At 42.5% G+C, this 135177-nt stretch overlaps 12 protein-coding genes across 14 annotated transcripts; 6 read left to right on the plus strand and 6 right to left on the minus strand.

The window, feature by feature from the left end:
• The first annotated feature begins 31315 nt into the window (after nt 1-31315).
• LOC139405469 (protein boule-like) lies at nt 31316-35694 on the plus strand. The gene is made up of 11 exons (XM_071147795.1): nt 31316-31333; nt 32243-32395; nt 32522-32613; nt 32759-32813; nt 33269-33344; nt 33793-33953; nt 34258-34341; nt 34659-34706; nt 34820-34948; nt 35203-35313; nt 35442-35694. Exons 1-11 carry the CDS (start codon nt 31316-31318, stop codon nt 35601-35603), a joined length of 1089 nt encoding a protein of 362 aa, XP_071003896.1. The 3' UTR covers nt 35604-35694.
• A 2584-nt stretch (nt 35695-38278) lies between these two features.
• On the minus strand, nt 38279-44070 carry LOC139405450 (MOB-like protein phocein). 2 transcript variants are annotated; one of them, XR_011633879.1, is made up of 9 exons: nt 43943-44070; nt 42786-42848; nt 42348-42448; nt 42187-42229; nt 41771-41857; nt 41320-41399; nt 40983-41094; nt 38959-40567; nt 38279-38916 (listed from the first exon to the last, which is right to left on the minus strand). XR_011633879.1 is itself a non-coding variant. In XM_071147774.1 (8 exons), the coding sequence occupies exons 1-8, from the start codon at nt 44000-44002 to the stop codon at nt 40433-40435; spliced, it is 681 nt and encodes a 226-aa protein (XP_071003875.1). In that variant the 5' UTR covers nt 44003-44070; the 3' UTR covers nt 38279-40432. The 2 variants fall into 2 exon arrangements, 1 of the variants encoding a protein (XP_071003875.1); XM_071147774.1 differs by having other exon boundaries at nt 38279-40567.
• A 2099-nt stretch (nt 44071-46169) lies between these two features.
• On the plus strand, nt 46170-48251 carry LOC139405451 (gamma-crystallin M2-like). Of its 2 annotated transcripts, none has more exons than XM_071147777.1 (3): nt 46170-46251; nt 46702-46944; nt 47669-48251. In XM_071147777.1, exons 1-3 carry the CDS (start codon nt 46243-46245, stop codon nt 47942-47944), a joined length of 528 nt encoding a protein of 175 aa, XP_071003878.1. In that variant the 5' UTR covers nt 46170-46242; the 3' UTR covers nt 47945-48251. The 2 variants fall into 2 exon arrangements, with proteins under 2 accessions (XP_071003878.1, XP_071003877.1); XM_071147776.1 differs by having other exon boundaries at nt 46702-46959; nt 47669-47945.
• A 3132-nt stretch (nt 48252-51383) lies between these two features.
• On the plus strand, nt 51384-52441 carry LOC139405452 (gamma-crystallin M2-like). The gene is made up of 3 exons (XM_071147778.1): nt 51384-51485; nt 51654-51896; nt 52113-52441. The coding sequence occupies exons 1-3, from the start codon at nt 51471-51473 to the stop codon at nt 52389-52391; spliced, it is 537 nt and encodes a 178-aa protein (XP_071003879.1). The 5' UTR covers nt 51384-51470; the 3' UTR covers nt 52392-52441.
• Nucleotides 52442-55257: 2816 nt separating this feature from the next.
• On the minus strand, nt 55258-56466 carry LOC139405459 (gamma-crystallin S-1-like). The gene is made up of 3 exons (XM_071147785.1): nt 56376-56466; nt 55906-56148; nt 55258-55599 (listed from the first exon to the last, which is right to left on the minus strand). The coding sequence occupies exons 1-3, from the start codon at nt 56382-56384 to the stop codon at nt 55330-55332; spliced, it is 522 nt and encodes a 173-aa protein (XP_071003886.1). The 5' UTR covers nt 56385-56466; the 3' UTR covers nt 55258-55329.
• Nucleotides 56467-66755: 10289 nt separating this feature from the next.
• Nucleotides 66756-67693, minus strand: LOC139405468 (gamma-crystallin M3-like). The gene is made up of 3 exons (XM_071147794.1): nt 67604-67693; nt 67245-67484; nt 66756-67089 (listed from the first exon to the last, which is right to left on the minus strand). The coding sequence occupies exons 1-3, from the start codon at nt 67616-67618 to the stop codon at nt 66808-66810; spliced, it is 537 nt and encodes a 178-aa protein (XP_071003895.1). The 5' UTR covers nt 67619-67693; the 3' UTR covers nt 66756-66807.
• Nucleotides 67694-72487: 4794 nt separating this feature from the next.
• Nucleotides 72488-73828, minus strand: LOC139405467 (gamma-crystallin M3-like). The gene is made up of 3 exons (XM_071147793.1): nt 73775-73828; nt 73188-73430; nt 72488-72829 (listed from the first exon to the last, which is right to left on the minus strand). Exons 1-3 carry the CDS (start codon nt 73784-73786, stop codon nt 72542-72544), a joined length of 543 nt encoding a protein of 180 aa, XP_071003894.1. The 5' UTR covers nt 73787-73828; the 3' UTR covers nt 72488-72541.
• A 4542-nt stretch (nt 73829-78370) lies between these two features.
• Nucleotides 78371-79847, minus strand: LOC139405463 (gamma-crystallin M3-like). The gene is made up of 3 exons (XM_071147789.1): nt 79786-79847; nt 79126-79392; nt 78371-78697 (listed from the first exon to the last, which is right to left on the minus strand). The coding sequence occupies exons 1-3, from the start codon at nt 79792-79794 to the stop codon at nt 78404-78406; spliced, it is 570 nt and encodes a 189-aa protein (XP_071003890.1). The 5' UTR covers nt 79795-79847; the 3' UTR covers nt 78371-78403.
• A 3087-nt stretch (nt 79848-82934) lies between these two features.
• LOC139405453 (uncharacterized) lies at nt 82935-93209 on the plus strand. Its single transcript, XM_071147779.1, has 7 exons — nt 82935-83007; nt 83177-83425; nt 83590-83865; nt 87066-87238; nt 90773-90776; nt 91790-92032; nt 92862-93209. The coding sequence occupies exons 1-7, from the start codon at nt 82993-82995 to the stop codon at nt 93135-93137; spliced, it is 1236 nt and encodes a 411-aa protein (XP_071003880.1). The 5' UTR covers nt 82935-82992; the 3' UTR covers nt 93138-93209.
• Nucleotides 86987-88202, minus strand: LOC139405462 (gamma-crystallin M3-like). The gene is made up of 3 exons (XM_071147788.1): nt 88116-88202; nt 87523-87762; nt 86987-87337 (listed from the first exon to the last, which is right to left on the minus strand). The coding sequence occupies exons 1-3, from the start codon at nt 88191-88193 to the stop codon at nt 87044-87046; spliced, it is 612 nt and encodes a 203-aa protein (XP_071003889.1). The 5' UTR covers nt 88194-88202; the 3' UTR covers nt 86987-87043.
• Nucleotides 93210-96447: 3238 nt separating the features above from the next.
• LOC139405465 (gamma-crystallin S-1-like) lies at nt 96448-98499 on the plus strand. The gene is made up of 3 exons (XM_071147792.1): nt 96448-96542; nt 97277-97519; nt 97826-98499. The coding sequence occupies exons 1-3, from the start codon at nt 96534-96536 to the stop codon at nt 98090-98092; spliced, it is 519 nt and encodes a 172-aa protein (XP_071003893.1). The 5' UTR covers nt 96448-96533; the 3' UTR covers nt 98093-98499.
• A 5408-nt stretch (nt 98500-103907) lies between these two features.
• On the plus strand, nt 103908-105174 carry LOC139405461 (gamma-crystallin S-1-like). Its single transcript, XM_071147787.1, has 3 exons — nt 103908-103993; nt 104089-104331; nt 104667-105174. Exons 1-3 carry the CDS (start codon nt 103973-103975, stop codon nt 104937-104939), a joined length of 537 nt encoding a protein of 178 aa, XP_071003888.1. The 5' UTR covers nt 103908-103972; the 3' UTR covers nt 104940-105174.
• Nucleotides 105175-135177: the final 30003 nt, after the last annotated feature.

Here is a 135177-nt window from a genome sequence, read left to right on the forward strand (position 1 = left end):
TCTGTCCTAGGAGGGAGGTTAAAAACAGCACATCTAAAGGCTCTGGTCTGTCCTAGGAGCGAAGTTCAAAACAGCACATCTAAAGGCTCTGGTCTGTCCTAGGACGGAGGTTAAAAACAGCACATCTAAAGGCTCTGGTCTGTCCTAGGAGGGAGGTTCAAAACAGCACATCTAAAGGCTCTGGTCTATCATAGGAGGGAGGTTAAAAACAGCACATCTAAAGGCTCTGGTCTGTCCTAGGAGGGAGGTTCAAAACAGCACATCTAAAGGCTCTTGTCTGTCCTAGGAGGGAGGTTAAAAACAGCACATCTAAAGGCTCTGGTCTGTCCTAGGAGGGAGGTTAACAACAGCCAATCTAAAGGCTCTGGTCTGTCCTAGGAGGAAGGTTAAGTAGTAGGTGTGTTCTCTGCTATCCACTTGAGGTTTCGTTATTATTTAGGCTATAGGGGAGGGTCAATTGTTTGTTTTTTCAAGCACTCAGGGAATGTGGGATCAAAAAAGATTTGACTGAAGTGAGGGCCATGAATTTTCCTTTCAGAGAGGTCGGATTTCTCCTGGTATCCCTCATTAAAAATAACGTACAGTCAGTGTTGTAGCATAAGTCATTAATTAGCAAAGCAGAGTTGTTCCATTATTCAGAAGCTCATAGTGTACAGTTTATTTGTCAGTAAAAGTCATGGCTGCAAGGCCATCAATGAGCACACACACACAGTGTTTGGCAGCCTGTCACCTCAACTCACACATACACACATTTAATTTTAGCAGACTCTCTTGTCTAGAGCGATGTACAGAAGGAATTAGGGTTAAGTGCCTTGGTCAAGGGCACATCAACATATTTTTCACCTAGTCGGCTCAGGGATTGGAACCAGCGACCTTTCGGTTACTGGCCCAACGCTCTGAACCTCTAGGCTATCTGACGCTCCACTCATGAACGGACATGCACACACACTTATGGGCACGCATGCACACACACACACGCATGGACACGCACGCACACACACAAGCATGCACACACACACGCATGGACACACACAAAAAGGCAAACACACACATGCACACACTGATACACACACTGCCACAGATCGCGGAAGACGGAGCAGCAGCCCTCAAAGTGCAAAAGCATGTTACCTAATTGCAGTCTGTTTACCTCATAGACAGGACCCATGCTGTGTTCAGTACACAGGCCTCATCCATGATGAATAACACACCTCACTAGCGCCAGCCGAGGGTGTGTGTGTGTGTGTTGGTCTGTGTAATTTGCATGTCCAGCCCTCCCATTCTCCTGGGACACAACACTGTATATTCCTGTACATATTAAAAAGGTTTGTATGGAAGAGCTAGTCTACCGCTGCACAGTGGAACTCTTTCAGCTGACAAAACAGGGGGAAAGATTCAACTCCTATCCTGTATTGTTGGGTTTAATTAAATGTTCAGCTCTAATTACAATTAGGCCACGTATTATTTATAGTAAGGATCAGGGAGCAGCAGATATGTATTATGTATAGTTAGGATCAGGGAGCAGTAGAGATGTATTATGTATAGTAAGGATCAGGGAGCAGCAGAGGTGTATTATGTATAGTAAGGATCAGGGAGCAGCAGAGATGTATTATGTATAGTTAGGATCAGGGAGCAGCAGAGATGTATTATGTATAGTTAGGATCAGGGAGCAGCACAGATGTATTATGTATAGTTAGGATCAGGGAGCAGCAGAGATGTATTAAGTATAGTTAGGATCAGGGAGCAGCAGAGATGTATTAAGTATAGTAAGGATCAGGAAGCAGCAGAGATGTATTATGTATAGTTAGGATCAGGGAGCAGCAGGGAGCAGCAGAGATGTATTATGTATAGAAAGGATCAGGGAGCAGCAGAGATGTATTATGTATAGTTAGGATCAGGGAGCAGTAGAGATGTATTATGTATAGTAAGGATCAGGGAGCAGCAGAGATGTATTATGTATAGTAAGGATCAGGGAGCAGCAGAGATGTATTATGTATAGTTAGGATCAGGGAGCAGCAGAGATGTATTATGTATAGTAAGGATCAGGGAGCAGCAGAGGTGTATTATGTATAGTTAGGATCAGGGAGCAGCAGAGATGTATTATGTATAGTAAGGATCAGGGAGCAGCAGAGGTGTATTATGTATAGTAAGGATCAGGGAGCAGCAGATATGTATTATGTATAGTTAGGATCAGGGAGCAGCAGAGATGTATTATGTATAGTAAGGATCAGGGAGCAGCAGAGATGTATTATGTATAGTAAGGATCAGGGAGCAGCAGAGATGTATTATGTATAGTTAGGATCAGGGAGCAGCAGAGATGTATTATGTATAGTAAGGATCAGGGAGCAGCACAGATGTATTATGTATAGTAAGGATCAGGGAGCAGCAGAGATGTATTATGTATAGTTAGGATCAGGGAGCAGCAGGGAGCAGCAGAGATGTATTATGTATAGTAAGGATCAGGGAGCAGCAGAGATGTATTATGTATAGTAAGGATCAGGGATCAGCAGAGATGTATTATGTATAGTAAGGATCAGGGAGCAGCAGAGATGTATTATGTATAGTAAGGATCAGGGAGCAGCAGAGATGTATTATGTATAGTAAGGATCAGGGAGCAGCAGAGATGTATTATGTATAGTTAGGATCAGGGAGCAGCAGGGAGCAGCAGAGATGTATTATGTATAGTAAGGATCAGGGAGCAGCAGAGATGTATTATGTATAGTAAGGATCAGGGATCAGCAGAGATGTATTATGTATAGTAAGGATCAGGGAGCAGCAGAGATGTATTATGTATAGTAAGGATCAGGGAGCAGCAGGGAGCAGCAGAGATGTATTATGTATAGTAAGGATCAGGGAGCAGCAGAGATGTATTATGTATAGTAAGGATCAGGGAGCAGCAGAGATGTATTATGTATAGTAAGGATCAGGGATCAGCAGAGATGTATTATTTATAGTTAGGATCAGGGAGCAGCAGAGATGTATTATGTATAGTAAGGATCAGGGAGCAGCAGAGATGTATTATGTATAGTTAGGATCAGGGATCAGCAGAGATGTATTATGTATAGTTAGGATCAGGGAGCAGCAGAGATGTATTATGTATAGTAAGGATCAGGGAGCAGCAGAGATGTATTATGTATAGTTAGGATCAGGGAGCAGCAGAGATGTATTATGTATAGTAAGGATCAGGGATCAGCAGAGATGTATTATGTATAGTAAGGATCAGGGATCAGCAGAGATGTATTATGTATAGTAAGGATCAGGGAGCAGCAGGGAGCAGCAGAGATGTATTATGTATAGTAAGGATCAAGGATCAGCAGAGATGTATTATGTATAGTAAGGATCAGGGAGCAGCAGAGATGTATTATGTATAGTTAGGATCAGGGAGCAGCAGAGATGTATTATGTATAGTTAGGATCAGGGAGCAGCAGGGAGCAGCACAGATGTATTATGTATAGTTAGGATCAGGGAGCAGCAGAGATGTATTATGTATAGTTAGGATCAGGGAGCAGCAGAGATGTATTATGTATAGTAAGGATCAGGGATCAGCAGAGATGTATTATGTATAGTAAGGATCAGGGAGCAGCAGAGATGTATTATGTATAGTTAGGATCAGGGAGCAGCAGGGAGCAGCAGAGATGTATTATGTATAGTAAGGATCAGGGATCAGCAGAGATGTATTATGTATAGTAAGGATCAGGGAGCAGCAGGGAGCAGCAGAGATGTATTATGTATAGTTAGGATCAGGGAGCAGCAGAGATGTATTATGTATAGTAAGGATCAGGGAGCAGCAGAGATGTATTATGTATAGTTAGGATCAGGGATCAGCAGAGATGTATTATGTATAGTTAGGATCAGGGAGCAGCAGAGATGTATTATGTATAGTAAGGATCAGGGAGCAGCAGAGATGTATTATGTATAGTTAGGATCAGGGAGCAGCAGAGATGTATTATGTATAGTAAGGATCAGGGATCAGCAGAGATGTATTATGTATAGTAAGGATCAGGGATCAGCAGAGATGTATTATGTATAGTAAGGATCAGGGAGCAGCAGGGAGCAGCAGAGATGTATTATGTATAGTAAGGATCAAGGATCAGCAGAGATGTATTATGTATAGTAAGGATCAGGGAGCAGCAGAGATGTATTATGTATAGTTAGGATCAGGGAGCAGCAGAGATGTATTATGTATAGTTAGGATCAGGGAGCAGCAGGGAGCAGCACAGATGTATTATGTATAGTTAGGATCAGGGAGCAGCAGAGATGTATTATGTATAGTTAGGATCAGGGAGCAGCAGAGATGTATTATGTATAGTAAGGATCAGGGATCAGCAGAGATGTATTATGTATAGTAAGGATCAGGGAGCAGCAGAGATGTATTATGTATAGTTAGGATCAGGGAGCAGCAGGGAGCAGCAGAGATGTATTATGTATAGTAAGGATCAGGGATCAGCAGAGATGTATTATGTATAGTAAGGATCAGGGAGCAGCAGGGAGCAGCAGAGATGTATTATGTATAGTTAGGATCAGGGAGCAGCAGAGATGTATTATGTATAGTAAGGATCAGGGAGCAGCAGGGAGCAGCAGAGATGTATTATGTATAGTAAGGATCAGGGAGCAGCAGAGATGTATTATGTATAGTTAGGATCAGGGAGCAGCAGGGAGCAGCAGAGATGTATTATGTATAGTTAGGATCAGGGAGCAGCAGAGATGTATTATGTATAGTAAGGATCAGGGAGCAGCAGAGATGTATTATGTATAGTAAGGATCAGGGAGCAGCAGAGATGTATGATGTATAGTTAGGATCAGGGAGCAGCAGAGATGTATTATGTATAGTTAGGATCAGGGAGCAGCAGAGATGTATTATGTATAGTTAGGATCAGGGAGCAGCAGAGATGTATTATGTATAGTTAGGATCAGGGAGCAGCAGATATGTATTATGTATAGTTAGGATCAGGGAGCAGCAGAGATGTATTATGTATAGTTAGGATCAGGGAGCAGTACAGATGTATTATTTATAGTAAGGATCAGGGATCAGCAGAGATGTATTATGTATAGTAAGGATCAGGGAGCAGCAGAGATGTATTATGTATAGTTAGGATCAGGGAGCAGCAGGGAGCAGCAGAGATGTATTATGTATAGTTAGGATCAGGGAGCAGCAGAGATGTATTATGTATAGTAAGGATCAGGGAGCAGCAGAGATGTATTATGTATAGTAAGGATCAGGGAGCAGCAGAGATGTATTATGTATAGTTAGGATCAGGGAGCAGCAGAGATGTATTATGTATAGTTAGGATCAGGGAGCAGCAGAGATGTATTATGTATAGTAAGGATCAGGGAGCAGCAGAGATGTATTATGTATAGTAAGGATCAGGGAGCAGCAGAGATGTATTATGTATAGTTAGGATCAGGGAGCAGTAGAGATGTATTATGTATAGTAAGGATCAGGGAGCAGCAGAGATGTATTATGTATAGTTAGGATCAGGGAGCAGCAGAGATGTATTAAGTATAGTTAGGATCAGGGAGCAGCAGAGATGTATTATGTATAGTAAGGATCAGGGATCAGCAGATATGTATTATGTATAGTTAGGATCAGGGAGCAGCAGAGATGTATTATGTATAGTAAGGATCAGGGAGCAGCAGAGATGTATTATGTATAGTAAGGATCAGGGAGCAGCAGAGATGTATTATGTATAGTAAGGATCAGGGAGCAGCAGAGATGTATTATGTATAGTTAGGATCAGGGAGCAGCAGAGATGTATTATGTATAGTAAGGATCAGGGAGCAGCAGAGATGTATTATGTATAGTAAGGATCAGGGAGCAGCAGAGATGTATTATGTATAGTAAGGATCAGGGAGCAGCAGAGATGTATTATGTATAGTTTGGATCAGGGAGCAGCAGAGATGTATTATGTATAGTTAGGATCAGGGAGCAGCAGAGATGTATTATGTATAGTTTGGATCAGGGAGCAGCAGAGATGTATTATGTATAGTTAGGATCAGGGAGCAGCAGAGATGTATTATGTATAGTTTGGATCAGGGAGCAGCAGATATGTATTATGTATAGTTAGGATCAGGGATCAGCAGAGATGTATTATGTATAGTTAGGATCAGGGAGCAGCAGAGATGTATTATGTATAGTAAGGATCAGGGAGCAGCAGATATGTATTATGTATAGTAAGGATCAGGGAGCAGCAGAGATGTATTATGTATAGTTTGGATCAGGGATCAGCAGATATGTATTATGTATAGTTAGGATCAGGGAGCAGCAGATATGTATTATGTATAGTAAGGATCAGGGAGCAGCAGAGATGTATTATGTATAGTTAGGATCAGGGATCAGCAGATATGTATTATGTATAGTAAGGATCAGGAAGCAGTAGAGATGTATTATGTATAGTAAGGATCAGGGAGCAGCAGAGATACAGTTCATCAGCTAATTGAAATGTTTAACTTGGTGAGCGTTGTATTAAGAGAAGTGTGTCACACACTGTCCTGCTACTCTACGTGTGTCATGAGAATTTTGTTCTCAATGTTCATAACCCAATTGAATTATATTACTCTTAGCCTGAAACCCAGAATTTGTAGGAAACTGGTTGAAATGAATCAGGCGGAGGCCCAGCAACAATAGTCAAATGTTTATTCACGGGAACGTTCCCCTTATCATTTCTGTGACATTGGTCTATATACCTCACATTTCGTCATAAATGCCCCTCCTCCTCTCAGACACAATGGCAATATAGTTCACAAGTCTTCTCACATTGTCTGCCACCTGTTAAACAATCGACTACAAGCCCAAGGTCTCTCCCCTCCCTGGGTGGGGACAGAATGTCCTGTAAGGAACACAGTATTCCAGCCGGTCTGACGATAGCTCCATTTGTTTCTAACAAGGAACAGAAAGTTTTGGTTCTAATTCTTGACTAAAACTACACACATCAGATTTAGTGTTATGATTCTAATAAGATTCATACAATCATACAGTGACAGGGTAGTATTCTGTTTAGTTATAGTTCTTCGTTAAATGTATACATCATTTAGTCATTATTCATTAAAAAAATCCCATAACAACGTGTTTCACACACACACACACACACACACACACACACACACACACACACACACACACAAATCATTCCGCACCCCCACCACACACACGCATAACGTGCCGAGGACCCACACACACACACACACACACACACACACACACACACACACACACACACACACACACACACACACACACACACACACACACACACACACACACACACACGTATATTGACCTATATTCACCACAACACACACTCTCATCAGAAAGCGCCAGGAGAGTTCATTAACAACAAGAGGGGGAGTGAATGGCAGAGTCTGAATGCACCGATGCACCGAGGCGTAAGGTTTAATGCAAAACCAGTGTTATGATGCCAAATAATTCATGATCCGGGATGGCCACATTAGAACCAATCACTTCATTGGAGCTTGTTTCTGTATGTTCCGTCTCCTCACTCTCCTGTTATAATGGACAGAATGTCTTATTCTCCTCACTCTCCTGTTATAATGGACAGAATGTCTTATTCTCCTCACTCTCCTGTTATAATGGACAGAATGTCTTATTCTCCTCACTCTCCTGTTATAATGGACAGAATGTCTTATTCTCCTCACTCTCCTGTTATAATGGACAGAATGTCTTATTCTCCTCACTCTCCTGTTATAATGGACAGAATGTCTTGTTCAAATGACCAGCATCTGGAATAACAAGAAAATAATACTATTGAGTTCTCTTTCTCTCACACTCTCTCTCACACACACACACACACACACACACACACACACACACACACACACACACACACACACACACACACACACACACACACACACACACACACACACACACACACACACACACACACACACACACACACACACATACCTCTCTCTCTCTTTATTTGGCTGGATGGAAACAGGGTATTATGGGTGATGAGGAACGTGTCCTTAGCCCGTGGTCAAGGCTCTGCATTCCCATTAAATATAGCTTCCGTATAGTAAAAACACTAAATATATGTCTACTGTTAGGGAAATAAATGGGTGTTGTTGCCCTGTGGCTTATCCATTATGGCTCAATACTTTATAAAGGGAGAGAACAAACAGGGTGGAGGGACACAAAGGAGGGAGGTGCTCTGTGTCTGGGGTCCTAACACACAGGGACACAAAGGAGGGAGGTGCTCTGTGTCTAGGGTCCTAACACACAGGGTGGAGGGACACAAAGGAGGGAGGTGCTCTGTATCTAGGGTCCTTACACACAGGGACACAAAGGAGGCAGGTGCTCTGTGTCTAGGGTCCTAACACACAGGGACACAAAGGAGGGAGGTGCTCTGTGTCTAGGGTCCTAACACACAGGGAGACAAAGGAGGGAGGTGCTCTGTGTCTAGGGTCCTAACACACAGGGAGACAAAGGAGGGAGGTGCTCTGTGTCTAGGGTCCTAACACACAGGGACACAAAGGAGGTAGGTGCTCTGTAACTAGGGTCCTAACACACAGGGGGACAAAGGAGGGAGCTGCTCTGTGTCTAGGTTCCTTACACACAGGGACACAAAGGAGGGAGGTGCTCTGTGTTTGGGGTCCTAACACACAGGGAGACAAAGGAGGGAGGTGCTCTGTGTCTAGGGTCCTAACACACAGGGACACAAAGGAGGGAGGTGATGTGTGTCTAGGGTCCTAACACACAGGGAGACAAAGGAGGGAGGTGTTGTGTGTCTGGGGTCCTAACACACAGGGACACAAAGGAGGGAGGTGCTCTGTGTCTAGGGTCCTAACACAAAGGGAGACAAAGGAGGGAGGTGTTGTGTGTCTGGGGTCCTAACACACAGGGACACAAAGGAGGGAGGTGATGTGTGTCTGGGGTCCTAAGACACAGGGACACAAAGGAGGGAGGTGCTCTGTGTCTAGGGTCCTAACACAAAGGGAGACAAAGGAGAGAGGTGTTGTGTGTCTGGGGTCCTAACACACAGGGACACAAAGGAGGGAGGTGATGTGTGTCTGGGGTCCTAAGACACAGGGACACAAAGGAGGGAGGTGCTGTGTGTCTTGGGTCCTAACCCACAGGAAGACAAAGGAGGAGGGAGGTGTCTGGGTTCCTAACCCACAGGGAGACGAAGGAGGGAGGTGCTGTGAGTCTGGGGTCCTAACCCACAGGGAGACAAGGAGGGAGGTGCTGTGTGTCTATGGTCCTAACCCACAGGGGAAACAAAGGAGGGAGGTCCTGTGTGTCTGGGGCCTAACCCACAGGGTAGACAAAGGAGGAGGGAGATGTCTGGGGTCCTAACCCCCAGGGAGACAATGGAGGGAGGTGTCTTGGGTCCTACAAATAAAAGTACAAACAATGGGACCAGTTCTTCCTAAACATCTTTACCACATCCAAGACCCTAAACATCTTTACCACATCCAAGACTCTAAACATCTTTACCACATCCAAGACTCTAAACATCTTTACCACAGCCAAGACTCAAAACATCTTTACCACATCCAAGACTCTAAACATCTTTACCACAGCCAAGACTCTAAACATATTTACCACATCCAAGACTCTAAACATCTTTACCACATCCAAGACTCTAAACATCTTTACCACATCCAAGACTCTAATCATCTTCACCACATCCAAGACGCTAAACATCTTTACCACACCCAAGACTCTAAACATCTTTACCACATCCAAGACTCTAAACATCTTTACTACATCCAAGACTCTAATCATCTTCACCACATCCAAGACTCTAAACATCTTTACCACACCCAAGACTCTAAACATCTTTACCACATCCAAGACTCTAAACATCTTTACCAAATCCAAGACTCTAAACATGTTTACCACATCCAAGACTCTAAACATCTTTACCACATCCAAGACTCTAAACATCTTTACCAAATCCAAGACTCTAAACATGTTTACCACATCCAAGACTCTAAACATCTTTACCACAGCCAAGACTCTAAACATCTTTACCAAATCCAAGACTCTAAACATGTTTACCACATCCAAGACTCTAATCATCTTCACCACATCCAAGACTCTAAACATCTTTACCACACCCAAGACTCTAAACATCTTTACCACATCCAAGACTCTAAACATCTTTACCACACCCAAGACTCTAAACATCTTTACCACATCCAAGACTCTAAACATCTTTACCACATCCAAGACTCTAAACATCTTTACCAAATCCAAGACTCTAAACATGTTTACCACATCCAAGACTCTAAACAGCTTTACCACATCCAATACTCTAAACATCTTTACCACACCCAAGACTCTAAACATCTTTACCACATCCAAGACTCTAAACATCTTTACCAAATCCAAGACTCTAAACATGTTTACCACATCCAAGACTCTAAACATCTTTACCACATCCAAGACTCTAAACATCTTTAACAAATCCAAGACTCTAAACATGTTTACCACATCCAAGACTCTCAACATCTTTACCACATCCAAGACTCTAAACATCTTTACCACATCCAAGACTATAAACATCTTTACCACATCCAAGACTCTAAACATCTTTACCACATCCAAGACTCTAAACAGCTTTACCACATCCAAGACTCAAGGCTCAGATTAATCAACACTGTGTAGACACACACACACACACAGTCACACACTCAGACACAGACACAGACACATACTCAGACACAGACACAGACACAGACACAGACACAGACACACACTCAGACACAGACACAGACATTACCACATCCAAGACTCTAAACATCTTTACCACACCCAAGACTCTAAACATCTTTACCACATCCAAGACTCTAAACATCTTTACCACATCCAAGACTCTAAACATCTTTACCAAATCCAAGACTCTAAACATGTTTACCACATCCAAGACTCTAAACAGCTTTACCACATCCAATACTCTAAACATCTTTACCACACCCAAGACTCTAAACATCTTTACCACATCCAAGACTCTAAACATCTTTACCAAATCCAAGACTCTAAACATGTTTACCACATCCAAGACTCTAAACATCTTTACCACATCCAAGACTCTAAACATCTTTACCACATCCAAGACTCTAAACATCTTTACCACATCCAAGACTCTAAACATCTTTACCACATCCAAGACTCTAAACATCTTTACCACATTCAAGACCCTAAACATCTTTACCACATCCAAGACTCTAAACATCTTTACCACATCCAAGACTCTAAACAGCTTTACCACATCCAAGACTCAAGGCTCAGATTAATCAACACTGTGTAGACACACACACACACACAGTCACACACTCAGACACAGACACAGACACAGACACATACTCAGACACAGACACAGACACAGACACAGACACACACTCAGACACAGACACAGACACAGACACATGTGAACTGTCACCTCTTTCTGGCCTCCACCAGGGAACAGTTTATTACAGAGAGACAGTAAAACCTAGTAGAAACAATGCTGAAGAGAATAAAACTTTACCGGGAAATCATTTCCCATAGTACCTTAACGGTTCCTCCTTAGACAATAACTACAGGTCATGTCAAGGCCAGTCCTGTGCTGACATATCACTTCAACATGGAGATGAATGATGGTCATTTACTGTACATTTACATTGCACTTAAAAGCCTATGATTAAACAAGACAGACAGACAGACAGACAGACAGACAGACAGACAGACAGACAGACAGACAGACAGACAGACAGACAGACAGGTCGTTAAACTGGTCTTTAGAGAAACCAGTAAATTAACTGATAGAAAGTGGGCATGTGATTCTGCAGAGGTGAAGGGTGAAGACGTATGTTTAGTGAGTTGACGTTGAGCTGACGGTGTCAGAAGACACTTTATATTGTCACTGCTTCATCTGAGTAGATTAGAACAGGAATGTATGAGGGGCCACAGTAGTAAAACACATCAAATAGGCCCTCCCAGTGGCATCAACATGTTGCTGGGGGTTTAACCATTTATACTTAAAGCTACAATCTGCAGCTTGTGTTTCAGCCAACAGCTGCTTCCCTGCCACTACTGAGATGAGGAACCGGGCTGGGACAATTCATAGAAGTAGCTAGATAAGGGGTGTCAAATTCATTTTGCCCCGCGGGCCGCATTCAGTCTTCACCGAAGTCCGTAGGGCCTCACTTTAAATAGATTCAATTATAAACGGATTATATTTCCTCACCGTCAAAATGTATTAAAAAACGGTCCTTTATACATTATACATCCCTCCCTGACTTTCCTTCTTTCGTTTGGATGACTGTTAAAAAGAGGGAGGTACTGACAGGCCATGAGTTTGTCAGTGTTCAGGAAGGAGACCTACTTCCATAATGACAAGCATCTAGTGGAGTCACAAACCACACTGTCCTGTACAGATCAATGGTGTTTAGTAGAAAGAAGACATGACTCCGTCAACTGTTCATCATGTGATCACATAAAGAGGAGCTGCAAACATCAAGGCACCACAGATGCCACTTTCCCAGGATCACGTCAGCAACGAGTCCTTGGATGAAGAGGACGGCTATTTCACTTCCATGTGATTTTTATGTGATGTAAACTAGTACAAAGGATAGTAATAGACTCTGAGCAGTAAACCTTATGTGGTTTTATTATGGTTTATTGGTAATCAAAAGTGAACAAATCTTTTTTGTCACCCTGCTTGTAAATAGTGAGGTCTTTTCATGTTAGTAAAAGAGAGTTGTTGTTGGTGGGGACAGAAATGGTTGTGTTCTCTCTTAATGAGCCAACCGACCACTATGCTACTGGACGCTGCTTCAACAGGAAACTCTGCTTCCACCCCCCTCCCAAACTTCTGACCTAGCCTCTTAGCTGACATGCCCCCTATTTGACACATAGTGCCAGATGGGCGGGGCTTACACTTTTGGGACTACTCCATTGGCCCCAGTGTGCTAAATTATTTGAAAGAAAAACAAGTAGGCCTACTATTTTGAACCAGGGACTGCTATGCACTTAACACTGTCGGCAGTCTCTACACACTCCTTTAGAGGTTGGTATGTTGGTACACTGGCCGGCAGACTGACAGTCTGAGCAGGGGGCAGTACTGGCCGGCAGACTGACAGTCTGAGCAGGGGGCAGTACTAGCAGGCAGACTGATGGTCTGAGCAGGGGGCAGTACTGGCAGGGAGACTGATGGTCTGAGCAGGGGGCAGTGCTGGCAAGGAGACTGATGGTCTGAGCAGGGGGCAGTAGACAGACTGACAGTCTGAGCAGAGGGCAGTACTGGCAGGGAGACTGACGGTCAGAGCAGGGGGCAGTGCTGGCAAGGAGACTGATTGTCTGAGCAGGGGGCAGTAGACAGACTGACAGTCTGAGCAGAGGGCAGTACTGGCAGGGAGACTGACGGTCTGAGCAGGGGGCAGTGCTGGCAGGGAGACTGATGGTCTGAGCAGGGGGCAGTAGGCAGACTGACAGTCCGAGCAGAGGACAGTACTGGCAGACCTGTTGACAGAATCATTAAAGCACTCCTCAGGCCTGCTTCCTGAGACATATTGGTGTATGAAAAACACTTCTCCCTTCTCTCCACACTCTCTCCTCCCTCTCTCCACACTCTTTCCTCCCTCTCTCCTTCCTCTCCACACTCTCTCCTTCCTCTCCTCCCTCTCTCCTTCCTCTCCACACTCTCACCTCCCTCTCGCCTTCCTCTCCTCCCTCTCTCCCTCTCTCTTTCCTCTCCACACTCTCTCCTCCCTCTGCTCCCTCTCTCCTTCCTCTCCACACTCTTTCCTCCCTCTACTCCCTCTCTCCTTCATTTCCACACTCTCTCCTCCCTCTCTCCTCCCTCTCTCCTTCCTCTCCACACTCTCTCCTTCCTCTCCTCCCTCTCTCCTTCCTCTCCACACTCTCTCCTCCCTCTCCTCCCTCTCTCCTTCCTCTCCACACTCTTTCCTCCCTCTCCTCCCTCTCCCCTTCCTCTCCACACTCTCTCCCCCTCTCCTCCCTCTCTCCTTCCTCTCCACACTCTCCTCCCTCTCTTCCCTCTCTCCTTCCTCTCCACACTCTCTCCTCCCTCTCCTCCCTCTCTCCTTCCTCTCCACACTCTCTCCTCCCTCTCTCCTTCCTCTCCACACTATCTCCTCCCTTTCCTCCCTCTCCTTCCTCTCCACACTCTCTCCACCCTCTCCTCCCTCTCTCCTTCCTCTCCACACTCTCTCCTCCCTCTCCTCCCTCTCTCCTTCCTCTCCACACTATCTCCTCCCTCTCTCCTTCCTCTCCACACTCTCACCTCCCTCTCGCCTTCCTCTCCTCCCTCTCTCCATCTCCCCTTCCTCTCCACACTCTCTCCCCCCTCTCCTCCCTCTCTCCTTCCTCTCCACACTCTCCTCCCTCTCTTCCCTCTCTCCTTCCTCTCCACACTCTCTCCTCCCTCTCCTCCCTCTCTCCTTCCTCTCCACACTCTCTCCTCCCTCTCTCCTTCCTCTCCACACTATCTCCTCCCTTTCCTCCCTCTCCTTCCTCTCCACACTCTCTCCTCCCTCTCCTCACTCTCTCCTTCCTCTCCACACTCTCTCCTCCCTCTCCTCCCTCTCTCCTTCCTCTCCACACTCTCTCCTCCCTCTCTCCTTCCTCTCCACACTATCTCCTCCCTTTCCTCCCTCTCCTTCCTCTCCACACTCTCTCCTCCCTCTCCTCCCTCTCTCCTTCCTCTCCACACTATCTCCTCCCTCTCTCCTTCCTCTCCACACTCTCACCTCCCTCTCGCCTTCCTCTCCTCCCTCTCTCCCTCTCTCTTTCCTCTCCACACTCTCTCCTCCCTCTGCTCCCTCTCTCCTTCCTCTCCACACTCTCTCCTCCCTCTCTCCTCCCTCTCTCCTTCCTCTCCACACTCTCTCCTTCCTCTCCTCCCTCTCTCCTTCCTCTCCACACTCTCTCCTCCCTCTCCTCCCTCTCTCCTTCCTCTCCACACTCTCTCCTCCCTCTCCTCCCTCTCCCCTTCCTCTCCACACTCTCTCCCCCTCTCCTCCCTCTCTCCTTCCTCTCCACACTCTCCTCCCTCTCTTCCCTCTCTCCTTCCTCTCCACACTCTCTCCTCCCTCTCCTCCCTCTCTCCTTCCTCTCCACACTCTCTCCTCCCTCTCCACACTCTCTCCTCCCTCTCTCCTTCCTCTCCACACTGTCTCCTCCCTTTCCTCCCTCTCCTTCCTCTCCACACTCTCTCCTCCCTCTCCACACTCTCTCCTTCCTCTCCACACTCTCTCCTCCCTCTCCTCCCTCTCTCCTTCCTCTCCACACTATCTCCTCCCTCTCTCCTTCCTCTCCACACTCTCACCTCCCTCTCGCCTTCCTCTCCTCCCTCTCTCCCTCTCTCTTTCCTCTCCTCCCTCTCTCCTTCCTCTCCACACTCTTACCTCCCTCTCGCCTTCCTCTCCTCCCTCTCTCCCTCTCTCTTTCCTCTCCACACTCTCTCCTCCCTCTGCTCCCTCTCTCCTTCCTCTCCACACTCTTTCCTCCCTCTACTCCCTCTCTCCTTCATTTCCACACTCTCTCCTCCCTCTCTCCTCCCTCTCTCCTTCCTCTCCACACTCTCTCCTTCCTCTCCTCCCTCTCTCCTTCCTCTCCACACTCTCTCCTCCCTCTCCTCCCTCTCTCCTTCCTCTCCACACTCTTTCCTCCCTCTCCTCCCTCTCCCCTTCCTCTCCACACTCTCTCCCCCCTCTCCTCCCTCTCTCCTTCCTCTCCACACTCTCCTCCCTCTCTTCCCTCTCTCCTTCCTCTCCACACTCTCTCCTCCCTCTCCTCCCTCTCCTTCCTCTCCACACTCTCTCCTCCCTCTCCTCCCTCTCTCCTTCCTCTCCACACTCTCTCCTCCCTCTCCTCCCTCTCTCCTTCCTCTCCACACTATCTCCTCCCTCTCTCCTTCCTCTCCACACTCTCACCTCCCTCTCGCCTTCCTCTCCTCCCTCTCTCCATCTCCCCTTCCTCTCCACACTCTCTCCCCCCTCTCCTCCCTCTCTCCTTCCTCTCCACACTCTCCTCCCTCTCTTCCCTCTCTCCTTCCTCTCAACACTCTCTCCTCCCTCTCCTCCCTCTCTCCTTCCTCTCCACACTCTCTCCTCCCTCTCTCCTTCCTCTCCACACTATCTCCTCCCTTTCCTCCCTCTCCTTCCTCTCCACACTCTCTCCTCCCTCTCCTCACTCTCTCCTTCCTCTCCACACTCTCTCCTCCCTCTCCTCCCTCTCTCCTTCCTCTCCACACTATCTCCTCCCTCTCTCCTTCCTCTCCACACTCACCTCCCTCTCGCCTTCCTCTCCTCCCTCTCTCCCTCTCTCTTTCCTCTCCACACTCTCTCCTCCCTCTGCTCCCTCTCTCCTTCCTCTCCACACTCTCTCCTCCCTCTCTCCTCCCTCTCTCCTTCCTCTCCACACTCTCTCCTTCCTCTCCTCCCTCTCTCCTTCCTCTCCACACTCTCTCCTCCCTCTCCTCCCTCTCTCCTTCCTCTCCACACTCTCTCCTCCCTCTCCTCCCTCTCCCCTTCCTCTCCACACTCTCTCCCCCCTCTCCTCCCTCTCTCCTTCCTCTCCACACTCTCCTCCCTCTCTTCCCTCTCTCCTTCCTCTCCACACACTCTCCTCCCTCTCCTCCCTCTCTCCTTCCTCTCCACACTCTCTCCTCCCTCTCCACACTCTCTCCTCCCTCTCTCCTTCCTCTCCACACTATCTCCTCCCTTTCCTCCCTCTCCTTCCTCTCCACACTCTCTCCTCCCTCTCCACACTCTCTCCTTCCTCTCCACACTCTCTCCTCCCTCTCCTCCCTCTCTCCTTCCTCTCCACACTATCTCCTCCCTCTCTCCTTCCTCTCCACACTCTCACCTCCCTCTCGCCTTCCTCTCCTCCCTCTCTCCCTCTCTCTTTCCTCTCCACACTCTCTCCTCCCTCTGCTCCCTCTCTCCTTCCTCTCCACACTCTTTCCTCCCTCTACTCCCTCTCTCCTTCATTTCCACACTCTCTCCTCCCTCTCTCCTCCCTCTCTCCTTCCTCTCCACACTCTCTCCTTCCTCTCCTCCCTCTCTCCTTCCTCTCCACACTCTCCTCCCTCTCCTCCCTCTCTCCTTCCTCTCCACACTCTCCCCTCCCTCTCCTCCCTCTCCCCTTCCTCTCCACACTCTCTCCCCCTCTCCTCCCTCTCTCCTTCCTCTCCACACTCTCCTCCCTCTCTTCCCTCTCTCCTTCCTCTCCACACTCTCTCCTCCCTCTCCTCCCTCTCTCCTTCCTCTCCACACTCTCTCCTCCCTCTCCACACTCTCTCCTCCCTCTCTCCTTCCTCTCCACACTATCTCCTCCCTTTCCTCCCTCTCCTTCCTCTCCACACTCTCTCCTCCCTCTCCTCCCTCTCTCCTTCCACTCCACACTCTCTCCTCCCTCTCCTCCCTCTCTCCTTCCTCTCCACACTATCTCCTCCCTTTCTCCTTCCTCTCCACACTCTCTCCTCCCTCTCCTCCCTCTCTCCTTCCTCTCCACACTCTCTCCTCCCTCTCCTCCCTCTCTCCTTCCTCTCCACACTCTCTCCTCCCTTTCTCCTTCCTCTCCACACTCTCTCCTCCCTCTCCTCCCTCTCTCCTTCCTCTCCACACTCTCTCCTCCCTCTCCACACTCTCCACACTCTCTCCTCCCTCTCCTCCCTCTCTCCTTCCTCTCCACACTCTCTCCTCCCTCTCCACACTTTCTCCTCCCTCTCTCCTTCCTCTCCACACTCTCTCCTCCCTTTCCTCCCTCTCCTTCCTCTCCACACTCTCTCCTCCCTCTCCTCCCTCTCTCCTTCCTCTCCACACTCTCTCCTCCCTCTCTCCTTCCTCTCCACACTCTCTTATCCCTCTCTTCCCTCTCTCCTCTCTCTCTCCTCCCTCTCCTCCCTCTCTCCTTCCTCTCCTCCCTCTCTTCCCTCTCTCCTTCCTCTCCACACTCTCTCCTCCCTCTCCTCCCTCTCTCCTTCCTCTCCACACTCTCTCCTCCCTCTCCACACTCTCTCCTCCCTCTCTCCTTCCTCTCCACACTATCTCCTCCCTTTCCTCCCTCTCCTTCCTCTCCACACTCTCTCCTCCCTCTCCTCCCTCTCTCCTTCCACTCCACACTCTCTCCTCCCTCTCCTCCCTCTCTCCTTCCTCTCCACACTATCTCCTCCCTCTCTCCTCCCTCTCCACACTCTCTCCTCCCTCTCCTCCCTCTCTCCTTCCTCTCCACACTCTCTCCTCCCTCTCCTCCCTCTCTCCTTCCTCTCCACACTCTCTCCTCCCTTTCTCCTTCCTCTCCACACTCTCTCCTCCCTCTCCTCCCTCTCTCCTTCCTCTCCACACTCTCTCCTCCCTCTCCACACTCTCCACACTCTCTCCTCCCTCTCCTCCCTCTCTCCTTCCTCTCCACACTCTCTCCTCCCTCTCCACACTTTCTCCTCCCTCTCTCCTTCCTCTCCACACTCTCTCCTCCCTTTCCTCCCTCTCCTTCCTCTCCACACTCTCTCCTCCCTCTCCTCCCTCTCTCCTTCCTCTCCACACTCTCTCCTCCCTCTCTCCTTCCTCTCCACACTCTCTTATCCCTCTCTTCCCTCTCTCCTCTCTCTCTCCTCCCTCTCCTCCCTCTCTGTATCCATATCCATATACCAAACCTCACACATTCAGTTAGTATGGTGTAGATTGTAGAAGGATGACACATTCAGTTAGTATGGTGTAGATTGTAGAAGGATGACACATTCAGTTACTATGGTGTAGATTGTAGAAGGATGACACATTCAGTTAGTATGGTGTAGATTGTAGAAGGATGACACATTCAGTTACTATGGTGTAGATTGTAGAAGGATGACACATTCAGTTAGTATGGTGTAGATTGTAGAAGGATGACACATTCAGTTAGTATGGTGTAGATTGTAGAAGGATGACACATTCAGTTAGTATGGTGTAGATTGTAGAAGGATGACACATTCAGTTAGTATGGTGTAGATTGTAGAAGGATGACACATTCAGTTACTATGGTGTAGATTGTAGAAGGATGACACATTCAGTTAGTATGATGTAGATTGTAGAAGGATGACACATTCAGTTAGTATGGTGTAGATTGTAGAAGGATGACACATTCAGTTAGTATGGTGTAGATTGTAGAAGGATGACACATTCAGTTAGTATGGTGTAGATTGTAGAAGGATGACACATTCAGTTAGTATGGTGTAGATTGTAGAAGGATGACACATTCAGTTAGTATGGTGTAGATTGTAGAAGGATGACACATTCAGTTAGTATGGTGTAGATTGTAGAAGGATGACACATTCAGTTAGTATGGTGTAGATTGTAGAAGGATGACACATTCAGTTAGTATGGTGTAGATTGTAGAAGGATGACACATTCAGTTAGTATGGTGTAGATTGTAGAAGGATGACACATTCAGTTAGTATGGTGTAGATTGTAGAAGGATGACACATTCAGTTACTATGGTGTAGATTGTAGAAGGATGACACATTCAGTTAGTATGGTGTAGATTGTAGAAGGATGACACATTCAGTTACTATGGTGTAGATTGTAGAAGGATGACACATTCAGTTAGTATGGTGTAGATTGTAGAAGGATGACACATTCAGTTACTATGGTGTAGATTGTAGAAGGATGACACATTCAGTTAGTATGGTGTAGATTGTAGAAGGATGACACATTCAGTTAGTATGGTGTAGATTGTAGAAGGATGACACATTCAGTTAGTATGGTGTAGATTGTAGAAGGATGACACATTCAGTTAGTATGGTGTAGATTGTAGAAGGATGACACATTCAGTTAGTATGGTGTAGATTGTAGAAGGATGACACATTCAGTTAGTATGGTGTAGATTGTAGAAGGATGACACATTCAGTTACTATGGTGTAGATTGTAGAAGGATGACACATTCAGTTAGTATGGTGTAGATTGTAGAAGGATGACACATTCAGTTAGTATGGTGTAGATTGTAGAAGGATGACACATTCAGTTAGTATGGTGTAGATTGTAGGATGACACATTCAGTTAGTATGGTGTAGATTGTAGAAGGATGACACATTCAGTTAGTATGGTGTAGAATGTAGAAGGATGACACATTCAGTTAGTATGGTGTAGATTGTAGAAGGATGACACATTCAGTTAGTATGGTGTAGATTGTAGAAGGGTACAGAAGTGTTCACTCACAGTGAGTATGTAGTTCTGGTTGAGGAGGATCCAGTGCATGAAGCCTGTAGGGGGCCGCTGGCTCTGTCCTTATCCAGACTCTACTGCTCCCTGTTGGGAGACTATAGAATGGCTACTCGTTAGTGACAGTGAATACTTTAGTGACAGTTAGTGACAGTGAATACTTGAGTGACAGTTAGTGACAGTTGAATACTTTAGTGACAGTTAGTGACAGTGAATACTTTAGTGACAGTGACAGTGAATACTTTAGTGACAGTTAGTGACAGTTGAATACTTTAGTGACAGTTAGTGACAGTTGAATACTTTAGTGACAGTTAGTGACAGTTGAATACTTTAGTGACAGTTAGTGACAGTGAATACTTTAGTGACAGTTAGTGACAGTTGAATACTTTAGTGACAGTTAGTGACAGTTGAATACTTTAGTGACAGTTAGTGACAGTTGAATACTTTAGTGACAGTTAGTGACAGTTGAATACTCCTGACCAGGGTTTAAATACTAATTGAACATTAAAGTGAAACTGACAATAATGGAAGACCTTGGCCTGTATTCACAAAGAGTCTCAGGGTAGGACGGCTGATCTAGGATCAGATGTCCTTTTAGGATCATCATTACAGAATAAGATGATATAAACAAAGGGGACCTGATCCTAGATCAGCACTGCTACTCTGAGACTCTGATATGTGAATAAGGTCCATTGAATGTATCTGCAGAGTACACAGAGGTCACTAGATTAACTAGGCGTACTATTCACATTGATTTTGTTAAACACACAGTTCTCTGTAAGGATATGTTTGACACGGGAATATGTTTAAAGGGAGAAACCTTCAACTGAAATGTCTCTTCCATATTTAACCCAACCCCTCTGAATCAGAGAGGTGCAGGGGGCTGCCTTAATCAACATCCACAGTGCCCAGGGAACAGTGGGTTAACTGCCTTGTTCAGGGGAAGAACAACTGATTTTTACCTTGTCAGCTCAGGGATTTGATCCAGCAACCTTTCAGTTACTGGCCCAATGCTCTAACCACTAGGCTACCTGTCATTTAGCCATTATGCTGTTGAATATCTCTACTCTGTGAATATCTCTACTATGTGAATATCTCTATGTGAATATCTCTACTCTGTGAATATCTCTACTATGTGAATATCTCTATGTGAATATCTCTACTCTGTGAATATCTCTACTATGTGAATATCTCTACTGTGAATATCTCTACTCTGTGAATATCTCTACTATGTGAATATCTCTACTCTGTGAATATCTCTACTCTGTGAATATCTCTACTCTGTGAATATCTCTACTATGTGAATATCTCTACTCTGTGAATATCTCTACTCTGTGAATATCTCTACTATGTGAATATCTCTACTCTGTGAATATCTCTACTCTGTGAATATCTCTACTCTGTGAATATCTCTACTCTGTGAATATCTCTACTCTGTGAATATCTCTACTCTCTCTTTGTGGTTTGGAGTATAAACATTAAGTATACAAACTATTTCCTTATGAATCTGGCATCCATTGGTTTAAGATAAGACATTTCTTCATAGGTCTTAAGAGAGTTTTGTTGTATAGACTCACAGGGAGAACTACTCCCCCTGTACCAGCCATGACATTTATAACAGGAATGTCTGATGCTGCATTACAACACATTAGAAACAGGGTGGTTTGAGCCCTGAATGCTGATTGGCTGACAGCCGTGGTAAATAACACGTATACCACAGGTATGACAAAACATGTATTTTTGCTGCTCTAATTACGTTCGTAACCAGTTTATAACAGCAATGAGGCACCTCTGGGGTTTGTGGTATATGGTAAATATACCATGGCTAAGGGCTGTATCCAGGCACGTGTTGCGTCTTGCCTAAGAACAGCCCTTAGCTGTGGTTTATTGGCCATATACCCCCCCCCCCCCCCCCCCCCCCCTCCACCCCCCTCATGCCTTATTGCTTAATTATAGGACACACACACACAAACACACACACAAACACAGTCATGCTCACACACAGTCACGCACACACAAACACAATCACGCAAACACAGTCACGCACACACACACAAACACAGTCACGCCCACACACAAACATATGTTCACGCACACACATACTGTCGCGCTAACACACAGCGAAAACTCATCCAGGTAGCCTAGCAGTTAAGAACGTTGGGACAGTAACGGAAAGGTCGCTGGTTCAAATTCCCGAGCCGACTAGGTGAAAAATCTGTAGATGTGCCCTTGAGTAAGGCACTTTTACCTAATTGCTGGTGTAAGTACCTCTGGATCAGAGAGTCGGCTAAATGACTAACACGTAACTGTAGGTCATCAAAGGGAGTAGGAGACCTGGTATGATAAAAGAATGGAACGATTGTGGGAAGTAGATGGAATGAGTGGTAGAGAGGATAAGAAGGACACGTGTTCTTTATTTCCTCTGTAAACAGAGTGGAAGGCAGACACAATCAATGAGGAACTCCTCCTTGTAAATATGGTCCTCTGATAACCTAAACATTGTGGAAGCTTGAGGTTCTCCACACATATCAGAGGTGGTTAGTCTCAACGGGAGAAGAGGGCTGGGCAGATCTACCAATAAAGACCTGTGATTATAACATAAACACACCGGGACAGGACTAGGGAGGTCTGAAGGACTATCGTTACCTGAGCTTCCACAGACACAACAGCCTGTGTGTGTGTGTGTGTGTGTGTGTGTGCGCGTCTGTGTGTGTGTGTGTGCGCGTCTGTGTGTGTGTGTGTGCGCGTCTGTGTGTGTGTGTGTGTGTGTGTGTGTGTGTGTATGTGTGTGTGTATGTGTGTGTGTGTGTGTGTGTGTGTGTGTGTGTGTGTGTGTGTGTGTGTGTGTGTGTGTGTGTGTGTGTGTGTGTGTGTGTGTGTGTAAGGAGGGTATGCATTTTTGCAGAATGTGTTTGCCTCTGACCGTATTCTTTGAGTAAGCAGGAAAACAGGTCGCGGTAAAGGATGCCTGTAAAATACACTTAACCTTCTTTAACTTTCTAGACCAACCATCAACACTACACATTCAGCCAACAAACAATACAGGCCTATTTTTGTTTCAACTATCTTTGGCTCTAACATTCAAAAACAACCCACTGTGCCATGGAGAAAAATAACCACATGAGGGCCAGAACCACACGCAAGGCCAGTAGTGGTCAATGTGCTCAACCACGCCTCTGCAAATGTTTGTCTAAACCATTCATTTCTGGTATTGTACTTTGTGAAGGAGCATATTTATTTTCCAAAGGAATGCCCCTGTCTAAAAATAGCTCAAAGTGAAAGGAAGGGGAATCAGAGATTTGTAAAGTAATGACATAGTTGAGCCAAACCACTGTTTTATGGTAACTGCATGAAACATAGAATGTATGACTTTTTTTGACCTTGTCAAAAGGCTAACCTACGTGGCAATGCAGAGAGGACAGTGTTCGTTGTGATTTAGCAAGAACAGCATTTGTCAATCTGAGGACATCCTCTGAGGACCATTCAATCCATGCAGTGTACCATCCCCACTCTGTCAATCAAAACCTCGTTTTCTTCCACTCCATAAAAACACTTCATCAGGTGAAGAGTCAACATTTGGACAAACGGCACTCTCAAGATTGGCCAATCACAAGTAGCGCATAGGGAACCTGTCTGACGTCTTCAGCTTTAAAGAGTTCCACAATGATACATCTGCCTCACTCCTATCCTTTTCCGTAAAAGTGTATGTCTGTATGTATCAACTATCTTCCTTTCAGTGCCTGTGTTTAAGGCTTATCTTCATCTTCGTCTTTTGTCTGGCCTATCAGGAGGCTCGGTGGCACTGGGTTTGATAGGGAGGAAATGGATCTAAAGCCTCACGGGGTGAAAATCAGTCTGAGCAATCTAGCATAGCAGGACCGTGTTCAGAAACACAGACTGTGTGTGTGTGTGTGTGTGTGTGTGTGTGTGTGTGTGTGTGTGTGTGTGTGTGTGTGTGTGTGTGTGTGTGTGCGAGACAGAGAGAGAGAGACAGAGAGAGAAAGAGAGAGAGAGATGTGGTTGCCGATAATGTAATTTTTTTTATACCAAGCATATAGGTCTATAAGCCTTACACATATGCAAAGTAACTAGCGCAAACTACATGTGTGACCATTCATCCAAAACGTGCACCTCTTCAGTACACTGCAATGGGGACAAAACAGAGCCCAAACAAACAAACCCCTACACAAGTCTGGCATCTGGGTAGCAACAACAACCAGGTTTCCACGTAATCCAGGCGCCCAGCTCAGTGACAGAAATGAATTGCTGTTTGTATTTGCGCCTTGGTTGGATTGATTTGCTGGGTACCCCGTCTCACAGACCAGACACCCACCATGACCTGCCACTGGAGACCGGCCAGAGACACTGGGATTGGCCTGACTGACTGACTCCTTGGGGACACCCCACACCCCCAGTAATTTGGGGCAGGGCGCCTGGTCTTGTCTTTGGGAGCATGGTCCATTCTCCTTGCTTGGCCCCCTCTTACTTACAGGAGCATTAGTCAATACCTGGTCTTTGTTGTAAACAACCAGCTGAATGAGTAAGCTACACTTACAGAACACTGGATCTACCTAGTACTGTACCTAGTACAGCTGATCTACCTAGTACTGTAGGATATACCCTGATCTACCTAGTACTGTAGGATATACCCTGATCTACCTAGTACTGTAGGATATACCCTGATCTACCTAGTACTGTAGGTTATACCCTGATCTACCTAGTACTGTAGGATATACCCTGATCTACCTAGTACTGTAGGATATACCCCGATCTACCTAGTACTGTAGGATATACCCCGATCTACCTAGTACTGTAGGTTATACCCTGATCTACCTAGTACTGTAGGATATACCCCGATCTACCTAGTACTGTAGGATATACCCCGATCTACCTAGTACTGTAGGATATACCCTGATCTACCTAGTACTGTAGGATATACCCCGATCTACCTAGTACTGTAGGATATACCCTGATCTACCTAGTACTGTAGGATATACCCCGATCTACCTAGTACTGTAGGTTATACCCTGATCTACCTAGTACTGTAGGATATACCCCGATCTACCTAGTACTGTAGGATATACCCCGATCTACCTAGTACTGTAGGATATACCCTGATCTACCTAGTACTGTAGGATATACCCTGATCTACCTAGTACTGTAGGATATACCCTGATCTACCTAGTACTGTAGGATATACCCTGATCTACCTAGTACTGTAGGATATACCCCGATCTACCTAGTACTGTAGGATATACCCCGATCTACCTAGTACTGTAGGATATACCCTGATCTACCTAGTACTGTAGGATATACCCCGATCTACCTAGTACTGTAGGATATACCCCGATCTACCTAGTACTGTAGGATATACCCCGATCTACCTAGTACTGTAGGATATACCCCGATCTACCTAGTACTGTAGGATATACCCTGATCTACCTAGTACTGTAAGATATACCCTGATCTACCTAGTACTGTAGGATATACCCTGATCTACCTAGTACTGTAGGATATACCCCGATCTACCTAGTACTGTAGGATATACCCCGATCTACCTAGTACTGTAGGATATACCCTAATCTACCTAGTACTGTAGGTTATACCCTGAACTACCTAGTACTGTAGGTTATACCCTGATATACCTAGTACTGTAGGTTATACCCTGAAAGTGGGGTGGCAGGGTAGCCTAGTGGTTAGAGTGTTGGACTAGTAACTGGAAGGTTGCAAGTTCAAACCCCCGAGCTGACAAGGTACAAATCTGTCGTTCTGCCCCTGAACAGGCAGTCAACCCACTGTTCCTAGGCCGTCATTGAAAATAAGAATTTGTTCTTAACTGACTTGCCTAGTTAAATAAAGGTAAAATAAATAAATAAATAAAATACCTAGCTATACCCTTTCCCTTGGGTGTGACAGTAACAGTGGCAGGAGGGTTGTCATGTCATGTTGCATCATATCAGATTTCAGGCAGCTTTGGGGTAGAGACAGCCTGCCAGAGTGAGGGGATAGGCAGATATATAGGATACAGACAGAGAATAACAAACATGCCAAAATACTGGGAGTTCTACTGTAGAAGCTAAAGTTCCGCATATAACTGAATACTAACTGTGTAAAAACATACCCTCAGCCATGCATGTATGGATACAGGTAGTTTTCCACAGTAGATCAAAATAATGGGCCCCTTTATATTCCGTTTCTGTTTAAAGCAAGAGATGTTCTCAGAGAAGCCTTCTGTCTAAAACCGTCTTTGTGGGATGTAAATGGGAGGGGTGCTAGATTGCTGTAATTATCAAGCAAAGCCATGTTCATTTAGCACAGTAAGACTTTGTTGGCAAATTTAAAGCGCCAATTAACTTCCAGTGGCTGTGGACAACAAGTGACTTCAGCCCCAGTTGAGAGGTCCATATTGCAGAGTGGGGAGGGCAGACAATGGGGGGATGGGGGGTTGAAATAATGAAGAAGGAACAAGGAAGCTGGGGCTAATTTTATGAGGCTTTCAGTGAACAGTAGGGAGCTGGTAAGTGCTGTATGACCAAGAGTGTTGATGTATGGAGGGACAAGACAAGTCTGTGTGGAGAGAGAGAGAGAGAGAGAGAGAGAGAGAGGGAGACAGAGAGAGACAGAGAGAGAGAGAGAGAGAGAGAGAGAGAGAGAGAGAGAGAGAGAGAGAGAGAGAGAGAGGTCTTTTAAAATCTAAATTGTACAGAGGAAGGATGTAAATGGAATGACGTTTGAACCCAACCAGCTCATCCTTAGGCAATGTCTTCTTTGTCCTCAGCTCTAGCTCATAGGCCTAGTTCAGTATAAAACACAAATTTGCCAGTTTAAGGTCACTGTAAAGTACTGACAAGGCATAAGTGACAGACAATTCAATCCAGGAAAAAAGCAGAGACATAAAAACGGAAATTTGTCCAACCAGCATTTGCGTAACAATAAAAGCCCACACAGGAGGGGAAGGTTTGGACGTGAACACTTTTCAGTATGCCGCCCCCCTCGGAGTGGTCGATGCATTACAGGTAATGGAGCAGGCGATTTGCTGCCTTGTGCTCTCTTGGCACAACTGATGCTGTATCCCTTTGTTGTGGTAAGAGAGGTTGGGGAAGAAAAAAAAATGCAATTTACAGACTGTCAAGACTAGAGTGATCTGACTTCAATCTGAGAGAAATTATAGCTGCACGAGGCCTATAATCAGAGACAAAGTGGCTCTTTGAGGATCAGCACAGCGTTGAGTGGCGTAGTGTGGGGCAGAGCGTCCAAATTACATGTACTAGCTTTATTAACAAAGTGCTCCGACTGCACCACCTGAATCAGCCCTGTCTTTAACGAGGCTCTTGCTACCTGCGCCGCTAATTGGCCGCCCACCCATTCTCCCCTCCACTGTCTCTCCGGCTGACACTACCTGGCCCAATTTGACTTAAGGAGAGAAACTTTTAGTTTAGTTTGTTGATTCAACCATTTAAAAAAAAAAGCACACATATAACTTGAAAATACACATATAACTAGAAAATCCTCAGCATTACTCCTGAACCTGTATAAGCACACATTAACAACACCTGATCTGGTGCTGTGATTATGTGCACCCCTAACACGAGGAAAGTAATCAGTTAGATATCTGGGCGCAGAACCAGAAATACTCCTGTACATCAAACATAGCTCAATGGGACTTAGGGAGAGGCACTACAACGTCTAGGGTGGTGACTTGCTGTTATAAGTTCAGCAGGTCGGTGTTCTGTTGTTGTCACAGCTTGTTAATAGTCTAAAATACTGAAGAAGGTGCAGGGGAACTTGAAGAGTGGAACCTTTCTCACTCTAAAGCCCACACCTGAGTTAAAAGAGGCTACATGTCAATTCTGACTGAGTTAAACAGAGGCTACATGGCTACATGTCAATCCTGACTGAGTTAAAAGAAGCTACATGGCTACATGTCAAACCTGACTGAGTTTAAAGAGGCTACATGTCAACCCTGACTGAGTTTAAAGAGGCTACATGTCAAACCTGACTGAGTTTAAAGAGGCTACATGTCTACATGTCAAACCTGACTGAGTTAAAAGAGGCTACAAGTCAAACCTGACTGAGTTTAAAGAGGCTACATGTCTACATGTCAAACCTGACTGAGTTAAAAGAGGCTACATGTCAAACCTGACTGAGTTTAAAGAGGCTACATGGCTACATGTCAAACCTCACTGAGTTTAAAGAGGCTACATGTCAACCCTGACTGAGTTTAAAGAGGCTACATGGCTACATGTCAACCCTGACTGAGTTTAAAGAGGCTACATGTCAAACCTGACTGAGTTAAAAGAGGCTACATGTCAAACCTGACTGAGTTAAACAGAGGCTACATGGCTACATGTCAAACCTGACTGTACCCCTGCACATCGACCCAGTACTGGTACCCCGTGTATATAGCCAAGTTATTGGTACTCATTGTGTATTTATTCCTTGCGTTATTATTTTTCTATAATTTGTCTCTATGCATTGTTCGGAAATGCCCGTAAGTTAAATATTGTATTATTAGTCTACACCTGTTGTTTACAAAGCATGTGACAAATACAACTTGATTTGATGGAGACTCCTTTCCGCATGCAGCCCTGTCAGGCTGAGGAGGCCATGTTTTTGCCCTAGTACTACACGCCTGATTCCACTAATCAACTCATCATTAAACCTTTAAATCAGGTGTGTAAGGCTCGGGAAATACTGCCCCAGATGTACATCTGCATTAGAAGCTGAGTCTGTCAGGTACTTTGTCCCCCTGCCTAGGAGTCAGACAGACACATCCTATAGGCCTAACCCTCCCAGCGATAGGCCTGAACCTATTCTGGTGGTGGATAAAGCTGTTATGAGTCATATTGCCTGATAGAACACAGTTATCAAATGAAAAGTTCTCTAAACATCTCATTACATACTAGACCTACAACATGCTTTACCATTCTCTGGATTAGAAATGTCAAGCAAACCCAGTTCATGACATGTTGTAGTAGACAGGCAGGCTATGTTTTGGCCTAACCAGCACAAATTCAGAGGGAAACATTGCCCTCTTGTGACTTGAATATTGCATAAATATTTATTCAGGCCTATATTATTCTGGAGACATATAGCCAGTATATTGCACACTGGCCATAAGACTGACAAAACCAGGAAGGATATACACTGAGTATTACCAAACATTACGAACACCTTCCTAAAATTGAGTTTGCACTCAGAACAGCCCCAATTTGTCAGGGCATGGACCAGGTGTCAGGGCAAGGTGTCAAAAGCGTTCTGCTGGCCCATGTTGACTCCAATGCTTCCCAGAGTTGTGTCACATTGGCTGGTGGACCATTCTTGATACAGACAGGAAACTGTTGAGCGTCAAAAACCCAGCAGCATTGCAGTTCTTGACACAAACCGGTGCGCCTGGCACCTACTACTATAGTCTGTTCAAGGGCACTTAAATCTTTTGTCTTGCCCATTCATACTCTGAATGGCACACATACACAATCCATGTCTTAATTGTCTCAAGGCTTAAAAATCTTTCTTTAACCTGTCTCCTCCCCTTCATCTAAACTGATTGAAGTGGATTAAACAAGTGACATCAATAAGGGATCATAGCTTTCACCAGGATTCACCTGGTCAGCCTGTGTCATGGAAACGCAGGTGTTCCTAATGTTTTGCATACTCCGTGTCTAGCCAAGACAGAGTGTATATACTAGAACTCTTTCATTGGTCTGGGCTAGAGAAGGATAAAGAAAAAGGAGGGACTGCAATAAGCAAAGCAACCCCGAGTGAGAGATATGGGGCAGGAGAGGGTGGATGGCGGTGCTCATGGCCCACAGTTGGCGGTTATACGATACCGTCCTGGTAAGTGCAGCACAGACATTGCAAGCCTGGCGACAGAGTTCTCACAGTGTCTCTTTCTTTCATGGCACTAAACCCTGTCTCTCCCAGGACCGTGGAGAAATGCACGGTTCACCCTCCAGCCTCCCTGGACCTCAATGCTCCCAGGTAGGTAAGCCGAGCACCAGCAGCGTGAACAGGTGTGACATTCTGATAGGCCAGGGAACACGACAAAACAAGGCATGACAATGGTCGTGTTCCTCTGCTCTGACGTAGCTGACACATGCCAGATTTTATAACGCCCGGATAGGTATTTTATGTATCAACTAACCACATCTTGTGTTTTAGCATTTTGGTGCAAAACTACACAGTTGATGACAGGGAAGGCAACCATTGGTTTATGCATGCAGCGTTTGAGCAGGGGAAAGCAACCAATAATAGCACCTGTACGCTTGTACCTTACTGCACAACACCTGCAACATATTAGGCACTAATAGCAATATTGGATGCTTGCACACAAAATCAATTCAATGCTTTCAATAGGCCTATGTAATGTAACGACCTAGCAAAAGAATGCTGGTTGCCAGTCTGTTTAGCTAACATTCCAGTCCTTGTACTCCAAGTCATGTGAATATGAAGTACAAGGAGTTGAACATGAGCTTTAAAAAAAAATGGCAACCAGGCAAGACAGAACCCGGTTGGTACAGAACCCGGTACCAACCATACAGACTCGGGCCATAGTTTTCTTTGTAGAATATTTGTGCCAAAATGTTAATAATACAATAATTACCATGTTCATTCATGCACACTTATTGTAAATTAATGTAGGAATGAACTGAAATTGTTCAATAAAAACGGTTTTCATAAAAAGGCTTTTCTCCCGCCATCAACGCGGTCATCGGGGACTGGGAAAGTGCCATCTGGACAAGTTGAGGGCGGCAGAGCCTGGAAGAGCGGGAAATAAAACCCCATTAAACTAGCTAGCTAACCTGCGACTGCTCTAAAGTTTCCTACCTTTGGCACATGGAAACAAACTAACAATAGTCTATAGATACATTTTTCTCTGGTTAAATACAACTATAAAAATAGAAATGTAACCCATGTAGCCCACCTATGAATATGAGTGGTTTAGGACGAGCTCAATCTGGTAAGCGCCAGATATTTTCCCTTCGTTCATACTGCAGATAGACTGGTGTTGATGACTCTGATACAGGCTCGGCTGTCCCTGGCTGTGTGCACCTCCCTTGCAAGGTGTTTTAACTTGAGCTGCCATTGTCTTGCTGAATTATTTGTTTCCACTTTACTTGTTCACGACATCTAGTTAAGCACGGTGTCTACGATGGAGAACGAAATAACCGTAAGTTACCTTTCACCAGCGTACTAACTTTACGTGCCGTCTTGCTAGCTAGCTAAGATGAATATGTTGTAAAAAAAAAAATATATATATATATATAGATCAATCACCATATATATATATATATATATATATATATATATATATATGTGTTTAGCGAAGTAGCTAAACAGATAAGTGTTGCGTTTGATTGTGTCGGTATATTAAATTGTGATTCATGTAACAATGTGGGTTGCCAATACTACAATTATATAAATTAATGTCATATAACCAGCAAGTTAAAATGTCACTCTTGAATGCTAACGATATTGTCTAGCTATCGCTAATGTTAGCTTCCAGTGCATAAAGTTAGCAAGGTCTTTAGTGTAGATAGCTAGCTGGATAAGTTATGTTAACTAGTGTTATTTATGTTCAGTTATATGTCGCTTGATATAGATAATGTATTCCAAACCAGATTAAGTTATGGTGTAACTCGTTTATTGGTAAATGGTGATTGATCTTGCATGTTTCTCCTGATCGAAAATGTGTTGGCTGACTCTTGTTAGCTTTTAGCTAGCTAAGTTCTCTCTCCTAAACCTTAGCCTAGCATTGTGCAGTTTCTCATGCATTTCAGTGAGCCATATTATAGGCTTTAAAAAGCAAAAGGTCACTCAGGGTTGGCTAGTTATTCCCAGCTCTAGACAAAACAAAAGTGCATCTACAAAGACAACCTCTTTTCAAGGCGCCGTTGTCCCCAAGAATACAGTTGTAGAGACAGTTTGTTTTGAAAGATCAAAGGCTTACAACATACCTTTTGTCTTAAAGATATCAAACAATATTGCTTTGTAAAATAGCTAATTTTTGCTACATTATCAGAATTTCTCAGCATTGTTGAGGATGGCCAATCCAGTGATGCTCTTGTTCTGTTTCAAGCTAATCTCAATCTGCACGCAGACCAGCACTCCCTCTCCTCCACCTGTTCCAGTGTCTCAAGACCCCAGCAACGACACCTCTCCCTCTCACCATGCCCTCCGCTTTGGCACCGTCATCCCTAACCGCATCTTTGTGGGAGGCATTGATTTCAAGGTGACTTTTGTCTCTTTCTTTACTTTCATAGGGCCTCCTGGTTTTGTGTTTGCGACCTAACTTGACCTTTTTGCTGCTGCTGCATGTTACTGGACCATGAAATGAGTGTGTTATTTCTGTGTGTAGACCAATGAGAGCGACCTGAGACGCTTCTTCTCCCAGCATGGAGCAGTGAAGGAGGTGAAGATAGTGATTGACCGTGCTGGGGTGTCAAAAGGGTGAGTTAAACTTCAGTTAAACTGTAGATGTTCTGCCCCGCAGACTGGATGACACCTGCAATGATGTTTATTAACTAAGGTATGACAATGGAAATGTAATCCAGGGACACAGTATCATTGCCTTGTGTTTGTGTCCATCCCACAGATATGGCTTTGTTACCTTTGAGACCCAGGAGGATACAGAGAGAATCCTTCATGATGTGAGTAACTAAAAGTACATTCTTTGACAAAAGGGTTCCAAAAGGGTTCTTCGGCAGTCCCCATAGGAGAACCCTTTTTGGTTCCATGTATAATTATTTTTGGTTACATGTAGAACCCTCTATGGAAAGGGTTCCACATGGAATGCAAAACGGTTCCCCTATGAGGATAGCCGAAGAACCCTTTTAGGTGCTAGACGGCACCTTTTTTTCTAAGAGTGTAGAGCCAATATACTGTACAGATTAGAGGTCGACCTCTTGTACAGATATGGGATAGAGACGAAACGATACAAACCTTATATCTCCTTCTAGAGGACAGCAGCTCAAATACACATTAGATCTAGCCCAGTCCATCACCCGTAAAGTTATGGTCATAGGTAGTAAATGTTCAGTGTAAAGTGATCTGTCTCAATCTGTACCGGATACCCCCTGTCCCTCTGCCACCACCACATCCCCAGGCTGACAGACTGTGCTTCCGGGACAAGAGGCTCAACATCGGCCAGGCCGTCCGCAAGCAACAAGTGGGAGGTCACCGTAAGTAACAGAGCACCGCGGAGCAGGGGTAGGCCACCCTGATCCTGAAGTGCTTTAACCGGCCTGGAAGACCAGGTGTGTTGAATTTAGGCAGTTACTGAACTGATCAATTAGCTCATTTGGTCAGGTGTGGTGCCTAGATTGAACCGAATCCTGCAGCACCTCAGGAACAGGGTTGTCTTCCCATGCTGTAGATGAGTGACAGCTGAAGCAGTAGCATTACATAGTGGTGGAAATGACTTTTTCAACACGTTTGTAATGCATCATTGAACATTTGAACTATCATACCATATAATGTCTTATCTTGGGTTGGGTGGTTGGGGACTAATGTGCTCTTGCACTTGTTGGCTTTAAAATTCTGAATCATCACCTGGGATTGAGTGTCGATAACGTTTGCCTTTGTACATAACCTGGTGGTTAACTTGTGCTTCCTTCCTCCTCCACTCAGCAAACAGCTTCTCTGTGTCCAGCCATACTCCTGCCATGATACCCACCCCCTGTGGAACCATGTACCTCACCACCCCTACGGGGTACCCCTACACCTACCACAACGGAGTGGCTTACTTCCACACCCCAGAGATGAGCCCCTCCGCCCCCTACCACTGGCCCGTGAGTCCTATCCTTCACTCAGCCATGTGCTCATGCCACCTCTTCCCTGGTGGTGAATGAAATGTGCATTCTACATGAAGATTTGATTTGAACACACAGCAACATGTGAGAATCATAGAGAGACTACTGATCATGTTTCATCCAGGAAACAGACACGACATCCTACAGTGTCTTAGTCATTTTATACAATTCATTGCATTTGATTAAAATCTTAAGTTATTGTACATTTGCTTTTTTTGGCGTAAATATAAATGTTCTTTCGTACGTGGCTGGTGTCCTCTGCATGTTACATGTGTCCTTGTAGTCCCGCTCAGTGCCTGGCTCTCCAGTCATGCTGACCCACCAGCCTCCACCCATCTACCAGCAGCCAGCCTACCATCACTACCAGGTCAGAGCAGACTGTCCTGGATCGTCTCACCAACACCATTACAGCTCAGCTGAACAGCCTGATCCCAGATCTGTGTGTGTTCTATAGACAATGTTGTCCATGACCATAGGAGTTGGCAAGACAGCACAATCAGATCTGGGACCAGGCTAACGTTAGTCACCAGTACAGCATCATAAGACATCCATTGTAAATACTGGTACCTCAGCCAATGACAGCCAAGTCAGCTGTTCAGATGTAATGGTATTGAGGTGTTATCCCAGGAGAAAGCTGGTGAACTCCTGGGTACTGATCTGTTTACTATACTCTGTGTCCTTCAGGCCCCTACACAGTGTCACCCTAGTCACCTGCAATGGAACGTTCCTCAGGTAAGGGAAGGAGATTGGCTTCTGTGCTCTTCACCTCTATGTTTGTGAGTGGGTTTTTATCAGAGGCAAGGTGGATCCTAAATGTCAACTAATTGTGTGTGTGTGTGTGTCAGTCTCCAGTGCCCTCCAGCCCAGTGTTGTACATGCAGCCCTCTGAGCTCCTGTACCAGCCCATGGAGCAGCCCAGCGACGGGGGCTGTGTCCAGCCTGCCATGCCCCTCATAGAGGCCCCCATCCCAGAGGTTGATAACATCCTGACCTGGGTCCTGTTCATTACGCTCAAAACTGAGAGAAAAAAAACTACCTTGGTCCAATAAGAAAGGCACATTTGTATTGACTGTTTCAAAATGTTTTGCCACAGTACGACCTACTGAACACAACCATTTTGTAGTTCCCTCGGTCAGTGTACTATTTCCCATATGCTACTTCATAGCGTTAGCATTAGGTGACAGTTGATGTATAAAACCGTACTCAGTGCTTACTTGTTCTACCATAGCAGCAGTTCATCGACCACATGGTGCAACCAGCCTACAATCACACGTTATCATACTACCCACAAAGTCCAGGGGGGATGACACCTGTGATGATACAGCAAGAACCAGGAAAGGTACCAGTTATAATACCAGTATAAACTTATTATGACATCATATGATAATGCATGCTCGAGAATCATCTCTATTGGTCTGTTGTGATGAAGGATTGTCATGTGTTGTGTCTGTTCCGTTCCCCATCTAGGAACAGAAGTTCCACACCATGAGGCGAGGTTACCCCTCCTCGCCGGTCAGCCTGAAGCCCAGGTACGGCCGCAACCCGCACTACGCCCACCTGCGCAAGGAGTACCGCCCAGAAATCACCACTGACCCCTCCCCTCCGACCGCCACCGAACCACTCAAGTAGAGTAAATCCACGTTTCCTTTCAGCCAATGAAACGCCCATCTCCTCAGGCAGAAAGACCCACTTCTCTATCTCTCTACCCGCTTGTCAATCTCTCCATGACCCTGTCTCCTCCAACCCTTCACACGCATCATATTATTCAGTCCAGACAACTATGTGCTCGCTGAATGTTCATCTGTTTAGTATAATTTAACAGAATATTGACAATATGAATCATTTTAGCTACTAAAAAGTACTGTAAGCACTATGATGTAGGTGCTCGTTCTATCACTTCCGGACTGTGAAAAGGTGCATAGTTTCCTCTGGTGTTTTTTCCACAACTCAGGGAGGGATAACTAGCTCCTGGTACTGCATTGTACTGTTGAACTGTTTCATAACTAACCTAATGCACGATTGAGCTTAAAATTAAGCTAAACGATCTTTTGTAACAAGAATGTTCCTCCTTTGGCATTTGTGTCAAACTTTTGCCATGTAATCAATCGTTCTGAGTATAGAAGCAAAAGGGAGCTATTTCCTGATACTGCTTTATTTTGGCCTATTGGCCAATCACACGTTTTCTTTTTCAAATTAGCTCTCAATGCAAAGCAAAAAAAAGTCTAACGAAGATTACTGCCAATATTAGTTCTAAATAAAAGCTCTCTACCTGCCATTGGGCATGTTTTATCTCATTGGTATTAGAATAGTCAAGATTACTGTCTTTATGATGTGACTGCAATACATGTTGGAAAATGTATTTTAAAATAATTAGGCTGCTGTCACAGAAGAGTGCAAATAGATCCCTAGAGAGTTAATCGTTACATAATTCTCCAACTGGATGAAAAAATACATAACCAGGAGATTATTTTATACATTTAGCATTTTTATGTATCTCATGTTTTCAAGAGCTGTTTCATATAGATTTTGCTGTGATTGTGAGTCTCTAAAAAACAATGTGCCCTCCAGATGAGGGGGTAACATCAAAATAACTCTGTCCACTAGACTGGGACCACAAATACAGTACAATTAACATCAATCAAAACAGATTCACATGGTGTTTCGTCGGCTCTGTGTGACGGCTGGGACATTTCAACAGATTCACATGGTGTTTCGTCGGCTCTGTGTGACGGCTGGGACATTTCAACAGATTCACATGGTCTTTCGTCGGCTCTGTGTGACGGCTGGGACATTTCAACAGATTCACATGGTGTTTCGTCGGCTCTGTGTGACGGCTGGGACATTTCAACAGATTCACATGGTGTTTCGTCGGCTCTGTGTGACGGCTGGGACATTTCAAGATTGGAAGGTCAACAAGGCAAGCTCTTTTTTTTGCCGCTCTTTCCTGCCTGTAAATGATTCGCCTCATCTTCATCAACTTCAATCACCCTGGGTTCACTCAGGTCTACACGGTTTGGTAACTTTTTCTCCTGCATCCTGTCTTGGTCTGCTCCCTCATTGGTTATGCATGTATTCTGTTACATGTGTTTTATTTTTTGCAAATTGTATTCTATAACTGATAAGCTATGGGTGTCAGAGTTGAGGTTTAACTAAAGAATTTATGACATCACATATTTCATTGAGGCCTATTTTTTTGAATAATTATTTGAATAGCTGGATTGCATGTACTATGAGGTGTCTGGTTTTGTTTTGTGTGAACTGCGATTCGTTTTCATTTCATGATCTTCCCTGTAAAAAAAATATATATATATATATATATATATATAATCAGGGTAGAAACATCTCGAATTTTCCACAACGGTTCATAATTGAAAAGTTATGTCGTTTTGCTCTGAAACTTGTTTTCTTGTTGAGAATTGATCATAGTGAAAGTCAATGCCAGAAGAAAACAAATGACAGAATCATTTCATAAATAAGTGCTCCCATGTTCTGTTAATTTATCATTAAAATAACCGTTTAGGTCAATTTGATTTGGTCAGTTACTAATAAAACAGAATCAGTTTGATTTGAAATGACATTTTAGGAAGAGTATTTTGTTGTATTCTAAGCATGCCTGTAATTTCTCAATGTTCCATTTTAATAAACAGGTTTTACTCTTTACATATTGTCATAGCACCACATTGTCAAGTCAATGTGTCTTGCTTTTTAAAACATACATAAATGTTGAACTATTTATTACAATGTTACACGTTTGATGTTCAGTTTGGGGATATTCCACCTCTACCTCCTGTAATCCCATTACTCAATCTGAGGAGCAGATCAACTATGCTTTGCTCCAAAGTACATCCTTTTAAAAAGTCATATTGTTTTGGAGTTAAGATATGCTCCGTTCATCTACCCTTTTTATAAATGAGGCTAAAGTTGTCTTGACCTTACAGTTAAGATTTTGTTTTAACATCAGTACATGTATGTTTTGTATATAGTTCTGAACACTAGCTAACATTTGGATGTTTACTTTGATGTTCTTCTGCACATTACATTGTGCCTTGTTCTTTCTGAATATTGGGGGGGGGGGGGGATGTTTAAGACTTGTTGTGTTCAGAAGTGGGTCGTCTTGTTGGTAAGAATAAAGTTTGAACCCTTGAGAAGGATGGATACGTCCGTGTGTCATTGAGCCCAGGGAAACAACCCTTCATTGATAAACCCTTACTGATGAAATGGAAGCCTGTTTGAAATCGTTGCACTGCTGTGAAAATGTGAAGACTACAGGTCACACATGTACAATAGGAACACATGGCACTTGATTGTAAATATATCAGATATTTTAATAAGAAACAGTGAATGGATATCCACCAGGGACAAAATGGCAACACAGTCAAACACATCGTTGTGTTGCCTGAGTAATAGTTCATCATTTGACAAGAATATAGAAAGTGAATGAGACATAATTGTGCTTTGAAAACCTAAGGCATTTCTGAGTAGCTGTCATTAATTTTCACCAATAATGAAAACATCAAATTCCTTTATTTGAAATAAATACAGTGAGAGATTGTTGCCCTAAATGGCATGAACGTAAAACACCCCCCATCCCCTTCTATAGAAACCAGTTATTAGGAAAGCAGTCCTTGTGCCATGTCAAATATGTAGGACCTCTGGCCCAGTAAACAGGCTATCCTGCGGCAATGTTGCCTTTTATGGCTCTGGGTTGAAGCTTCCCCTAGGTACAGATCAGCTTGCCCTCCCCTAATCTTAACCTCAGCCGATCTAGGATCAGCTTGCCCTCCCCTAATCCTAAACTCAGCCATTAGTGGAATAAAACCCTAAAAACCATTTTTGTTATAGTCTGCAATTAATCATGTCCTTCCACTTTCTTAAATCTAGGATGGAAGACTGACGTGGTTCTATATACAGTATAGTCAGAAATATCAGGACTATTAAATACCTGTTATATAAACCTGTATAATGTACCCTGTTTATTAAATACCTGTTATATTAACTTGTAGCTCTACATTAGACCAGAGTTCCTGACACCTAGAACCCAACAAAGGCTGCATTTACACAGACAGCCCAATTATGATCTTTTGCCACCAATTGGTCTTTTGACCAACCAGAGCAATTATTTTGCCCATAAGAATTTGGTTGCCTGTGTAAACGCTGCCCAAGGACCAAACAGAAAGCACATGATAAAGTAACTAGCAAAGGGTGTCACAGTTTATCAGGTACACCACCCTGTTCACCAAAATGATTTGCTCCTACAGTGAGTCACGTGGCTGTGGCTTGCTCTATAAAGTAGTCTGACAGGAATCGAGCCATTCAGTAACTGTTTGATTGAATGCTAGAATGTGTCAAACTAGCGGCCTAAGTGACTTTGAGCGTGGTTATCGTCTGCTAGGAACACCGGATCCAATATCTCTGAAAGAGCCGGCTTCCTGCGATTTTCACGCACGAATGTCTAGAGTTTACTGTGAATGGTGCGACAAACAAAAAACATCCACTCAGTGGCAGTTCTGTGGGTGAAAACAGCTCGTTGATGAGACGTCGAAGGAGAATGGCAAGAATCGTACAAGCTAACAGGCTGGCCACTAACGGCACAGTACAACAGTGGTGTGCAGAACGGCATCTCGGAACGCACAACTCGTCGCTCCTTGTCACGGATGGGCTACTGTAGCAGACGACCACACGGGGTTCCACTCCTATCAGCTAAAACCAAGAAGAAGCACTAGTGGGAACGCAATTACCAACACTGGACAATTGAGGAGTGGAAAAACCTTGCCTGGTCTGATGAATCCCATTTCCCGGTTCATGCTGATGACAGAGTCAGGTTTTGGCGTAAGCAGCATGAGTGCGTTTACCCATCCTGCCTGGTGTCAACGGTACAGGCTGGTGGCGGTGGTGTACTGGTGTGGGGAACGTTTTCCTGGCACACGTTAGGTCCCTTGATACCAATTTAGCAACGATGGAACGTCACAGCGTATCTGAACATTGTTGCTGACCAAACCCAATAGAGAGAGCATCTTTGGGATGAGGTAGACCGGGCTGTTTGCAGTATCAATGTTCCCGCCGTCCAATCTGCAGCTACGGCGTGATGCCATCCTGTCTGCATGGACCGACATCCATGTGGAACGTTTCCGACACCTTGTAGAATCCATGCCCTGAAAAATTCAGGCTGTTTTGGTGGAAAAGCGGGGTTTGACCCGGTACTAGATGGGTGTACCTAATTAACTGGCCACAGTGTATATTGGTTAGTCATTTAACCACAACATTGTCTTGTTCTCTGAAACATACAAGCTAAATTAGGATGTTCATACAATATTGAAAATATTCTACTTAAAAACTGGTGATTTTAGTGTACTTTAGTGTACTTTAGTGTATTGTGTGGTTGTGGGTGGGTGTGTGAGACAGCCATGTGTTTGAAATAGTTTGGCAGGGTGTAGCAGATCCTCTTCAGATCCCAGTCCTCAGGCGTCGCTCTCGCCCTCTGCTTCGTTAGGGTTAGTCTCATCCTCCATGATGGGTACGATCAGGTTGTCCTTGGACATCAGGTTGTACTTCATCACGAAGCGTGTGAACCGATGGCACAGGCACGTCTCGTTCTGGAGAGGGCAAGAGCATTCGCTTGAGTTTGCCTATATAAAATCACAACGTTTCTAAACCCAATGCTAGTTGAAAGCTGTAATCACTGGTAACCAATACACCAGAGTAAAATTATATTAAGTACAATGCAACAAGTATCATCACAATCACAGCTGAATCTATGTGAAACCTGTTGGGGTAAGAGTTAGGACGGGATTCAGTCTGATCAGGCATTGTAGCACGCTTAACATGTAAAGGTAATTTCCCATTGTGCCGACATATTCAGCGTTAACCGTGAATGTGACCGTCACAGCCGCTGGAACGTTCAACAACGCGGGATCAGATTGGATCCCAGCCTCAGGGTTTTGGGTTAGTGCTTTACAGTATGTACATGTGTAATTACTATTCACAGGAATAAAGACAGTCAATGCTTACCTCATACTTGTCAAAGATCTGACGATGGTGGAAGTAAGCGTGGGAGAATATCCTGTAGATCCGCCGGCAAACTGAACCCAGTTTCCCTACGGAGGACTCTTTAATGCTCACTCTACCATAGAACAGAGACCAAATCAGGTCACAATCTATAGACAGCAACTTTATCACAACGCTTACAGCAAATGTAGGTAGCTGCATATATCAGTACAATGCGAATGATCATTTGGATAAAATGGTGTTCAATAAAAAAACTATTGATTTCTGTGTGAAGGGTGCTGGGGGTTAATGAGAAAGTTAAAGTCACAGGAGACAGAGGAACACGGTAAACAGTTGTTACCTGCTAGGGAAGTACTTGTTACTGTTGAGGAGGCAGGCGGCTCCGTCCAGAGTGTGTCTGGTGTAGTCGATGGCTGGACACTGCAGGAGACAGCAAACACAACAACAGGCTTGAGTACCAGCCATGATACAATAATGACTATAATGGTGTTATTAGTTCTGGCATGGTGAATGGTCGGTGTGGCTCAGTTGGTAGAGCATGGTGCTTGCATGGGTTCGATTCCCACTGGGGCCCCCCAAGTTACAAGTTTGTCTATAAGTCGTATGTAGAGGATACTGCTTACTTCAAAACAGAAAATGTATGCAAGCATGACTAAGTCACTAAGACTAAGTGGCTTTGGATAAAATTCTAACTGGTTTATATTAGTATTCTATTCTTATACCAGGGAAAGAGGGTAGGAACTGGATGAGGGATCCGCCTCTACAAATGCTGTGGGCAGAGAGGACCTTACCTCTTTGGGAGTCTTGTGTGCAGCACAGAGGAAGATCCACTGCTCTGTTGCCGTCATCTGGGTGCATGTGTCTGGGTGGCATTCTCCCTGTGAACAGACAGAGTACATGTTAGTAACAGACTTACTGGACGTTACCACTCCAACAAACACAGTGTGAGAAGAATGGATGTTCAACATGATCTTCCTGAAGAGCTATGTCACAGGCCTGGGCAACTCCAGTCCTCCAGGGCCTGATTGGCATCACCCCTTTTCTCCTTCCCTAGCGAACACAGCTGATTAATCAAATGTCATTCTAAACTGAGGATCACGATTAGGTGATTATTAGAGTCAGGTGTGTTGGCTGGGACTGGGGCAAAACTGTGACACCAATCAGGACTGGAGTTGCCCAGGCCTGCTGATCCATTGTAAGAGCATACCTGTAGTTTCACAGCAAGTCCGTTCAGCTCCAAACAGAACTGCCTAAAAACGGAGGACACGAGACAAGACCAAATGTTAAAAGGAGGATGTGTTTTCAGCACCAGTACACATTTGGGATGTCCACATGACTTTCTTCTAAGTGGTAAACGGCAGCCACTACCTGAGGTGTTCGTACTTCCAGACCCCCTCATCCTGACCCTCTGGGGGCTCCAGGATCTTGTCCATGTTGGAGCAGTCTGTACGGATGTTCTGTTGGATGTACTGAAAAGAACCACAAACAGACTTTAGAAACAGAACAGAACTGTATTAAATACATCACCTGACTAAGCCATTCTACCTCAGCAACTCAAATGGCAGAGTAGCAGTCTGATTGTTGTCTACATTTGAAAGATTACAGTTTCTCTGATATTTTGTCTATATGCAACTGCTCATCCATACTGGAGAATGTTACAGAGAACTGCCCACACAGATCAGCCCTAGCTACGTAGCTAGTAGAATGCCTGATTAGACTTCTTCAATTAACCACGGTGTCATCATATGCAAATGACTCAAACAGTAAGATATTTCAAACATTAAAACAGAGACATCTGACTCCCACCTGCTGCACAGCCAGTGTGCTGTCCATCTCCTCGAATGACTCATCGGGCCAGTTGTAGAAGTCCTGTGGGCATACACAAGAAACTCAGCAGGGCAAACTAACTGATTCAGCTGACAAAAAGACCTCGCCAGCTAGCTTATCTCTCTGTCTGGTAAACTAATAGGTAGCTACTAGCCCAATATTGGACTAAAGGAGCCTAACATTACTCCTTATAGTCCAAGGACCTTACATGTTCTGTTTAAAGGGTGAATTGGCTCTGGAAGCCAAATACTCCATCTAAACATGAATCCATTCTCAATTGTGGTACAGTTCGAGAACCATAAATCCCTCTACGTTCATATCACATCCAAATTATTTCACAAATGCAAAATACAGCTTACTGTACACCAGTGAAGGCTGTTGGGAGGAGCTATAGGAGGAAGGGCTCATTGTAATTGCATTCCAATGAGGTCCTCATATAGCTCCTCCCACCAGCCTCCACTGGTTTAACCTGTTAACACAGTTGCAGTGGACAGTGTTTTTCAGTGACAACATGTTTGTGGCCTGTCTTCAGTTTACACACAGTTGTTCTGAGACGCAGAGATAGCTAATTAGCACAGGTACCTTAACAAGCGTTGTAAAATGGAAATATGCTCATGTGGTACTTTAACTTTTTAAAGGTGTGTATCAATTTAACATGTTTGTTGTTGTTTTTACATTATTTCTCGCCGATGTGAAAGGTCGTTATGTTTCCAAAATCGTACTGCAAACTATCCGTGTTAATGTTCAGACCGAGTGTCGCGGCTCTTACCAAAACTCCCACATTCATTCAGTGATTTATGTGTAATCCAATGGCACTGAGAGTCATGATTAAGGGCGAGGTAGTTAGCTACCTGTAGATTCTATTTTCAGATAACTTCAGACAATTGACAATACAAACAGGCATCGTTTGATAGCTGTGACCAACCCATATCTTATAGCTCCTGACTTTGACTGGCTAGCCAGCTGGCTGTATGTAGCCTCGCTAACTAGCAACATTAGCTAGTTAAGTAAGCTAACGTTAGCAGCTGACAAACGGGCCGTTCTAGGAAAGGATACAAAATGTGCCCAAGTAAAAAAAATGCAAGACATGAACATTGAACACACTAAAATTAAACCATGTTGCTAAAATCTGGTACCTTTTCTTTAGTCCCTGGTCGATTCCTCCTCATAACAGCTGCACCCTCCGCCATGACCATCTCGACTGGAATCCGGATGTTGCCAAAGCTGGAGGAAGTGTCAGCTCTCAGTGCAAGTAGCCTATCTTCTGACAGTAAAAAAATAAATTGCGGATTTGATTGAACTTCAGGGGTGTATTCATTAGTCGGATTCTGTTGGAAAAACGTTTTAGAAAAAGAAACCGTTTAAATCAAATAATATAAAATATAATTGTATTTGTCACATGGGCCGAATACAACTGGTGTAGACTTTACCATGGAATGCTTGCTTACGAAGCCTTCCCAACGACACAGAGTTTTAGTTAGTTTTAGTACAAGAGGAATAAAATAAAATACACAAGATGGAACTACAGTATATACACAGTATATACACAGGGAGTACCAGAACCAGATCAACATGAAGAGGTACGGGGTATCTGAGGTAGATATGTACACGAAGGCAGGGTAAAGTGACTAGACATCAGGATCGATAATAAGAATAAAATAAAGAACAGAGCACCAGCAGCAAATTATGAGTGTAAAAGTGTGTGTTTGTGTTGTGTGGGTCTTTGTGTGTGTGTGTTAGCGTACCGTATGTGAAAGTGCGTGGGAGTGTCAATGTAGTGTGTGCGTGTATATATAGTTTATCGTTTACTCTTGGAACCAAACGGAACGAAACGGGGAGGGACCTACTTGAATTTCTCCAATAGAAACTCTCGTTTTCGTTGCAAAACGTTTTCCTTTTGGAGTGAACGGTTTCCGTTGCAAAACGTTTTGCAACCGAATCCGACTAATTCATAAATCATAAATCCTCTCTTATACACACACCAGGTAAATACCAGCAATGGTGTGTGTGTAAGAAAGGATGTATCAATGTATACTTGATTTAATTCCAGATCTCAGATCCACCCGGGTGGGAGAACTGGGTGTATTCATTATTTGGATCAGTGAAAATAAGAATAATGTTTGTTTAGTTGTGGAAAGCTATTAAATTGTTCTCAACATAAATATTTTGAGGGAAAAGAGGGGGTCATTTTGACTTCAATGTATTTATATGTAAGAAAACAAATGTAGTTTTCTCTGTTTATTGTCTCCTTTCATTTGATTGATTAATACTGTTGAGTCTTTTTAAATTCACAGGCCACACTGCTGACCACCAGTCCTGTGACAGTATCTGATGCAGTAGAGGCTATATTATTATCATTATGTGTTGTTCCATAACAGATACTCCTATCCCCCATAGTATATTGTTCCCCTGTCAGACACTCTTCCCCCAATAATACCATAAGCCCCATAAGCCTTTTTGTGGCTGCAGTAGCCTACTGTAGGATCAGGCATTTCCACAGGATACCCTGTTTGTAAATATTAACTGATTCTCCATTAGCTTACTCTCAATGACAATGTTCTATAGATCATTCTATCCTCACAATGCATTATATGTTATGATCAAGCTGTTTATACTCTGTTATAATACTGTTCTACCCTAAAACAATAACGTCGTGGTTGGACGGAATCTGAGAGTGTCTGCTCCTTCCTATGTTCCATATTCTACTCCATATAGAGAATCTTCTCTAACAGGCCTCCATGTTACTAGAATGAATGTGTACCTGCAGATTGTTCTATACCGTAGTGTGGTGATGGTCCTATACCGTAGTGTTGTGATGGTCCTATAACATAGTGTTGTGATGGTCCTATACCGTAGTGTTGTGATGGTCCTATAACATAGTGTTGTGATGGTCCTATAACATAGTGTTGTGATGGTCCTATACCGTAGTGTTCTGATGGTTCAATACCGTAGTGTTGTGATGGTTCTATACCGTAGTGTTGTGATGGTTCTATACCGTAGTGTTGTGATGGTTCAATACCGTAGTGTTGTGATGGTCCTATACCGTAGTGTTGTGATGACTTTAAGAGAATGAATGAGGGCCTGCAGATACTGTAGCACTGTGATGATGCATTCCAAACAGTAAACGTGTCCCTTTATTGTGGATTACTGGATAATAAAATGTATTTTGGTAGACGTACAGTATCAAGAGGGCCGTGGTCCACGGCACGTGGGTCAATAATGTGCAGGGCTAGGACATCTGCATTGATGAATCAGGGGTTTTATCTGTATGGACAGGATCAAGGCCTTGGCAGCATCTCAATGCCACCAAATCCCTGCTCATTAAAATAACAAAACCTCTGATCCGGCAACCTTTGATTGAGTTTTATAAAAGAGGCTCGTGGCCCTCTGTCCTGGATATTGCATTGAGGAAGAGTGCTCTAACAACAGCCCAGACATGAGTAAGGTAAGGCAGACCAGTTTTTCTCCAGCTAGTTGGCACTACTGTATACAGCTCTCTGGGTCTGTGCTTGTTTTTATGGACTTTAAAGCTGATTTGGAAAGGAACTGGTTGATTGATCAACACATTAATGTCATAGTGCTGCCATGAAAAATAATCCAGAGTTAAGTTTTATAGTGTTTGGTAATGAAAATTATCATTGATCTCTGTTTTACTGGTAGACAAGCTGTAGAATACCAACAGTGTAGTAGCCTATAACAAGAGACCTATAAACAGGAGACAAACTTACTTGTACCTAATTGTTGGTCCAGAGAAGGCAGTATATTTTGCCATTATAGAAATCATAGAAAATGTGTTTTTATATTAGGAAGTGTACTTTTATTTGAAATGCAGTAAAATGAAAGAAAAAAAGCTGATGTTAACATTTCCCTCCGACCTTCGACCCTGGCTGTGTAGATCACGTTCTACGAGGATAAAAACTTCCAGGGTCGCTCCTATGAGTGCGACACGGACTGCCCCGATGTGCACCCCCATTTCAGCCGCTGCAACTCCATCAAGGTAGATAGCGGCTGCTGGGTGCTGTACGAGAGGCCCAACTATGCAGGCTACCAGTATGTACTGACCAGGGGAGAGTACCCAGAATATCAGCGCTGGATGGGCTACAGCGACACCATTCGCTCCTGCCGTACCTTTTCTTATGTGAGTAGCCGGGAGGTGAGAGAAGATGGGTTTTGATGTGTGGTTTGTTCATGGCTCAATCTGTATTGTAGTAATGCATTGTGGGGATTTATCAGTGTATACTTGTTCACTCAACTGGTGGTTTTAGGACAGGTTGCCTTAATACAGACGAAGCCTAGTCCTGGACTAAAAAGCACTTTCAGTGGAGATTTTCCATTGATTTTTGTCCACGACTTGGCCTCATCTGTGTCCGGGAATCCGGCCCATAGTTTTATAAGCACAACACATGAGTCTGTGAATGGTTGAGAGATAACCAAAGGTCTGAAGGTACATGTCAAATAAAGCAAAGTGACTCTACGACTCGCCTAGAGGAGGAGAGTCTATGGTTGGATGGATGGAAGCCCATAATCTTGGGTTCCTTCAAGAGACATTTCTGAGACATTCTGGACATGTCCTAAACTACCTTTGTGACTGTCATGACCCTGGCCTATGTTAGCACACTGCGACCTCCCCAATTGTGATATCCCTCTTCTGACACCAAATGTGGTGTTTGGCTACTTTAGCATTTTGACTTACCTGTGTTAACCTAAGGCCCGCTGAAACATGTCAGATGTACTGGGTTCCTGTGTTAACCTAAGGCCTGCTGAAACATGTCACATGTACTGGTTTCCTGTGATTCCCCATGCCCCCCAAGTGACCTGTGTTTTGCCAGTGTTACCTCTCCTGTATCTCTCTGTCCGAGCAGGCCAGCGGCAGTCCCTACCGCATGAGAATCTACGAGAGGCCAGACTTCCAGGGACAGATGATGGAGTTCGGCGAGGACTGTGACTCCGTCCAGGACCGTTTCCGTAGCCGTGACATCTACTCCGCCAACGTCATGGATGGCTACTGGACCCTCTACGAGCATCCAAACTACAGGGGCCGCCAGTACTTTATGAGGCCCGGCGAGTACAGGAAGTTCAGCGAATGGGGAGCCACCTGTGCCACCACCGGCTCCTTCCGTAGGATCACCGACTTTTAGGCTCCACTCTGACCAGTCAATAAAACGATTGTTTAAATAAGCTTGCTGTTGATATTTCCATTTCACTGTTTCTGATTAAGTGATTGATATTAATTGGTGACATCTATGATATTTGGGGTCTGTGTTTGTGCCTTTAGCTTAAATGGAGGACAAACCTCAATATGTTGAGCATAAGGCACATGTTGTACATGTGGGTCTAAATTGAATGGAATATACTGCAAACAGGTCTACATAAGAGGATGTAAATATATAGTTGAAATGTTGCACATTTAACATTAAAGTGTTGAATCATATGACATTAAGCAGACCATGTTCAGGATCAAGTTTCTATCTCACTCACTCTACATGCTTCTTTGACACAGAGTCACTGGGACACAAAGGGCCACACAGTTGAAACTTACCTCCACGTTGGCAAAGTTCCCAACCAGAGAAAGGTCCCAAAACAGAGATCCTGAAGATCTTTTCATACCTGCTAGTGTAAGCTTCCACCTTATGCAATATAACAGAACTCCTATTGGTTACTAGGCCCTGTCAGTCAAAGTATATAGAAGCAAATATTAATGTCAGTAACGCAGTAATAATATTCCAGGGACTTCAGGGTGTATAGACGGGCCTACATTGTCACTGTGGCTTTTTGTCAATAACAAAACACTTTTATTAGTCATGTTTAAGGACCACCTTAAAGTGCTATTAAAACTAGCTTAAAGTGCTATCAAAACTAGCTTAAAGTGCTGTCAGAGGTTAAAATATTGTAATTATGGTGTTGAATCATATTGTTACTAATAAGATTGTTCTATAATAAATCTAATATTTTCTATGTCTGGTTAGATCAGTTATGTTCCAGTTATGTATACTGAACAAAAATATAAACGCAACATGCAACAATTTTACTGAGTTACAGTTCATGTAAGGAAATTAGTACATTTAAATAAATTCATTAGGCCCTAATCTATGGATTTCACATGACTGGGCAGGGGTACATAGGAGGGCATAGGCCCACCCACTTGGGAGCCAGGACCAGCCAATCAGAATACGTTTTTCCACACAAAAGTCCTTTATTACAGACATACACGTAAATACTCCTCAGCATCTGTGGCATTATGTTGTGTGACAAAACTGCACATTTTAAAGTGGCATTTTATTGTCCCCAGCATAAGGTGCACCTGTGTAATGATCATGCTGTTTAATCAGCTTCTTGATGCCACACCTCAGGTGAATGGATTTTCTTGGCAAATGAGAAATGCTCACTAACAGAGATGTAAACAAATTGGTGCACAAAATTTGAGAGAAATAAAGTTTTGTGCATAAAAAAAAATTCTGGGATTTTTTATTTTAGCTCATGAAACATGGGACCAACACTTTACATGAAGCATTTATATTTTTGTTCAGTGTATATGCATTTCTGAGTAGAAAAATGTTGTACAAGCAAAACCTGTAACAATATCTGTTTGACCAATCCTGACCAATCCTGACCAATCCTGACCAATCCTGGGTTGGCAGGTAGTCTAGTGGTTAGAGTTTTGGGCCAGTAATTGAAAGGTTGCTGGATCAAATCACTGAGCTGACATGGTATAAATCTGTCGTTCTGCCCCTGAACAAGGCAGTTAACCCACTGTTCCTAAGCTGTCATTGTAAATATGATTTGGTTCTTAACTGGCTTGGCTAGTTCAATAAAGAAGGGTCTCCTGTATGCCTTTTTTCACACAATTAATACATTAGTTAAATAAAATAATACATGATTTATTATTCATTTATAGGGGACAATGCACATGAATCAACATCAATATTACAATAATGCCACATCCATGTAAATGTGCCGGGGTTTATGTGCACCCGTAGTCCCAGGACAGCCAAGGACAATTACACAGTCACAACACATATACTCACTAAAACAATACAACATACCAATACATCACATCCAATAATATATAATTCTAACAACAACAACAACACTATCATCAACTGTCGTCTTACATATGAGGAACCACAGATAACTCATGTGTAGAGCTTTGGGTAGATTTAAACCATCAGTTATCCTGATGTGAGGAACCACAGATAACTCATGTGTAGAGCTTTGGGTAGATTTAAACCATCAGTTATCCTGATATGAGGAACCACAGATAACTCATGTGTAGAGCTTTGGGTAGATTTGAACCATCAGTTATCCTGATGTGAGGAACCACAGATAACTCATGTGTAGAGCTTTGGGTAGATTTGAACCATCAGTTATCCTGATATGAGGAACCACAGATAACTCATGTGTAGAGCTTTGGGTAGATTTAAACCATCAGTTATCCTGATATGAGGAACCACAGATAACTCATGTGTAGAGCTTTGGGTAGATTTGAACCATCAGTTATCCTGATGTGAGGAACCACAGATAACTCATGTGTAGAGCTTTGGGTAGATTTGAACCATCAGTTATCCTGATGTGAGGAACCACAGATAACTCATGTGTAGAGCTTTGGGTAGATTTGAACCATCAGTTATCCTGATGTGAGGAACCACAGATAACTCATGTGTAGAGCTTTGGGTAGATTTGAACCATCAGTTATCCTGATGTTCCTGATGGTTTTTCCTAGATGCTTGGCTACTGCTACTGCTGTTACACAACACTGACATGATGCTGCCTCTGTGACTGACTGACTGGCATTCGAATCCGGGTCCCCCTGCGCACCACAAAGACTGTATTAGCCCACTGAGCTAAAGCCTTTAGTTTGGGGAGCTAACGCAAGTCTTCAGGTCTCCGGCAAGGTTACTCATCACGTGACCGTTCACTGACCATCGGTATAACATTGACGTGTATTTTCAAATCCGGATCAGTATGAAAATTAAGTATTTCCTCTCAAAGTGAATTACCACAGTTGTTTACTTGCTTTTTTTTCTTGCTAATGACACCATGGCAACATTGTTGTCCATTATGTATGTAAACATGATATATGATTACATACATGCATATTCATATAGTCAGATATTTTGTTCGCCCACAAAACACAGACCTTTAAGTATAGAACAGAACAATGAATGTATGGGGCCAAACAACAGTTCATCACATCATTTACAGTAACGTCAGCGTTTTCAGAGTGCATGCCTACATCTAGAAATAAGAAACATATTCTGTGGCTCATTCTCACGGACTCAATCCCAGAAAGGCATTTTATAAGCTGTTACATTTGCATAATTGTGCATAAAAGGACACAATTGAAATTGACGGTGTTTGTGAATTACAATGATATGCTAAATGTCTGGTTGAGTTGTTTTGCTGATGCCAAGCCTAGCCACGCACCGGATCTCCAGTAGACAGTAGTGTTTTCTGACAATAGTGATGAACGTGTGAAAACTGGCCAACAACAATAACTCGCCACACAATAAGGCATGGCTATACATAAACAGATTTGTGTGCTAACTCCAGATCACGATTTGAATGACAATACTTTATGCTGCGCAATCACACAGCTGCTTTTTATAAAAGGACAGAGGCACAGAAAGAGTGACCATTGACTGTCTATCTGCCCCTCACGCAACCATGACAATGGGAAAGGTAAGTCAGGCACCCACCTGCATTCATACGACTAGTTTTATAGTATAACAGGAAAAAAACATCAATCATTTTGTTTTGTCCACCATATAATGACCACAACATACATCAGTTCAGTAGATGTAAGATACATTTTTTTATGCTTTAAAATGTTTACACTCCCCTTTGCAGATCATCTTCTATGAGGACAGGAATTTCCAGGGTCGGCACCATGAGTGCATGAGCGACTGTGCCGACCTGCACTCCTACTTCAACCGCTGCAACTCCATCAAGGTGGAGAGCGGCATGTTCATGGTCTACGAGAGGCCCAACTACACTGGCCACCAGTACTTCCTGAGGAGGGGAGAGTACAATGACAACCAGCGCATGATTGGCATCAACGACTGTATCAGGTCCTGCCGCATGATCCCCATGGTAAACCCAGTGTAGATGCCTCAAACACAGCTCATCACTAGACCCATCTCACATTGCAGTGTGTTTTTATAGAAGAGCACCAATGAAAACTTCTTGATGTCACTCAAGGCTCCGTTTCGGCCCCACCTATTTTGCTGTATTGTCTTGTTAATAATTGACCTCTAATTTGTAGTAATGTAAAAACCCAATATTGACCTCTATTTCATCGTCCTGTAGCACCGCGGCTCCTACAGGATGAGGCTGTACGATCGCCCCGACATGAGTGGCCAGATGCAGGAGCTGAACGACGACTGCCCCAATGTCCAGGACCGCTTCCGCATGTCCGACATCAACTCCTGCAACGTGATGGACGGCCATTGGCTCATGTACGACCAGCCCAACTACAAGGGCAGACAGTACTACCTGAAGCCTGGCGAGTATCGCAGACCCAGCGACTGGGGTGGCCTGAGCCCCAGGATCGGATCCCTCCGACGGATCTCTGACTCCAACAACTAAAAGTTCTATGTTCCATTTCTGTTCTCAATAAAGCTGCATGTTCAACCAAACAGTATGTTCAACCAAACAGTATGTTCAACCAAACAGTATGTTCAACCAAACAGTATGTTCAACCAAACAGTATGTTCAACCAAACAGCATGTTCAACCAAACAGCATGTTCAACCAAACAGTATGTTCAACCAAACAGCATGTTCAACCAAACAGTATGTCTCCAAACAGTATGTTCAACCAAACAGTATGTTCAACCAAACAGTATGTTCAACCAAACAGCATGTTCAACCAAACAGTATGTTCAACCAAACAGTATGTTCAACCAAACAGTATGTTCAACCAAACAGTATGTTCAACCAAACAGTATGTCTCCAAACAGTATGTTCAACCAAACAGTATGTTCAACCAAACAGTATGTTCAACCAAACAGTATGTTCAACCAAACAGTATGTCTCCAAACAGTATGTTCAACCAAACAGTATGTTCAACCAAACAGTATGTTCAACCAAACAGTGTGTCTCCAAACAGTATGTTCAACCAAACAGTATGTGTCTCCAAACAGTGTGTCTCCAAACAGTATGTGTCTCCAAACAGTGTGTGTCTCCAAACAGTATGTGTCTCCAAACAGTGTGTGTCTCCAAACAGTGTGTCTCCAAACAGTGTGTGTCTCCAAACAGTGTGTGTCTCCAAACAGTATGTGTCTCCAAACAGTATGTCTCCAAACAGTATGTGTCTCCAAACAGTGAACACTTGTGCAGGTGCTTCTAGAACCATCCACAGAACACAGAGGGATTTGTATTCAATATTTAGTGTTACAGTATCATGCACTTTAACGGCATTATATAACAATAAATGTACGCATATGCATGGTAGAGTACGCTGGTAGTTCCTATAGGAGGACGGGCTACGCTGGTAGTTCCTATAGGAGGACGGGCTACGCTGGTAGTTCCTATAGGAGGACGGGCTACGCTGGTAGTTCCTATAGGAGGACGGGCTACGCTGGTAGTTCCTATAGGAGGACGGGCTACGCTGGTAGTTCCTATAGGAGGACGGGCTACGCTGGTAGTTCCTATAGGAGGACGGGCTACGCTGGTAGTTCCTATAGGAGGACGGGCTACGCTGGTAGTTCCTATAGGAGGACGGGCTACGCTGGTGGGAGGAACTATAGGAGGACGGGCTACGCTGGTGGGAGGAACTATAGGAGGACGGGCTACGCTGGTGGGAGGAACTATAGGAGGACGGGCTACGCTGGTGGGAGGAACTATAGGAGGACGGGCTACGCTGGTGGGAGGAACTATAGGAGGACGGGCTACGCTGGTGGGAGGAACTATAGGAGGACGGGCTACGCTGGTGGGAGGAACTATAGGAGGACGGGCTACGCTGGTGGGAGGAACTATAGGAGGACGGGCTACGCTGGTGGGAGGAACTATAGGAGGACGGGCTACGCTGGTGGGAGGAACTATAGGAGGACGGGCTACGCTGGTGGGAGGAACTATAGGAGGACGGGCTACGCTGGTGGGAGGAACTATAGGAGGACGGGCTACGCTGGTGGGAGGAACTATAGGAGGACGGGCTACGCTGGTGGGAGGAACTATAGGAGGACGGGCTACGCTGGTGGGAGGAACTATAGGAGGACGGGCTACGCTGGTGGGAGGAACTATAGGAGGACGGGCTACGCTGGTGGGAGGAACTATAGGAGGACGGGCTACGCTGGTGGGAGGAACTATAGGAGGACGGGCTACGCTGGTGGGAGGAACTATAGGAGGACGGGCTACGCTGGTGGGAGGAACTATAGGAGGACGGGCTACGCTGGTGGGAGGAACTATAGGAGGATGGGCTACGCTGGTGGGAGGAACTATAGGAGGACGGGCTACGCTGGTGGGAGGAACTATAGGAGGACGGGCTACGCTGGTGGGAGGAACTATAGGAGGACGGGCTACGCTGGTGGGAGGAACTATAGGAGGACGGGCTACGCTGGTGGGAGGAACTATAGGAGGACGGGCTACGCTGGTGGGAGGAACTATAGGAGGACGGGCTACGCTGGTGGGAGGAACTATAGGAGGACGGGCTCATCATAATGGCTGGAATGGAAGCAATGGAACGGCTGAAAACGCACTGTTTTCATGTGTTTGATACTATTCCAATGATTCCATTCAAGCCATTACAACATGGAAGACGGTTCAAAAATACAACGTTAACATCATCAGATGCACCTTTTATGTTGCAATGTTGCAATATAATCCATTCCCATTCTGTAACTCAAGTTCTTCAATCAACAGTGCTGACTATGAGTTGCCCAGACATTTCCCTATTGTATCATGAATGAAAATATTAGCAGATTCTGCTGAGTACAGATGTAGGATCTTAATTTGAGCCAGTTTGCTACAGCAGGAAAATAATCCTGCAGCAACAGGAAATGTGAATTATTATGTGGATTATAATTAATGGGATTGGGGTTGATACATTTTTCGTAAGGGATAACCACATCTGAAATGTCAAAGTGGTAATGACAAACTTCAAAAGCCTTTTTTAATGCATTGCAGGAAAGTTCACCAGAAACAGGGTGATCAAATTAGGATCCTACATCTGTAACACATTACACAAATGAGTGCAAAGCAAAATATGTAAGATATTCATTTCACAGCCTGTTCATGACAATAACCAATGAATACAAATATTTGATGTGAGATATTTAGGGTACACACATGGTCTATTCTAGGTCGATTCACTCCACAGTTTCACTCAGCAAACCACGGTAATATGGGAGTTCATTCATGGGAAAACCTTTTAAAAGTTCAACCAACCTGACAGATACGTTTGCATATTCATTATTTCTCCGTGGTTTAAAATACAAAAGGCAGGAAAAAAGTCTCTAATGTGTGGATGGATTTATTTCAACATGACTTCCCATTGGTCATTGATTCAAGAGTCATACATTCAGCTTCTTACATATCAATACGTCTGATGGAACCCACTCTGGCGCTCATGCTTCCCCACTCGTTGTATCTCCTGTACTCTCCCGGGGTCAGCAGGTACTGGCGCCCCCTGTAGTTGGGGTGCTCATACAAAAGCCAGGAGCCCTCCATCACATTGCAAGAGTAGATGTCATTGTAATGGAAGCGCTCGTAGAGGTTGGGGCAGTCGTCCGTCAACTCCGTCATCTGTCCTCCGAACTCGGAGCGCTCAAATATTCTCATACGGTGAGATCCCTGATGCTGTGGATACAGAGAGGAATGTTATTGGGATGATACTCATGTGTAGCCATCTCAGAAAAATATGTGGTAGACTACGTCCAACCTCAGTCAGTGGAGGCTGATGGAAGGAGAAATGGGAAGGATAATAAGCCTGTCCTCCTCATTTCTTTCTCCACCAGCCTCCACTGCTCAGAATCCAGCAGTTGATTTCCTGCAGTTTTGGGATCAAACTACAAAGGTCCAGAAGTCCCTGTAATACTTCAGAATCCCTCCAATACTTCAGAGTTAACGGGATCTCTTTAACCTCTTCCTTAATTCGTCTCTTACCTGGGGGATCATGCGGCAGGACCTGACGCAGTCATTGAAGCCCATCCAACGCTGGTAGTCGGAGAACTCGCCTTCCTTCAGGAAGTACTGATAGCCCATGTAGCTGGGCCTCTCGTACACCATCCAGTTGCCGCTCTCCACCTTGATGGAGTTGCAGCGGCTGAAGTGGGCATGTAGGTCAGAGCATTCTCCACCGCACTCATAAGAGTGACCCTGGAAGTTTCTCTCTTCGTAGAAAATGATCTAAAAAACAGATCAATTGAGGTGTTTTATTGTGTAAGACCAGATCTCTTCCCCAGCAGTAAGCCCCAAGATTTAGAATTATTTTGTAATATTGTACAGACTAAAATTCCTGATCAGAGGCACACATTACCTTTAATGAATCTCATCCCCTTTTATTGATTTCGGTAGAATAGTCTATGGAGGAATGCAGAGGCACAACATATGCATAGCATAAAAACCAGCCTTACCTTTCCCATTGCGAAGGTTAACTTTGGTCTCACTGGCACTCAGCAAGGGTTGGGAGGTGCGTCCTCTCTTTATAATCCATGGATCAACGGCAGTATTGTCATGTAAATAGTTGGACTTTTAACATGTCAGCGGTTTTTTCCGCCAGAATGCTGTGAACACTGCCGTGTATTTTTGTCTTAGGTGGTCAACACAGTTAGCATTTTTACCTTTCAACAAAGGCTCATTTTATTTAGGATGATTGTCATTTTAAAATGTCTTGTAGATGAGTGATCATCTCTTGACGATTACAACCACGTTGTTTTAGACCAGATTGTGATTTGATATGAAGAAATGAAACTGGTGTAGAAATGGCAGACCAATCTGAGTAATACAAGTGTCCAGTTTTGTGTACCAACCCAGGTTAAAACATTATAGTAGTGATAATGATGTTTTCCTGTATGTACCCCATCACATTTTATAGAAAACAAAGTACACAGTACATTTGGAGGGGGAGTTCTTTATTTAAAAAATTGAAACTCTGAAGGGAAAACTTGATGGCATGGATTTAACATAAAAACACTGGAAAACATATAATTGAATAATTCATCCAATGTCAAGTCATTACATTTTTTTATATATTCAATGTGCCTTGAGATACTTACTCAGTTTCTCTACATTGTGACGTTTTGATAAAACCAAGAAAACGTAATACTCTAATTTAATGCTATAATTCAAGACTGTTCAATTTTGGTCCTGGGGGGCCAAAACACTTATGGGTTTCATCCTCTACTTCTAATCAGGGACTGATTTAGACCTATTACACCAGGTGAGTGCAAATTAACTACCAGGTAGAAACAAAAACCAGAAGTGGTTTAGCCACACTAATTTAATATGTACAATAACTCTGTTTCTGTAATCATCTTTTGTAATGAATCACCTGGCAATGCCCATGCTACTGTCATGACGTTGGCCTGGGGGTAGGTTTATGACAGTCATAAATACCTCTTCCCCCCTTTTTCCTCTCTCTACCCTACTGATGTTACATTTGCAAAACCCTTGGTTAACATAGAGATTCTGGGAAAATTAGGAGGTGGGGGGAAATTAACTATATTCTGACCAATTGAACATATGCGGTGGTACTTAATGAATACGATGTCAGTTCGGTTGTCATCTGAGACATTCTCATCAATGATAAGATGACAAACTCTACAGTGGAAAGTCTACACATCAGAGTTATCGGATTCACATGGAATTGTTGTTCAATATAAATGTTTGAATATGAAATTATTTGTGATGGGATGAAATGTGATTTTAGCTTCTAAAATGTGAGATTTGGGTTTTCATAAGGTAGGGCTATGCTCAATCAGTGGCCCGCCCCTGTGAAGGGACATGGGCTATAAAACTTTTCAAACACGCCCTCCTCTCCCTTCCTATATAAAGCCTTGACGACAATGTAACCTCCTGTTCCGAGGATGTGAGGACGACGGTCCGATGTCAGAATGGTTCAGATAATAACTACAGAACGAAGCCAACATCAGCATGAGCTTTGGTTGCGAATGGTATGAACTTTGAACTCTTATTCACTACAGAAGTGATACCTCCTAGCCGTTGAGTTAGCAACAGCAGCTGCAAATGCGGGTTAGGAAGGAACAGACAGAGTATCCCGTTTACCACACAACAACGTTACTACAACGTATCCAATTTACCAGCAGAGACATTCTTCAAAGGAGAAAGGACTAGGTTGGGCAACACAGCCTTCCATCTACCACCAACCTACCGAAGCGCAGCTCAGAGTAAATATTGATTTGCATTTTCCTTTTCCAAATGGGCGGTAACTTAGAATGCATAGGATACTGTATTTACGATAGCACAGCTTCGCTTCCTTTGTTCCTCAGTCTTCCCGCTCTTTCACTCAAACCCAGCCCCTTTTCTTTTGTGTAACCAGCTGTCATATCTGTTCTGCCCGCTAGGGACGTTTTCTCTTATGACGTAATTTGTAATCAAGTTATGATTAATTATGTGTAATTCTGTGTAATTAGTTAGGTATTTAGCAAATAAATAATTAAACCCAATTTTGTATTGCTGATTCAACTTGTTAGCCAGGGTTTGTGCAGATAACCAAGAATTTACAACTTTCAGTTGAGACTGAATTAAGGTGAGGATTAATATTGACTGCTATTGATGTAAAATATTACTAGGTCTTTAAGAGTTTTTTCGGAAGATAACAGCTCTATAAATATTATTTTGTGGTGCCCCGACTATCTAGTTAATTAAATTTACATGATTAGCTCAATCAGGTGATATTAATTACGGATAAATTATTTTATAGAATAGCATGCCATATCACTTAATCCGGCATAGCCAAAGACACGACACTACCCACAATTATGCTTTAAATAGTGTCCCTGCTACATTAAATGTTAATCTCAGCAAAATGGAGGTATCAAAATAGTTGAAGCATTTGTACATACGTGAGGAATGCCACTGCAAGGCCGGCTAGGGTAAACAGTAGCTGGTGTTGGCCAAACAACAGCCCTTGCAGATCTGGGTCAGAGAGGTAAAGTAAACAACAGCCCTTGCAGATCTGGGTCAGAGAGGAAAAGTAAACAACAGCCCTTGCAGATCTGGGTCAGAGAGGTAAAGTAAACAACAGCCCTTGCAGATCTGGGTCAGAGAGGTAAAGTAAACAACAGCCCTTGCAGATCTGGGTCAGAGAGGTAAAGTAAACAACAGCCCTTGCAGATCTGGGTCAGAGAGGTAAAGTAAACAACAGCCCTTGCAGATCTGGGTCAGATAGGTAAAGTAAACAACAGCCCTTGCAGATCTGGGTCAGAGAGGTAAAGTAAACAACAGCCCTTGCAGATCTGGGTCAGAGAGGTAAAGTAAACAGCCCTTGCAGATCTGGGTCAGAGAGGTAAAGTAAACAACAGCCCTTGCAGATCTGGGTCAGAGAGGTAAAGTAAACAACAGCCCTTGCAGATCTGGGTTAGAGAGGAAAAGTAAACAACAGTCTTTGCAGATCTGGGTCAGAGGTCAAGTAAACATTGACCAAAACATCTGCTCTGTCACCGTTTTCCCTGCAGAGATGACAACTTTGTCAGGTAAGATCAAGCTGTATGCAGAGCCAATACTTCTCTAACTATTACAATTGAACTGTTGTCTGTATCCATTATCTATCTAATCTACATGTTGTATTTAGAGTCATTACAAACCCGCTCCCGTGGGGATGTTTGTGTTCATTTAGTGTTGCAGTCGACCTTTTATACATTGCGTATTTACAGTTGATCCACCCTTCATTTCTATGGGGTCAGCATAATAAACTCTGTCTCTTTTAGCTTTTGTTGGCTTCAAATCCTCCTACTGTGAGATGTTCTATAGGCTTAATCCCTCCAAGGTTTTAATACTAGTACGTGTCTAAACAAAGACAATAAAGTGAAGCTACTAAACGATGGGGAGATACTAGTACGTGTCGAAACAAAGACAATAAAGTTAAGCTACTAAACGATGGGGAGATTCTAGTACGTGTCGAAACAAAGAAAATATAAGTAACAAACAAGTTGATGTGTTTATAAGTCACAAGCAACATTCTTTATAACAAAAGGGTGGATTTGAAGCTTTATTGTGTTCTTTAACCACTTTGTAACCTCATATATAACCTCTTCAGCACCATACATAACTTTGTAACCTCATATATAACCTCTTCAGCACCATACCGATCAGTGGAGGCTCCTTAGAGGAGGAAGGAGAGAGATCTTCCTCAGTGAATTTCATTAAAAAATATATATTTTTAAACATTTAAAAAGTTATCCTTTTTAGATAAAATTTTAATAAATATAATCACGTCACCAAATAATTGATTAAAACACGCTCTGTCGAGGCGGTCTAAGGCACTGCAGTGCTTGAGGAGTCACTACAGATCTGGGCTTGTTCCCGAACTGTGTCGCAGCCGGCCATGACCAGGAGACTCATGAGGCGACGCACAATTGGCCCAGCGTCGTCCGGGTTAAGGGAGGGATTGGCCAGCCGGGATGGCCGTGTCCCATCGCGCATGCACACTGACACGGTTGCACGTTGTACAGTGTTTCCTCCGACACATAACCCGGCTTCCGGGTTAAGCGAGCAGTGTGTCAAGAAGCAGTGGAGCTTGGCAGGGTCATGTTCGAGAGGATGGCGGGAGTTTTGCTTCTCCCATGTCTGTACGGGAGTTGCAGCGATGGGACAAGACTATAACTATCAATTGGATATCACAAAATTGGGGAGAAAAAGGGTTAAAAAATTAAATAATACAAATAAAGTAAATCAACTCAATACACTCTGTAGGGAAGCACCACTGTGTAGCCGGAGGACAGCTAGCTTCTGTCCTCCTCTGAGTACATTGACATCAATACAAAATCTAGGAGTCTCATGGTCCTCACCACCTTCCATAGACTTACACAGTAATTATGACAACTTCCCGGGGGATGTCCTCCAACCTATCAGAGCTCTTGCAGCATGAAATAACATGTTGTCCACCCAATTAAAGGATCAGAGAATGAATCTAGTACTGAAAGCATAAGCTACAGCTAGATAGCACTGCCGTGCTATCTACAGTGCTATCTAGATAGCAAATGCAGCTAGCTAGTTTAGTCTACTCAAACACCCTGCTCAAACAGAGGTATGCTATGTCACTGTAGCTAGTCAAGGCAAGCTTTTGCTTTTAAGTGATAAACTGCTTACACTGTAACGTTACTGCATGATTGTAGCAGTTTTACCAGTGTGTTAGTTCTATTAGCTATGTTGACTATGATGTTACTTTAGCTAATATAGTGACAATGATGTAGGCTGTGTGTAGCGGTTATGATATGGTTTTGCTTGGAAAGTTTTTTTCACCTGGTCACAAACAGCTGATGTGTTGCGCATTACAGTCCATAAGCGAAGGGAAAAGGTGAGTGGAGGAGAGCGCATAGATGCGAGAAAGAATAGAATGTGGCTGCTATGAAAGCGAACTGTGTTTACGCGTGATCAGGTGTGTATAAATTCCACCGATTCTGTTGAAAAACGGGGATAAACATACCTGAATTTGTCCAATAGAAACTCTTGTTTGCAACTGTGGGACTAATGATTACACCATATATCAGCTAGATGCGGGTGAGAGTGATGGCTTCAAAGTATGTTCGGTGTGAACACACAAAAGACATTGACTGCCAAAACTCTATTTATAGGTGCTCTTGGCAAGCAAACGTCTGACAATCTTACTGGTGTGTGGGATCAACTGGGAACTCATTTAGTTTTAATTATGACTCCTGATGACATCATAGAGAGTCATTTTCTTAGGACATTTTTTTCTCCATATTTTTGACTACAGAACATGTAGATATTGGTATCAGTGGCGGTCAGTGCAGTTTACGATGAGGGAGGCCGATATTCTTTTTCAGGAGCATGGCCTTATTTCTATTACGGCATATTGGATGACTGTCATTCATATTCCGTTCTGCCAGTTCAATGTAACAGTGATAGGTTTAGGCTACTACATGATACTTGAATTTTCCCTATACTCATCATGAGGCTGCTACAACGTAGCTTATGAATGAAAGTTTACAGTCTTGTTAAAATACTCCAAACTAGAAGGTAGCAGTAGTGTTGCATTCTTCAGCTTAGTTTGACAATGGTTGTCCCTATGTATTTTGTTTTGTAGGTATCCAATGTTAGCTAACTAGCTAGCTGTGCTAATGTTGCTATTGTTGTAGAATACCCTTGGTGATCCTTGCCAGATGGCCAAAGCTAGATAACTAGCTAGCAAGATGACAAAGAAACAATTTCATTCACTCTCCATAATCCCATGCTGCCAGTGCCATTTTTTTGTTAGCTAAACCTTTAGCATGTAATTCGCTAGCCAGCACAATATATTTTTTCCTTTTTGTTGTTACTCCTCTCGGCTCCCCACTTTGTGCTCTCTGATTGACTCAAAGTCAAGTTGTCGGCCACTGAGGAGCGTTGTGATTCTACAAGTATGCTTATGCTTTCAGTACTAGATTCATTCTCTATTCCTTTGATTGGGTGGACAACATGTTATTTCATGCTGCAAGAGCTCTGATAGGTTGGAGGACATCCCCCGGGAAGTTGTCATAATTACTGTGTAAGTCTATGGAAGGTGGTGAGGACCATGAGACTCCTAGGTTTTGTATTGATGTCAATGTACTCAGAGGACAGATGGCATGTTCGTCGGTATGCAGCAGGAACGTTTTTTTGTTCTAGAAAGAGAAGGGACAGCCTCCTACCTATCAGCAGTCTATCAACAGTCAAATTCTCAATGTGTTTCATTCTTTAGGGGGAAGGTGTTTGCCTTCTCTCAGCGTCATCGCAAAACTCATATTTTTTCAAAATACATCTCTTGATGGACAAGTTTAATGATTTCTAAATAACAAAACTACAAAATTAACTAACGGACAGAACCTAATGTTTATTTTGGTTGGAATATTATGGGACGTTGGAGCTAACAACCCCTGGCCATTTGAAAACATGCACGGCTGGAATTTAGGCCTTTGGCCAATTCAATAAGAAACTGGCCTGGCTCTATGGAGGCTATTTGGGACCTGCAGACCACCGTACACTTCCATGCCAAACTATTAATGAGGAAGGGACCAACTAGTGGCGTCAACTAGTAGAGTTTTGGTTAACTCAGAAAAAGGCCCACAGACCTAGTACAAATAATTTCTAATTGTAAATAAATAAATAAAAAAATAGATATGTTTTGTTGTCACATACACCAGATAGGTGCAGGAAAATGAGGTCTTTTCTAGGGTCAGCCCTAGTAGTACAGCGCCCCTGGAGCAAATTAGGGTTAAAAGCCTTACTTGTCGGCTCAGGTACTCAAACCAGCAACCATTTGGTTACCAGCCCAACGCTCTAACCACTAGGATACCAATGAGAAGAGTTTTCAGTGTTAAGAGAAGAAGATGATTTTAGAGTAACTTGAAGTATTACTGTATGTTGACATTGGGTTTGAATATTAAAAATGTCATCTGGATATGATTGGTATGGGCTTGTAAGTATACAGATGGTTTGAAGATACATCAATGATGTCGCTCTGCTGCTGGTGATTCTCTGATCCCTCTCTACGCAGACGACACCATTCTGTATACATCTGGCCCTTCTTTGGACACGGTGTTAACTAACCTCCAGCTTCAATGCCATACAACTCTTATTCCGTGGCCTACAACTGCTCTTAAATGCTAGTAAAACTAAATGCATGCTCTTCAACCGATCGTTGCCCGCCCTTCCAGCATCACTACTCTGGACGGTTCTGACTTAGAGTACGTGGACCACTACAAATACCTAGGTGTCTGGTTAGACTGTAAACTCTCCTTCCAGACTCACATTAATCATCTCCAATCCAAAATTAAATCTAGAATCGGCTTCTTATTTCGCAACAAAGCCTCCTTCACTCACGCTGTTAAAACATACCCTTTGTAAAACTGACTATCCTACCGATCCTCGACGATGTCATTTACAAAATAGCCTCCAACACTCTACTCAGCAAATTGGATGCAGTCTATCACAATGCCATCCGTTTTGTCACCAAAGCTCCATATACTACCCACCACTGCGACCTGTATGCTCTCGTTGGCTGGCCCTCACTTCATATCCTTAGCCAAACCCACTGGCTCCAGTTCATCAATAAGTCGTTGCTAGGTAAAGCCCCGCAGCACCCACCTGCAGCACGAGCTCCAGCAGGTATATCTCACTGGTCACCCCCAAAGCCAATTCTTTCTTCGGCCGCCTTTCCTTACAGTTCTCTGCTGCCAATGACTCGAACAAACTGCAAAAATCTGTGAAGCTGGAGACTCATGTCTCCCTCACTAGTTTTAAGCACCAGCTGTCAGAGCAGCTCACAGATCACTGCACCTGTACATAGCCCATCTGTAAACAGCCCATCCAACTACCTCATCACCATACTGTTATTTATTTTATTTATCTTGCTCCTTTGCACCCCAGTACCGCTACTTGCACACTCATCTTCTGCACATCTATCACCCCAGTGTTTCATTTAACATACTGTAATAATTTCGCCACTATGGCCTGTTTATTGCCACACCCCCCTTATCCTACCTCATCTGCACACACTGTATATAGACTTTTTCTATTGTATTATTGACTGTATGTTTGTTTATTCCATGTTTAACTCTGTGTTGTTGTTTGTGTTGCACTGCTTTGTTTTACCTTGGCCAGGTCGCAGTTGTAAATGAGAACTTGTTCTCAACTAGCCTACCTGGTTAAATAATATTATTTTTTTAGAATATGAATATATAAATCATGTGTTGGAGAAAAATATACCATTACTGCTGTTTTGGAAGCACAAGAAGAATCATCTTTTTGTTATAGATTGCAAGCATATTTTCTTGGGAATAGATTGTATGTAACATTATTTTGTATTCAAATATTAACTTACCTGAAACATTGAATTTGAGATGGATGTGTCATGACTGGTCTGTTCGGATCAGGACCACACTCCTACAAGACATCTCTCACACCCACCAGAGGGGGAGAGATCAACAGGTATGGAGCTGGGGGGGGGGGGGGGGGGGTTTATGACATCATGCCCATTGTAAATCTTAAGGCAGCAAACAAAGTCCCTTTGTCCTCTCAATATGGAGGAAGAGAATGTATGATGGGCCTATGGAGAACCTACCTCAGAACAGTAACTGTCATGATCGTCGTATTGAGGAGACCAAAGCGCAGCGTGGTGTGAATGCATGATTTAATGAAAGACGGAAAAACCACGACATACACTAAAACAACCTTGACCGCTAAAGCAACTCTGTGCTAACATGCAACATCACATAGACAATAACCCACGAAATACCCGAAGAAGATGGCTGCCTAAATATGGTTCCCAATCAGAGACTACGATAAACAGCTGCCTCTAATTGAGAACCAATCTAGGCAACCATAGACATACAAAACACCTAGATGGTAAACAACCCCATAAACCTACAAAACCCCTAGAGAGTACAAAAACACATACATCACCCATGTCACACCCTGACCTAACCAAAATATATAAAGAAAACAAAGAATACTCAGGTCAGGGTGTGACAGTAACATGCAATAAACAGACTCTGGAACAATATGTTTCGTCAGCCAAAATGGTAGTAATGACAATAGAAGGAATGTAAAAATTAATGTCGTTTTTGTTATGTTTTTAAAAGTGAAATGACGACGTTATAACGAAAACATTGTAACTTAAAGAGTTTTCACAATATGTACCTGATGTTTGCATACTGTACATTGTGTGGAAAATGCCCAGATCAAGTCAAATGTTTTTGTAAAGAGGAAATGTGCAGTTAGTTGTCTAAATTGTATTTGAGTAAAATCCAGAGCTTGCCTCGTCACTAGTTACACCCTAAAGGCGGAAAGACCCATTTCTGACCCGAGGGGATAAAACATGTTAAGAATTATCATATCAGACTAGGTGGCCACCAGCTGCAGCCAAGGTCCGATTAGTTGCAACCCCAAAACGTAACACGAGGTTGAAGAAGACAAAGGAACGTCTTAATCTACGGATGAGTAGCTGTGTCTAAGAGGGTGAATTCAAGCAGGACCACCTGGTTACCACTCTCCAATGAATTGTGTGTCTACACTGCTTTCATTCCTACACTGGAGCCCCTGAGCTACACAGCTGACCGTACTCAGAAGACCACCTTTCAGAACAAGGCTAGGAAACAGACCACGAAGAGAAAGGACACTGACATTGTGTGGACAATCAGAGCGTTACGCCCGGTAACAACAGAAGTGTCACCATCAGAGGAGAATTCAGAACTCGGACCCCATCGGAGTCCTTCGACACATAATTACATTATTATATTCTGACCCATGAGAGCGGCAGTTCGGGTTACGATTAGGGTTAAACTAAACATAGTTTACAAATGTACCCAAGTGTGCTTTTCTCTCGTACCCTCTCTCTTTCTCTCTCTTTTGAAATCCCCATTTTGTGTAACGTGTGATATTGTGTTGGCCCGCTAGGGACCTGTTTCATTGTACTAAGTTCTAATCAATGGCCTAGACTGTGTGTATGTGTATCTTATATTATAATTTTAGCTTGTTAGTAAATAAACAATCACCTCAGTTGGTGTGGTACGGACTTATTTAGTGGGTTTGTGCAGATTCCCAGGTTATGCGATGTTCAGGATGAGACTGTAGTGTAAATTCATTCATTAGCGACAGTTGTAAAAATCGATATTCTGATATTATTTGAGTTAATTTGGGAAATAGAAACTCAATAAAACCAAACTTTCCCATGGTGCCCCAGATGAATGACTTAAATAATTACCTGATTCATTTAATCACGTAATTATAAACCATGAATAATTCGATGAGCAGTAGTCGTCACATTAATCAATACAACGTCACGTCACGACCGATGCTTTTATACAAGCCTTTATTGTCAACCTAATATTCACATCAAACAGTGAGTTAACAAGAATCCATGATACGCCTCATAGACTGCCATCTCATGTTGCCCATGCTTCCCCCCATGTTGCTGAAGTTCCTGTACTCTCCAGGCCTCAGGTACATCTGCCTGCCTCTGTAGTTGGGCTGCTCGTACATGAGCCAGTGGCCGTCCATCACATTGCAGGACTGGCAGTCGGACATACGGTAACGGTCCATCATGTTCTCACAGTCGTCCATCATCTCGTGCATCTGGCCTCCAAAGTTTTCCCTCTCGTAGATCCTCATCCTGAACTGGCCACTGTGCTGTAATGGAAAACCACAACAACCAAAGCCATTAGAAAAATTGCTAAATGTTAACACATTTTTTATTATAAAATGTTATTCCAATTATAACTATTTTATCCAATCCAAACTACTATCAGTGATAACAGAAACATATGAATTAGTTGTTTATTTACCATGGGGATGTTACGGCAGGACCTAATGCAGTCAGACATGCCCATACGCTGGTGGTCACCATACTCTCCTCTCCTCGCAAAGTACTGGTTTCCCTGGAAGTTGGAGCGGTCATACACCATGAAGCAGCCGCTCTCCACCCTGCAGGAGTTGCACCTGCTCAGGTAGGAGGTCAACTCAGGGCAGTCTGAGCTGGTCTCATAGGAACGACCCTGGAAGTTCCTGTCCTCGTAGAAGATGATCTGGAGGTTAAAAGAAACAACAATATTGACTCCAAACAGTAATACGACAAGTTCAAAATTCAAGTTCAACTGCAATTTTGAAAGTTTCTTCAGTGGTTTTAGGCTGTAGGTTGGCGTACCTTTCCCATGGTCATGGTGACTCTTGCTTGGGTAGCCTACAGATATATGGTGATACTTGGCCTGAAGATGTATAGCTTATTCTCCGTCCTTGGGTACTTTTATACCTGGCTTAACGTCAAAAGAACCCCCAGCTCCATTGTGAAAAGTACTGAGTTGGCATAATGGCATAGGGGCCCCTTTACACAATGGTTTCCAGCTAAACCCTTTATTACTCCCCATTGTGTGTATTTGTGAGGTGGGGTCCATTGTTGGATTGTTGCTGTTTGACTGACAGAGAGAAAAAAAGAAAATTCTCTGATAATTTACCTCAAAGGGCACTTGGCCCTTTGTATAATATTATTATAATAACATAACATTATGCACATCATAATGAGTGAGGGATATGAGAGAGCAAACTTCTTGTTATGAGAGGCTGGTCATGTATACTGTACATTGCCTCTCAATTTAACACACTGACATGTCCTGTCAGAGAAATCACTGAAAACAATATTTGATCTAGATGATTTAGATGTTCAGTGATAAGTGATTGATTGACTGGGATTAGGTTTTTCATTTCAAAGTGAAAATAGGCTAAATTAACATATTTCCTGTAAATTATTACACGAGTAATGTACAGGTAGACAACGTTATGGCTGGCTTTTGTTTTCAGTGAATCTCTAGTTCCCTGTGAATCTCTAGTTCCCTGAGAATCTCTAGTTCCCTGAGAATCTCTAGTTCCCTGAGAATCTCTAGTTCCCTGTGAATCTCTAGTTCCCTGAGAATCTCTAGTTCCCTGAGAATCGCTAGTTCCCTGAGAATCTCTAGTTCCCTGTGAATCTCTAGTTCCCTGAGAATCTCTAGTTCCCTGAGAATCTCTAGTTCCCTGAGAATCTCTAGTTCCCTGTGAATCTCTAGTTCCCTGTGAATCTCTAGTTCCCTGAGAATCTCTAGTTCCCTGAGAATCTCTAGTTCCCTGTGAATCTCTAGTTCCCTGTGAATCTCTAGTTCCCTGAGAATCTCTAGATCCCTGTGAATCTCTAGTTCCCTGAGAATCTCTAGTTCCCTGTAAATCTCTAGTTCCCTGAGAATCTCTAGTTCCCTGTGAATCTCTAGTTCCCTGTGAATCTCTTGTTCCCTGAGAATCTCTAGTTCCCTGTGAATCTCTAGTTCCCTGAGAATCTCTAGTTCCCTGTGAATCTCTAGTTCCCTGAGAATCTCTAGTTCCCTGAGAATCTCTAGTTCCCTGTGAATCTCTAGTTCCCTGAGAATCTCTAGTTCCCTGTGAATCTCAAGTTCCCTGAGAATCTGTAGTTCCCTGAGAATCTCTAGTTCCCTGTGAATCTCTAGTTCCCTGAGAATCTCTAGTTCCCTGAGTGAAATGGAAAACCAATTTGCAGTCTTGAACTTCGATTGTAAATCAGTTCAGTTGATACTTTAATTCTGAACAGAAATGTATTTATAAATACAAATTGGTCAAAAATGACCAATAGTCAAACAAAACTGATTTTTTTGCAAGAAATGAAGCTATTATATATCAGTACTTGGTGTAGTGGTCTATATAGACTTCATGCCTATTTCTGCATCAGCCCACTTCATCCTTGTTGCCAAACAGTCTGGAGTTAGTCCATTATCCATTGTCTGTTGTCCTACCAATGAACAGTGTGGGTGGCCTCCTCCTGACTTAACCTCAAAACCCCTCGCAGCCATGGTCCATTCCCATTTCACATACTCTGATTTGGACTCACACGCCAACTGTTCTGTGCTCCAATTTGCATGCTCAGAGCACGGTAGCATGCATATTGAGAAATACCCATTGTTGTCACTGTCACATACTGTAGTTAATCCATTTGAATCTGACCTTGCTATTGAATCTGACCTTGCTATTGAATCTGACCTTGCTATTGAATCTGACCTTGCTATTGAATCTGACCTTGCTATTGAATCTGACCTCGCTATTGAATCTGACCTTGCTATTGAATCTGACCTTGCTATTGATCCACCGTGCATTTAAAGGAACTACAACTTGTAAGGCTTAGTAAAGTCTTTGTTAGCAATGAGATGCTATATAAAATATAGTAAAAGGGTTATGCCACATTTGTCAAAATACCAGATGGAATGTCCTTTAACCTTACCCTTTATCTAGTGCCATATTTTTTTTAATTGTATTTAACTGGGCAAGTCATTTAAGAACCAATTCTTATTTACAATGACGGCCTACCCCGTCCAGAACAACGCTGGGCCAATTGTGCGCCGCCCTATGGGACTCTCAATCACGACCGGTTGTGAAACAGCCTGGAATCAAACCAGGGCCTTAGACTGCTGCGCCACTCGGGAGTTTATGGATTACTTGTGAAGCACTTGTGTAGTGCTTATAATGGCTATGAATGCCCTATAGAGCCTTTAGAAATTGTAGTTTGTTTAAAGTGTGTATTTCTTTTATCCAAATTTGATGTCAAGCAACAGTAAGTTAGTGTTTTAGGCAAGGTGAGCTCGTTATTCCCCTCAGGATCTACTTTCCTTCTTCCTGGACATGCCTCACTTCCTGATTATGCCAGATATGTACTATTCCTTTAGTCACAGCATTCCAGTCACCCCCCATTGGTTGAAATAATTTAGATTTGATTGAATGATCTGACTGACATTTGAAAATGTGTTTATTAAATTTAAAAAAATAGGTTATTGTGTTGGTAGCCGTCATCTGTGTAAAAACATATTTGTTCATATTTTATATGAGGCATACATATAAGTGTATATATAATGTCTTATAATACAAAGAGTTGTATCATACTTACTAATTGTTCATAAGTAATTATCCATCCTGATAATACATATAATGCGTTATAAGCCCAGAGAGCATAAAATGCATTATGTCATTGCAAGAATGTGAAAATCTTGCAAAGAACACTCACATTTTGTGCTAGCTACATATTAGTGTTAAATTTAGGTCAAAGCTTAATTTCACTCGGCTAGCTTGATAATTATATGTTTAGCATCAGTCATGTCTTCAGCCTCTGCCAGTTTATTGGCAATCTTCACAGTTAGCTGTGTTCCTAGCAAACAGTTAGCTAGCTAGCTAGGTAAGTGTCCGCAGGTGCCTAGCTTTTCCAAATATTTGTTGCTAGTTAACGTTAGCTACCCAGTCCTGCTAACTTGGGTAAATACAACACAGTGTTGGCTTGCAGCTCAGACATTTCTACCTTAGCCAGCTTGTTAGCTAGCTAGCTCTTAGATAATCACACAATGTTGTGCTGTTTGCAAATACCTCATGCCACTAGAAATTTTAGCTAGCCAGCCAACATTAGCTAGCGACTCACTCAAATAGTCTAATCAAAGTGAATCAAAATCAAATCAAATTTTTGGTGTAGACTAACAGTGAAATGCTTACGGGTCAATTTACAACAATGCAGAGTTAAAGATGATATAAGCTGTAGCTAGATAAACTGTAGCTACTCTAATCTAGCTGCACCTTCCAAAATCCAGGGATCGAGCTAGCTAGCTAGTTTTCTTAGAGCAGGGGTAATGGCCGGTTTAAATACCAAAAGGCTGATGCTAAAAATCACGCTCAGTTCAAATTAATGCTGTTAAGTATCAATCAATCAATCACATTTAACTTCTTACATCAGCTGATGTCACAACGTGCTGTACAGAAAATCAGCCTAAAACCCCAAACAGCAAGCAATGCAGGTGTAGAAGTACGGTAGCTAGGAAAAACTCCCTAGAAAGGCCAGAACCTAGGAAGAAACCTAGAGAGGAACCAGGCTATAAGGGGTGGAGATTCTGGCTGTGCCGGGTGGAGATTATAACGTAACATGGCCAAGATGTTCAAATGTTCATAGATGACCAGCAGGGTCAATTAATAATATTCACAGTGTTGTCGAGGGTGCAACAGGTCAGTGCTGGAGTAAATGTCATTAAGGCCTTTCATAGCAGATCATTGAGAGTATCTCTACCTCTCCTGCTGCCTCTAGAGAGTTGAAAACAGAAGGTCTGGGACAGAGCATTTTAGGTAGGTCAATAATGCATGATGCTTTTTAGGCTGATAATGCATTATAGTAATGTATTGTAAGAAAGCTATAACTACTTATGATACATTATATCTTATAGCGAGTATTATAAGGCACTATAAGGCATTATTAAGGCACTTATAAGGAGTTATGTATGCTTCCATAGAAATTATTACCACATATTCTATTTGATGAGTTTGTGTTTGTATTATGGTAATGTTACACTTTTGGAGGATGGAAGTGGGAAGTGGTTTGATAAATATGGCCTGCCACTGTGTAGTGTGAAGGGTTGTGACAAGTTAGTCACTAGTTCTTAAGAGTGAGTGTGAATTTGTGAGTGATTGATTATGTCTGAGTAAGGACAGTATGATCTGTTGAGCTGAGCTTTCAAAGCTGAAGTTCCTCAAAGCTGAAGTTCCTTCCTCAAAGCTGAAGTTCCTCAAAGCTGAAGTTCCTCATAGTAAACAAAACAATTGATCACTTGAGCACCTGTCTGATTTCCATGCTTCATCATTTTTAATTACAGGACCTTCTTTGCCTTTAAAAAAAAGTGGCGTATTCTTATTTCTTATTTAGATCCTCATTTGGCGTAGTCGGCAGGATTCTGTTGTTAAGAGCTTATCAATGTCTAAAACACCCATACACAAGGCAGTGTCAAGTGCCTAGCATAGGCTAGAGGTTTTTTAAGACTAAATATAAGGATTATAGAATTTGGGGAAAAGGGGACATTTTTCTTTACCTTGTGTTTACAGACATTTCAGCTGATATTACTGTTTATAGTGGTTGCAGTATAATCGTTGCTTATAGTGGCTTTTTAGTGGTTAGAGTATTATAGTGATATAATAGTAATTTACAGTGCAGTGACTGGTGGAAATAAGGTAAGAAAATCGCTGCAAAAAATGAAGGTTTAAAATGTTTATTAAAAAGTCGTTGCACTCTTTAAAGACAGCACATTTAAAAGGCAGCATCGCTGCTGATGCGCCTCATGGACTGGAACCTCATTTCATCATTTCCCATTCCCATCTCTCTCGTGTTCCTGTACTCTCCAGGCCTCAAGTAGGTCTGCATGCCTCTGAATTGGGGCTGCTCGTACATGACCCAGTGGCCGTCCATCACGTTGCAGGACTGCATCTCGGGCATATGGTAACGCTCCTGGATGGAGTCACAGTCGTCCATCACCTCGTGCATCTGGCCTCCGAAGTTCTCCTTCTCGTAGATCCTCATCCTGAACTGGCCCATGTGCTATTGGAAAGAAAATAACATATTTCACGCATCTATTAACGGAACAGGATGAGCTTGGTTGATAGGATGGCATACAATGCAATATGCCACAATCTAAAAAGAATGAAAAGATAAGCACAATACGGTTTAATTGTTTTCCTTTTCATTCATTTGCGGTTGAGGCATTTAGCTGGATCTACACAACCGATGGCATGGGATGTGTTTTTATGTTGACTTTAGATTACATTAGGAGGTGTGAAAACTTTAGACAGACTTCGATTTTGGAGTGTAAGATAGTTTTATGGCATCGATGATTGTGGTCATTGTGGTGTGGTTGTGAATAGTTGTGGTCTGTTGTGCTGTCTGCAGAAGTGCTTACCTGGGGGATCATACGACAAGACCTGATGCAGTCGTTGAAGCCTAACATGTGCTGGTACTCAGGGTACTCTCCCCTCCTCAGGAAGTACTGGTGGCCCATGTAGTTGGGCCGGTCGTACACCATGAACATGCCACTCTCCACCCTGCAGGAGTTGCACCTGTTCAGGTGGGAGGAGAGCTCGGAGCAGTCGCTGCTGCACTCATAGGAGCAGCCCTGGAAGTTCCTGTCCTCGTAGAAGATGATCTGGAGAAAGAGAAAGTATGCTTTGAAAGTCTAAACATCTTGACGTGAAACCAATTGATTTTGATGTGCAAAAACTCATACATTCTATCCCGTTCAGAAATTATTCTACATAATAATTGTAATGTGTCTGACAAAATCAAACAATGCAACCATGATTATAATTAGAAGTCATTATAAGTAATCTGTAGTTATCATAGTGTTCTGAATCTAAAAACACACACATCAAGGATATATTCCCCATTGGAAATGGGCTCTGATGCATCCTAGATTCATAGTTCCAGTGCCAGATGGCGTACAGTTCAGCACTGTGCACAGACTTTGATCACAGCCCCACATTACAGTACCTTTCCGTTCATGGTCACAGTTATTTGATTTCCGTTGTTCTCCCTACTGGCGTGCTGCCTTTTATGCTTGATGTAGCTCCAGAAGAATCTACCGCCCAATTGTATAAAACGCTGAGTCAGCTGAGCAACACTGTACTGTACTCTACATCAACGCCACGCTCACGGCAAAGAGTTATCATTTAGTGCTCTGTAAGGTAAAAGGGTTTAGATTAGGTCTGATTCCTTTTAGACGTATTGTATAGTCTCTTTGAAATAGACTCTGAAGGGTGAATTAACTATTTATGGATTTTAATTTAGCTTCAACGTTTCATTTATGTAAATGATGTGCTCATAATGAACCATTTAGGGCAAACACTTATTTTATTTTAATTGTAATTGAACCTTTATTTAACTTTATAGGCTATGCTCGTGCCTATTTCATTTGCATTAGGAATAGGTTTGTGCAGTGCACACAAGAAACTTCCACTCAAAAATGATATTTTGGTATTCCACTGTATTTACAGTCCAGATATATGTTGCATGTCAGCAGTCCAGTTCACAAGATATTGGACTTTCAAGAAGCAAAGTGTCACCGGCTACATCATCATGATGCAAACTGCGGACTATTGAACAATACCAAAAGACAGTTGATTTTACCTTTAAGTGGTAGGTAAGGTGTAGGTAAAGGTGTACCTTACCATTTATATTGCATAGTATCAAAATAGTATTTAAAAAAGTATCAAAAGCAATATGGGGGTTGTTTTAATTGCTCCTTGAGGGTATCAGCAATATGATATTCAGTGTTATTTAAAAAGTGCATGCAAATGTGAAATTTTCAAGTGTTTGTACAGTAGCTACATTCAATATCATTGAAAGATACTGTGATATTTAGTTTGACAGAAAACACTGTTTCAGGGGCCGCTCCAGAATCCCCCATAAGTGTTCCTGTCTCAGGGGCCGCTCCAGAATCACCCATAAGTGTTCCTGTCTCAGGGGCCGCTCCAGAATCACCCATAAGTGTTCCTGTCTCAGGGGCCGCTCCAGAATCCCCCATAAGTGTTCCTGTGTCAGGGGCCGCTCCAGAATCCCCCATAAGTGTTCCTGTCTCAGGGGCCGCTCCAGAATCCCCCATAAGTGTTCCTGTCTCAGGGGCCGCTCCAGAATCCCCCATAAGTGTTCCTGTCTCAGGGGCCGCTCCAGAATCACTCTACATTAATATAGGGTAACACTTTATATTAAGTTGTTCCTATAGGGTAACACTTTATATTAAGTTGTTCTTATAGGGTAACACTTTACATTAAGTTGTTCCTATAGGGTAACACTTTATATTAAGTTGTTCCTATAGGGTAACACTTTACATTAAGTTGTTCCTATAGGGTAACACTCTATATTAATATAGGGTAACACTTTACATTACGTTGTTCCTATAGGGTAACACTTCATATTAAGTTATTTTATAGGGTAAAGTTGGCCCTATAGGGTAACACTTTATATTAAGTTGTTCCTATAGGGTAACACTTTATATATTCCTATAGGGTAAGTTTACATTAATATAGGGTAACACTTTATATTAAGTTGTTCCTATAGGGTAACACTTTATATTAAGTTGTTCCTATAGGGTAACACTTTATATTAAGTTGTTCCTATAGGGTAACACTCTACATTAAGTTGTTCCTATAGGGTAACACTCTACATTAATATAGGGTAACACTTTACATTACGTTGTTCCTATAGGGTAACACTTTATATTACGTTGTTCCTATAGGGTAACACTTTACATTAAGTTGTTCCTATAGGGTAACACTTTACATTACGTTGTTCCTATAGGGTAACACTTTATATTAAGTTGTTCCTATAGGGTAACACTTTACATTAAGTTGTTCCGATAGGGTAACACTCTACATTAAGTTGTTCCTATAGGGTAACACTCTACATTAATATAGGGTAACACTTTACATTAAGTTGTTCCTATAGGGTAACACTCTACATTAATATAGGGTAACACTTTACATTACGTTGTTCCTATAGGGTAACACTTTATATTACGTTGTTCCTATAAGGTAACCCTTTATATTAAGTGTGTGTGTGTGAGTGAGTGTGTGCATAAGTGTGTGTGTGTACCTGAATGGGCATAAAGAAAGCAGATGACTGTAATACATGAATTATGTAAGCAGGGGGGCGACTATACACTTTGATCTGTTCTGAAATTGAATAGCCACAATGTACTGTAAGCCTGACCCCTATCTAATACCTTACTTTTATAATACATCTATTGTGTTCAGTGAAATGGGTGGCCCCATTGTGAAGAATCCCTGACCAAGCAACATGACGCAGCATAGAGAGGTAAACCGCTGTCTGGTTGTTATGTACTGTAACGGAATACATTTGATGTCCCTACAAAAACGTATCATGCCCACAAAGAATGCAGTTGAAACTATTAGAAATGTTTCAGAAAACACACCCCAAAAAACAACAACAGAAAAAGGGATACACATCCATATGCTGCACATTTGATGCTCACATACAGTCCACGTTTATGAACTACTATTATCAATGGAAATGATGTCCAATTCCTCTGACTTCTTTAAACCAGTCAACAGTCCATTGGTTATACATTACCTCTTTAACGTCTCTAAACCAGTTCATTGGTTATACATTACCTCTTTAACGTCTCTAAACCAGTTCATTGGTTATACATTACCTCTTTAACGTCTCTAACCCAGTTCATTGGTTATACATTACCTCTCTAACGTCTCTAAACCAGTTCATTGGTTATACATTACCTCTTTAACGTCTCTAAACCAGTTCATTGGTTATACATTACCTCTTTAACGTCTCTAACCCAGTTCATTGGTTATACATTACCTCTCTAACGTCTCTAAACCAGTTCATTGGTTATACATTACCTCTCTAACGTCTCTAAACCAGTTCATTGGTTATACATTACCTCTTTAACGTCTCTAAACCAGTTCATTGGTTATGCATTACTTCTCTAAACCAGTTCATTGGTTATACATTACCTCTTTAACGTCTCTAAACCAGTTAATTGGTTATACATTACCTCTTTAACGTCTCTAAACCAGTTCATTGGTTATACATTACTTCTCTAACGTCTCTAAACCAGTTCATTGGTTAGGAAAGGGGGGATGCCTAGTCAGTTGTACAACTGAATGCAACTGAATTCATTGGTTATGCATTACTTCTCTAAACCAGTTCATTGGTTATACATTACCTCTTTAACGTCTCTAAACCAGTTCATTGGTTATACATTACCTCTTTAACGTCTCTAACCCAGTTCATTGGTTATACATTACCTCTCTAACGTCTCTAAACCAGTTCATTGGTTATACATTACCTCTCTAACGTCTCTAAACCAGTTCATTGGTTATACATTACCTCTTTAACGTCTCTAAACCAGTTAATTGGTTATGCATTACTTCTCTAAACCAGTTCATTGGTTATACATTACCTCTTTAACGTCTCTAAACCAGTTCATTGGTTATACATTACCTCTTTAACGTCTCTAAACCAGTTCATTGGTTATACATTACTTCTCTAACGTCTCTAAACCAGTTCATTGGTTAGGAAAGGGGGGATGCCTAGTCAGTTGTACAACTGAATGCATTCAACTCCACATTTAACCCTCTGAATCAGAGGTGCAGGGGGCCATAATCAACATCCACGTATTTGGCACCCAGGGAACAGTGGGTTAACTGACTTGCTCAGAACGACATATTTTTACCTTGTCAGCTCGGGGATTCGATCCAGAAACCTTTTGGTTACTGTCCCATTGCTCTAACCACTAGGCTACCTGCCATTATACATCCCTTCTCTAGCGTCTCTAAACCAGTCCATTGATTATACATCACTTCTCTAGCTTCTCTAAACCAGTCCATTGATTATACATCACTTCTCTAGCTTCTCTAAACCAGTCCATTGATTATACATCACTTCTCTAGCTTCTCTAAACCAGTCCATTGATTATACATCACTTCTCTAGCGTCTCTAAACCAGTCCATTGATTATACATCACTTCTCTCGTGTTTCTAAACCAGTCCATTGTCCATGGGTTATACATTATACTGTGGAGAACATGTAAACTAGCATAATGCTAACAATTGACAATAAGGATTAGTTTTCTGCTAAATACGTTTCAGAAACTGGAGGTTACAGTACAGCAGGCTTTCTGAGTATATCAGGCTTTCTGAGTACAGCAGGCTTTCTGAGTACAGCAGGCTTTCTGAGTACATCAGGCTTTCTGAGTACAGCAGGCTTTCTGAGTAATATAATTTGATGTACTGTAACATGGGTTAAATTTGATTCAATTGAGCCAGTGAGAAAATGCATATATATATATATATATATATATATATAGATAGATATATTTTTTGCTATTGATAAATTAATGTTATGTGCACATTTGGTGTATCAAGATCAAATTATTACTTTTTTTCATTCAGACTCTTTGAAATCCCTCTCCAGACACCAATCTGTCAGAATAAACCAGTGTAATCTAAATACCATGGGTAGATTAGACTTGATAGAAAAAAGAAGAGAACAGGTACTTCAAAATAAGAGTTTTATTACATTCAATGAGAATTGTGACTTTTAGCAGCATTTTGGATGTCAGGACAGCAGGAATCTCAGGCATCAATGCCGCTGACCCTCACAGGCATCCATGATCCGTCTGATGGAGCGAACTCTCATCATAGTGCTCATGCCCATGTCTCTGATACTCCTGTACTCTCCAGGCCTCACGTACATCATCCTGCCTCTGAAATGGGGCTGCTCGTACATGAGCCAGTGTCCGTCCATCACGTTGCAGGACTGCATCTCGGACATGCGGAAGCGCTCCTGGATGGACTCGCAGTCTTCCATCAGCTCGTGCATCTGGCCTCCGAAGCTCTCCTTCTCGTACAGCCTCATTCTGAACTGTCCCCGGTGCTGTTGGGGAGGGAGAACATTGACAGTTACTACCGTGTGTGTACTCTATGCTTCCAGTATTATATTTATCATTGCTTGTCAGATGACTTATACAGTAATAGAGGCCTGGAACACGTTCATTAGGGACAAATTGTTTTGATAATACCTAAACTTGTTCAATTAGAAGACATATTTTTGTTTTCTGTTACAAAACGTTTGGCTACGGTGTGCCCTGCTGAACACGACCCAGGTGAACAGCACGTCAAGTATCAGATGTACAGAGTCCTAGTAACTCACACTTCATCACCATTCACGAACATCTAGCTACTCAAAAATATAAAAAAATGCACTCTTTATATGAAGAGAAATAGCATGAACAACATCATAAATATAATCATGTCATCATCGAACACCAGGAGACGGTGGAACTCCAACTGTGGACGTCTTACCATTGGGATCATGCGGCAGGAACGGATGGACTCCAGCATGGTCATGTCCCCCATGCCCATCACGGAGCCCATACGCTGGAAGTCAGAGTACTCTCCCCTCTTCAGGAACATCTGGTTGCCCATGAAGTTGGAGCGGTCGTAGATGACGAAGCAGCCCATTTCCACCCTGACCGACTGGCAGCGGTTTAGGTACATGTTGAGGTCGGGGCAGTCGCTGCTGGTCTCATAGCTGCGACCCTGGAAGTTCCTGTCCTCATAGAAGATGATCTGAGAGGGTGATTTGATTGAGAAAATTATTTAACCTATGACCTCTTCACCTATGTTGAGAAGATTATAAAGGCTATGATTTTAAATGTTTTACATAATTAATATAGTTAATCATTATTAATTGATTGTGATTAATTTGTTATTACTATTAATAAAAATTATAAATTCTTAACTCTGTATATAATGCATATCAACTGCATGATCTCATATAATAACTCTATATTATTTTAATAAAACAAAGATAGTTTAGCATTATTTAGCTGAAAAACGTTGCTTTATTCTCACAGATTGATATGATTAGGATTTTGTGGATATAGCTGCTATGCAAGACACTATATTCATATCTCAATGGCCAGCTCTTATAGTGAATAAAAATCCCCTGCTCTGTATTACTCTGGTCATGGCTGGTTTAGCTTGATGGTGAAGCTTGATTAGATGACACGCAGAAGACACGGTGTGTTGTGTCGATCCAGTGGCACTTTTATATTGACATTGGGTCCACAGGGCACCTTGCATACCTTTGTGCTAAATAGCATGAGTCATCACAAGGCCCACGTGGGGCTTGTATACATTTTACACAGCACATCTACATGAGTTATTATTGGATGCTGAATGCAGCATGGGGGCCATGACAGGTATTGTTCTCATCAGAAATAGAACATGGCGTATTCTTCAGTTTGGGTGACTATGCTAGATGGTACTTTACCAGGTTAAAATACAGTTACAGTATATTTACTAGTAAACTTAGTCACACTTAGGGAACTTGGTCACAATTAGTGAACTTGCTCACACTTAGTGAACTTGCTCACACTTAGTGAACTTGGTCACACTAAGTGAACTTGGCCACACTTAATGAACTTGGTCCCACTTAATGAACTTGGCCCCACTTAGTGAACTTGGTCACACTTTATATTAAGCTGCACAAACACCATATAGCTAGTTACCTGACATTGTATTTATTGGGGTGATTACATATCTACACAGTATACTGAGAACAGTATTTGACCAGTTTCTTTTTAATTCAATAATTGTTGATAAACCTTATCTGTTGAAATGTTTACAGTTCTGTATTGTAATTACATGTTGAAAGCTTCGGACTATAAGGTTCGATCTGCATTTTTGTCAGGCTTGAGTTATTGACATAGCCGTGTTCTTTTCAATGTTATCTTCCTGTGTATACTCTAATTACCCCAATTCATGTTAAGTTCAAAAGAATACAAGATAAAAATGGCTGACACCATTCAAACCAATGAGGGTTCAAAACTTTAAAGCCAATTTTCTCAGAATCATAGAACCTTATAGTCCCAAGCTGTCGATTTTGGTCAGCAATATATAGTTATAGAGTTGCTGCATATCATAAATGAAAGAAATGTGAACACATTTTTAGTTCAACTCAAGCACAGCATTTCTCAGCAGGACAAAGATGATGTAGATAGAGGGTTATTTTAAAGGTGTATGACTTCATGAGGACAAGCACTGGATGAAGAAACATTACTATCTGGCAGCTTTACTGGTCTGACCACATTAACAACATAACATCAACAACTTCCTGGTTCTTCTCAAAATAAAAATAAAAATAAGAATCAGAGGACAAAGTAATAATCAGGTAAATAATGAATTAATAAAACACTACTGATTCCCTACATTTTAGAAATACATACACTACCGGTCAAAAGTTTTAGAACACCTATTGATTCAAGGGTTTTTCTTTATTTTTACTATTTTATACATTGTAGAATAATAGTGAAGACATCAAAATTATGAAATAACAGATATGGAATCATGTAGTAACCCCCAAAAAATCTAAATATATTTTATATTTGAGATTCTTCAAATAGCCACCCTTTGCCTTGATCACAGCTTTATACACTCTTGGAATTCTCTCAACCAGCTTGATGAGGTATTTCAATTAACAGATGTGCCTTCTTAAAAGTTAATTTGAGGAATTTCTTTCCTTCTTATTGCATTTGAGCCAATCAGTTGTGTTGTGACAAGGTAGGGGGTATACAGAAGATAGTCCTATTTGGTTAAAGACCATATTATGGCAAGAACAGCTCAAATAAGCAAAGAGAAACGACAGTCCATCATTACTTTAAGACATGAAGGTCAGTCAATACGGAACATTTCAAGAACTTTGAAAGTTTCTTCAAGTGCAGTCACAAAAACCATCAAGCGCTATGATGAAACTGGCTCTCATGAGGACCGCCACAAGAAGACCAAAAGTTATCTCTGCTGCAGAGGATAAGTTCATTAGATTTACCATCCCCAGAAATTGCAGCCCAAATAAATGGTTTATACAGTTCAAGTAACAAACACATCTCAACATCAACTGTTCAGAGGAGACTGTGAATCAGGCCTTCATGGTCGAATTGCTGCAAAGAAACCACTTCTAAAGGAAACTAAGAAGAAGAAGAGACTTGCTTGGGCCAAGAAACACGAGCAATGGACGTTAGACCGGTGGAAATTTGTCCTTTGGTCTGATGAGTCCAAATTGGAGATCTTTGGTTCCAACCACCGTGTCTTTGTGAGACTCGGTGGGGGGTGAATGGATGATCTCTGCATGTGTATTTCCCACCGTAAAGCATAGAGGAGGAGGGGTTATGGTGTGGGGGTGCTTTGCTGGTGACACTGTCTGTCATTTATTTAGAATTCAAGGCACACTTAACCAGCATGGCTACCACAGAATTCTGCAGCGATACGCCATCCCATCTGGTTTGGGCTTAATGGGACTATCATTTGTTTTTCAACAGGACCCAACACACCTCCAGGCTGTGTAAGGGCTATTTTACTCAGAAGGAGAATGATGGAGTGCTGCATCAGATGACCTGGCCTCCACAATCCCCTGCCCTCAACCAATTGAGATGGTTTGGGATGAGTCTGACCACAGAGTGAAGGAAAAGCAGCCAACAAGTGCTCAGGATATGTGGGAACTCTTTCAAGACTGTTGTAAAAGCATTCCATATGAAGCTGGTTGAGAGAATGCTAAGAGTGTGCAAAGCTGTCATCAATACATAGGGTTGCTATTTGAAGAATCTCAAATATAAAATATATTTGGATTTGTTTGACACTTTTTTGGTTACTACATTATTCCATATGTGTTATTTCATAGTTCTGATGCCTTCACTATTATTCTACAATGTAGAAAATAGTACAAATAAAGACAAACCCTTGAATAAGTAGGTGTTCTAAAACTTTTGACCGGTAGTGTACATAGTGCCATAAAAAAAACTATCCAGTAAAATAATACCTCACAATAAAATAATGCTACAATGTACATTTAATTCCATCTCAGTTCCATCTCAATTGATCTGGAATACTTGATCAAATACTAATATACTACTTTAGCTAGTATTAGGGTAGCTAGGGTTAGCTGGAAACAAACATGATCCTCTATTTTACCCCCAGTGACATAGTTATAAACGTGGCATTCAGTACGTGCCACTATAGGACTGGCTTGCACAACAATATAGAATGATGACTCATGGAGTTCTAGAACAATAAATATGGAGATGTGAATGCGGTCCAAGGTATAAAAGGGACAGGAGGTCGATGGTCCAGCATTCCATCTGAAATTGGATAAGAGATTGGATCACCATCACCATGACCATGGGCAAGGTAAGTGCCACTGCAAGTCTTCCTCCATGCCCATCTCTCTGGGTCTATCCAAGCAGCCCTGCATCCAAAGAAGACTGTCCGATCGGAAACACAAGGCATTGCTAATCAAATGAGCATCAGTGCACTAATTTCAACATATCGAGCACTAACTGTGTGATTGTCTGTGTAGATCATCTTCTACGAGGACAAGAACTTCCAGGGTCGTTCCTATGAGACCAGCAACGACTGCGCTGAGGTCACCTCCTACCTGAGCAGGTGCAACTCCTGCAGGGTGGAGAGTGGCTGCTTCATGGTCTATGAGCGCCCCAACTTCATGGGTCACCAGATGATGGTTAGGAGAGGAGAGTACCCCGACAACCAGCGCCTGATGGGTATGACCATGAGCGACTGCATCAGGTCCTGTCGTAACATCCCCAGTGTAAGTAATGGAGTGTGTAGCTGCTTCTTAGCTGATGCAGATAGTTTCAACAGCAAGGGTTGTGAACTCATGTCATCAACAAGATTTGACATTTAAATGTATGAGTCCACCGGTTGGATCTACAGTAGTTCCATATCTGTCTGACCTGTTGCTTTTATCAACAGTATAGGGGCCAGTTCAGAATGAGGATGTATGAGAGGGAGAACTTCGGAGGCCAGATGCACGAGCTGATGGACGACTGTGACTCCATCCAGGATCGTTACCGCATGTCCGACTGCCAGTCCTGCAACGTGATGGAGGGCCACTGGCTCATGTACGAGCAGCCCCACTTCAGAGGCAGGCAGATGTACGTGAGGCCCGGAGAGTACAGGAATCTCAGAGAGATGGGAAACAGCTCCATGAATAGATTCATGTCGGTTAGACGTATCACTGATTCCTGTTAAAATCACAACTTTTTAGTTTAACTCAATAAAGTGTTACATTTCTAAGTATTCCTGATGTGTCCTAGTTCATTAAAACAGAGCATAACAACCATCTCATCAATCAAAAGGAACCAATTAGTAAGACAAGTGCATAAGGTCTGGTGTCTGCCATGAGCCAATAGGCTTGGAAAGTGGACATGTCACAAAGAGGAAAATGGAACCATTAGTGAACACACCTTATCAGTTCTGGGGGTAACATTACACTTGACAGCAAATAACGGTGAGACCGCTAACTAGCTGTAAATAAGTGAATTGTTTTGGCCTGCAGATTAGCGATGTTAGTTAGCCAGCTAGCCAAAGTTATTTACAGATCGTTAACAGACACTCCTAAACTATTTTACTAGCTACTGTAAGACTGTTGTGTCAAGAACATGCCTCCAAAAATGATAAGGAGTTGTGTTTGTGTTTACATTTCCAGAGTTTAGGAGTTGCAGTTGTGTTTACATTTGACAGACTGTGATATAATCCACTTTCTAAGTGAATGGTGCTGGTTATAGTTTCAGAAGGCTACAGCACTAACCTGTAAACATGTACTGTACATGCTAAACCACTCCTTTACAAAGATCAATCTTATTTTAATCAGGCATGCTAATTTGACAAAGGGACATGGTGTCACCGCCATTCAAAATGTTGAGATAATCTGTAATTAGATTCAATGACAAAGAATTTAAGCTGAATCCATAAATAAATTCAGTATATATAATGCAATATGTTTAGAAAGGGGATAGATCACAAATATAAGCATTATTGCAGCCACCTTATCAGTTTTGGAGTTCTATGAGTTTTGGATGCAGCGTTATGTTAGCTAGCAAAGAGCGGTGCAGGAGCTACCGAACTAAAAAAGCTTCATTGTTTCACCCCAGGTACCAAAGTTAGTTAGCTGGCTAGCAAAAGTTACATACACTTAGTTAGCAACCTCTCCTTCACTCTCTTGCTGCAGTAGCTATCCTAGGAAAAATGGTAGGCTGGCCTGATTTATTAAATTCAACAAAGTTTCAATTTAGATTCCTTTGTTTGTGTAACTCATAATAATCAAGTAAATTCAAAATAAGTTAAAGGCTTAGACAACATGATGGGCAAATTATATTTAGTTAGTTATTTTTTTACAGTAGGTTGCATACTCTACCCCTCAAATGGTACTTTCAGTAGTTTGACCAGCAGATTCCACATTGGAAGAGCTGACTTTGCCGGTTATTAGAATTACTGACCATTTGCTACTGTAAGAACGAAGGGCATTAAGTTCAATAACCCAAGATGTACGAAATTCACGATGAGCCAAATTACCCACAATCCCCAAAACATAGAGCAACATTGCAAGTGAATGTTGTGGCCCTGTACATAATGAAGTTGTCTGTATTTACAAATGTTCCATTTTAGATCAATTTACTCAATTGCATTACCTAAGTTCAACTCAAGATGATTTCACAGACACCTACCGTATATGAGTTTCTATCATTCATATGGACTATCCATTATTCTGGTGCCTGGTGGGCTCCAGAATAATGTCTAGATGTAAACATGGTTATAATCATCAGAGCTGTGTTTGAATCTGTATCAGGGTATATATATCTCTGATATAAACATATACAGTATAGGCAATATTAGTTGTTTCAGAAATAAGCATGGTGCATATTTTAGGACTACAATATAAACAGGTCTCCTAAACCAAAAGCATTTTTTCATGAATTGACACTAAAGGAAATATAGTGCCTTCAGAAAGTATTCACACTCCTTCACGTTTCCACGTTTTGTCGTGTTACAGATTGAATTTAAAATGGATTCAATTTAGATTTTTTGGCCTACACATAACATCCCATAATGTCAAAGTGGAATTATGTTTTTCTAAATTGTTACAGATTTATTAAAAATGAAAAGCTGAAATGTCTTGAGTCAATAAGTATTCAGCCCCTTTGTTATGGTAAAGCCTAAATAAGTTCAGGAGTAAAAATATTGCTTAACAAGTCACACAATAAGTTGCATGGACTCACTGTATCCAATAATAGTGTTTAACATGATTTTTCAACGACTACCTCATCTCTGTATCTTGTAGGAGAGGAAGGAAACCGCTCAAGGATATCAGCATGAGGCCAATGATGACTTTAAAGCAGTTAGAGTTTCATGGCTGTGATAGGATAAAACTGAGGATGGATCAACAACTTTGTACTTACTCCACAATACTAACTAATTAACAGCCTTTACAGAATAAAAAATATACCAAAACATGCATCCTGTTGGCAACAAAGCACTAAAGTAATACAAAATTAACTTTATATCCTGAATACAAAGTGTTATGTTTGGGGCAAATCCAATACAACACATTACTGAGTACCACACTCCATATTTTCAAGCATAGTGGTCCCTGCATCATGTTATGGGTATGCTTGTCATCGTTAAGGACTGGGGAGTTTTTCAGGATAAAAAAGAAACAGAATGGAGCTAAGCAGAGTCAAAATCCTAGAAGAAAACCTGATTTAGTCTACTTTCCACTAGACACTGGGAGATTAATTCACCTTTCAGCAGGACAATAACCTCAAACACAAGGCCAAATCTACACTGGAGTTGCTTACCAAGAAGACAATGAATGTGGTCGAGTTACAGTATTGACTTAAATCTACTTGGAAATATATGGCAAGACCTGAAAATGGTTGTCTAGCAGTAATAAACAACCAATTTCACAGAGCTTGAAGAATTCTGAAAAAAATAATGGGCCAATGTTGCACAATCCACTTTTGGAAAGCTCTTAGAGACTTACCCAGAAGGACACACAGCTGTAATCGCTGCCAAAGGTGTTTATACAAAGTATTGAATACCTATATAAAATGGGACATTTCTGTATTTAATTTGCAATAAATGTGCAAAAATATCTAAAAACATATTTTCGCTTTGTTGTTACAGGATATTGTTTGTAGATGGGGGATATTTTTATTATTTTTTATTATTCAGCCTGTGACACAACAAAGTGTGGAATAAGTTAAGCGGTATGAATACTTTCTGAAGGCACTAGAGACAAAATATTATCATTCACTTGTACTAGAATGATCATTAAAGTTTAGGTAAGTAATACATAGACAATGAAACATGCATTTCAATTATCCAATATTTATTTTGAATGCCAGAAAAATAAGAATCTCAGACTTCAATGATGCTGGCTCTCGCAGGAATCAAGGACACGTCTCATGGAGGTGTATCTGTTCACGGAGCTGTTTCCCATCTCTCTGAGGTTCCTGTACTCTCCAGGCCTCGCGTACATCTGCCTGCCTCTGAAGTGGGGCTGCTCGTACATGAGCCAGTGGCCCTCCATCACGTTGCAGGACTGGCAGTCGGACATGCGGTAACGCTCCTGGATGGAGTCACAGTCGTCCATCATCTCGTGCATCTGACCCCCAAAGTTCTCTCTCTCATAGACCTGCATCCTGAACTGTCCTTTGTGCTGTAAAGTTAATAAGGACACATATTTAAAGTAAGAACATGATCAAAGTAATTAAATAGGAATCTGATCAGTTTACAATCAAATACTTACATTTTTTGATACATTGTATTAAGCTATATATACACTATACATATGACACTATAAATGCATCATATATAAGTTGTTTTCCAATAGAGCCATCTTACCATGGGGATCATACGGCAAGAGCGAACGGAGTCAGACATGCCCATACGCTGGTAGTCACCATACTCTCCTCTCCTCACAAAGTACTGGTTTCCCTGGAAGTTGGAGCGGTCGTACACCATGAAGCAGCCGCTCTCCACCCTGCAGGAGTTGCACCTGCTCAGGTAGGAGGTCAACTCAGGGCAGTCTGAGCTGGTCTCATAGGAACGACCCTGGAAGTTCCTGTCCTCGTAGAAGATGATCTGGAGCAACCAACGAAAAGGCATCAATCACAACACAGAGAGGAAAAGGATATGCCTCAAATCAAAAGTCATTTTTAATCAACTAAATAATTAAATATTGAAACGTAAACAATTTGTTCTGTAAGAAGAACGACTGGTAATTAATTTAGTAAATCAACAATGAAATGGTAAAATGTAGAAATGAGGCCCACACAAACTCAGCCATGAAGAACAGCTGTTCAAATGTAATGGAACGTTACTGAACATAAAAAAAACATCAAAACTGTAACTTAACAATTCTAAAATAAATAAATCAAATAAAGTAAATTGCTAATGTATCAGGCAGAAAATCCAGCTATACAACAGCATTGTACCTTGGCCATGGTGTTTGTTTGCTGCGGCTCTGGGATGTTGTCCAATAGGCCATGTTCACTCAAGCTTTTATACCTCATACCATTTCAAATGGCTTTTTGTTATTCAAATTCCCCATCCTGATGAATAAGCAGGATGCTTCTTGCTGTTGATTTTGTGCAGCTGTGTCCTTGGCTGGCACAAGCAGAGAGACAGTGGGCACGAATACTGTATTATAATTATCATGTGATCATAGGTATTTAAAACATGTAGCTGTTTTTATCATATTTTACCAAGAGTATTTACAAACACTTTTTACATGTATTGGATTGTGTTTTACAAAAGACCAACACTTTTCACCATCATTATAATTGGTTTGGAGTATGAAATATATGGTGCAATAATTTTTTACTTCATTTTTTTAGGCTGTGAAGATGGATCTTAATGATTTGTGTATTGTATTTAACATACACATTTTAGGGCGGGGGGGGGGGGGGGGGGGGGGGAATGTGTCTGGCACCATGACAACTGTTTTGAGAGGTGGATGTCAACAGTCCTGGGAGAAGATGGGGTCACGAGGTCATGCTCGGTTAATCCTGCAGTGACTCAGCCTATAGGGGGACAGAGGCTAGGGGAACTCAAGAGTAAGGAGACCAACCCAGCAGCTTACTTATCATTATTTAACGCCCACACCAGTAGAAATTCACTTTTTACAGCTGAAAGATGATGGCCACAGTTTACCTACGACGTTTCACAACAATGTAAGTCACTAAGTCATCATTTTAGTCAAAGTATGATATATTTGGCCTTGAAGTGCCAAATCTGAATGTGTGACTTCGGATGTTTCCGTGAGTCTTCCGTATCTTTTCCTATTAGATGATGTGCAAATTATTTTCAGCCTACGATTCGTTTCAGGTCTGGGTTTTCTCTAAACGTTACCACCCACCAGCATGGCAATGTTTTTTTTTATTCCGCTGCAAAGTTCTTCCTATTCGCAAGTCGACTGAGAGCCAAACAGCTTTTCTACTAGATAAAAACAGCCAAAGTTAGACTTGGCTATATCATACAAATTCATGAAAACAAAAATGTGCTTTTTGGTCTTAATTTAAGGTTAGGGTTAAAGTGAGAGTTAGGTGTTGTTAAGGTTAGGGTTAAAGTGAGAGTTAGGCTTAAAATCCTGTTTTATGACTTTGTGGCTGTGTTAACTAGTGACGAATCTACACTTCACCGATTTGCCACGGAGAAAATTAAAATAGGGGGTCAAAGTAAGGATTTTACTCTTTCCCTTTTTTACCAGCTAATTATCATAATCCATTGGATCATGTCAGATTTCACTTATTTTTAAAATAGTCTACATAGATGATTTTATAAATGGTCAAATTGTGTGATATGATTGTATTTTAGAACACCACTACACTGATTAAGGTGGATTAAAAAATAAATAAATTGTACCTTTAACTAGGCAAGTCAGTTAAGAACAAAATCTTATTTACAATGACGGATTTAACAAGTGACATCAATAAGGGGTCATAGCTTTTACCCGGATTCACCTGGTCAGTCTGTCATGGAAAGAGCAGGTGTTCTTAATGTTATGTATACTCATTGTATAGCTAGCTAGCTTGCTGAAAGAACAAAGAATATAGTTATTTGATTATGTTCTTGTGCACGTCTAAATATTAATGACGTCTGGAAGCCGACACAGTTTCACTGGAATTATCAAAAACTTGAAGAGTCAGACAAATGTCAGCCCTCAACAACTGGTATTGGCACAGTTTAGCTGAGACTCATCTCTTGACAGGTAGGCTGGTAGTTCGTTTCTGAAATAATTATTTTCACCTGACTTAAAGTACGCCTGTCTTAGTTTAAATTGTACTCATATAACGTTCATTAGCTAGCTAAGGTTAGCATGCTAGCTAGTTACACTGACCGCTGTCAATCAGGGTTGTTATTTCTCTGCTACGCGTGGGAATCACCACAACGTTCCCATCCCCAATTCCATAATATGTTTTGGCAGTCTAAGGCAGTCTTTGAGGTGGAATCTAAACAAGAACAAGAATTTCCGCTCTACGACATGAATTACTCTAAATACTTCCTCGGAGGTGGGCCTTTACAAGCATGCCAGTAATGCAACCAATTATGAAATGATGAATGCTTGACTTTACTGATGGTTGATAGAGGGCCATTAAGAGTTTTACTTTACATTCAAAGATGTTGGCTCTGATGACTAAATATGGAAAAGCTGCATGCAGTACTTGCGGTAATGATCGGCCTACATAATTATATAGAAATGCAGCCTGGTCTCAGACTAGACCTAACATAGAAAATGTATGATAACTATTTGTTTAGTATGGTTACATAAGACAGTTTGAAATCTAAGGCAACCCAAAGGATGAAAGTTCAAATCTCATCACGGACAACTTTAGCATTTTAGCTACTTACTAATTTTTAGCTACTTTGCAACTACTTAGCATGTTAGCTAAACCATTCCCCTAACCTTAACCTTAATCATTTTAGCTAACCCACATTCCCTAACCATAACACTTCCCCTAACCTTAACCTTAATCCTTTTTAGCTAACCCTACCCATTTAACCTAACTTTTACACTTAAACCTAACCTTAAACCTAACCTAGATTTTTAAAATGTATTTGTACATTTTTTATTTAACCTGTATTTATCTAGGCAAGTCAGTTAAGAACAATTTCTTATTTACAATTGACGGCCCACCCCACCTAGCTAATGCCTACCCCACCTAGCCAGAATTTGTAACATATCATACGTTTTGTAAATTCATAACATACTGTATGTTTTGCAAATTCGTAACATATAATAGGAATTGTAATTCGTAACTTATCATACAAAATTGGTGATGGTCATCCACAAATGAATACATACCATACGAAACCTAACATATCATACTAAATGAAGTGTCTCGAATTTACGTACAGAATAATACAAAAAAAAAAAAAAGTACAGATCTCACATAAACATGCAGATCATCTTTGATATCAGATGAAGAAGAAACTTGATCCAAGTCCATTTTCCTCAACAAGAGTAGTGGAATAGGAAACACACTCAGTATATCCAAGATGTAAACCCCAACAGAAAAATAAATAATCATAAAATAGTCCAAGCAGAATTCTGTGACTTAGGCCTTTTAGAACATTAATTTCACTGTTCCAGCAATCGTTTGTTACAGAATCATTAGACTGGAACAAAGAGAAATAAAACATGACCAAATCATTTTTGCTGATATGCAAATCGGCCTCATTTGGATATCAAAGGCTTTCCACACTCTGCACATTTTGTTTATACATAAATAGTTTGCCGGTGCGGCAGCTAAGAAAGTAGTAGACTGTGCTGCAAAATGGTGAAGGTAAGGTGACGCGTTAAACAACACATCTGTATTTATCAGTGATGATAGTAACTTCAATGCATATACTTATTCAATATAAATGTTGAACATTTGGGTTTATGTTTATTTTTTTATTCATTCATGTGCAGCCAACACTCTTCATATTCCTGCAAACACAAAAAGTTAACTTGATAATAGTTTGAAAATATGGCTTTGCCATTTTTATATGACTTTGAGAATGTCTGAATAAAGTGTTCATGTAATATGTGATCCTGTAGTAATATGATATTTGTTTTCATCCGTAACTCACCGCAGAGTATTCTCTGCTTCCCATCCTTCCTTAGATCACATTCTACGAGGAAAATAATTTCCAGGGCCGCTGCTATGAGTGCAGCACCGACTGTGCCGACCTGCTCTCCTACTTCAGCCGCTGCAACTCGGCGAGGGTGGAGAGCGGGGCCTGGGTGCTTTATGAGAAACCCAACTACAAGGGCTACCAATACATCCTGAGCCCAGGGGAGTACACAGACAACCAGCAATGGATGGGATTCAACGATAGCGTCAAGTCCTGCCGCGCCATCAAAAACGTAAGATGATTCCTTGCATATCCATATTTCATATCATAATTCTCTCCTCCCTCCATCCCTAATTCTCTCCTCCCTCCCTCCCTCCATACTCTCTCTCTCCCCCCCTCTTCTGTATGCCTTAAAAAAAAAAATCTTAGTCCCATAGTTCCCAGCAGTTAATGTGTCTCTTTAATCGCAGAAACTTGTAACGCAAACCATATGCATTTCAAATTTGCTCTGAAAAATGTGTACAAAAAAAAGTAAAATATGATGTTTTGATATTCTCGACTAGGAGGTAAGCTAATCCTCCCTCTTGACTAATATTGTGTAAAAGTCTATGTTACAGAATGGGACTGAGATAGTGTTTCATACAGGGTTAAGTGGACCTCAGGCCCAGAATGCATCAGGGAATAACACACTGCTCTATAATCCAGCAGACAATACAAGCAGACAAAAGCAGACATTTTTGGCAGCATTTTACCCCCACGCCCATCATTTTAAGAGGAAATATGCCAAGAAACCTTTAAAGGGGCATTTTCCGTTAATAGTTCATGCCCTTCGAACACGAAAAGAGATGAACAAATCCACGCTAAACATGCTACAACGTCATTTAAATGAGTTGTTCTATATTTAAAATAATTTATTGACCAACATAAGTGAAGATGATATCTTACAAGTAGTTTATTATATTTAACATGAATGTACGGCAGCTATAGCTAATATGATGTCCAACTGAATTTCAGAAGCCTCTGAAACACCCAATAAATTATATTACAGTAGATTTGGTACAAAACAAAATCCTAACTAACCCTTCACAATGTTTGTCTTTATCTCCCTCTGTTCCTGCCAGGTGTATGGCAACGTGTGGAAGCTGAGGCTGTACGAGAGGCCAGACTTCGGCGGTCGGATGGTGGAGTGGGCCGAGGACTGCCCCTCGGTCTACGAGGCCTTTAAGTTCCGCGAGGTGTACTCGTGCATGGTGACCCACGGCGCCTGGGCCTTCTACGAGCTGCCAAACTACAGGGGACGCCAGTACTTCCTGGAGCGCGGCGAGTACCCCCGCCACACAGACTGGAGCGCCGCATCTGCCGCCGTGGGCTCCTTCCGCAGGATCACTGAGTTCTAGGGCTCTGTGACCTTTGACCGTGGGATCGAGTTGTTCTCTGGTCTTATTGAGTCTGTGTGACATGATCCAATAAAAAAATGAACTATTTGCAAATGTCTGAAACTCGTTTTGTGATCTGTTGAGGTGAGATGCAAAAGATAACATCAAGGTTCCATGAGTTTGGTGGTAGGACACTATGATCCTACCACAATGCTAAACTTTTCTGACAAGTCAATTTCATAAGCAACCTTCTGAGTATTCTGAATGTCAATTAACAAACTGCCAGAGCATTAGCTAACAGTCCACAGTCCCAAGTTCTAGTTAGGGTTTGAGCTAACTTTAGGATGATAACGTCCCACAAACATTCAAAGAATGTAACATTATTATCATTGGCAAACTTAAAGATAATGGACATCATTATACTTTATTAGGCTATTGTCCAAACATACACTACATGACCAAAAGTATCTGCTCATCGAACATCTCATTTCGAAATCATGGGCATTAATATGGAGTTGGTTCCCCTCCTTTGCTGTTAATAACAACCTCCACTCTTCTGGGAAGGCTTTCGACTAGATGTTGGAACATTGGAAGCAAGTCCCCGCAGCATTCAGCCACAAGAACATTAGTGAGGTTGAACACTGATGTTGGCCAATTAGGCCTGGCTCGCAGTCGGCATTCCAATTAATCCCAAAGGTGTTCAATGGGGTTCAGGTCAGGGCTCTGTGCAGGTCAGTCAAGTTCTTCCACACCGATCTCAACAAACCATTTCTGTATGGACCTCAGTTTGTGCACAGGGGCATTGTCATGCTGAAACAGGAAAGGGCCTTCCCCAAACTGTTAACACAAAGTTGGAAGCACAGAATCATCTAGAATGTCATTGTATGCTGTAGCGTTAAGATTTCCCTTCACTGGAACTAAGGGGTCTAGACTGAACCATGAAAAACAGCCCCAGACCATTATTCCTCCTCCACCAAACTTTATAGTTGGCACTATGCATTCGGGCAGGTAGCGTTCTCCTGGCATCTGCCAAACTCAGATTCGTCCATCAGTCTGCCAGATGGTGAAATGTGATTCATCACTCCAGAGAACACGTTTTCCAGTGTCCAATGGCGGCGAGCTTTTCATCACTCCAGCCGACGCTTGGCATTGCGCATGGTGATTTTAGCCTTGCTTCCAGAAGCAGTTTTGAACTCAGTGGTGAATGTTGCAACCAAGGACAGATGATTTTGACGCGCTACGCGCTTCAGCACTCGGCGGTCCCGTTCTGTGAGCTACCACTTTGTGGCTGAGCCAATGTTGCTCCCAGATGTTTCCACTTCACAATAACAGCACTTACAGCAGCTCTAGCAGGGCAGAAATGTAACAAACTGACTTTTTGGAAAGGTGGCATCCTATGACAGTGCCACGTTGAAAGTCACTGAGCTCTTCAGTAAGGCCATTCTACTGCCAATGTTTGTCTATGGAGATTGCATGGCTGTGTGCTCGATTTTATACGCCTTTCGGCAACGGGTGTGGCTGAAATAGCTGATTCCACTAATTTGAAGGGGTGTCCACATACTTTTGTATATATAGTGTATGTATAGCTTTTTTAAAGAAGGATTTAAACCTGCGATCTTCAAGCCCTGTACACTACTTAGTCTGCTGCGCCACCAGGATCCTAATGTTTCTATTGGATTTCCCTTTGTACCGCAATCCTTAAATTATGATCCATAATATGTCTTAGTAGATAGGCACACCTATGTACAACCCACCGCAATCTGCCAACCAATAATAAAACATCATTTCATCATGTATGTGTATATGTATGCAAGCGTGTATGGATATATACACTGCTCAAAAAAATAAAGGGAACACTTAAACAACAATGTAACTCCAAGTCAGTCACACTTCTGTGAAATCAAACTGTCCACTTAGAGCTGGTTGACTGAATGGAAGCTGATAATTAGGAGTTTTATGTGCTGACTGAATGGAAGCTGATAATTAGGACTTGTTTACTCCGCTGGTCTCGGCTGGTCTTGGCTGGTCTCGGTGAGTCAAGACCGAGTACAAATGTATCCCCGACACTGAGACAAGACCGAGACACTCAATATGTGGTCTTAAGACCTCTCGAGTACCACAACACTGATATCTGGTGTGCTACATTGTCTCACATTAGTTTGGAGCGAGACTTTTTTTTAAGCAGGCAGTGACAGTGGCTGGGTAAACAAACCCAAAGCATGGACTGCAGTCTCTCCTTCTCCTTGTTCATAACCTGATTTCAGGGTACCACAACACATTTACCATTTTGAAATGTGTTGGTGAACTGTCCCTTTAAGAGGGGTTATAGACATCATCATAAGCACCATCAGCAGTGGCAAAAAGATGCACATGAATAGTCCTATTGTGGAGACCAGACCTCTTGTCATGTTATGGAGACCAGACCTCTTGTCCTGTTGTGGAGACCAGACCTCTTGTCCTGTTGTGGAGACCAGACCTCTTGTCCTGTTGTGGAGACCAGACCTCTTGTCCTGTTGTGGAGACCAGACCTCTTGTCCTGTTGTGGAGACCAGACCTCTTGTCCTGTTGTGGAGACCAGACCTCTTGTCCTGTTGTGGAGACCAGACCTCTTGTCCTGTTGTGGAGACCAGACCTCTTGTCTTGTTGTGGAGACCAGACCTCTTGTCCTGTTGTGGAGACCAGGCCTCTTGTCCTGTTGCGGAGACCAGACCTCTTGTCCTGTTGTGGAGACCAGACCTCTTGTCCTGTTGTGGAGACCAGAACTCTTGTCCTGTTGTGGAAACCAGACCTCTTGTCCTGTTGTGGAGACCAGACCTCTTGTCCTGTTGTGGAGACCAGACCTCTTGTCCTGTTATGGAGACCAGACCTCTTGTCTTGTTGTGGAGACCAGACCTCTTGTCCTGGTGTGGAGACCAGACCTCTTGTCCTGGTGTGGAGACCAGACCTCTTGTCCTGTTGTGGAGACCAGACCTATTGTCCTGTTGTGGAGACCAGACCTCTTGTCCTGTTGTGGAGACCAGACCTCTTGTCCTGTTGTGGAGACCAGCCCTCTTGTCCTGTTGTGGAGACCAGACCTCTTGCAGGTTCTTTGACAAATGAAAAAGGATGGGCCCTGACCCAAAACATTTGATATCAAACCAATGTCCTCTAGTGCCCTTGTTTTGGTCAGCATGGTGTACGGTATAAAGTGCATTTGGGATGGTTTGCACTTTCCATTTGTCTTTGTTTGTAGATCGGGGCATCAGTGCTTCTGAACAATGTGATGAGTCTGGATTTGAATTGCTGATTGAATTATATCCAATTCGAACAGTGCTAAGTAACCATGTGCTTGCTTTTATTGTCCTGGCTGCATATAAAGAGAATATTGGTGGAGCTTGGTGGTTTAATGTATCACGCCTGGCCTACTGATAATTAACCATGGAAAAGGTAAGCAGAGTTATTGATAAAGTTATCACAAAGTTATTGATAATGCTATCACATGAAGTTATTGATAACGTTATCACAAAGATATTGATAAAGCTATCACATTAAGTTATTGATATCACATGAAGTTATTGATGAAGCAATCACATTAAGTTATTGATGAAGCAATCACATGAAGTTATTGATTAAGCAATCACGTGAAGTTATTGATGAAGCAATCACATTAAGTTATTGATGAAGCAATCACACGAAGTTATTGATGAAGCATTCACATGAAGTTATTGATGAAGCAATCACATGAAGTTATTGATGAAGCATTCACATGAAGTTATTGATGAAGCAATCACATGAAGTTATTGATGAAGCATTCACATGAAGTTATTGATGAAGCAATCACATGAAGTTATTGATGAAGCAATCACATGAAGTTATTGATGAAGCGATCACATGAAGTTATTGATAAGGCTATCACATTAAATTATAAAGTTACCACGTTCAGTTATTGATAAAGCTGTCACAAAGTTATCCAAGTTATCATAAAGTATAACTCTACAGTAAGTTATATACAAACTGCATATGTCATTGAAGTTGCAGAGTAACTCATAATATGTATTATACAACGGGTGGGTCTAATACTGAATGCTGATTGGTTAAAACGGCATGCCAGCTCGTCTATTCCAAAAGTTACTACAGGCTTCTCAGGAATTATCACTTAATTATATGATGTTTGGTGTCAGATCACCTTCTACGAGGACCGGAACTACCAGGGACGGTACTATGAGTGCGACAGTGACTCCAGCGACCTGCACACCTTCCTCAGCCGCTGTAACTCAGTCAGGGTGGAGGGGGGATTCTGGGTGGTGTACGAGAGGCCCAACTACATGGGCTTCCAGTACGTGCTGACCCCTGGAGAGTACCCTGACTACCAGCGCTGGATGGGATTTAATGACACCGTCAGGTCCTGTCGCATCATTAGGAATGTGAGTAGAGTGGATGGATGGACAATATGAGACTTTTTTGAAAGAGTTCATATGGAATAGAGAAGTATAACCAACCTGTAATCATTATACGCAGGTTAGCACCACACTTACAGAGCTTGTTCCTAACCAGACCTTACCACCCTACTGTGAATGTATTTTACGTGTCTGATTGTGCAGCAGTTATTGTTCAGCCATAAAGGGGCAGGTCAAGATATCATTTTGTTTTATTTAGATGGTCATATCTTCCCTAAAAAAACGTATGCTTTAACATTTCGTTCTTGTTGTGATTCTGTTTCCTGACTCCAGGTGGGCAACTCGTGGAGAATGAAGCTGTGGGAGAAACCTAACTTTGAGGGCCAGAGCATGGAGGCGGCAGACAACATGCCCTCCTTCCAGGAGCGCTGGCACAGCCGCGAGGTGAACTCCTGCAAGGTGTTCGAAGGCGCCTGGGTTTTCTTTGAGCATCCCAACTACAGGGGGCGCCAGTACCTGCTGGAGAGGGGAGAGTACAGACGCCACACCGAGTGGGGGGGCATGCAGGCCAACGTAGGCTCCATCCGCTGTGTCAAGTAGTACGGCACGTCACCACCAAGGGTTGAGGATGTGCATCATTGTGTGTAAGAAGTACAAATAAAGTTGTGTTGAAAATCTAAAAAACTTCTTCACAATATGAGCACAATATTCAGGCTTGAGTGATAGATATGGGCTGAATCTCATTCCTTTATTTTGGTCCTGACCATAGATTTTCGTGACAGTTGTAGTCCGATTTCAAAACCTGGGCTGCATGAGGTAACACTTTACTTAACAGCGATAGGTGTAATGCTTTGTGATGCAGTTTGAATGCATAGTAAGATGTGTCATAGGCTCATTATGACACCCGTGTGTCTTCATATAACGATCCTGTCAGAATAGCAGCTATTATCAGCTCAAAATCTCATGCGGAGAAACAACATGTACATGCTACTTAAAAAGCATTGGTTGTTGGTTGTCACCCAGAAAGGTTAAAGACATTTTTTAAAGTTTTAACCAAAACAATGGTCAGAGGTTACCAAGCATTACAGTTGAGCTAGGTCCCTGTTCCAGGGTCATGGGTCTGTAGATGCACCACCACTAAAGAAAGAATATGTAAATACAGGGCCTTGGGAAAGTATTCAGACCCCTTGACTTTTTACATTCTATCATGTTACAGTCTTATTCTAAAATTGATTACATTCATTTTTTTCAATCTACACATAATACCCCATAATAACAAAGCGAAAACAGTTATTTTTTGTTGACATTTTTGCAGAAGTACCTTTTTACATGAGTATTCAGACCCTTTGCTATGAGACTCGAAATTGAGCTCAGGTGCATCCTGTTTCCATTGATCCTCCTTGAGATGTTTCTACAACTGTGTTGTGGGTCTCGTCCCGTATAGTTATTGGAGGTTTTACCTCACCCTTTTGTTTGGGTACATCCCTGTCTTTTGTATACGCGTTTGTTTTGGGCTTCGTCCCCGTACCTTTCATGGCATGTTGTATTTTTGGGTGGAGTATTAAAAACCCTTATTACGTATTCCTGCGCCTGTCTCCAATCATTTATACAACGTGACAATAAGGCTGAAATGTAACAAAATGTGGAAAAAGTCAAGGGGTCTGAATACTCCCCCCCCCCCCCAAAAAAAAAGTAGACTTACATGTATTTCTTTATTTTATAAAGAAAGAAGACATTGCTGATTGAAATAGCTGACATTGCCCAAATGTCCAATTCATTCTGACGTCTACAACTGCACTCTCAACACCACAAAATATACTGTACATCATATCTACGTAGTCTCCTGTTTTCATGTCAGGCATGAAACCATGGAGTGAATTATTATTAATATATATATATATATATATATATATATATATATATATATATAGTCCCAGTCAAAAGTTTGGACATATGTACTCATTTCAGGGTTTTTCTTTATTTTTACTATTTTCTACATTGTAGAATAACTGTGAAGACATCAAAACTATGAAATAACACATGGAATCATATAGAAACCAAAAAAATTTAAAACAAATTAAAATATATTTTATATTTAAGATTCTTCAAAGTAGCCACCCTTTGCACACTCTTGGCATTCTCTCAACCAGCTTCATGAGGTAGTCACCTGGAATGCATTTCAATTAACAGGTGTGCCTTGCCAAAAGTTCATTTGTGGAATTTCTTTCCTTCTTAATGCATTTGAGCCAATCAGTTGTGTTGTGACAAGGCAGGGGAGTGTATATGGAAGATAGTCTTTTACTAAGTCTTAGTCCTTAAATAGGGCTAAGTCCATATTATGGAAAAAAACAGATCAAATAAGCAAAGAGAAACTACAGTCCATCATTACTTTAAGACATGAAGGTCTGTCAATATGGAACATTTCAAGAACTTTCAAAGGTTCTTCAAGTACAGTCACAAAAACCATCAAGCGCTATGATGAAACTGGATCTCATGAGGACCACCACAGGAAAGGAAAACCCAGAGTTACCTCTGCTATGATGAAACTGGCTCTCATGAGGCCAGCACAGGAAAGGAAGACCCAGAGTTACCTCTGCTATGATGAAACTGGCTCTCATGAGGCCAGCACAGGAAAGGAAGACCCAGAGTTACCTCTGCTATGATGAAACTGGATCTCATGAGGATCGCCACAGGAAAGGAAGACCCAGAGTTACCTCTGCTGCAGAAGATAAGTTCATTAGAGTTATCAGCCTCAGAAATTGCAGCCCAAATAAATGTGTCACAGAGTTCAAGTAACAGACACATCTCAACATCAACTGTTCAGAGGATACTGTGTGAATCAGGCCTTCATGGTCGAATTGCTGTAAAGAAACCACAACTAAAGGACACCAATAATAAGAAGAGACTTGCTTAGAAACACGAGCAATGGACATTAGATCGGTGGAAATCTGTCCTTTGGTCTGATAAGTCAAATGTTTTGATTTTTGGTTCCAACCACCGTGTCTTTGTGAGACGCAGTGTAGGTGAACGGATGATCTCCACATGTGTGGTTCCCACCGTGAAGCATGGAGGAGGAGGTGTGATGGTGTGGGGGTGCTTTGCTGGTGACACTGTCTGTGATTTATTTAGAATTCAAGGCACACTTAACCAGCATGGCTACCACAGCATTCTGCAGTGATATGCAATCCCATCTGGTTTGGGCTTAGTGGGACTATCATTTGGAACATTGACCCAACACACCTCCAGGCTGTGTGAGGGCTAGAGGAGAAAGAGAGATGGAGTGCTGCATCAGATGACCTGGCCTCCACAATTACCCAACCTCATCCCAATTGAGATGGTTTGGGATGAGTTGGACCCCAGAGTAAAAGAAAAGCAGCCAACAAGTGTTCAGTATATGTGGGAACTCCTTCAAGTCCTTTGGAAAAGCATTCCTGGTGAAGCTGGATGAGGGAATGCCAAGAGTGTGTAAAGCTGTCTTCAAGGCAAAGGGTGGCTACTTTGACGAGTCTAAAATCTAAAATATTTGTTTAACACTTTTTTGGTTACTACATGATTCCTTATTTGTTATTTTATAGTTTTAATGTCTTCACTATTATTCTACAATGGAGAAAACTGTAAAAATAAAGAAAAACCCTTGAATGAGCAGGTGTGTCCAAACTAATGACTGGTACTATATATATATATATATATATATATATATACACAGTGCCTTGCGAAAGTATTCGGCCCCCTTGAACTTTGCGACCTTTTGCCACATTTCAGGCTTCAAACATAAAGATATAAAACTGTATTTTTTTGTCAAGAATCAACAACAAGTGGGACACAATCATGAAGTGGAACGACATTTATTGGATATTTCAAACTTTTTTAACAAATCAAAAACTGAAAAATTGGGTGTGCAACATTATTCAGCCCCTTTACTTTCAGTGCAGCAAACTCTCTCAAGAAGTTCAGTGAGGATCTCTGAATGATCCAATGTTGACCTAAATGACTAATGATGATAAATACAATCCACCTGTGTGTAATCAAGTCTCCGTATAAATGCACCTGCACTGTGATAGTCTCAGAGGTCCGTTAAAAGCGCAGAGAGCATCATGAAGAACAAGGAACACACCAGGCAGGTCCGAGATACTGTTGTGAAGAAGTTTAAAGCCGGATTTGGATACAAAAAGATTTCCCAAGCTTTAAACATCCCAAGGAGCACTGTGCAAGCGATAATATTGAAATGGAAGGAGTATCAGACCACTGCAAATCTACCAAGACCTGGCCGTTCCTCTAAACTTTCAGCTCATACAAGGAGAAGACTGATCAGAGATGCAGCCAAGAGGCCCATGATCACTCTGGATGAACTGCAGAGATCTACAGCTGAGATGGGAGACTCTGTCCATAGGACAACAATCAGTCGTATATTGCACAAATCTGGCCTTTATGGAAGAGTGGCAAGAAGAAAGCCATTTCTTAAAGATATCCATAAAAAGTGTCGTTTAAAGTTTGCCACAAGCCACCTGGGAGACACACCAAACATGTGGAAGAAGGTGCTCTGGTCAGATGAAACCAAAATTGAACTTTTTGGCAACAATGCAAAACGTTATGTTTGGCGTAAAAGCAACACAGCTCATCACCCTGAACACACCATGCCCACTGTCAATAATGGTGGTGGCAGCATCATGGTTTGGGCCTGCTTTTCTTCAGCAGGGACAGGGAAGATGGTTAAAATTGATGGGAAGATGGATGGAGCCAAATACAGGACCATTCTGGAAGAAAACCTGATGGAGTCTGCAAAAGACCTGAGACTGGGACGGAGATTTGTCTTCCAACAAGACAATGATCCAAAACATAAAGCAAAATCTACAATGGAATGGTTCAAAAATAAACATATCCAGGTGTTAGAATGGCCAAGTCAAAGTCCAGACCTGAATCCAATCGAGAATCTGTGGAAAGAACTGGAAACTGCTGTTCACAAATGCTCTCCATCCAACCTCACTGAGCTCGAGCTGTTTTGCAAGGAGGAATGGGAAAAAATGTCAGTCTCTCGATGTGCAAAACTGATAGACATACCCCAAGCGACTTACAGCTGTAATCGCAGCAAAAGGTGGCGCTACAAAGTATTAACTTAAGGGGGCTGAATAATTTTGCACGCCCAATTTTTCAGTTTTTGATTTGTTAAAAAAGTTTGAAATATCCAATAAATGTCGTTCTACTTCATGATTGTGTCCCACTTGTTGTTGATTCTTCACAAAAAAATACAGTTTTATATCTTTATGTTTGAAGCCTGAAATGTGGCAAAAGGTCGCAAAGTTCAAGGGGGCCAAATGTATATATATATATATACAGTACATTTATAAAAACATTTATGGAGTGAATTTCACAACACGGAATCCTACGGTTTTACCTCACCGACCTAAAGACGTGCAGAAATAAAACTGTATAAGTCAATAGAAACATAAGGCGATGCACTTTTATACCTATCTAGGATTTGTAATGCAGGAAAGGGTCCGGGATGGGCCTATAACTGTTCCCCTGTTATGCAGAGGAACTCATCTGGACTCTCCACCCGGCACAGCCAGAAGAGGACTGGCCACCCCTCAGAGCCTGGTTCCTCTCTAGGTTTCTTCCTAGGTTTTGGCCTTTCTAGGGAGTTTTTCCTAACCACCGTGCTTCTTCACCTGCATTGCTTGCTGTTTGGGGTTTTAGGCTGGGTTTCTGTACAGCACTTTGAGATATCAGCTGATGTACGAAGGGCTATATAAATACATTTGATTTGATGATCTGTAGAAAGACTGTATGCTGGTAGTTGGTCACAGTGCACCTACCGATTCAACAGAAAGGTAAAGCATGTCGGTATATGCTTTATAACTTGTCATAAGCATGTACTGGATATGAGCTGTTATAATGTCTTTGACAAGGCTTATAATATGTTGTGTTTCTCTATGTATCAACATTTTAGCTGACTCAAAATGACTGGTATTTGGTGAGGGTCATAATGAGATGATTATTAAGGGATCATACATGCTCAGACAAGTCTTACAAATCATTATAACTACATCATAAGGCATTATAGCAACTGGCTTTAGGTAAAGTGTTACAGACAGGAATTAGCAAACTGGACCTATCAGAGACTACAGTGTATTCAGACAAATAGCTTTGTTCTAGGAACTGCTGCTCACCGCTGGCAACAATTTTATTGGATAAATTAAAAAGGTTCTGGAATCAGGCGCCGTGGGATCAAAAGGTCAGCGTCGACACAACAGATCATTAAACTTGGCATGAAGCCGTGGTGTTTTAAAACAAACACAGCATCAGCTGTTGTGCCCTAGTTAATAGTGGTGCGCATTTGAATGACAATGATTCCACCGGCCATGCATTTCCATGTCATACATATATATAACTCCCCCAGGGCAGAGTCCTTACATTACCGTATATGTCTAGAGGGATATTTTTGATTGTGTGTAGAATAGTATTAAAAAGAATAATCCAAACATGGACCGCATGCAGGGGAAGGTACTGTAGGTGGCTGTGTGTGTGTGTGTGTGTGTGTTCCTTCCTCTTTTTTTTTTAAGTAACCGTTTTTAAAAAGACAACAATCCTTTGTGCAGATCTTCTTCTATGAGGACCGGAACTTCCAGGGCCTCCACTATGAGTGCAGCGGCGACTGCCCCGAACTGAGCTCTCATTTCAGCCGCTGCAACTCCATCAGGGTGGAGAGTGGTGCCTGGGTGGTCTATGAGAGGCCCAACTACATGGGCTCTCAGTACATCCTGACCAGGGGAGAGTACCCCGACTACCAGCGCTGGATGGGCTACAACGACACTATCAGGTCCTGCCGGATTATCAGACATGTAAGTCAAGCCACTGTGAGGTGATTTGTGCGTGGTAGTGGTACATGTTGATTACTCATTCAGGGATCTACACAGACATGCATGCACACACGCAAACACGCATCCGTGCACGCATGCAAACACACACACACACACACACACACACACACACACACACAGGACCAAATGTAATTATTATAGTGCATTCATTTCCATTCTAACACCACAGATCTGTTGAAACCTGATGTTGGTGTCCCGTATGAGGACACTGATATCCCAGGTATAATGACACAGCTGATTGATCCCTGGGGATATTGTTCAGATGAAGTTTGGAACTGTGCTCCACTGTGTTGTAGACCACTGGCATGCACAGGATCCGCGTGTACGAGCGCCCTGACTTTGCCGGTCAGATGATTGAGTTCAGTGAGGACAGCCCCAACCTGTCTGAGCGTTTCCGCCACCCCGAGGTGCACTCTGCCAATGTGCTGGACGGCGCCTGGGTCTTCTACGAGCACCCCAACTACAGGGGGCGCCAGCACCTGCTGGAGAGGGGCGAGTACAGACGCCACACCGAGTGGGGGGGCATGCAGGCCAACGTGGGCTCCCTCCGCCGCGTCCAGGACTTTTAGACCATCCTTGTCATACAGATGTAGGATCTTAATTTGAGCCAGGTTGCTACAGCAGGAAAATGATCCTGCAGCAACAGGAAATGTTCATTATTATGTGGATTATAATTTTTGTAAGGGAAAATCAAGTGGAAATTACAAACTTCAGAAGCCTTTTTCAAAACTCAAATACACTACAGGTTTTTAATTTCCTGCAACAGGGTGATCAAATAAAGACATTGTTATGCTCAACAGCCAATCAGAAGGCATCTGACTTTTTACTTCCTCTCTTTTCCTCTCTACTTCCTTTTCTCTTGATATGTCTTGATTGCATGTGGGGCTCTGTAGGGCCATCAATGGCACCGGTCCATATAGATGGTACCATATAGCACACTGTAGATGGTACCATATAACACACTGTAGATGGATGGTACCATATATCACACTGTAGATGGATGGTACCATATAACACACTGTAGATGGTACCATATAACACACTGTAGATGGTACCATATAACACACTGTAGATGGATGGTACCATATAACACACTGTAGATGGTACCATATAACACACTGTAGATGGATGGTACCATATAACACACTGTAGATGGTACCGTATAGCACACTGTAGATGGATGGTACCATATAACAAACACACTGTAGATGGTACCATATAACACACTGTAGATGGTACCATATAACACACTGTAGATGGATGGTACCATATAGCACACTGTAGATGGTACCATATAACACACTGTAGATGGATGGTACCATATAACAAACACACTGTAGATGGTGCCATATAACACACTGTAGATGGATGGTACCATATAACACACTGTAGATGGATGGTACCATATAACACACTGTAGATGGTACCATATAGCACACTGTAGATGGTACCATATAGCACACTGTAGATGGTACCATATAGCACACTGTAGATGGTACCATATAACACACTGTAGATGGTACCATATAGCACACTGTAGATGGTACCATATAACACACTGTAGATGGTACCATATAACACACTGTAGATGGTACCATATAACACACTGTAGATGGTACCATATAGCACACTGTAGATGGTACCATATAGCACACTGTAGATGGATGGTACCATATATCACACTGTAGATGGTACCATATAGCACACTGTAGATGGATGGTACCATATAGCACACTGTAGATGGATGGTACCATATAGCACACTGTAGATGGTACCATATAACACACTGTAGATGTACCTGTAGATGGTACCATATAACACACTGTAGATGGATGGTACCATATAACACACTGTAGATGGATGGTACCATATAGCACACTGTAGATGGTACCATATAACACACTGTAGATGGTACCATATAACACACTGTAGATGGTACCATATAGCACACTGTAGATGGTACCATATAACACACTGTAGATGGATGGTACCATATAGCGCACTGTAGATGGTACCATATAACACACTGTAGATGGATGGTACCATATAGCACACTGTAGATGGTACCATATAGCACACTGTAGATGGTACCATATAACACACTGTAGATGGATGGTACCATATAACAAACACACTGTAGATGGTACCATATAACACACTGTAGATGGTACCATATAACACACTGTAGATGGATGGTACCATATAGCACACTGTAGATGGTACCATATAGCACACTGTAGATGGTACCATATAGCACACTGTAGATGGTACCATATAGCACACTGTAGATGGTACCATATAGCACACTGTAGATGGTACCATATAACACACTGTAGATGGTACCATATAACACACTGTAGATGGTACCATATAACACACTGTAGATGGTACCATATAGCACACTGTAGATGGATGGTACCATATATCACACTGTAGATGGTACCATATAGCACACTGTAGATGGATGGTACCATATAGCACACTGTAGATGGATGGTACCATATAGCACACTGTAGATGGTACCATATAACACACTGTAGATGGTACCATATAACACACTGTAGATGGTACCATATAGCACACTGTAGATGGTACCATATAACACACTGTAGATGGATGGTACCATATAGCACACTGTAGATGGTACCATATAGCACACTGTAGATACATTTTCCCCATTGTGTGACATCATCATAGCGCTTGAGGTAAGTTCCCACAGTAGAAGAGTGTTCCAGCAAGCCTTTTGGGGACACATTGCCCCTCCCATCGTATCTACTCAATAGAGTCTCAACACTTACAAATCCAGCATGAATTATAATTTCTGCATTGTTTAGACTAGAAGGAGTGCATCAAGACCATTGATTGGCATACCAAATGAGCTAAGGTAAGGTTCCAATGTAGTTGCAATGCGAGTTATACGCCGATCCAACCACTCTACTTTTGTTTTTGCCTTAACTAACCGTGTCTTAAGTCACCATACCAAACTTAACATATCATTCATTATAGTGTCCTGGATTTGCATTTACTATCTTACATCTAGTCTATGAGACCAGGCTGGTATTTGGTGAGATGTTTTTGAGAACAACCAGACTGTGTAATACAGTAAGTGTGTAGTCATGGTGACATCCCTCGGTCATATGAGGTCAACTGAATCTTGTGTACAGTGTTTGTGTCCTGATGTGCCCTCGTGTGACCACACGCGACCAATTGAAATTTGACCCTGCCGCTGTTCGCCCACCAGCCAACTCTTACGAGGAACATTCAGGAAGAGATACAACAATAATACCATGCACACACGCAAACACGCATCCGTGCACGCATGCAAACCACACACACACACACACACACACATATCTTTTGTATTTTGTCATGAAGCCACCCGATGATTCCTAACATCAATACACAGAGGTTATTTGGATTGGGAGGCAGGGGGGAGCTGGGGAGTCTGTTTGGGGTGGGGTAAGAGGTGGGTGCAGGTGGTGGTCAATGGGCATGTGGGCTAAAAAGTCTGAACAATGGGTCAGTAAACCCCAGTGATGATTCAGGGGGATTTGCCAATAAGGATCCACAGCAATGTCAGTGGAGGGTATTGTGCTGAGGTGGCAGCCTGATGAGCCTGTGCCAGCAGCCTGGTCTCATAGACTAGACGTAACATAGTAAATGTAAATCTGGAACGTTAGTATGATATGTTACGTTTGGTATGGTTACATAATACAGATGGTTACTTAATTTACTGCCGTGGGCGAAATCTGGGTCATACAGACTGTTTCTTGGTCATCTTAAACAAATCTACTTTGAAGCAAAAGTATCCACTTCACACACATGGTTATGGGCTTTAAAAAAGAAGACACCTGTACCATGTCACATATAGAGTTGAAATGTATTACATTTTGAGTTTGAGTTCCAATATTACACTTTATATACACCACAGAAGACTGAAATAATAATAATAATGTTTGACATAGAAACATAGAAACACAGGATCTTTGTCTGTTCATTAATTATGAAAAATGTTAATAACATTCCACCCCTGAGACAACTGGGTCATTTGACTGCAGGAAAGGGCTACGGCAAAAACGAAAGTAGCATGCGTGCGTGGTTGGTTGGGGTGTACAGATGGGCGTATAACATGAACATCTAGCAACCCAAAGGTTGCGAGTTCAAATCTCCTCATGGATAGCTAACCTGAACTCTAACCCTTTTACCAAACTTAAACCTAGCATTAACCCTTAACCCTGACCCCTAACCTAGCTAATGTTAGCCACCTTACTAGAATTCGTAACATATTATATATTTAGCAAATTTGTAACATATTGTACATTTTGAGAATTCGTAACATATTCTACGTTCTGCATATTTGTAACATCTAATACGAATTGTAATTCATAACGCATCATACGAAATGAATGATGGACATCCATAAATTAATACATACCATACAAAACATAACATATCACACTAAATGGAGCGTCTCGGATTTACATACAGAATAACACAAAATGCTCTGAGACCAGGTTGGTGCCAGGGATGGCTGAAATCACACAGTGTTTTATACACAGAGGTGGCTGACAATGCATGAACCAGGCATGGGTCTGGTGGGCCTGGTCCTGCACAGCCCAATGTATTGTACCACATGCCAGCTCTGACACTACTACCACTACCCAGCCTGCATAGGGCCTGCTACCCAGCATGCAATGCACAGTACCGTATCCAGCATCATAATATGACAGGAATGGTACAATGGATTCCTGCAAGTAGCTACTTTATAGAAGTGTTTTTAGACATCTATAAATAGTATATAAAAGCATTGATTCTCACCCCATCTTCTAGTCCACACCAACAAATCAATGTGAGTCACTGTTATTTAGGGGACCTGTAACTCATGGATAGATGATTGTCTGTGATGTGTAAGTGTTGATCATGTCTGGGATTCTCTGCGTTGTTTAATTTCCCTGCATGCACCATAAATGCATTTGTAGCTATTTATTTGTTTTCTGTAGTCGTTGTGTATTCAGAGTGACAATAACAACAATACCGTTTTATGAAAGGATTCCCTACATCTTACTTCAGTCTAATTGACCTGTATTATAAACCTATAGGTGTTCATTTCATTGTTTTCCTGTAAGTGCATCCTCTCACTCAATCCCTTTAAATCTCTTTCATAAATCTCTTTGTATACTTGTACAGTATGGGTACCCTCCAGCAGAGGGAATCATTCTCAAGTGTCATAGGGTCAGATTCATGCAAACCTGCCATAGCAAAGTCTTTGCAATGTCTTTGCACATAACTAATACCTTGTGCCGTGCTAAAAGCATTCGTCTGTGAGGGAATATCCTTGCTATTTTTACTCTACCCAAAGCCATTCAATTGTATCTAACTTAATGGAAAAGGTATATGCAACAGAAATGGACAAATACCAATATTTATGAAATCAAAAAACATGAGGTACTTGTATTATTATTATTATTATTGTTGAAATCAAATGTGCTGAATTGACCATTAGATCTGATAAGGGCTGCAGTTACCAACATCGGCCAGCAGAGGGGAGTGTCACTTTCATGTCTGTCTAGCAGTCAGACATGGACCACGGTGTGGGTGTTACATTTGGCAGCTGCAGAGAGAGGATAAAAGAGTTAGTGCCACCATGAATCCTCTCTGTGAGTCACAAAATGTTGCCCTATTCCATATATAGTGCACTACTTTCGACCAGAGCTCTATGGGCCCTGGTTAAAAGTAGTGCACCACATAGGAAAAAGGGTGGCATTTGGGAAGCACACTCTCTGTTCTTTGCTGTCTCCTCTCAGATTAAAGGCCCTTTGAGTCTTGCTCTGAAGTACCTGTACCTGGCCCTGTGAACCCACTGCAGCACAGCTTCAAAAGCATATTCATTACTCTTTTCTAGCTACACTGAGTGTACAACATTAGGAACATCTTCCTAATATTGAGTTGCACCCCCTTTTGCCCTCAGAAGGAGCCTCAATTCATCAGGGCATGGAGTCTACAATGTGTCAAAAGCATTTCACAGTGATGCTGGCCCAAGTTAAATCCAACGCTTCCCACAGTTGTGCCAAGTTGGCTGGATGTCCTTTGGGTGGTGGACCATTCTTGATACACACGGGAAACAGTTGAGCGTGAAAAACCCAGCAGCGTTGCAATTCTTGACACATTCAAACCGGAGAGCCTTGCACCTACTATCGTACCCCGTTCAAAGGCACTTAAATCCTCTGTCATACACGTCTCAATTGTCATTAACCTGTCTCCTCCACTTCATCTACACTGATAGAGATTTAACAGGTGACATCAAAAGGGTCATAGCTTTCACCTGGATTCACCTGATCAGTCTATGTCATGGAAAGAGCAGGTTTTCCTAATGTTTTGTACACTTAGTGTATGTGGTATCTATGCCGAATTCTCTAAACCAATATGTAAAGTCTCAATACCATTTCAGGCACAATATCTGGTACAAAATGTAGAGGGAATGGTACGATGTTAGGGTAAAATCATTAGGACACATGGAGGTTTACAATGCTGTAATGACCTACAGTGGGGCAAAAAAGTATTTAGTCAGCCACCAATTGTGCAAGTTCACTGTAATCTGTCATTAGTCAGCAACTAATTGTGCAAGTTCTCCCACTTAAAAAGATAAGAGGCCTGTAATTTTCATCATAGGTACAATTCAACTATGACACACAAAATGAGAAAATAAATCCTGAAAATCACATTGTAGGATTTTTAATGAATTTATTTGCAAATTATGGTGGAAATAAGTATTTGGTCAATAACAAAAGTTTATCTCAATACTTTGTTATATACCCTTTGTTGGCAATGACAGAGGTCAAACGTTTTCTGTAAGTCTTCACAAGGTTTTCACACACTGTTGCTGGTATTTTGGCCCATTCCTCCATGCAGATCTCCTCTAGAGCAGTGATGTTTTGGGGCTGTTGCTGGGCAACACGGACTTTCAACTCCCTTCAAAGATTTTCTATGGGGTTGAGATCTGGAGACTGGCTAGGCCACTCCAGGACCTTGAAATGCTTCTTACGAAGGCACTCCTTCGTTGCCCGGGCGGTGTGTTTGGGATCATTGTCATGCTGAAAGACCCATCCACGTTTCATCTTCATTGCCCTTGCTGATGGAAGCAGGTTTTCACTCAAAATCTCACGATACATGGCCCCATTCATTCTTTCCTTTACACGGATCAGTCGTCCTGGTCCCTTTGCAGAAAAACAGCCCCAAAGCATGATGTTTCCACCCCCATGCTTCACAGTAGGCATGGTGTTCTTTGGATGCAACTCAGCATTCTTTGTCCTCCAAACACGACGAGTTGAGTTTTTACCAAAAAGTTATATTTTGGTTTCATCTGACCATATGACATTCTCCCAATCTTCTTCTGGATCATCCAAATGCTCTCTAGCAAACTTCAGACGGGCCTGGACATGTACTGGCTGAAGCAGGGGGACACGTCTGGCACTGCAGGATTTGAGTCCCTGGCGGCGTAGTGTGTTACTGATGGTAGGCTTTGTTACTTTGGTCCCAGCTCTCTGCAGGTAATTCACTAGGTCCTCCCGTGTGGTTCTGGGATTTTTGCTCACCATTCTTGTGATCATTTTGACCCCACGGGGTGAGATCTTGCGTGGAGCCCCAGTCGAGGGAGATTATCAGTAGTCTTGTATGTCTTCCATTTCCTAATAATTGCTCACACAGTTGATTTCTTCAAACCAAGCTGCTTACCTATTGCAGATTCAGTCTTCCCAGCCTGGTGCAGGTCTACAATTTTGTTTCTGGTGTCCTTTGACAGCTCTTTGGTCTTGGCCATAGTGGAGTTTGGAGTGTGACTGTTTGAGGTTGTGGACAGGTGTCTTTTACACTGATAACAAGTTCAAACAGGTGCCATTAATACAGGTAACGAGTGGGGGACAGAGGAGCCTCTTAAAGAAGTTGTTACAGGTCTGTGAGAGACAGAAATCTTGCTTGTTTGTAGGTGACCAAATACTTATTTTCCACCATTATTTGCAAATAAATTCATTAAAACATTTTTTTTCTAATTTTGTCTGTCATAGTTGAAGTCTACCTATGATGAAAATTACAGGCCTCTCTCATCTTTTTAAGTGGGAGAACTTGCACAATTAGTTGCTGACTAATGACAGATTACAGTGAACATATCAATAATTATTTTGTCCCGGGAAGATTTGAGAAGTGTGTTGTGTAGAAGAAGTCTGCAGAGTAGTAGAAGTGTGTTCAGTAGTAGTAGAAGTGTGTTGAGTAGTAGAAGTGTGTTCAGTAGTAGTAGAAGTGTGTTGAGTAGAAGAAGTGTGTTGAGTAGAAGAAGTGTGTTGAGTAGTAGAAGAATTGTGTTGAGTAGTAGAAGAAGTGTGTTGAGTAGTAGAAGAAGTGTGTTGAGTAGAAGAAGTGTGTTGAGTAGTAGTAGAAGTGTGTTGAGTAGAAGAAGTGTGTTGAGTAGTAGTAGAAGAAGTGTGTTGAGTAGAAGAAGTGTGTTGAGTAGTAGAAGTGTGTTAAGTAGACAAAGTGTGTTGAGCAGTAGTAGAAGTGTGTTGAGTAGTAGTAGAAGTGTGTTGAGTAGTAGTAGAAGTGTGTTGAGTAGTAGTAGAAGTGTGTTGAGTAGTAGTAGAAGTGTGTTGAGTAGTAGTAGAAGTGTGTTGAGTAGTAGTAGAAGTGTGTTGAGTAGTAGTAGAAGTGTGTTGAGTAGTAGTAGAAGTGTGTTGAGTAGTAGTAGAAGTGTGTTGAGTAGTAGTAGAAGTGTGTTGAGTAGTAGTAGAAGTGTGTTGAGTAGTAGAAGTGTGTTGAGTAGTAGAAGTGTGTTGAGTAGTAGAAGTGTGTTGAGTAGTAGAAGAAGTGTGTTGAGTAGTAGTAGAAGTGTGCTGAGTAGTAGAAGAAGTGTGTTGAGTAGTAGTAGAAGTGTGTTGAGTAGAAGAAGTGTGTTGAGTAGTAGTAGAAGAAGTGTGTTGAGTAGTAGAAGAAGTGTGTTGAGTAGTAGTAGAAGTGTGCTGAGTAGTAGAAGAAGTGTGTTGAGTAGTAGTAGAAGTGTGTTGAGTAGAAGAAGTGTGTTGAGTAGTAGTAGAAGAAGTGTGTTGAGTAGTAGAAGTGTGTTAAGTAGACAAAGTGTGTTGAGCAGTAGTAGAAGTGTGTTGAGTAGTAGAAGAAGTGTGTTGAGTAGAAGAAGTGTGTTGAGTAGTAGTAGAAGTGTGTTGAGTAGTAGTAGAAGTGTGTTGAGTAGTAGTAGAAGTGTGTTGAGTAGTAGAAGAAGTGTGTTGAGTATTAGTAGAAGTGTGTTGAGTAGTAGTAGAAGTGTGTTGAGTAGTAGTAGAAGTGTGTTGAGTAGTAGTAGAAGTGTGTTGAGTAGTAGTAGAAGTGTGTTGAGTAGTAGTAGAAGTGTGTTGAGTAGTAGTAGAAGTGTGTTGAGTAGTAGTAGAAGTGTGTTGAGTAGTAGAAGTGTGTTGAGTAGTAGAAGTGTGTTGAGTAGTAGAAGAAGTGTGTTGAGTAGTAGTAGAAGTGTGCTGAGTAGTAGTAGAAGTGTGCTGAGTAGTAGTAGAAGTGTGTTGAGTAGTAGTAGAAGTGTGTTGAGTAGTAGTAGAAGTGTGTTGAGTAGTAGAAGAAGTGTGTTGAGTAGTAGAAGAAGTGTGTTGAGTAGTAGTAGAAGTGTGTTGAGTAGTAGTAGAAGTGTGTTGAGTAGTAGAAGAAGTGTGTTGAGTAGTAGAAGAAGTGTGTTGAGTAGTAGAAGAAGTGTGTTGAGTAGTAGAAGAAGTGTGTTGAGTATTAGAAGAAGTGTGTTGAGTAGTAGAAGAAGTGTGTTGAGTAGTAGAAGACGTGTGTTGAGTAGTAGAAGACGTGTGTTGAGTAGTAGAAGACGTGTGTTGAGTAGTAGAAGAAGTGTGTTGAGTAGTAGAAGAAGTGTGTTGAGTAGTAGAAGTGTGCTGAGTAGAAGAAGAAGTGTGTTGAGTAGTAGAAGAAGTGTGTTGAGTAGTAGTAGAAGTGTGTTGAGTAGTAGTAGAAGTGTGTTGAGTAGTAGAAGAAGTGTGTTGAGTAGTAGAAGAAGTGTGTTGAGTAGTAGTAGAAGTGTGTTGAGTAGAAGAAGAAGTGTGTTGAGTAGTAGAAGAAGTGTGTTGAGTAGTAGTAGAAGAAGTGTGTTGAGTAGTAGTAGAAGAAGTGTGTTGAGTAGAAGAAGTGTGTTGAGTAGTAGTAGAAGTGTGTTGAGTAGTAGTAGAAGTGTGTTGAGTAGCAGAAGAAGTGTGTTGAGTAGTAGTAGAAGTGTGTTGAGTAGAAGAAGTGTGTTGAGTAGTAGAAGAAGTGTGTTGAGTAGTAGAAGAAGTGTGTTGAGTAGTAGAAGAAGTGTGTTGAGTAGTAGAAGAAGTGTGTTGAGTAGTAGAAGAAGTGTGTTGAGTAGTAGAAGAAGTGTGTTGAGTAGTAGAAGAAGTGTGTTGAGTAGTAGAAGAAGTGTGTTGAGTAGTAGAAGTGTGCTGAGTAGAAGAAGAAGTGTGTTGAGTAGTAGAAGAAGTGTGTTGAGTAGTAGAATAAGTGTGTTGAGTAGTAGAATAAGTGTGTTGAGTAGTAGAAGAAGTGTGTTGAGTAGTAGAAGTGTGCTGAGTAGAAGAAGAAGTGTGTTGAGTAGTAGAAGAAGTGTGTTGAGTAGTAGAAGAAGTGTGTTGAGTAGTAGAAGAAGTGTGTTGAGTAGTAGAATAAGTGTGTTGAGTAGTAGAAGAAGTGTGTTGAGTAGTAGAAGAAGTGTGTTGAGTAGTAGAAGTGTGCTGAGTAGAAGAAGAAGTGTGTTGAGTAGTAGAAGAAGTGTGTTGAGTAGTAGACAGAGTTATGGATGCAGAGACTGACTATCCATGATATCAAAATTATAGTTTTAATCATGTTGAGGCTACGTATATAGTGTTTGTTTACATTTACTTTGCTTACAAACATTGGAGTAAAACAAGCTTATATTCTGGGTTCTGATGAGGTACGACTATTGAGCTGAGCTCATGAGGCATTTCTAAGTTATATTCTTCAAGAATCAATGGGTACTTATCATTCATTTATGATTCCAAGAATGGATGTAGCACCTGCAAATCAAATCAAATCAAAGTTTATTTGTCACGTGCGCCGAATGTAACAGGTGTAGTAGACCTTACAGTGAAATGCTGAATACAACATGGTGAATAGACCTTGTGTTTACTTACAGGCTCTAACCAATAGTGCAAAAAAGGTGTTAGGTGAACAATAGGTAGGTAAAGCAATAAAACAACAGTAAAAAGACAGGCTATAAAAGTAGTGAGGCTATATACAGACACCGGTTAGTCAGGCTGATTGAGGTAGTATGTACATGTAGATATGGTTAAAGTGACTATGCATATATGATAAACAGAGGGTTTGTGGGGGGGGCTCACAATGCAAATAGTCTGGGTAGCCATTTGGTTACCTGTTCATGAGTCTTATGGCTTGGAGCACAACTGGTTGGGCGCCCGTAAAACTGCTGCCATTTCTTCCCGGCGCCACTTTATACCCCAGATTGCCCCGTTAATGTTTATTATCACCGAAGACGTGTAAGATGTTCAGAAGTCTGACTCTGGTCTGAGCTCATTTCAAGCTTTAATAAAATAGGTGATACGAGACAGAGCAGCGTATGGGGTTTCTCTTTTCTTTCAACTTATCTCTTCACTGGTGAAAATAACGTGGTATTTTGGGTCTCAGTGCTCATATTCACTGACAGGCATTGTAGGAAGGTCCAAAATACATCTGATGTTTTATATAAGTAGGACAGGATGATTGGAGCTTGTCCTGAGGGAGGCAGAAACAGAGAAGCTTTAGCAGCATGGATCCTCATACATGAAGCCTAGTGAGGACTCTGTTATATAAAACCTTCCTCCCACTCCATCTGAGACTGGACTGACACACACTCCAGTGCTGCTGCTGTTAATGTTGTGTAATCCTGTGAGAAACATAGCGCAGGCAAACTATATGTTCTGTATTATGTCACAGCTATAGTGTTGTTATCCTGGTTACCTCATGTTTTGTCATCTTGCACTTTTGGCGTCATTTTACACAACAAGGTTTGGGTCAATTATGTTCCCAATTCACGAAGTGGATTGAAATCAAATGCATGAATTGAAAAATCCCCATAGAAAACAACGGTAAATGTTCAATTCACCTCGACTGAAGCCACGTTGCGCAATATCACTTCATGTCCTCATGTTATGTTTGTGGTGTGGGAATGTTTCGTTGTTGTGATATTGTTAGCTAATTAGACTAGTGGCAGAGAGAGAGAGGGGCAGAGGGAGAGAGAGGGGGGAAAGAGGGGTTAGAGACAGAAGGAGGGAGAGAGACAGAGGAGGGGGCCAGAGGGAGAGAGAGAGACAGAGGGAGAGAGAGAGGGGGGGAGAGATGGAGGGAGGGAGAGAGAGAGAGAAACAGAGAGAGCGAGAGAGGTGGGGGCAGAGGGAGAGAGAGAAAGAAAGAGGGTGTAGAGACAGGGAGAGAGAGAGGGGGAGAGAGAGGGGGGGAGAGACGGAGGGAGGGAGGGGGGGGGGGGGACAGAGTGAGTGAGAGAGTGAGTGAGTGAGTGGAGTAAGGGAGGGCTGCATGGGGAGGCATCTGAGGAACAATGATCCCTCTGTACTGTAGCCACTACAGCAGTGTTACAGAGAGAGTCAATGTCATAAGACAAGTTCTGTTGTTGTTCTACTGGATGTTTTTCATCTACTTCTGCCCCTGTGGCACTCTGCCAGCCAGTCCTCTGTTCATCTGTCTGTTACACCATGTTGTTCCTTGATAGAGGAACACTCTGCCAGCCAGTCCTCTGTTCATCTGTCTGTTACACCATGTTGTTCCTTGATAGAGAGGAACACTCTGCCAGCCAGTCCTCTGTTCACCTGTCTGTTACACCATGTTGTTCCTTGATAGAGAGGAACACTCTGCCAGCCAGTCCTCTGTCTGTTACACCATGTTGTTCCTTGATAGAGGAACACTCTGCCAGCCAGTCCTCTGTTCATCTGTCTGTTACACCATGTTGTTCCTTGATAGAGAGGAACACTATGCCAGCCAGTCCTCTGTTCACCTGTCTGTTACACCATGTTGTTCCTTGATAGAGAGGAACACTCTGCCAGCCAGTCCTCTGTCTGTTACACCATGTTGTTCCTTGATAGAGGAACACTCTGCCAGCCAGTCCTCTGTCTGTTACACCATGTTGTTCCTTGATAGAGAGGAACACTCTGCCAGCCAGTCCTCTGTCTGTTACACCATGTTGTTCCTTGATAGAGAGGAACACTCTGCCAGCCAGTCCTCTGTTCACCTGTCTGTTACACCATGTTGTTCCTTGATAGAGAGGAACACTCTGCCAAACACACTTTAATCAGTCCTCTGTTCATCCATCTTTTACACCATGTGTTTCATTGATAGAGAGTTAGAGATTCATCAGAGAAGATGAAAAACATTGATATTTCTAGTCCTCCTTGACAATGTCACTCCAATGAGCTGAACTCACATAGTATTTGTTTTCTTTAAAGTGTTTGGTTGAACGTTTGATTGAGCCTGCCCTGGGTGCCAGAGGAGTGGGTTTTGCACTTTGGGGATTATTCTATTGGTTCCACTGTGCCTGGAAAGCTCAATCAAGGGCAGCTAAACTATTAGAAAGAAACGCTGCTGTTCTGTTTGCGAACTACAGATGTAGGATCTTAATTTGAGCAAGTTTACTACAGCAGGAAAATAATCCTGCAGCAACAGAACATTTGATTTATTATGTGGATTATAAGTAATGGACATTTTTGTAGGGGTTGATACATTTTATGTGAGGGAAAATCAAGTCTGAAATTTCAAAGTGGAAATCTCAAAATTCAGAAGCTTTTTTAAACCTCAAATACACTACAAGTTTAAAAAGTCCTGCAACAGAGTGATCAAATTAAGACCCAATATCCTTATGTGACTCTTTCTGGCCTTGGACTGACCTCCCCCAGAGGTTATTGCCATTCAGCTGATTCCATATCATACTTTGATTATGTCTTAAAAGAATCATATTCTTCTCGAATGTCAGCCTTTTATATACTAATCTAATCCCCATACAGATTGTAAAATATTGTCATTTATAACGTGTTGTGTTTTGTGTGAGTGTGTGTGTGTGTGTGTGTGTTCAAGCGCTTGCGTGTGTGCATGCGTTCTCGTGCATGTGTGTGTGCGTGTGTGTAGCCCAGATGTAAACAAGAGCATTGGGTAATCAATGACAGAGAGATCTAACAATGCTGAGCTCAGCGGACAGTACGGAAATATTCAGTTAGTTTTATCTCTGTTATCTCACAGACCTAAGCTAATCAAGCACGTACTGCATGCTCAGCCTATAAACTGCAGTCTATAACTCAGTGATACAGTACCTGAATGAATGGTCCTTGCACAGAGCAGAACATGCTAGTCAGCAACATGCTGGATCAGGAAACATACCAGCAAGGACTTGTCTTTTGGACTGGATTTCTTCAGCTATAATCAACAGTGTGATCTATCCCTCAATCAAGGCTAAGGGGATGCATTGAGGCTTAGTCTGATTCTGTATCTATGCTGGCACTTTTGGTTACCGATATAGCTCCTAAATGACTTCCAGGTGTCTTAAAGAGGCGATCACATTATTCTGACTGAGGACAAAGCAGCTGGGGCACCTCACACCGTTGTCCACGGCCAATGCGATTTCTGAGCTCATTTCCTTGACCAATCAGAAGTCCTGTGAGGGTAGTGAGAGAGGCCAGAGGGAGTAATGATCTGGAGATGAGACTCAAGGTCACAGGGAGGTCACAGGGAGGTTACTGGGAGGTGTCTGTGATAGAGCTACTGAGACAGCTCAGGACATGTTAGTCTCAATAGCAACTAACTGGGGAGCTACACTGGGGCGTGGAGAAAACAGTAGCTGTTACAACGGGGCGTGGAGAAAACAGTAGCTGTTACAATGGGACGTGGAGAAAACAGTAGCTGTTACAATGGGACGTGGAGAAAACAGTAGCTGTTACAATGGGGAGTGGAGAAAACAGTAGGTTTTTAGCTGTTACAATGGGGAGTGGAGAAAACAGTAGCTGTTACAGTGGGGCGTGGAGAAAACAGTAGCTGTTACAATGGGGAGTGGAGAAAACAGTAGGTTTTTAGCTGTTACAATGGGGAGTGGAGAAAACAGTAGCTGTTACAATGGGGAGTGGAGAAAACAGTAGGTTTTTAGCTGTTACAATGAGGAGTGGAGAAAACAGTAGCTGTTACAGTGGGGCGTGGAGAAAACAGTAGGTTTTTAGCTGTTACAATGGGGAGTGGAGAAAACAGTAGCTGTTACAATGGGGAGTGGAGAAAACAGTAGCTGTTACAATGGGGAGTGGAGAAAACAGTAGCTGTTACAATGGGGAGTGGAGAAAACAGAAGGTTTTTAGCTGTTACAATGGGGAGTGGAGAAAACAGTAGGTTTTTAGCTGTTACAGTGGGGCGTGGAGAAAACAGAAGGTTTTAGCTGTTACAGTGGGGAGTGGAGAAAACAGTAGCTGTTACAGTGAGGAGTGGAGAAAACAGTAGGTGTTTAGCTGTTACAGTGGGGAGTGGAGAAAACAGTAGGTTTTAGCTGTTACAGTGGGGAGTGGAGAAAACAGTAGGTTTTTAGCTGTTACAGTGGGGAGTGGAGAAAACAGTAGGTTTTTAGCTGTTACAGTGGGAAGTGGAGAAAACAGAAGGTGTTTAGCTGTTACAGTGGGGAGTGGAGAAAACAGAAGGTTTTTAGCTGTTACAGTGGGGAGTGGAGAAAACAGTAGGTTTTTAGCTGTTACAATGGGGAGTGGAGAAAACAGTAGGTTTTTAGCTGTTACAATGGGGCGTGGAGAAAACAGTAGCTGTTACAGTGAGGAGTGGAGAAAACAGTAGGTTTTTAGCTGTTACAATGGGGAGTGGAGAAAACAGTAGGTTTTAGCTGTTACAGTGGGGAGTGGAGAAAACAGTAGGTTTTAGCTGTTACAGTGGGGAGTGGAGAAAACAGTAGGTTTTTAGCTGTTACAGTGGGGCGTGGAGAAAACAGTAGGTTTTTAGCTGTTACAATGGGGAGTGGAGAAAACAGTAGGTTTTAGCTGTTACAATGGGGCGTGGAGAAAACAGTAGCTGTTACAGTGAGGAGTGGAGAAAACAGTAGGTTTTTAGCTGTTACAATGGGGAGTGGAGAAAACAGTAGGTTTTAGCTGTTACAGTGGGGAGTGGAGAAAACAGTAGGTTTTAGCTGTTACAATGGGGAGTGGAGAAAACAGTAGCTGTTACAATGGGGAGTGGAGAAAACAGTAGGTTTTAGCTGTTACAATGGGGAGTGGAGAAAACAGTAGGTTTTAGCTGTTACAGTGGGGAGTGGAGAAAACAGTAGCTGTTACAATGGGGAGTGGAGAAAACAGTAGGTTTTTAGCTGTTACAGTGGGAGTGGAGAAAACAGTAGCTGTTACAATGGGGAGTGGAGAAAACAGTAGGTTTTTAGCTGTTACAGTGGGAGTGGAGAAAACAGTAGGTTTTAGCTGTTACAGTGGGAGTGGAGAAAACAGTAGGTTTTTAGCTGTTACAGTGGGAGTGGAGAAAACAGTAGGTGTTACAATGGGGAGTGGAGAAAACAGTAGGTTTTTAGCTGTTACAATGGGGCGTGGAGAAAACAGTAGGTTTTAGCTGTTACAGTGGGAGTGGAGAAAACAGTAGGTTTTTAGCTGTTACAGTGGGAGTGGAGAAAACAGTAGGTTTTTAGCTGTTACAGTGGGAGTGGAGAAAACAGTAGGTTTTAGCTGTTACAGTGGATGAGTAACTTTTGCCTGCATGATCCAGTTGCGAGACACTTTATGAAGTGTTCTTGGGTGTGAGTCGCAATTTTAAGTTGAGCAGCGACAGACTCTCACCGAGCAGCACTGCTTGAGCCCAGGTTTCACTGGAATTAATAGGAAAGTCTGACGCACGCCAAAGGTCACTATAGTGACTCACACCTGGATAGTCTTATCGACAGAAAATTAGAAAACAACAATAGAAAACGTGGCTTTATACAGTTTGTGGTCATTTACATGAAGTACTATATGACTGAAATACGACTCTGTTTATTAGTTATTCGAAACACAAACTCCACCTGAACGCTGCTTTCAGTGTGACACAACAGTTCTAAAAGAGGTCTGCAATCAACCGCCATTCCCAGATGGGTCCTAATGCATCACGAGTTTGGTTGTGATGTTCTCCCATCGTTACAGTGCACTCTCCATTGGCGGTGTCTAACTTCTGTAGGAAGAAGAGGAGAACGGGTTCAGTCATACAAAAGAAAAATAAAATAAAATAAAAACTTTGACATTTTCCAGTCAACATATTTATAACAAAATCGTTGCATAGAACTGCGAGTGGTTTACATTTGCAAATACCTTCTTCCAGGGTTAAATTTAAAGGGTTAAGGTTAGGGTTAAGGGAAGGGTTAGCTAAAAGGGTTAAGGGTAGGGTTAGCTAAAAGTGTTAAGGTTAGGGGAAGAGTTAGCTAACATGCTAAGCATTTGCAAAGTAGCTAAAAAGTAGTAAGTACTTGAAAAGTTGCAAATGAACTCAAATGCTAAAGTTGTCTGTGATTAGATTCGAATTCGCAACCTTTGGGTTGCTAGATATTTGTGTTATATGCCCACCCATCCACCTCCCTTTTGTTTTTGCATTAAGTAGCCATCTGTCTTACAGAGTGTAACCGTACCAAACGTAACATATCATTCTAAATGGAGAGGCTCTGATTTACGTACAGAATAATATGAAATGCTCAGAGACAAGGTTGCTCTGTTGCAACATCAGTGCCTTATCTTTGCAGCTACAATGGGGTCTGGGACAAGAGTCACATTTCACAGGTCAAAAGTTATGCAAAGGGTCATGAAGCCATCATACAGAGTACAAAGCAACCCCTTGAGCTAAACTGTAGATATCCAAAGTAATCCATTTCAAATAAATCTATTATTAAGGTCATTATCCACAGTGGTTTTTCTCTACTGGCCCATCCAGCCTCTAAAACAGGCCTGCTGTATGTGTAGTGGTGTGTATGTGTATTATGTATGCAGTGAAATGAATGGCCTCATCGAGAACTTGAAAGATTTTCTGATCTAATCTATTTGAACCTCGGTTGATTTCTTCACTGTGTTGCGGGAGGGATAGGAGACAAGTGCAGGGGAGAGGAGGGGGTTGAGCTCTGTGCAGTGGGCACCATCACGCCCCAGTTAGCTCCACTCTCACCATGCATGCGGGAAGAGCGATCGCTGGGCACATCTCTCTGGCAGCTGGCCTATTTTAAGAGCAGCGTCTCGCCCCATCGACCAGTGTTAAGGCTGGGACACTGAACACGGGAGCCGGGGTGCGAATCCCAGATACCACCACAAAAACATGTCCCTAACAGTTAGCTAACAGTAGTAGTATTAGGACACATTCTTAAAGTGAAAACACTGCAAAGTTAGTCCAATCCAGAGTTGATCCACACCTGATTAGATCCACTACAGAGTAGATCCATCCCAGAGTAGATCTACTAAAGAGTAGATCCACTAAAGAGTAGATCCACTCCTGAGTAGATCCACTCCTGAGTAGATCCAATCTCAAGTAGATCCAATCCACAGTAGATCCAGAGTTAGATATGATTCTCATACTATCAGCCAGGTCACCTGTGATACAAGTCAGTATTGGACGTCCATCCATGTCTGAGGACATTGGGAGATGATGTGGAAACCGGCCACTAGGGGCAACAGTGAGCCTGTTACTTTGAAGTAGATTTCGGTTTTGCCAGGACATGTGGACGGGGATGGGTGTAAGCATCTGCGTCTATTTCCAAAGGTTGCAAGTTTGAATCCAGCGATAGAAAGTTGTTTTTGATATTTTGGTTTTAAGCCTATCCCAGACCTTAACCATTACCTTAACCATTCAGAGTTAATGCCTAACCTTAACCATTCAGAGTTCATGTCTAACCTTAACCATTCAGAGTTCATGTCTAACCTTAACCATTCAGAGTTAATGCCTTACCTTAACCATTCAGAGTTAATGCCTAACCTTAACCATTCAGAGTTCATGTCTAACCTTAACCATTCAGAGTTAATGCCTAACCTTCATTCAGAGTTAATGACTTACCGTAACCATTCAGAGTTAATGACTTACCGTAACCATTCAGAGTTAATGGCTTACGTTAACCATTCAGAGTTAATGCCTAACCGTAACCATTCAGAGTTAATGCCTGAACTTAACCATTCAGAGTTAATGCCTAACCTTCACCATTCAGAGTTAATGCCTAACCTTCACCATTCAGAGTTAATGCCTAACCTTCACCATTCAGAGTTAATGCCTAACCTTCACCATTCAGAGTTAATGCCTAACCTTCACCATTCAGAGTTAATGCCTAACCTTCACCATTCAGAGTTAATGCCTAACCTTCACCATTCAGAGTTAATGCCTAACCTTAACCATTCAGAGTTAATGCCTAACCTTAACCATTCAGAGTTAATGCCTGAACTTAATCTTAAACACTTCGACATTTGATGAGTGGAACAACTTAGAAATTTGACGTTAAAGAAACATGGATGAACATCTAATTGTGACGTGAGATTCTGAGAGTGGGTAGCATACTATGGCCCATATTCCAGTCCATCATGTGGTTCATCACAGAAGAGTGAAGTTCTCAATAGTTTGCCCAGGCCCCACTTTTCGAGCCTTCTAGCTCTTCTAGAATCCTGTCCAGATTCTAGAACTACAAGTGGCAGCAACCTCCTCTCTTTGCAAAGAGGACAGACAGTGAGATCTTACTATTATGCATAGTTGTTGCCTTTTGCTGAAATGGCTGTTGAAAACATGTGCCTTAGCTTTTAGAACGTTCTCACATGGAACGTACGTACTGTATAGAGTCCAAGTAGGTCATCAAAGGAGTGCCTACATGCACACACACACAATAGGCATGGGCATGTGACAGGGTCGCTATAGTCTACACACAAACACACACACACATTCTAATGAGTACTACATGTACTAACCTGTCTAACTCGGCGGCTCAGCAGTGAGCTATGACTGAAAATAGAAATATATACAGCTGTGAACAGCGAGCAGAAAACGATCAGCCTAGAAGCCTGAAGGCCTATAAATACAGGGACGCTAATTGAGTACAGTTTGATCCCTGACTCCAACTGAGGAAGAACAGTCAGAGTGTGAGTCAGGCTGAAACACAGTGCACGGTCCTCTAACGCTTTCACCTGAAGACATGCTCACAGAGTTCAGGCTTTCATTATATGACCTGAAGACATGCTCACAGAGTTCAGGCTTTCATTATATGACCTGAAGACATGCTCACAGAGTTCAGGCTTTCATTATATGACCTGAAGACATGCTCACAGAGTTCAGGCTTTCATTATATGACCTGAAGACATGCTCACAGAGTTCAGGCTTTCATTATATGACCTGAAGACATGCTCACAGAGTTCAGGCTTTCATTATATGACCTGAAGACATGCTCACAGAGTTCAGGCTTTCATTATTTGACCTGATGACATGCTCACAGAGTACAGACTTTAATTTTCACTGTAAGGTGAGTCATACATTGTTAGTCCTAAGAGATTCCACACACTGGGAGAATTTCTCTCTGAGGAGCGAATGAAAGTCAATGGCCTGTTGTTGAAGCTTTCATGTACTTTACCTGAGTCACCAGGGTTTCTTTGTTTGTTTGTGCGTTCCTCCTCCTTCACCCTCCTCTCTTTCTACATCTCTCTCCCTTATCCGTCTGTTGCAACAGTGTTTCATTTGTTTGGGATCCCCCAAGGCACAGTGCTCGGCTCCGTTTCTTCCTAAAAAAGGATTGTCATACTTGTTTCTGCCCCAATACAACAACGGAACTAATAGGAGAGTAGCTTTTACACAAAGGGGATGTGAGGAAACATCTCGGTGTTGTCCTAACAAATGCCAAGGGGAAACGGGAGACAAGCGAGAGAAATCCAACACCAGCTGCAGAAGAGAGCTGAACACAGATAGGTAGCTGAGGCTGCAGTGGGTTATTTTAGCTCCATGCCTGCAGCTTCATGTTTTATATAAGAGCCAATCAGACATGGTGCTGTGCATATGGAGAATGTACAGTGAATCTGACTCAGAAACCTGGGTTCCCTCAGCAGGGGAGGGACTAGCTGAACTTGTCCAATAAGAAACTATTGTTTTTGTTTTCCGTTGCAAAACCTTTTTTGCTTCGTTTTGCACTAACGAATATGACCCTGCTGCACACTGCTCGAATATCATACATCATTACAACAATGTAAACGGCTCAACTCACAGTGTTCTTCAAGCATAGTGCATGATCCTCTGTTATGTCAGAAGGTAAAAGCCTATGTCTGGGGGGGCAGTTGTGGTATTACTAAAGTAGGAAACATTTGGTTTGGTTCTGGGTATGTTTTAAACAATAGAGAATATTTCCTCATGGATAGAAACATATCCTTTTTCAGACTGTCTTTCCTATCTTGTTGGATATTTCTTGTTTACCTTAATTTGGCATTAGTTTTCTTTAACTTTTCATTTGATGGTTAGTGATAATCCCAACAGCCAGCCTCAAAATAGTCACTGGCCCAGGTAATAATGGTCTTCAGCTGATTGGTTCAACTGACAGGTTGTCACATGGGTTCTAGCACTAACTGTATACGTATGGCAGCAGTTGCACTCCTTTGCATAGAAAAGGGATCATATAGATTTGATTCATGATGATCAACACTAATCAATAGCTATTGTACCCAGCTATTGCCTTTTGCTGAAACAACTTTTTTTGTTTTGTTAAATGAACATAATGTAGAGAGAAGTGGGTCATTGACGTTGCTGCTATAACCTAATCAGTAACCCAATTTCATCATTTAGGAATGGATTCATTCTAATCGGCACAATCATACGTCTTCCTTTCCCTTACTCTCTAATGGACAGTTCTGTCTGTCGCTCCACCTACAATATCAGTCAGCAAGTCATTCAGTCAGTCAGCCAGCCAGTCAGCAAGTCAGTCAGTCATTCAGTCAGTCAGCCAGTCAGTCATTAGGTTAATTAATAAGTGGATGTGATGTGTCATTCAGTGGAGATACTCAGTCAGTCAGTCAGTCTGATAGGTTAATAAGTCAGTCATGTGCCTGATAGGTTAATAAGCCAGTGAGTCTGTATAAGTCAGTGTCAGTAATACAAAGTGAAAACCAACAATAAAGTACCATCTAAGTCAATTCAGTCAAATGAGAAATTGACCGTCCTCCCAGTGACCCAAATCGTCCTCCAACAACCCAGCTGTACTATAATAGAGTAGTCAGTCAGTCACAGCCAGTCAGTCAGCCAGTCAGTCAGTCAGCCAGTCAGTCTACACATACAGTAAGTGCTTGTATCTGGCAGTGTTGTACTGTAAGTCATCTGGCTCATTACATGATCAAGCTCTCGAACACACATCACTTTAATTCAATTCACCCCCCCCCCCCCCCCTCCCCATAACTATTCCCCAAGTCGTTGCTGTAAATGAGAATTTGCTTTCAGTCAATTTACCTGATAAAATTAGGGTTTAATATAACCGATACAGTAGTTTCCCTTCCCACAATCCTCTATTCTCTTTAATTATGTCACAACCTCTTGTATTTCCACATTAGCTAAATCATTACACCCTGTTTTCCTGCTTTCCTCAAGACACAAAAGAAGCAGTGCAAGCCCAAGCAGCTATCCACACACTGGTAGGTCATTTATCATGCAATGACTTCTACAGTATAACTTGAAGAAACAGTGCAAGCCCAAGCAGCTATCCACACACTGGTAGGTAATTTATCATGCAATGACCTCTACAGTATAACTTGAAGAAGCAGTGCAAGCCCAAGCAGCTATCCACACACTGGTAGGTCATTTATCATGCAATGACCTCTACAGTATAACTTGAAGAAGCAGTGCAAGCCCAAGCAGCTATCCACACACTGGTGGGTCATTTATCATGCAATGACCTCTACAGTATAACTTGAAGAAGCAGTGCAAGCCCAAGCAGCTATCCACACACTGGTAGGTCATTTATCATGCAATGACCTCTACAGTATAACTTGAAGAAGCAGTGCAAGCCCAAGCAGCTATCCACACACTGGTGGGTCATTTATCAGCAATGACCTCTACAGTATAACTTGAAGAAGCAGTGCAAGCCCAAGCAGCTATCCACACACTGGTAGGTCATTTATCATGCAATGACTTCTACAGTATAACTTGAAGAAGCAGTGCAAGCCCAAGCAGCTATCCACACACTGGTGGGTCATTTATCATGCAATGACCTCTACAGTATAACTTGAAGAAACAGTCCTGCAGTGAGAGAGTACATTTGTATGCAAAAAGCAGCACTCACACACATAAATATAGCAGCAGTGGAATACGTGTCCTCAGGGATACTTTCCAGAGCCTGGCTGAATGGAGGATGATGCTTCCGACGATGGTGACGTGGAACCCACTACAAAGCCAAGAACTCCATACTGTGTTTCAGATCCTCTAATAAAAAAACGACCCCCTGTCATTATGCAGGACAACATCCAACCACCCAGGGCTCTTCCTCTTTGACTTATGATTGGTTTAACTCATTTAAAACTCTTTCTTTCTCAGTCATCCTATCTTACCTGATGCGGTGCATTTAAAAGGGGAGGGGAGCAAGCCTGGACATGATCTGTTTGGCAGCCATCCTCCCTCACTAGAGCAAATAGAGAGAGATCATTTGTCTTGTGTGTGAGAGCAGGAGAGAGAGAGAGAGAACAAGAGAAAGAGAACAAGAGAAAGCAAGAGAAAGAGAACGAGAGAGAGAGAACAAGAGAGGGAGAGAGAGAGGGAGTGTGAGAGAGAGAGGGAGAGAACAAGAGAAAGAGAGAGAACAAGAGAGAGTGAGAGAGAGAGAGAGAGAGAGAGAGAACAAGAGAAAGAGAGAGAACAAGAGAGAGTGAGAGAGAGAGAGAGAGAACAAGAGAAAGAGAGAGAACAAGAGAGTGAGAGAGAGAGAGAGAGAGAACAAGAGAAAGAGAGAACAAGAGAGAGTGAGAGAGAGCGAGAGAGAGAGAGAGAGAGAGAAAGAGAGAGAACAAGAGAAAGAGAGAGAACAAGAGAGAGTGAGAGAGAGCGAGAGCGAGAGAGAGAGAGAGAGAGAGAGAGAAATGGAGAGAAAGGGAGAGAGATGACCAGCATCAGCAGCAACAGGAATCTCTCTTGAAGCACTGAGCAGTCTCATGTAAGAGGCTATTTGGAGATGATTTTAGGTATCCCTGAGAAAGAAACGTGTGGCAAAGATCAAACCAGAGAAACTCTTCTCTCTGAAAAACTAGCAGGCTCTGTGGTGAATATAATTAGGTTGATGGTTAAAATGCTTAGGTATAGGGATGGAATGGCCCTTTCAAATTGGCTGCTTTGCTTGTTAGTTGGAGGAAAAATATAGGCCTAGCACATGATGCAACATGAAGGGGTCAGGAAGATAATAGAGACCCCACAATACATTTTTACAATGGTTGGGTGGTTGGGATTATAAAGACAACTTAATAAGATATTCAGATATGTGTATTCCATGTGTTTTGCTATAAGAGGGTAAACAAGTGGGCTAATTTGTGCATTTTCAAGTAGAGTGGAGTAGAGCAGATCACTAGTGATACAGCAGAGCACTAGTGATACAGTAGAGTAGAGCAATAGTGATACAGTAGAGTAGAGCAATAGTGATACAGTAGAGAAAAGTCAAATCAAATCAAATGTATTTATATAGCCCTTTGTACATCAACTGATTTCTCAAAGTGCTGTACAGAAACCCAGCCTAAAACCCCAAACAGCAAGCAATGCAGGTGTAGAAGCACTAGTACTAGTGATACAGCAGAGCAGAGTAGATCACTAGTGATACAGCAGAGTAGAGGAGAGAACTACTGATACAGCAGAGCAGAGTAGATTACTAGTGATACAGCAGAGCAGAGTAGATCACTAGTGATACAGCAGAGCAGAGTAGATCACTAGTGATACAGCAGAGTAGAGTAGATCACTAATGATACAGTAGAGTAGAGCACTAGTGATACAGTAGAGTAGAGCACTAGTGATACAGTAGAGTAGAGCACTAGTGATACAGTAGAGTAGTGCACTACTGATACAGTAGAGTAGAGCACTAGTGATACAGTAGAGTAGAGCACTAGTGATACAGTAGAGTAGATCACTAGTGATACAGTAGAGTAGAGCACTTGTGATACAGTAGAGTAGAGCACTAGTGATACAGTAGAGTAGAGTAGTAGTGATACAGTAGAGTATATCAGAGAACTAGTGATACAGTAGAGCACTAGTGATACAATAGAGTCAATCAGTAGTGATACAGTAGAGTAGATTAGAGCACTAGTGATACAGTAGAGTAGCGCACTAGTGATACAGTAGAGTAGCGCACTACTGATACAGTAGAGTAGAGCACTAGTGATACAGTAGAGGAGAGCACTAGTGGTACAGTAGAGTAGAGCACTAGTGATACAGTAGAGTAGATCACTAGTGATACAGTAGAGTAGAGTAGAGTAGTAGTGATACAGTAGAGTATATCAGAGAACTAGTGATACAGTATATCACTAGTGATACAGTAGAGTAGAGCACTAGTGATACAGTAGAGTAGAGCACTAGTGATACAGTAGAGTAGATTAGAGCACTAGTGATACAGTAGAGTAGAGCACTAGTGATACAATAGAGTAGAGCAGTAGTGATACAGTAGAGTAGAGTAGAGTAGTAGTGATACAGTAGAGTATATCAGAGAACTAGTGATACAGTAGATCACTAGTGATACAGTAGAGTAGAGCACTAGTGATACAATAGAGTAGAGCAGTAATGATACAGTAGAGTAGAGCACTAGTGATACAGTAGAGTAGAGCACTAGTGATACAATATAGTAGAGCAGTAGTGATACAGTAGAGTTTGAGCACTAGTGATACAGTAGAGTAGAGCACTAGTGATACAGTAGAGTAGAGTACTAGTGATACAATAGAGTAGAGCAGTAGTGATATAGTAGAGTAGAGCACTAGTGATACAGTAGAGTAGAGCACTAGTGATACAGTAGAGTAGAGCACTAGTGATACAATAGAGTAGAGCACTAGTGATACAGTAGAGTAGAGCAGTAGTGATACAGTAGAGTAGAGCACTAGTGATACAATAGAGTAGATCCCTAGTGATACAATAGAGTAGAGCAGTAGTGATACAGTAGAGTAGAGCACTAGTGATACTGTGCAGTACAGCAGGGCCCCCCCTGCCAGCATTGGGGAACATCTCACACCACATGTATTTCCATGGGCACAAGCACTGTTCATGACATCAACTGTTTGTTGGTGGAGAGAATGTTGCAGGTTTAAAGCTAATTTCCTGCAATTCTACACATTTTGTCATGGGGTGTGAAGAAAGCATTGTAGTTTTAAAGCTATTTTTTTTTTGCAATTCTATACATTTTGCCATGTTTAATGTGTATTTGTGTGATATTTAAGTGGCAAAAAAATACAACAATATCTTTGGGCTAATAAACCTAAATAAAAAAACATTATCTGACATGGTCTAGTTGATCTGGACATTTCTGACAAGTTATAAATATCTCTCTAAGGTCTGCAATGACTGACATGACAAGAGGAACTGATGATGCAATACCTAATATAGAAATGACACCTTGTGCATTCTACTATTACAACTTTCAAGAGTAAGTTTAAAGCCGGACTGAGTTCCTCTAAAAAATAATAATATATATATAATAATAAAAAAAATTTTTTTTGGGGGGGGGGGGGGGGGTGGCACAGTTTGGGAACCACTGCAGTACAGTAGTGAGCAGTCAATTTCCTCACGTTTTAACCAGGCATTATAGGGCGTACATAACCAATAACATTAATATACTGTACTTCATCCTACATGAAGTGGCAGCATAATCCCACCACATAGCCTAGTAGTTCAGAGAGACAGAAAGAGAGGCGTTGCACTATGATAATGGTGGGTGAGAGAGGTGGGCTATGATAATGGTGGGTGAGAGATGTGAGCTATGATAATGGTGGGTGAGAGAGGTGGGCTATGATAATGGTGGGTGAGAGAGGTGGGCTATGATAATGGTGGGTGAGAGAGGTGGGCTATGATAATGGTGGGTGAGAGAGGTGAGCTATGATAATGGTGAGAGGTGAGCTATGATAATGGTGGGTGAGAGGGGTGAGCTATGTGAGAGAGGTGAGCTAATATAATGGTGGGTGAGAGAGGTGAGCTATGATAATGGTGGGTGAGAGAGCAGTGAGCTGTGATAATGGTGGGTGAGAGAGGTGGGCTATGATAATGGTGGGTGAGAGAGGTGGGCTATGATAATGGTGGGTGAGAGAGGTGAGCTATGATAATGGTGGGTGAGAGAGGTGGGCTATGATAATGGTGGGTGAGAGAGGTGAGCTATGATAATGGTGAGAGGTGAGCTATGATAATGGTGGGTGAGAGGGGTGAGCTATGATAATGGTGGGTGAGAGGGTGTTGAGCTATGATAATGGTGGGTGAGAGAGATGGGCTATGATAATGGTGGGTGAGAGAGGTGGGCTATGATAATGGTGGGTGAGAGAGGTGAGCTATGATAATGGTGGGTGAGAGAGCAGTGAGCTATGATAATGGTGGGTGAGAGAGGTGAGCTATGATAATGGTGGGTGAGAGAGCGGTGAGCTATGATAATGGTGGGTGAGAGAGGTGGGCTATGATAATGGTGGGCGAGAGAGGTGGGCTATGATAATGGTGGGTGAGAGAGGTGAGCTATGATAATGGTGGGTGAGAGAGCGGTGAAATATGATAATGTGGGTGAGAGAGGTGAGCTATGATAATGGTGGGTGAGAGAGGTGGGCTATGATAATGGTGGGTGAGAGAGGTGGGCTATGATAATGGTGGGTGAGAGAGCGGTGAGCTTCATGGTCTAGATCCCTCTGCTTAGGAACAATGGGAAGGGTAATGAACTAGAATTAGTTCAAAGGGGAATTAGAGAGGAATCTGCTGCTCCTAGCTGGACAGACATACTGCTTGAAATGTGGGAGACGGGAGGGGGGAGAGATGAAGAGTCTTTGAAGCATACAGTCATGACACTGCATGGTAAATACTATCAAAGAGCCACGAGAACTGTTACCAAACTGTGTGCGTGTGCCAAATGGTACCCTATTCCCTATGTAGTGCACTACTTTTGACAGGGCTCTGATCAAAAGTAGTGCACTACGTAAGGAATAGGGTGCCATTTCAGACGCAGACTGTACAGATGTCTGCAGGCTTCAGAGGGAGGAGGCTAGGAGACCTGGAGGGGGATCTGGGAACACAGCCAATGAGGACAAAGGGAGCTGTATTCGATCACAGGACTGTGTGAATTTGGGGGTCTTGTGAATGTGCACTCTGGGCTGATGTTGGTGCATACCTGTAACAAGGGTACCAACGTAGGGTGAGAAGGGGTCAGTAGGCCAGTGGGTTGGGTACAAATACTCCAAAGATAGACCGCACAGGGTGGTGGAAAGACCCTTTGAAGTCCTGGGTCGTGTTCATTAGGCACGAAAAGGAAGAAACCTGACTGAAACAGGGAGTGACTACCTGGACTTGTCCAACTCATTTTGTTTTCCGTTGCAATACATTTTGCTAGGGTGTGCACTACTGAATAACGTCCCTGGTGTGAATAATAGATGTGCAGAGACACCACTAACACCAGGCCTCTGATCCAGCCCTATGGACAGAGAGACACCACTAACACCAGGCCTCTGATCCAGCCCTATGGACAGACACCACTAACACCAGGCCTCTGATCCAGCCCTATGGACAGAGACACCACTAACACCAGGCCTCTGATCCAGTCATACGAACAGAGAGACACCACTAACACCAGGCCTCTGATCCAGTCCTACGAACAGAGAGACACCACTAACACTAGGCCTCTGATCCAGTCCTACATCCTACGAACAGAGACACCACTAACACCAGGCATCTGATCCAGTCCTACTGCAATCCACACAGCAGAGATGGAACAGAGAGACAATGTATTATGGAAGGGGTGAGCATGGAGAAAGCCAACACAAAGGGAACTGCAATGCTCCTAGCGTGGTGATTGGTCAACAACGACAGTGTAAATTGTGGTCATTGGTCAACAACGACAGTGTAAATTGTGGTGATTGGTCAATAACGACAGTGTAAATTGTGGTCATTGGTCAATAATGACAGTGTAAAGTGTGGTGATTGGTCAATAAGGCCTTGGTTTCCCAAGCAAGTGGATAACACCACAGGAGGCTGGTGGCACCTTAATTGGGGAGGACGGGCTCGTAGTAATGACTGGAGTGGAATCAGTGGAATGGTATGAAATACAAACACATGGTTTCTATGTGCTTGATACCATTCCATTCGCTCCGTTCCAGCCATTATTATGAGCCGTCCTCCCCTGGATAACACTTTCATCGATCAAATTCATTTTTAGATACCTGTCCTGTTTGCAATTCCTTCATAAAGTTTAAAGTATGAAACACCCACAACCATAAAATACATTAAAATAGACATGCCCATATATAAACAGCAAATACAAGTCCCAGGGGAATAGAACCGATGTGAAAGATAGGATGTGTTACACCATAGAGTTACACTGACTGTACAAAACATTAAGGACACCTGCTCTTTCCATGATATAGACTGACCAGGTGAAAGCTAGGATCCCTTACTGATGTCACTTGTTAAATCCACTTCAATCAGTGTAGATGAAGAGGAAGAGAAGGGTAAAAGAAGGATGTTTAAGCCTTGAGACAATTGAGACATGGATTGTTTATGTGCCATTCAGAGGGGTGAAGGGGCAAGACAAAATATTTAAGTGCCTTTGAACGGGGTCTGGTAGTGCAGTGCATTTTGTTGAAGCACCTTTGGCAGCGATTACAGCCTTGAGTCTTCTTGGGTATGATGCTACAAGCTTGGCACACCTACTATATTTGGGGAGTTTCTCCCCTTCTTCTCTGCAGATCTTCTCAAGCTCTGTCAGGTTGGATGGGGAGTGTTCCTGCACAGCTATTTTCAGGTCTCGCCAGAGATGTTCTATCGGTGTTACAGTTTTCTTCCGTCGAAAGAGAGGAGGACCAAAATGCAGCGTGGTTATTTCGATTCATGTTTAATAAAACGATAACCACAAACGTGAAAACCTAAACAGCCTTATCTGATGCAAACAAACACTGAGACAGGAACAATCACCCACAAAACACTCAAAGAATATGGCTGCCTAAATATGGTTCCCAATCAGAGACAACGATAATCACCTGCCTCTGATTGAGAACCACTCCAGACAGCCATAGACTATTCTAGACAACCCCACTATACCCCAATCCCAATACTTACAAAAACCCCAAGACAAAACACACCACATAATAAACCCATGTCACACCCTGGCCTAACCAAAATAATAAAGAAAACACAAAATACTAAGACCAGGGCGTGACAATCGGGTTCAAGTCCGGGCTCTGGCTGGGCCACTCAAGGACATTCAGAGACTTGTCCCAAAGCCACTGTTGCATTGTCTTAGCTGTGTGCTGCCACTGAAAAACACCCCCACAGCATGATGCTGCCACACCACGCTTCACTGTAGGGATAGTGCCAGACATGAAGCTTGGCATTCAGGCCAAAGAGTTCCATCTTGGTTTCATTAGACCAGAGAATCTTGTTTCTCATAGTCTGAGTCCTTTAGGTGTCTTTGGCGAATTCCAAAGGGACTATCATATGCTTTTTACTGAGGAGTGGCTTCCGTCTGGCCACTCTACCGTAAAGGTCTGATTGGTGGAGTGCTGCAGAGATGGTTGTCCTTCTGGAAGGTTCTCCCATCTTCACAGAGGAACTCTGGAGCTCTGT

This window comes from Oncorhynchus clarkii, unplaced genomic scaffold, assembly GCF_045791955.1.
Source record: "Oncorhynchus clarkii lewisi isolate Uvic-CL-2024 unplaced genomic scaffold, UVic_Ocla_1.0 unplaced_contig_817_pilon_pilon, whole genome shotgun sequence".
In the NCBI taxonomy this organism is placed as follows: Eukaryota; Metazoa; Chordata; class Actinopteri; order Salmoniformes; family Salmonidae; genus Oncorhynchus; species Oncorhynchus clarkii.

What these genes read in the sequence shown, in the direction of transcription:
- LOC139405469 (XM_071147795.1), top strand. An exon ending in CAGAGAGAATCCTTCATGAT is followed by an intron (nt 32,814 to 33,268) that starts GTGAGTAACTAA and finishes CCACATCCCCAG; the next exon opens with GCTGACAGACTGTGCTTCCG. An exon ending in GCAACAAGTGGGAGGTCACC is followed by an intron (nt 33,345 to 33,792) that starts GTAAGTAACAGA and finishes TCCTCCACTCAG; the next exon opens with CAAACAGCTTCTCTGTGTCC.
- LOC139405450 (XM_071147774.1), bottom strand. Translation starts at nt 44,002, where the DNA reads ATGGTCATGGCGGAGGGTGCAGCTGTTATGAGGAGGAATCGACCAGGG. An exon ending in GACCAGGGACTAAAGAAAAG is followed by an intron (nt 42,849 to 43,942) that starts GTACCAGATTTT and finishes GTATGCCCACAG; the next exon opens with GACTTCTACAACTGGCCCGA. An exon ending in TGGAAGTACGAACACCTCAG is followed by an intron (nt 42,230 to 42,347) that starts GTAGTGGCTGCC and finishes CTCCGTTTTTAG; the next exon opens with GCAGTTCTGTTTGGAGCTGA.
- LOC139405451 (XM_071147776.1), top strand. An exon ending in CTTATGTGAGTAGCCGGGAG is followed by an intron (nt 46,960 to 47,668) that starts GTGAGAGAAGAT and finishes CTGTCCGAGCAG; the next exon opens with GCCAGCGGCAGTCCCTACCG.
- LOC139405452 (XM_071147778.1), top strand. An exon ending in CCTGCCGCATGATCCCCATG is followed by an intron (nt 51,897 to 52,112) that starts GTAAACCCAGTG and finishes ATCGTCCTGTAG; the next exon opens with CACCGCGGCTCCTACAGGAT.
- LOC139405459 (XM_071147785.1), bottom strand. An exon ending in CCTGCCGCATGATCCCCCAG is followed by an intron (nt 55,600 to 55,905) that starts GTAAGAGACGAA and finishes CTGTATCCACAG; the next exon opens with CATCAGGGATCTCACCGTAT.
- LOC139405468 (XM_071147794.1), bottom strand. An exon ending in CCTGCCGTAACATCCCCATG is followed by an intron (nt 67,090 to 67,244) that starts GTAAATAAACAA and finishes TTTCCATTACAG; the next exon opens with CACAGTGGCCAGTTCAGGAT.
- LOC139405467 (XM_071147793.1), bottom strand. An exon ending in CTTGTCGTATGATCCCCCAG is followed by an intron (nt 72,830 to 73,187) that starts GTAAGCACTTCT and finishes TCTTTCCAATAG; the next exon opens with CACATGGGCCAGTTCAGGAT.
- LOC139405463 (XM_071147789.1), bottom strand. An exon ending in CCTGCCGCATGATCCCAATG is followed by an intron (nt 78,698 to 79,125) that starts GTAAGACGTCCA and finishes CCTCCCCAACAG; the next exon opens with CACCGGGGACAGTTCAGAAT.
- LOC139405453 (XM_071147779.1), top strand. An exon ending in CCTGTCGTAACATCCCCAGT is followed by an intron (nt 83,426 to 83,589) that starts GTAAGTAATGGA and finishes TTTTATCAACAG; the next exon opens with TATAGGGGCCAGTTCAGAAT. An exon ending in CCTGCCGCGCCATCAAAAAC is followed by an intron (nt 92,033 to 92,861) that starts GTAAGATGATTC and finishes TGTTCCTGCCAG; the next exon opens with GTGTATGGCAACGTGTGGAA.
- LOC139405462 (XM_071147788.1), bottom strand. Translation starts at nt 88,193, where the DNA reads ATGAGGTATAAAAGCTTGAGTGAACATGGCCTATTGGACAACATCCCA. An exon ending in AAACAAACACCATGGCCAAG is followed by an intron (nt 87,763 to 88,115) that starts GTACAATGCTGT and finishes TGGTTGCTCCAG; the next exon opens with ATCATCTTCTACGAGGACAG. An exon ending in CTTGCCGTATGATCCCCATG is followed by an intron (nt 87,338 to 87,522) that starts GTAAGATGGCTC and finishes TTAACTTTACAG; the next exon opens with CACAAAGGACAGTTCAGGAT.
- LOC139405465 (XM_071147792.1), top strand. An exon ending in CCTGTCGCATCATTAGGAAT is followed by an intron (nt 97,520 to 97,825) that starts GTGAGTAGAGTG and finishes TCCTGACTCCAG; the next exon opens with GTGGGCAACTCGTGGAGAAT.
- LOC139405461 (XM_071147787.1), top strand. Translation starts at nt 103,973, where the DNA reads ATGGACCGCATGCAGGGGAAG. An exon ending in TGGACCGCATGCAGGGGAAG is followed by an intron (nt 103,994 to 104,088) that starts GTACTGTAGGTG and finishes TCCTTTGTGCAG; the next exon opens with ATCTTCTTCTATGAGGACCG. An exon ending in CCTGCCGGATTATCAGACAT is followed by an intron (nt 104,332 to 104,666) that starts GTAAGTCAAGCC and finishes ACTGTGTTGTAG; the next exon opens with ACCACTGGCATGCACAGGAT.